The sequence below is a fragment of the Nesoenas mayeri genome, assembly GCF_963082525.1.
Source record: "Nesoenas mayeri genome assembly, chromosome: 21".
NCBI classification, from domain to species: domain Eukaryota; kingdom Metazoa; phylum Chordata; class Aves; order Columbiformes; family Columbidae; genus Nesoenas; species Nesoenas mayeri.
Genome location: NC_137571.1, coordinates 2,777,230 through 2,916,103, shown reverse-complemented (window position 1 = coordinate 2,916,103; position 138,874 = coordinate 2,777,230). Strand labels below are relative to the sequence as shown.

The window sequence follows — 138,874 nt, the reverse complement described above, 5'->3', positions numbered from 1 at the left end:
CGTTGTGGAGTCTCCTTCTGTGCAGACATTCCAACTCGCCTGGACACCTTCCTGTGTAACCTCATCTGGGTGTTCCTGCTCCATGGGGGGATTGCACTGGATGAGCTTTGAGGTCCCTTCCAGCCCCCAACATTCTGGGGTTCTGTGATCTGTCAGGCGATCCTGGCCGCATCCCCCAAACCAGATTGCTGATCCAGTGTTGTGTTCAACAGCAGCCTTTGGCAAAGACAGGTACAAGGATGGCTTTTTGCTTTCCTCTCCTCTTTGGTGGTGATGTTAGACCCCGTTTCAATGTGATGTTGGCTTTAGGATGGCAGCGGCACGGTTGGTGCGAGGTTCCAGTGCAATGTCTGTGGGATGCTGAGCACAAGAGCTGCTCTTCCAGGTTCATAGTGATGGTGGAAGAGCAGGACTGCCCTTCTGATATCCTCCACATTTCAGGGCTTGCTTTCTTCTTGTTCTGTTTCCTTTGACACAGCCTGGGCTGACACCAAAGGGGACATCTCCTGTGACAGGCCTGAGTTAAGCGCAGCTGCGTCTCTGTGCCAGTCGGGAGCTGCTCTCAAACGCTGCTCTGCCCCGGGGGCTAATGATCGGCGCTGTGTGTTGGTCTCTAGGTGCTGAACCTCGTTCTCTCCTATGTTCTTTAGATTTTAATTGTCAGGTACATTGGAGATCGGTCCTTGTTCAGCTGCGGAACAGCAGCAAAGGGCTTGAATTCAGTGGAAAAATGGAACCTCCCGTAATTGGGGTTTTCCAGCCTGTTCCGCAGCCAGCTCGGCTGAGGGGTGAGCTGGTGCTCCCTGAAGGTGCCAAGTGTGAGGAATTATGCACGAAAGTACAACACCCAATTAGTGAAATCGCTTCATAATGAAGAGCAGAGGAGTGGATTTGCGGAGCTGAGCGTGCCCACTCCCTCTGGAGGTAACGCGGGGAGTGCTGATCGCCTGTTCTTGGGTGATAATCACAGTGCGCAATGAAAACTGGGGAGGTGAATAAATAACCTCTCCCAGCTCTGCTTTGCACCATAAAAGAGACCTTTGAGACGGCAGCGAGGGCTTGCTCTGTGCACCAGGCTCGAGGGGCCCCACCTGCTTAGGCCGAGCTTTGCTGTTAGGCAGCAAAGCGTAGCAGGAATGCGCTAAAGAGGAAAACACGGCTCTGCATGACTCCTGCTGCTCCATCCCGCTGTCCTGGGCAGGTAAAGCTGCAGCAAGATCCTCCCTCACTGCACCTTCAGCAGGAGAAGCTATAGACAGGAATCGCAGACCCTTCTGGCCATAGAAATACCTGCGTCACATCAGCGTGCGTTGTTCTGGGTGAAACACGCTGCTGTAGCGCCCAGGATAACCAGGTGGGAGCAGAACACGTGGAACGCGGCACGGTGCTGCCTGGAAATGCGCCTCCTGCTCCACACCGCAGGGACTGGCTGCGGCTCTCAATGCTCGGTGTTCTCAGCCCGTCAGTGCTAAAGCTCGTGGTTTAAACTGGCTGCTCCGTCTTGTCAGTCGAAGTAATCAAGTGGGTTTGTTTTTAATGTAATGCCTGACAGCTGCTCGGCGTGTTCCTGCCAGAGCGTTTGCTCTTCGTCCTTGGCAAGGCTGGGCTATGGTTAACAGCGAGCTTCTGAGCTCTTAAAAAAAAACCAAATACAAATAAATGCCTGTTTGAGGAGCAGAGTCTCTGATGAGCTGCAGACTCTAATGAATAATTGAAGAGGGGTCAGTTTACAGGACTTGCACACGAGGAATGCAGCCGAGTCTGCAGCGCTCGAGCAGCACGACCCATCACAACTGCTCCATTTTCTTCTCTTCCATTTCCATCCCCCCAGTTAACAGAAACCGCCTCAAGCTCTGCCTCCAGAAAGCCTCTTTTACTGGAAAAAAACTGAAATGATGTTTTAGTGTGTGCTGTACCTGGGGGAAACCTGTGTCATCCATCTCCCCATCAGAGCCCCTGAGCGAAGCAAGGGATCCTCGGCCGCCTCTCCCGGGGGCTCGGGGTTGCTGACATGGGGTTCTGTCTGGACCCAGGAGGACGTGTGAGCGAGTCCAGAGCTCTGGTGGTGCTTCCTGAGCGATGAGGAGCTGCGGGCTCCTGGCTCTGATGGAGGGTGGTGGCACCTCCCTCTGTGCCAGGGACACTGACACCCCGGGGGACCCTGAGAAGCGCAGAGAACTTATTCACATTTCATTTTTGAAGGGGTCGGAGTGGGGTGTGATCTCTGAAGGATGCCACCCAAGCAATTGGGAGCTTTGAGCCCCCTTGGCTGGTTTGTTGGGGGGTTCAGTGGCTCAGACACTGATCCAGAGCTGTCCCTTCCATCTCAGAAGCTCCTGCAGCTTTACAAGTCTCAGCTTTATTTGGAAGCAGCAGCCTAGTTTTGACACGAGCAGTGAATTCCTTCCATAGCTCCAGGTGAAGCTGCAATATATTCCCTCCCTGGTTGTTCTGTGCTGCCTGCCAGGGGCTGGGGACCGGTGGGGAGGATAGTCCCAGCTCTAAGGATTCCTGCTGGGCCCGGAGCCTTTTTCCTCCATCCTTAGGAAAAGCCACTCGCCTGGGGCTGCGGGCAGCGAGGGGAGCAGCGGCATCGCCTCCCAGACACAGCTGATCTCACTGCACTGATGCTCTGAGGCAAAAAGGGTTTCCCAGTGTGAAATCTCTGCCCTTCCCTCGCTAATCCTGCCGTGCGCAGCCGGGAAATGTCACCCTACAGAATCAGGGCGTTTATCCCTCGCTTGTACTTGCAACCTTGGTCTCCACAAAGCTTCTGGCGTGGCTCTGGCGGTACGGAGCAGTATCGTTTTGCGCTCCCGTAAGCGCTGTGAGACGTGGCGGTATTGATTTCCTCGGTGTATTTAACCGGGTGACAGCGCAGGGGGTGACACAGAGGGGAGGCCATGGCGCTGCCACCAGAGCCGGGGGAAAACCTCCTTAACAGAGCGGATTTTGTGTTTTAGGGGAGCAGGACAAAACATGTTATTCCCAGTGTTCGGGGTGATGGTAATTCCCGTCCGGTGATGTTTGGGAAGGGGATGGATGGTGATTACGGTCGTGGCTGCAGGGCACCGTGTCCCTGTGTCCCGGCTGTGCTGAGGGGGTGGCCACACGTTGCATCGGTGGTTTTTACAAGCATTAAATGACAAATTGCGCTTGGCTACGGCGGAGATCGTCCCGGGGTGCTGGGAAGGCACAGCCCAGGGTGCCTTCCAGACATGGGTTGTTTGCTCTTTTTTCTTTTTAAACTTTAAAATTCATGGAAACGCATCACTTCACTCTCAATGTATCTCGCGTGTGTATCCGTCCTGGAGGGTGGGGAGAGCTGGGTTATTCCACATACCAAAACACGGCAGATACCAAGAAAATGCTTCACCGCGTCCTGAGACCACTTTTCATGTGTCTTGCAAGAAGAAAACCGCCAGCAGCATGTGTGCTGTGGGAGGAGTATGGAATTCCTGCGTTCCTGCGATAGGGAATACTTTCCACATCCCACAATGATCCGGAGGCAGTAAACACGGCTCCGTGCTCCTTGGGAAGCCCGCGTTATATTTTATAATTCAGTTAGAAAGGGTCTCCATGTCTGTACTGAAAGTATCAAGACTGCCTTGTGCTTCGATAGAGGATATTGATTGAACGCTGGTTCCTGAGAGAATATTCTTAATTTAGAAAAGCCTGGGATGGGGTCTCCTGGTTTTACCATTATGAAAGTTGATCTGAATTTGCTGAGAGCAAACCTTTCCTCCTGCGGGAGGCAAGGCGGTGTCCTTCATGCTTCCTAAATGCAGGCTAATTTGTTCTGGAGAAGCTGCACAATTAAGTCGTTCCTTATCTCCTGGCAGTTAAAGGTATTTTCTCTCTGGCATCTCATTTCGCTGGGTGCAGAGTCCTGCGGGTGCTTCTCTCGCCGGCTGCAGCGACACTGAGCAGTCCCAATGTCTTGGTGGGACTTGGGAAGATGTTCTACCCCAGCTTGTATTTTGAGCCCAAACTGCTTGTTTTCAGCTGATCCTGGTCATTCGTGGCTTGTATCTGGAAAGGGTGCAGAGCGTCCAGGAAACTTCCCCTGGTTTGTTGTAGGGGTGCTGAGCCTTCCCACAAAGGTGTTGGTGAGGTGGGTGTTTGTGAAATGGGTTCTTGCTGCTCTTCCCCTCCTGTTTCACAACAGAAACACATTTGGACGTTGAGGATGCTCTGAGTGCCACCTGCTGGAATGTGCTTGGGGCAGGGGGACCGGGCAGGGTCCCCTGGGGCTCTCAGCCCCTTGGGGGTGACACAGCCTGTGCCACTGCTGCAACCCCAAGGATTTACACCGTCCTGGTTCTCCCTCCTCCAGCAAAAGCTGTTACTGATTCTTTGCTGTCTCATAGGGGTGTGGGCACACCTCTTATCCATCTGCCGCCTGCTTTTATAAAACCCCCCAGAACTGAAATTCTTCTGCAGCTTTTCCTGCTCCGAACGTGGTTGGAAGTGGCTGAGGAGCTCCAGTGAGAGGTTTCGTGTCTTTTCTCCCTGAACTTTTGCAGACGTGGGCATGCGTGTGCTAAGCAAAAGTAACCCTGTGTTATAAAACGCGGCGAGGCAGCGGCCAGCCCTTCGCTTCGAGCAGACAGCCCTGCAGTGGTGCTGGATCCGTGATGGTGCTGGGGTGGGAAAACCAGAGCCCGCAAGGTTTCGTACCTGGAAGGGAGGGCAACTATGGGCTGGGATTGAACCCGCTGGAACATGTGCAAGGGAACAGGACAGAGTCTCCTCTTGGAGAGGTTTTAAAATCTGCTTGAGGTTTCAAATGATTGCTCTTTGTGTTTGTGGTATGCAAGAGAAATGGCTCTGGTGTTTAATCTTTGAATACAACCTTGATACTGCAATAACCACTGAATTAGATGGAGCGAAACTGTTCAATTCTCCCAGGTGTTTGGTTTGGGTTTTTTCTGGTGGTGTTTATTTTTGGTTTTAACTTAGCTGAATGAAATCAGTACCATCTCACAGAATGTTCCGCTTGGCCGGACTTCTGTTTTCAACTTCTCTTCTGAACTGCAGCGAGCGGCAGGGGCTGGGAAACAAAACCTCTCCTGAACAAACAGGGAGCAGCAGCACCTGCTCACTCCAACCTTCCTCTTCCTCTCCCGTCTCAGCACAGTGACTGTAGCACAGGTACACGGTGACATTCCTCAGCTCCACAGAGGTTCCCCAAACAGTTGCAAACTTCTTGAGAGACATCGCTCGGAGGGCAGGTTTCCTGTGGGGGTAGTTACAGCATCGCCTGCCTTTGCTTTCCTGGAAGTCGGTGGATGGCAGCAAAGCGAGTTAAAATCTGCGGTGCCGATATGACCTTCTGGTTGCTGTGGGCAGCGCTTCCTCTCACGTCAAAACAGCTCTTATTTTGAGGCGCAGCTCCCTCCTCTCCGTCCCCGCTCTCCGGACGGGTCCAGCTCCTCCGCGCTGGCTGGTGGGTCTGTTCAGATGCAGGTACCGCAAGCCAGAGCCCTTGGCTTTGCAAGGGTGTCTGTGTTTGGGGAAGAGCGGTTGTGCTCTGGACAGGTGTCCCAAGGCTGGGGTCAAGTCTGGGGGCTCCCAGGAGCATGGAGGTGATCCACCAAAGAAGCGCAGGCAAAAGTACCTGGTTCTGGCCAATTCTTTGGTTGCAAATGAGACCAGCCGTCAGCCTTGCCCAAATAAGGCCTTTGCAGGAGGGGAGGCAGCAGCCAGGGAGGTTTCTTTGTTTGTTCCCCTTTTTGAGAACCACCACTTTAAAAAAAATGGTCCAGACAGAGCAGCCTTTGCCTCTCTGCTCCTTACAACAGCAAAACCAGCCTCGCTTCCTCTGCAGAGCTGCAGCGTCTCTTGCTTCCCATTTATTTCAAGCTCCCTCCAGGGACATTATTGCTCTGGAGTAGGTTTTATGAAATAACTTCATGCAAAAGTTCAGGAGTGTGAAGCTTCCAGGTTGGTGAGGGGGCTGCACGACCTACATGTGGCCAGAGGTTTTCTGCATCCAGAGCTTCCTGGGCAGCAGCTGGAACATCTGCAGGGACACTCCTCTGGTCCAGCACGGGGACACTGGTCCCATTTCTGAAGCGTGTTGGTGTGATGGCAGCTGGTCTCGTCAGTTCTTCACACCGACACCTTCCTGCTTGTGAAACCTGGTCCCTCCCTCCCCAATGCCGTTCCCAGCGCTTGCTGGGATGTAAATGGATCCCGGCAGGAGGCAAATGCAGACCCTGGTTATTCAAGTGTCCAGTTTTATTGATGCTGGGACTTAAAATCACGGAACCACAGAATCATTTTGGTTGGAAAAGCCCTTCAAGCTCATTGAGTCCACCCATTCCCCACCCCATGTCCTGAGAACTTCATGTCCGTCTGTCCAACGCTCCAGGGATGGTGACTCCAGCACTGCCCTGGGCAGCCTGTTCCAATACCCCACAGCCCTTTGGGGAAGAAATTGTTCCTAAATCCAACCTCACCCTCCCCTGGCGCAACTTGAAGCTCCAGCTTCTGTATTTCTCTGCTGTAGACTTGTTGGGAGATCCCTTGTTCCTCCGGCCACCGAGGAGGGAGCGATTTCCCCTGGGAAAGAGGCTCCAGGAGTGGGAAGGAGCCGTCGGGATGCTCTGCATGGACACAGCTGCGGCCCGGCAGCCGTTTAATGCAGCAGCACTAAGCAACAGCTGCACAGGTTGCGTGGAGCTGGAAAGAAGTTCAGCGTGAAGCGTGACTTTTCTTGAAGATACAGAGAGGGGACAGTTAAAGGGGTTCTGTAAAACAGCAAAGGACTTTGCAGTGACACCGCTCACACAGCTGGGTAACTTTTGAAACCTTCCAGGGCATCTGTTTTGCATAGATGAAACACAGATGGCCTCTTGACGGGAACCGGGAGTGAGCACGTGGCTCACTCTTTTCCTTGCAAACACAGAAATTGGGAGAGAACTGATTCAGAGCCACAGGGCTCAAAACTTTGTTCCCCCTCCACTCTGCCGTGGGGAAGAAAACTGCACAGACTCGCGGTTGCTTGTTGCTGCTTCGCGTAGGGACTGAAATTGCTCTTTGTGTGGCTGTTTTCCTCTCTGTGCCACGGGGGACGATACTGATCCTCTTGAAAAGCCTGCTGAGATCTGCTGATGGACAGAGCCGTGCCTAAGCGCCCCTAAAGCCACCCAGTGTTTTCATTCGGCTGCCGGTATTGTGCAGCCATCGCCACACAATGCGATTTCCCCGTACGAAACCACAGCTTCCTTTCAGCAAAAAACTCCCAAAATACATCCCAGTGACGTAACTACTACACTGGGGGTTCTCGTGCGGCTCTGGGTGCTGCAGAGCGCTCCGGCTCCGAAGCCAGTTGGCAAAGAATGGGAGAATAGGAGGCTAAAGCTTTGGAGATGCTGAGGCTCCTCTTTCGCAGCAAGCCCAGGATCCGGGAGGCAAGTGTCTGATCATATCTGCTCTGCATACAGCGCTGTGCTCTGTTCTGCAGGACACAAGCTGGGGAAAAGCCTGACTTTAGAGAGCCAGACTTTATCTAGTCGAAATTAAGGACTTGTCTTTCGGAAAAAGGCTTTTTCTGGTGGTAAAACTGCTTTCTAAGAAGTGTCTTTCCTAGGTGCTGCCAGAATTGGGGAGTGTTTTGCGACCAGAGCATGTGTTGAAGCAACAGAAATTAAAACAGCTTCTGGTTAGTTGTTGATGAATAGGAAGCGAAATGCCAAAAGCGTAATCTGTTTCTAGCTCTTGCAGGTTTTTTTTTCTCCTTGCGTTTAGATGTGACTGTCTCAACCCAAGTGACAAAACGCGAGCAAAAACAAACCTGTCTCTTGGCTTCTGGCTTGTAAAATCCTTCCTCAAAATAGGGGAAAGTAGGAGAGAGGGCTTGTATTTTGAACTCAGTGTTGGAAAAACCCCGTGTGTACGTCCCCAGCCCCTGATCTAGGATGACTAAGCCATCCGTGCGGTTCGAAGGCGGCGTTGGGAAGTTCAGAAGAACTTGTCTCCTCCTCTGACTCGAGCGACCTCCTCAGCTCTGACACGGCTGGGAGCGTCCCTTTTGTTTTCCAGGACCAGCAAATAATTCACAACGGTGCAATAATCTGTTTAAAAGGGCTGTGGGTGTCAGGAGGTGGCTGGTAGGATGGACCCGCACAGACATCCGTGCTTGTGGGACAGAAATCAATCACTCCCCATCCACAGCAGCATTTGGGGCCGCGGTGCTCGCCGGTCGCAGCCCCGAAGGAGCTGGTTTTCCTTGTGGGTTTTTTTTTGACGGCTTTTGGGCACTCAGGGTTTAGTTGTGGCTCTGGTAGATGTGTCACCCACAGCAGTGGGACAAGAGACCATAGAGACATTGGCTGTTCGGGCAGCGCGATGGAGGGAGGAAGGGGAAGAGGTGACTGCACGGGCCCCCTGCGATCTGATTCAGTCCTTCCGGAGCTGAAAATCGGTTAATTCTGAGCTCTAATCTCACTGCTTTCATGCAGCTCCACCCTCCCCTCCAGGCTTGCTTTTTCTTCTCTCCATAGCCTCTCCATAGCTCCTGTCCTGCTTTCAGGTTGTTTCACCTCAAGTTGTGCCCGTGTTGATGTTCGTGGCACCGAGCAGCCCTACCAGCGCTGTGGGCTCCATGGGTGACGGGCTGCGCGAAGAGAAAGGAGAAGCCACAGCTCGAGTGTCTCTTAGATCCCTTCTGCCTGCAGAAACAGGAGTTTTATCTCATCCACAGCCAAAGGCTTGAACCTCTCAGAGGAAATGCTTCAAATCTGATTTGATTTCTTTAGGGGGTGATTTTTCTATTTAAACTTAGCTTGTTAGCTAAAAAACAGGTGAAAGAGCACCTAGATGTGGCAGCAAATCTGTGTGTGTTCATCAAAATACAGCAGGCTTGGGGAATGACCTTGCAAAACCTTCCTGACCTTGCAAAAAATTACTTCTTCCCTTAAAGTCTGAGTTTTTGGGGGAGAAGGAGCTGTATTGTAGCTGAGCAGCAGTTCTTTTCTGAGCTGCCTTTAAGTGCTTCTGCATCTCTCTATAAGAGTTCACAGAATTGCATCTGGGCCCAGAGGCAGCACAAACTGACGCTTGTGCGGCTTGGGGACCTGCAGAGTGGCCCTGACGTGCCCTCCAGGGCTGTGTGAGCCATGGGATTGGAATCTGTTCATCCTGGTTGCTTTAGAAACGCTGAGCGTGCCCCCGGAGAGAAGCCCGTGGGGATGCCAAGGCTCCCTGCAGACCCAGGACACCACCACCACCGCTCCTGGAGTTTGTCCAGGTGTAGCCGAGAGTGAAAATCTGACCTAGACATTCATCAACCTGCCAGAAATGTATTGTGTCTCGTTAGCGGTGGTGCTGTGATTCCTGGGAACGTGTGTAACCGAGTGCTGGCACCGTGGCCTCGAGCAGCCGCGGACTCCAGCCGCTCTCCTGGAGCCACCAGCACAACTGGGAACCGCGTCCCGAGGAGCGGTGGCCGGTGGGACGTCACCACCAACTGCCAACAGCTCGCCTGGTCTTGCTGGGCAAGTTTGTTGGGAAAACTTCAGTGGAGTGTCACAGCCCCTCTGTGCTGACGCTCTTTTATTGTCCCGCAGGCAAAATCAGAGATCACTTGGATAGAGAAAGACCTCGTGGACTCAGCAGACAAGGTAAGAGAGCCTGCTGCACGTAGAGTTGTAGGATCATTTTGGTTGGAAAAGACCCTGAAGGTCACTGAGTCCAACCATTCCCCACCCCTGGTGCTGCCCCATGTCATGAGAACCTCGTGTCCGTCTGTCCAGCCCTCCAGGATGGTGACTCCAGCACTGCCCTGGGCAGCCTGTTCCAGTCCCTGATGTGCATCTCAGACTCGTGCATTTAATTTGCGCTTTGTTCCATGACGTGTTGTCCCACATACATGAAGGTGTAAGCGGTGCTCGCGAGAACCTCTCGCAAACCAAGCCCTCTCGCAGCCCGGCCCTACCAGCCCATCTCGGCTAATACAGAAAACAGCAATTACTCACTTGCTCACATGACATCCTGGACTTGACTTCATCCTCCTCCTCCTTCCTCCCCACACCAAACCCCTTTCCGTGCTGTCATTTCTGTCTCCTGTGGCTTTGTGATCTTGTCAGCCTGCCGGGGCGGGCGCTCCCGCGTTTTAATTGCGTGGACGTACAGTGGGGATTTTTGATTGCTTTTCTGAGGCTCTTCTCCCCTTGCTGATAACAAAACATGCAAAATGCTCTTGGCTGGCACAAGGTTTATCAGATATTACCAGGCCCACGCAGATTGCTGGCTGCAGCTCCTGCACGGCTTCACCGAGCAACCTGAAAGCTTCCTTGGGAGCGGTGATGCTCATCTTTGGGCTGCACATTGTGGACACGGTTTCCACTTCACTGGGGCTGTGGCAGAATGAAGGAGACGTCAGTGAGACCCGGTTTGTGCTCAGCAGCTGCACTGGGCTATTCGTGCTGGTGTCTGCTCCCAGCTCCTTTGCTTTGGACCTCCCCGGCTCTTGAGGTTCCTCTGCGGAGCTGGGACCAGCTGCCTTGCTGGTGTTAAGTCATTTGTTTCTTTCATTATCGGTTCTCAAAGAGCACAGAATGAGGGTGGAGGAGGCCAGACAGTCATAAGTCATCTCTCTGGGTCCAAACCAAGATCTTCTTTTCATACTCTGTGCTCTGGAGAAATTCAGAAATCAGTGCTGACAAGGGGTTATTTCTAATTGCGAAGGTGCGTGGGTGTCTTTTTACTCATTTCAAGGGGTTTCTTTCTTACCCGCAGTCTCTGGGGTCGCTGCAGAAAACATCTGTCTGTCCTGACCCCATGGGGAGGTGAAAGGGGAACAGGTTTGCAGGGGGAAGGGGGCAAAACAAGTGATCTGAGTATCTCTGTCTTGGCAATAAATCCGAGCAGTGGGTTCAGAAGCTGCTTCAGAAACGCCCTTTTCCCTCCCTTCCAAAGAACAGCTTTCCTAAGGGGCTAAAACTCATCCCTTTCAGACTTAACTAAAGGATACCTGCAAGTTACAGAATCCCAGAATGTGAGGGGTTGAAGGGCCCTGGAAAGCTCATCCAGTGCAATCCCCCCATGGAGCAGGAACACCCAGATGAGGTTACACAGGAAGGTGTCCAGGCGGGTTGGAATGTCTGCACAGAAGGAGACTCCACAACCCCCTGGGCAGCCTGGGCCAGGCTCTGACACCCTCACCCCCAACAAGTTGCTTCTCATATTCAAATGGAACCTCCTGTGTTCCAGTTTGCACCCATTGCCCCTTGTCCTGTCCCTGGTTGTCACCAGCAGAGCCTGGCTCCATCCTCCTGACACTCCCCGTTTCCATATTGATCCCCAGGAATGAGTCCCCCCTCAGTGTCCTCTTGTCCAGCTCCAGAGCCCCAGCTCCCTCAGCCTTTCCTCACACGGGAGATGCTCCACTCCCTGCAGCATCTTGGTGGCTGCGCTGGACTCTCTGCAGCAGTTCCCTGTCCTGCTGGAATTGTTTTCTGTCACCATCTTGCCTGAACCAGGGAACCCAAAACCCCAAATGTGAACAAGGAGCTGTGAGACTTGTTTTTTTTTTTTAAAAACCAAAACCGAAAAAAACAAGCCCCAACCACAAGCGCTGTTGCTGGGGAGTGGGAGTGTGAACCTGCCTCCGTGCGACCGAGTGGCTCGTCCGCACTGCGCATCTGCCAGCAGGGCTGCAGCCACCTGTGTCTCCTGCACCCGCCAACCTCGCGGCACCGCGGGCGCCTCCCCGCTCGCTCACGGGGGGTCGGTGCCGGTTACCGGGGCTGTGCCATGTTGATCGGGATGGGAGAATGGACAAGGACCCGAAACTTCCTCGCATCTGCGCGTTCCTGGCGCTCTGGCTGCAGAGGAAGCAGCGAGCCAAGCCCTGTAGCCTGCCCGCACCCAGCGCGCTCGCCAGCCCGGTCAGTACCGCTCACTTTGCTTCACTTCGTGCCGCCCGCTGCCCATCCAGGCTGCACATGGATGCTTGGAAAAGCCTGGTTTGCTTTTGCTTTTCTGCCTTCTGGCATAGTTCGCTTCATGGCACCATTGGAAGGGACTGATCTCAGTGCAAGCGAAGGCTGTTTGTGCCCCAGCTCAGCAGCACGCGGGTGTTTTAGTACAACTTGTTCTGGTTGTGCCGCTGAACAGGCTGGAGGAGCTGGTCAGCTGAATCCTCAGGGTTGAATTTACACATTACTGGCTCAGCCCACGGGAGGAAACATCCCTCGTGTCAGCAAGATGCCAAATGGAATCTCAGAGCTTTTCTCAGCTATTGATAATGTGTCGGCTGATGGCGTTTTGGTCTGGGTGGTGTGTGTGTTCGCTGGTGTGGTCAGGCCGCTTATGCAAATCTCTGCCTGCCCTGACCGCTCGCCATTAAACACCCTGGGTCTTGCTCTTGGCCAAGGTGGAGAATTCCCACAGCTGTGAAAATGCGTCGCCCCGCAGCTCCTGGAGAGCGGTGGTAGGAGGACGGGTCCCACCTTGGAGGTGGTGGATACAGGAGTTAATGTTAAATATTCCTCTCGGCTTAGGTGTGGGATGCTACAGAGCGAAATATGCAGGTTGTACACATGCTGATGCTCTGTAGACCTGGTTTCTAGTGTTTTCATGAAGATGAGGGGTAGGGAAACAAGCCCACAACCTCCAGGGTCTCCCCCTGAGAGCTGAACGACGTGGCAGGACGAGCAGGAGGAGAATTCCTGGCTGGAAGTGGGAAGCTGTTCCCAACCAACATCTCTGTGCCAGGGACTAAAGCCTCCAAATGAAACCAGAAGCATAAGGTGGCTGCTTTAAGCTGGGAGATCACACAGAAGGTGAAAACTTGTTGTTGCAGAGATGATAAGATCTTAGTTGTCTGTGATCACCGAGGACGCGGGGGAGCTCGTGCTCGGGCTGTCCGTGCTGAACCGCTGCGAGCGGGGCTTCTCTGCCGGGTTGTAGCATCTGAACAATGCAGGATCTTGAGAAAACAAAACTATGGCCTTGGAAACAAAGTCCCATCCTAATCTAGAGAGCAGCCGAGCAGGAGAGCGGGCAGGGAAGGGTGCTGGGTGCAGGTACAACCACATCCGTGGGTGCTCGGCAGGGCCGCCAGCCCCGATAAGGTGCTGGGAGGGTGGGGAGCGAGGAGCCTGAAACCTGGTTCCTGTTGTTTTTGAAAAGCTGCTTTAATGAGGTGGGTCCCAGACCCACTGAGGAGTTTTAGAAAACAAAGCATAACTTTGTTTCCCCTCATCTCTGCAAAGAGTAAAACTAAACTCTTGTCTTGATGGCAAAATCTGCCTTGGGGTCAGAGCAGCTGAGTTTAGTCCCCTTTGGGACATAACCACTGGCCTTCATGTCCAAGCAGCAACCAGACACATCTGACGCTTGATAACGTGGGACTGAAGTGCTAAGAAGCCCAGACTTGCCCTCGCACGATGTGCAGCTCCCAGGATTTCTGGCCACAGTGTGATTTGTGGCTGTAGAATTGAGACACTGAGTGGAACCTCCGCCCTGGTCAGCCGGGAGAAGGGCTGGACCGGGTCAAGTTCAGAGGAAACCCAAGTACAGTTACATTGGCTCAGTGTGGTCAAGAGACACAGAGGGAAAGGCACAGCTGGACGGCTATTAGGATAACAAAAATCTGTTTATATTGGGGATGCAAATAGCAGCAGAATGTGTTTCTGTTGAGCTGAACCCTGAGCTTTCTGCCCCAGAGGTCTGGACAGTTTGCTGGGGTAGGTTTCAGCATCACCTCGGGGTCTGTGGCTGTTCTGCGCTGGCTTAGCTTCGTTGGTGAGTTTATTCTCAGTACTGCTGACTACATCTCTTTTTCCTCTTTATTTTTTTAAATAAAATAATGTGTTTTAAACAAAACATGTGCCAGAGACCTTGGCTTCCCCTCAATCTTCTTGAAGGCTCGAGTCTGTTGAAGCATCATCTGTATGTGCTGAAGATGCACTAAGGCTTATGCCGCGGAGTTGCTCAGATTGCTGAGCAGATGGGCTCCAACATGTCTGATTTTTACCAGCCCTGGCCATGTTTTGACAACAGTGCCGTATTTTTGTGTTGTGGGATTTTTAGTGGCATAAACACTCCTGGGTTTGCCACCGGTGCCTCGAAAAGGATGGTGCTTTTCAAGCCCTCTTCTGAAACGCAGTTCAAAGCAGCGCAGCACCTGCGGTGCGAGGAGCTGAGCGCTCGGGGAGGGTGCAGGATGTTTAACAGGGCTGCTGGTGCAAACCTCCCGGCGACTTATTTATTCCAGATGTTGCAGCCAGGAGACACCTGTGACAAGCACCAGCTTTTATAGTTCTGTCAGACGTGGTTCCTGTGAGTCTGTAGCTCCAATCCTTGTTCCTTAATCCACTAAGGCTTCCCCTTCCTCAGGAGGGTGCTCCCAGTCAACTCTGTCCCCTCTTTTTCAGGGCGAAGGTGTTGTGAAAGAAATCAACATCACGCACCATGTGAAGGAAGGCTCCGAGAAAGCTGATCCTTCGCAGTTTGAGCTCCTGAAGGTGCTGGGACAGGGCTCTTTCGGCAAGGTGAGCTCACTTCTTCCTCTGTGTCATACCAGATAAGAGATTTTGTTGACAAAAGGGACTGTCCCCAATGAAACCACTTCCCTGATTCCCACCAGATCGTGAGAATCTGACTGATGAGCCCATTTAGCAAACGGTTGCTTCAAACTTGGAAGGGAAGGTGCCTTCTCCTAAGGGCCAGCCTGTGCATCCGAAGCTCCCCTGTAATTCTTTCTTCAGATGATGTTTTTTGTTGTGAAATCAGCCATCACGCAGGGCAGAGCGACCTCCTGCAGCTCCCGCTGTCAGTGGAATTGAGGACTTGGAGGACTCGGCCATGTTCCTCTCTTCTCAGAGAGCTCTGCTTTTGTCCCCTGTTTACGGTCCAGTTTCCCTTCTGTGAAAGGGGAAGGAAATAGCCTTGACTCTTATCTGTTTCAATGTGTAAATAATCCAGGTCTCTTACAGACCATCTGCTCACACATTAAGTTTGTGTCAATCAGTTACCAGCGCTAACAGTGGGGGCTTGTACAGGACTGTGTGCTCTGACCTGGGCAGGTGCAGCAGTGCTTTTATGCAAAAGAAAGGTTGTGTGTTTTTGAAGCTGCCTGGGACATCAGGGAAGGGTAAAAACCCAGAGAGGATGCAGGACATGGACAATACGGGGTTGATCTGGCTGTCAAACCAGCAAGTCTCCAGGAGGTTTTGTGGTGTCCTGAAGTGTCAGTGCTTCAAATCCCAGCTCTGGGCATCAACCACAGCCCCACGGGAACTGCGGGAGTGAGCAAGAGCTGTGGGAGGTGGGAGGCGAGGAACGTGCAGCGTAAAAGCCCGAGTGCTGAAATGGCTGGAGATGGGAGGTGAGAGGAGTCTACATGCAGCACCTTCCTGAAAACCCCGCGGGTTTCACATGCAGAGCTTGAGGGACATCTCAGCGGCCCTGCAGCCAGCTGCTCCGGGGCTACCTGAGCTTTGCTGCTCCGGGAGCCATCCAGCTCCTGCTGATGTCTGGCGCTTGGCTAATGCAGTGTTCTTCTGCCTCAGGTCTTCCTGGTGAGAAAAATAACACCGCCAGACAGCAACCACCTCTACGCCATGAAGGTGCTCAAGAAGGCGACGCTGAAGGGTAGGAGACTCTTACTGTGACGCTTTTGTCCTTCGTGTCTTAAAGAGCGTTGGGGAGATGTCACAGCAGCCACTTCTGGGTGAAAGAGAAGTACCTTATCTCAACCAACAGCCTCCTTTTCTGTCCATCTGTAAAACACCCTGTTGCCGTGCTGGAGGTGGGAAAGATCTGCCTTGAGCTGCCTGGTACTAAAGGGCTTTAGGCTGGTACTGGGGTGCCCTGTGTCTTCTTCAGCATCTGAGCTGTTCCTCTCTCTTCCCACAGTGCGTGATCGAGTAAGGACAAAGATAGAAAGGGACATCCTGGCTGATGTAAACCATCCCTTTGTGGTGAAACTCCACTACGGTGAGTGTGGAGCCAGTTGGGACGCTGGGAGAGGGGCTGCAGGCTCAGACAGGCACTGGCTGCTTTTAAACACAATAAAGATGCTACTACAGGCACAGCTGCTGTGAGCAGGTTGATGAGCACGAGGCATCCGGCTGCTTGGAGGATGCTGAGAGACTCTCATGGTCCTTAACAGGCTTCTGGAGAGTCCTGAGGTGGAGAAGAGGCCTGATCAGTCCGTATCCCTCAGTGGCTGCGCTGCTCCGGAGCTTTCACAATCCCCTTAGCACAAATCCTTCCCTGGAAAGGTCTTTGGTCCCATGCCCACTCCAGCTACTGCATGGGGAACAGAGCATAGACCGGGAGAGAAGGTTTAAACATCAAATCCTTGGGATTAAAACATTAAATCAGGAGAAACTGAGAAAGCGGAGTTAACTAGTGAAGGCAGAGTTTAGCAGGATCGATGCTCTGACTCTGAGGAAGGTGAGGACAGCTTCTGTCCCTCTGAAGTGCCCAGTGCCTCTCTGGGGAACAGCCCCTTCCATACAGCATCGCTGGCTGAAAGGGAACCAGCCTCCATGACATGAGGGTTTTCTGCAGCACCAGAGTGCTCGGGTGAGCTCTCGTTTCAACATCATGGGCAGGAAATCTCATTCACCCCAAAGAATTAGTCCTGTGTTTAACCTAGTAACCACGCAGGGCATCTGCACAACCAGAGCCGTTGGGATTTAAGTGATTAATTTAACACCGTGGAGCTTTCCCTCAGCAGAGGGGTCTGATGGCTGCGCCGGCTTGTGTTTCAGCATTCCAGACGGAGGGGAAGCTGTATCTCATCCTGGATTTCCTCAGAGGAGGTGACCTTTTCACTCGCCTTTCCAAAGAGGTGGGTGTGCTCTGGCACCTCGGTGGGTTGTGTCACCTCACTGGGACAGAGCGAGGATGGGTAACAAGACGTTGTGCCAGGTCAAGACAACTGAGAACGTAACCTGGTGAATGTAAATGAAGAGTTTTCAAAAAAAACCTCCTGCTGCTTAGCAGCCTGGTTTGGTTTTTGGTGTTGATGTTCAGGATGGTGGGTGAAGCCTGTGAAACTCGGGTGGAGCAACGTGGATGTGAAAGGTCCTGCGTGGGTGCAGTGGAGGTGGTCGGTGCTGGCGCTGTGACCCTGCCTGTCCCCTTCCTCTAGGTCATGTTCACCGAGGAGGACGTGAAGTTCTACCTGGCAGAGCTGGCTCTGGGGCTCGACCATTTGCACAGCCTGGGAATCATCTACCGGGATCTCAAACCAGAGAAGTACGTGCGGCACGGCTGCAGTGGGGAGCGGAGTCCTCCATCAGTCCCGAGCCTGTGGCCAGCAAATGCCGTCATCTTCTGGCACAAAACCGAAGCCGAACGATGTCCCTGGGCCAGCCAGCTGGACAGTGGCAGTGCCAATGTCACGGCTCTCGCTCCTCAGATCAGCAGTTAGGGCCAGGAGCGCTGTGGAGGCAGCATTAATCCCTGGCAGTCTCCACGCTCCAGCTTTAAGCCATCAAGAGCCTTGGGAGGGAAAAGACACCAGGCTGGGTCTCCGCAGACATGTACCCGCTGCAGGAGTTGGTTATTGTTACCTGGAGATCAAAGGTGGTGTAACCTGGGTGGGTTGCTCATTCAGTGTGAAGCTGAGGGTGTGAAGAGAAGGGAGCTGCTCCGTGTCCTGCTCATGTCTCGGTGATGGAGCTTAAAGCGCTGGGGGAAGGGACAGGAAACTTTCTCCTCTGGGAGATCTCGGACCAGCCTCTGCTGCGTGTGCTTGTTCTCACCAGCTCTGACTGCAGACAGTAACTTCTTGTCTTTTTCATTCATGCTGTAGCATCCTCTTGGACGAAGAAGGGCACATCAAACTCACAGGTAAGACCCTCCACAAGAGCCTTGTGCTCCAGCAAGCTCAGTTCTTGAAATACAGAGCTTCTCTTAGGCCTGCGCGATGGCTCAGAGCACGTGGGCGCCTGATGACAGCTTTTCTCTTCTGTAGATTTTGGCTTGAGCAAGGAGGCTATAGACCACGAGAAGAAAGCCTATTCCTTCTGCGGGACAGTGGAGTACATGGCGCCGGAGGTGGTGAATCGCCAGGGCCACTCGCACAGCGCAGACTGGTGGTCCTACGGGGTGTTAATGGTGCGTACCCGGTGCCCAGCTGGGACCTGGCTCAGCAGCTGCTGCCGCGGCAGCTCCGAAACCCCCTGGAGTGATTCTGCGTGTCCAGCAGATGTGCTGAGCTGGGGGTGTTCTCTGAGCTCCCCGGAAGGGCTGTGTCCAGAAGCGCAGCCTGCGTGGCGTGTTCCAGGGCTGGCAGAGCCCCTGCGGCCTGGGGGTGTCCGGGGTGTCCGTGCAGAGCTGGTGCCACCATCTGGTGGTTGCTGGATCCAAGGGATCTGCAGGTGCTGCCTCAAACATGTTCCCATTGCAGACCTTGTGAACCAAGCTCACTCTGAGAAAACACGATGTCTGCAATCTGTTTTTAGAGCTGGGCTTTTGATCCCTTGCGAGCTTTTCGCCAGCTTTGGCGAGCTCCCGGATGAAGGTGCAGTGGGATCTGTGCAACCTTCAGACTTGCTGAGATGTGACCTCCCCTTCTTCTCTTTCTCTCCCAGTTTGAAATGCTGACCGGCTCGCTGCCCTTCCAGGGGAAGGATCGTAAGGAGACGATGACCCTCATCCTCAAGTGAGAGCACAAGTGTGATGGGAGCGGCTGAGGGACCTGGGGGGTTCAGCTGGAGAACAGGAGCTGAGGGGAGACCTTCTGATCTCTGAACTGCCTGAAAGGAGCTTGGAGCCAGGGGGGTCGGGCTCTGCTCCCCAGGAACAAGCGCCAGGAGCAGAGGAAACGGCCTCAAGTTGCTCCAGGGGAGGTTGAGGTTGGATTTAGGAACAATTTCTTCCCCAAAGGGCTGTGGGGCATTGGAACAGGCTGCCCAGGGCAGTGCTGGAGTCACCAGCCCTGGAGGGTTGATCAGACGGACATGAGGTTCTCAGGACATGGGGCAGGGACAGGGCTGGGGAATGGTTGGACTCGGTGATCTTGAGGGTCTTTCCCAAGCAAAATGATTGAGGAGTTTCTCTTTCATGTATGTATAGGAGATGAGCTTCTGCTCTTTCTCTGAGCGTGTTGCAATTTGGGGGTTCTCGCAATTTAATGGCATTATTTGGCAAGCAGTTTTGTCCCAACAGTTAGTTTGAAGGGTGCAGTGTAAATGCCAAACAGATGACTGTACTTTCGGGCGTGGAGGTGCTGCAGTCAGCTTGTGGGTTGACTTCTTTAAACCTGCAACCGATTGCCTAACTTCCTCTGCAGAGCGAAGCTGGGCATGCCGCAGTTCCTGAGCTCTGAAGCACAGAGCCTCCTGCGAGCCCTTTTCAAAAGGAATCCAGCCAACCGATTAGGTAAGACATTCTTTTTGGTTTCTGAGTACACCTGATGCTGTATCGGAGCCTCTCACATCCTCGTGGGTCAGCAGCATGTTCACACTTGTGCTCGGTTAATGGGTTCCCTGTAATACCCTGTGTTGCATATGCTGGAGCAACCTTTGCTTTGTTGACAGTCCTGATTTAATGCAACACGCTCCACGGGTGCATCTTTCAGGTTCTGGGCCAGATGGGGCAGAAGAGATCAAGCGCCATCCTTTCTACTCGACCATTGACTGGAATGTGAGTATCAGAACTATCAGATCAAACTTTGACACCGCTCACACCAGTCAGTTCTGCCGGCTGCAGTAACACCGCGGCCGGGACGCCTGCAGGCCAGCTGCCCGTCCTTGTTTCCAGGAATCCTTCCCAAATCTAAAATGCTGTCATGGGAATAACCGTTTCCCACCTGAGTTGCCTGTGTCCTCACCTCGGTTTGAATTGACTCATCTCTCAGCAGTGAGGTGCAGGTTTTAACTGGGGTTCGGCACCACAAGGATTGTCTTGCAAAAAGGGGAAAGGAATCGGGGAAGCGTTTCTGGCAAGGAAATACTTCGTTTTGTACAGAGAAGCAGGATGGCAGCTGCACTGGCATTTCCCAGTTGCTTCTGGTGAACTCCCTGTTTTACCACATAAATCTGTTTCTTCCCTGTTTTCCCTTACTGGGTAATGGACTGTGGAGATCAGAGTTCTAATGCTTTCGAGGCACCCAGCAAACTGCCAGACTGATCCTGCAGCAGTGCTGGGAGAGCTTATTTCACAGAATCACAGCATCCCAGAACATGAGGGGTTGAAGGGCCCTGGAAAGCTCACCCAGTGCAATCCCCCCATGGAGCAGGAACACCCAGATGAGGTTACACAGGAAGGTGTCCAGGCGGGTTGGAATGTCTGCACAGAAGGAGACTCCACAACCCCCTGGGCAGCCTGGGCCAGGCTCTGACACCCTCACCCCGACAAGTTCCTTCTCATATTTAAGCGGAACCTCCTGTGTTGCAGTTTGCACCCATTGCCCCTTGTCCTGTCCCTGGTTGTCACCAGCAGAGCCTGGCTCCATCCTCCTGACACTGCCCCTTTCCATATTGATCCCCAGGAATGAGTCCCCCCTCAGTGTCCTCTTGTCCAGCTCCAGAGCCCCAGCTCCCTCAGCCTTTCCTCACACGGGAGATGCTCCACTCCCTGCAGCATCTTGGTGGCTGCGCTGGACTCTCTGCAGCAGTTCCCTGTCCTGCTGGAACTGAGGGGCCACAACTGGACACAATATTCCAGGTGTGGTCTCCCCAGGGCAGAGCAGAGGGGCAGGAGAACCTCTCTGACCTACTGACCACCAATTGTTGCTTCAAGAAGCAATTTTAAAAGGGTGCTTGTGGGAGTGCTGGGATACAAATGTCATCCTGGGGCATCTCCTCAGGCTGTCCCTGGGGAGATACATGTCAGCAAAGCCCCAATGGGGATCAGGAGGAGATGGAAGAGCCTGGCAAGGTAAATTCTTCAGGGATGCTGCTGCTGGATGGGGCCAACCTACACAGAGAACTCTTTTTTGTTCTTGATTTAATATATGGGAGAACTTGTATTTCTCCACAAACTGCCTCAAAAGCGCCCCATTAGCCATGAAGTCTTCCCTCAGACTGCTGAGCTGTAGGTAAATGCTGTCACAGAGCTGTTTGTAATGTCACCAGATCTCTCGTTGGCCTCTCGTTCCTTGCAAAGCCTTTGTGCCTTCCGAGCGTGCACGAGAGCGTTGATCTGCCCGAGCACTATGGAGCTGCCTTTGTTTTGCAGAAGCTGTACCGCAGGGAAATCAAACCGCCCTTCAAGCCAGCCGTAGGCCAGCCGGATGACACCTTTTATTTTGACACAGAATTTACGTCGCGTACACCGAAAGGTTGGTACGGATTCCCGCAAAGCCCGAGTTCCCTGTGTGGAATGATAGCTGGACAGCTTCCCGCTGGTGCCAGCAGGGCAGGGTTTGCCTCCGGATGGCTGCAGCACCGAGGAGGTGGCCCAGCAACCAAAATGTGGGGTGGTTCTTGTCTTGAACAACCTAAAGAGGAACCACAGCTCCTGGGGAGCGAGGGGAAGGTTGCTGCCTCCCCAGGGTAACCCGCTCCAAGCTGTCTCTGTCCTGCTGTTGCAGATTCCCCCGGCATCCCCCCGAGCGCCGGGGCCCATCAGCTCTTCCGAGGCTTCAGCTTTGTGGCGACCGGGTTGATGGAGGATGGGAAGGTGAAGCCTGCCCAGTCACCTCTGCATTCGGTGGTGCAGGTAAAGCACAGGGACGGAGGAGCAGCGGTTTGAAGCTGCAGTGACGCTCCAGCGTGGGGCTGCGGGACCTCGGTGCCGTCTGGAGCAGAGTTAACAGGCTGCCTAAGGCAGCGTCATCCTGTTTCTAATTCCTGCACCCTGTTCTTTCATTTCTATTAACTGTCGCATGCAGGGGTCAGCAGGGCAACGCAAGTCTGGTTGCTTTCAGCTCCCCAGGTGCACCCATGCGAATGCGCACGGCTTGATAAGTGTCACCAAAATGCACCACGCTAGGTGCGGATAATGTCAGCACACTGACCTCCACCTGCCTTGTTCCCCTCTGCTCCCTGTCCCCAGTGGGAGGAGCAGCTGTGGGAAGCACAGACGGTGTCTGTCAGTCGCTCTGCGTTGCAGTTACTGCTCAAGTTGCACAAACCCTTCCCTGAACCTTCCTGGCTCAGCAACTTTCCGCTCTCCTCTTGCAGCAGCTGCACGGCAAGAACGTCCAGTTCAACGACGGCTACGTGGTGAAGGAGGCGATCGGCGTCGGCTCCTACTCAGTGTGTAAACGCTGCATTCATAAAGCCACCAACATGGAATACGCAGTCAAGGTCTGAGATTTACCATCGGAACTGAACTCCCCTCTTAGATTTCTCTTCATCCCCACAATGACCAAAATAACATCCAGGAATGAAATTGCTTCCCCTGCTTGTGTAGGGACTAAAGGAGTAATTTCTGTGCTGCTGGGCATGTAACTGCACAAGCTTTCTTGTCTAGGAGTAGCAGGGAAGCAGCGTTCCCTGCCAGGGAGGGGACCGTATCTCACCTCCCTTTGCAGAGCTGTGTCAGCTCTTAACGACTAAGCCAGACATAAAACTTTGGGATTTGGGGATGCAGAACTGATGAAGCAATCAGGGGATTTCTAGAGCTTATTGCTGAAGAGGGCAGGGGACAGGGAGGGCGATGGCACAGGGTCTTTGCAGAGCTCAGCTCGTTTGCTTTGTCCTGTTCCCTTTCCCTCTCCATTGTGGCTGACGCTCGTCCCTGATCTTGCAGGTTATCGACAAGAGCAAGCGAGACCCGTCTGAGGAAATAGAAATCCTCCTGCGATACGGGCAGCATCCAAACATCATCACCTTGAAAGATGTGAGTGTAACTTGAATCACGTCCCTGGATTTTGGTTTAGGAAGCACAAACTGGTCTACAGGGCGGGCGAATGCAGCTGCAGCGCCCAGCGGCACCGCTCAGTGTGTCACTCTGGGCTGGGACAGCGTCCCCACAGCCCCTGATTCCTGTCTGCTGCTCGGTGCTACAAATACCACAGGGAAGCTCTGGAAGCACGTTTGGGTTAACCCCTCTGCGTTTGCTTTGGTAGGTGTATGATGACGGGAAGTACGTGTATCTGGTGACTGAGCTGATGCGGGGAGGGGAGCTGCTCGATAAAATCCTCAGACAGAAATTCTTCTCAGAGAGGGAGGCCAGTTCGGTCCTGCACACGATCTGTAAAACGGTGGAATATCTGCATTCCCAAGGGGTGAGTGTGGTCACATCGTTTTCCTGGGAAGCTGTCTGGCATTGCACCACTCTCCCTCTCCTCCTGGGAGTAACTCTACCTGCCAAGACTACTATTTCTTGCTGGAGTTGCTGTCTTGGCAAACCAGATGTGGGGCTGGAGTAGGAGCTGAGAGTCCTGATGCAGCTTCAGACCTTTGTTTTCCTGGGGTACGAGAACGGCCCTTTCTCTGCTCCACAGGTGGTGCACAGGGACTTGAAACCCAGCAATATTCTCTATGTGGATGAGTCAGGAAACCCCGAAAGCATTCGCATTTGTGACTTTGGCTTTGCCAAGCAGCTGAGGGCTGAGAACGGCCTTCTCATGACTCCTTGTTACACGGCAAACTTTGTGGCACCCGAGGTAAGCGCCTGCTTGACCTGAGACCCTTCGGTAGCTCTCGTGTCCCTCCCCAGCCTGTGCTCTCATTTCCAACTTCCATTCTACCCTAGAAGAGGTAATTACAGAAATACCACTTGTCATAATGAACAAATAGGGGATCTCGAGTGCGGTTACTGTGCAGTCCAACTTGTACTGTCCTGATAAGGGGCTCTGCCTTAAGGTGGTGAGACTTTAAAACCCCAGGGATTTTCTAGGCTGCTTCTCGTCCTGATGAACTGACCTGTTAAAGCAGGTGGGATGATTTTCTTGGTGTGGAAGGAGGAAGAGCCAGCGTGCCATGGGGCATGCGCGCGGTGTCACTGCACGGGAACGTGGCTTCTGTCTCACTTCTCATTTTGATGTGCCTGGGCAGTTCCTCTGTTCCATGATTCCAAAATCTGCTGTGAATCCCCATCTTTAGTCCAAGACTTTGCTGTTCAGCAGGGCTCTTGGAGCTTTGCCTGCAGACCGCACACAGGGCTCAAGCTGCTTCTCACGAGCTGAAATGAGCTCAACGACAAGAGCTGAACATGCTCTTTTTCTTTTCTTTGCCTGTCATGTTCAGGTACTAAAACGCCAAGGCTACGATGAGGGCTGCGACATCTGGAGCCTGGGGGTTCTCCTGTATACGATGCTGGCGGGGTAAGTGCCACTGGAAGGCGACGTCTGGAGCTGCGACCACCGCAGCCGGACCTGACGGCCTCGGTCCCTGGCTGCGTTACAGGATGGGAAATGAAACGCTCTCTCTTCTCTTCTCTCCTCAGCTGCACCCCGTTTGCAAACGGTCCCAGTGACACTCCAGAAGAGATCCTGTCCCGGATAGGCGGCGGGAAGTTCTCCGTCAGCGGGGGCAATTGGGACACTATTTCTGACATGGCCAAGGTGCGGTTTGATACCCGTCTGCGTTACGTTAAAGGGTTAAGGTCAAGCATGGGCAGTTCTGTGAGACAAGTTCAAGGCAGGTTGGGGAGGGAGGAGAGAGGAGAAAACCAGCAGTGTAGCTGCTCCTAGGTGTACTGAACTAGTATTCTATACAAAAAGGAATTGATGTCTGGGGACTCTAAACTTGGCCATTGAATTTAAATCCTGATTTGGGGATGTACAGGTGGTATTTCTGCATTTGAAGTGTGAAATCTTCTAAAGTCTAACTTTCTAAATGATGTCCTTAGGATCTGGTATCAAAGATGCTTCACGTAGATCCTCACCAGCGTCTAACGGCCAAGCAGGTCCTGCAGCACCCCTGGATAACCCACAAGGACAGCTTACCCCAGAGCCAGCTCAATCACCAGGACGTGCAGCTTGTCAAGGTACAAAGTCTGGGCTGGGATTTCAGCTGGTGTCCCTGGGCACAGGTGTCACAGGGCTGTGCTCCGGGCGGGTGACGGGGCTGTGGACCGAGCAGGATGGCAGGTTGGAGCGGGGGGACTGGGGAGGCGATACAGACAAGCTAGCAGGAAAACCTGGGGAGGTTCTTTAACGGCATGTCAGCGCGGGAGGGAGATGTGAAGAAAAAGGTAATATGTTTGTGGGCCTGGCTACTCTGGTCTCCCTCTCTGCTCCGCTCTGGTGAGACGCCCTTGCGGTGCTGCGTCCAGCCCTGGGCCCCAACATCAGAAGGACATGGAGCTGTTGGAGAGGGGCCAGAGGAGGCCGTGGAGATGCTCGGAGAGCTGGAACAGTTCTGTGGGACAGGCTGAGAGAGTTGGGGTTCAGCCTGGAGAAGACTCCAAGGAGACCTTAGAGCAGTCCCCAGTACCTAAAGCGGATCTACAGGACAGATGGAGAGAGACTTTGTACAAGGGCGTGTAGTGACAGGACAAGGGGTGATGGTTTAAACTAAAGGAGGGAGATTCAGGCTGGACATGAGGAGGAATTGTTGCCCTGAGGGTGGTGAGAGCCTGGCCCAGGTTGGCCAGAGAGGTGGTGGCTGAACCATCCCTGAGACATCCCAGGCCAGGCTGGACGGGGTCTGAGCACCCTGAGCTGGTGCAGATGTCCCTGCTCATGGCAGGGGGGCACTGGGTGACCTTTGAAGGTCCCTTTAACCCAAACTATCCTATGACTCAACAATCTCGTAAAGCCACGTTTCTGAAATAACTCTTCCACACCTAAACAAGTTCTCTCGCGCCTTCTCTCCAAGGGGGCGATGGCCGCCACGTACTCCGCCCTGAACAGCTCCAAGCCGAGCCCGCAGCTGAAGCCCATCGAATCCTCCATCCTGGCACAGCGGCGGGTGAAGAAGCTCCCGTCCACCACGCTGTGAGGCCGGGGGGGCGGCAGCCGCGCGGTGCAGCCGCACAGACTTGGCACATCTGCCCGACACGGGGACGGGAGGCCGGGCGGTCGATGCCAGCGCAGGAGCTCCCTTGAGGACGACATCTCGAAAGGCCACGTGCCTTTGTGTTGCTGACAGACTGGCTCCTCCTCGCGGGGACTGATCTTTGCTGAGAGAACTCCACTGTAAAACCTTTTTTGAAGTGTAAATTGTCGATTTTTAAAGACATCCATCTGTGTAGATGAGAACTAGAGTGTATAACATGTCAAGAGGCACTAAAAAGCAGCTCTGATTCACCCTTTCCTGCGTAGGGCCAGAGATTTGTCGTAGCTACATCATTTCTTAGGAGCGATCCTCTCCCACACCATCGCAGCTGGAGGACTGTGGAACATTCGGGGTTTAGGCTCTGGGGTTTTTCCTCCCTTGAGCCTTTGGGATCCCATCCCACAGTCAGCCCTGCAGCCTCTGGGCCGGCAGCACCCATATTTGTGAAGAACTTCCCTCCCCCTCGCTCCCTGTGCGTGTTCAGAGTGTAAGTTGGTTTTTCAGGCTCCGTTTCCTCCCCAGCGCAGCCGGCAGGTCTCCGAACACAATAAACCAGGCGTTTTCGGAACGCCCCGCAGGGGCCGGGCTGGCCGGACACCTGCTGCCTTGGCCTCATTCCTCCCATCGCCGCGTTCTCCCCGTCACTCCGTGGGGACTTTGTCACCTGCGCATCGGGGATGACAAGGGAACTTTCTTGGCCACGCTGGCTTCACGCCGGCCCTGGCTGCTGCTTTTAGCATTTTGGGGTTTCCTTTCCTTCAGCAGGAACCTATTAAACAAACCATCCTTTTTTTTTTTTAATTTAACTTTATTCTACAGCTGGTAACTCAGGGTTTCTTTCTGAATTGTACAATAAATGTGTCATTCGGTTGATGGGTTTTTTTAATCAACTTTTAGCTGCAGAACAAGCGGCCCCGTCGTTTCCCCAGGTCTCGGGGTGATGACTCTCACCCGCCTTCTGGGAGATCTGCAAAGCGTTTCCGCCTGGCCCTGGATGGAACACCAGCCGTGCTGTAGAAGGGCTGCGTATTATACCACCTTCTCTCAGGTGCAATACCTCATTAATAATTAATTAGAACCAATTACGGAATAAGGCAGTGATCAGCAGGAAGGGGGCCAGGCTGCCGAGGGGAACTTTTTATTCTCAGGACATTTTAGTGCTAAAAGAAACAAGCACTTGGAGGCAAACTGTGCAAGAAATCAATTCCTGACCCGTTCCAGCTTGGGAATGGCTGGAGCTCCCTGGGTGCTGTGTCGGCAGGAGCAGGGGAGCACCGGGGACTCAAACGCAGCGACGGTTCTGCTGTGAATTCCTGCTGCTTTGGGCTGAGTCTTAAACCAAACACCCACCCTGCTCGGATGGCAGCTGGTGTTCGTGGGAAATGGTAAATGTTTTCAGGTATCAGTCAGGAGAAACATGACAACCTTTGCTTCATCCTCCCTGTCGCGGTGCTGGTGTGAGGACTCCAAGGTGTGTAGGATGACTCAGTGCAAGCTCTGTGGGTACAGGCGAGCTGCAAACTCTGCCCAGCCAGAAACGATACCCAGGGCTTCAAACCTCGATAATCGGGGCATCAAACCCCGATATTGGAGCATCAAACCCCAATATCGGAGCACCGAGCCCTCCGCCTCGCTGGGGTGTTTGTGTTCGGTGCAGCTGCAGCTCCTGCAGAATAGAGTGAACAAGAAGGGCTACACCTTGTGTCCCGGGGTGTTTTTAACCAGGTTGTTTCGAGCGATCGTTCTGTAAGTAAGAATAAATCTTGATTTTTAGTTCCAAATCAACCAAGTGGTGTTACTTTTTTAATTCCAGTGCTCGGTAAAAATGGACTTGTTGTTCTTTCTGTAGGTGTTTGTAACAGGTCAGGTTTGCCCCCTCGTTCCCTTTCTGGTTTTGTCCTGACAATATTAAACCTTTGCCAAAATACAGTTGAGACCAACTGCTGTCATCTTAACCAAAATTGCATGATTTGAGGTGAAAGCTGGACCTGCGTTGGGCTGGGTCTCCAGTGCCTGTTGGGGGGAGCAAGACGGTGTCCTAGAGGAGACCAAATAATCCGCGCTCACAAGACTTCATTCAGCTTTAACTCAGGACAAAGAGGATGTACAGCTTAACCTTGTCTTGATGTGAAAAGGGACAAACAATGTATTTTAACTTTCATACATAAGAAAATCCATACAAGGAAAGCTGCTTGTGTTATTTCAGGTGTTGAATAGTTGACTTGATCTTTAAGATTTAGTCCTGTACGTCCATATGAAAGCTCAAGGGAGCAGAAATCCCGGAATCCAGCCTCTGATAGCTGAGTCTACCTGGAATTAACCTGTGCGGAAATAGCGTGTTAATCCACAAACGAGGAGCCTGAAAATAATGCTGAGTAGCTCTATATAATACAGCTGCTGTATAGGAAAAGTGAAACTTCCCTGTTTTGGGAGGTAAATCAGCAACGTTTTCTGTTGTAAAAGAGGTTGACCCAGCCGAGAGGCTCTTTTCCTTCTTCCCACTGTGTAACGTAGTTGTGCCTTCCTCTTAATGATGTGGTGCTGACCTCTGTCAAATTAATCGGAGCATAAATAAATGTATTTTGGCCTGATAATTGTTCCCACCATGATTTTTTAGGCTCTTTAAAACCAAAAGCCAATGACTTTCTCAGCAATTATATTCTTCTTTAGTGAAACTTCACGGAGCAACTGACCTGGTCTTTAACTTCCCATCCAACTGATGCAAACACCCTCGAGTTCCCACCTTCGAGTTAGTTCATGTAAGTGTTTTTTCCTGCCTCTTTTGCCACCGGTGGCCAGTGAACCACGCAGCCGGTGGCCTCCCCGGTGCCACCAGCTCCTCGTGGCCGCCGCCGCCTTCCCGGGAACGTGGGAGGCTTCGGAAATACCCGGCGACTTCAAAGGCGTTTGACGGTATGTGGGGCGGATGCTGCGCTTTCATGTAATATTCAACAATTTAATCCCTCTTTGAACGCACGGAAAACATTGAAAACATTTCAAGGTCGTCTTTTGCAAGTACAGAAGGGGCTGTGAATGAAACCTTCATTCACGCCGTGGAAGCCGGGGGTCCGCTGCCACTCCATTTCCTTGGTTATTAAAACATCAATTTGTCTTACGACTTAAGCTGAGCTAAGGCGCTGCTTTCCTCCCTTTGTGTGGCGCTGGAACACCTGCCATTAGAAGTCATTCTACTCCGGAGAGAAACTCCCTTTCAGATATGCTTGTCTGAAAATAAATTGACATGTAAAGGTCCCTTTTGTGGAGAAGCGCGTGTAAAAGTGCCGGGGGAAGGAGCCGCTGGCTCACAAAAGGAGGCGCTGACTCTAAATGGTGCGTGTGGAGGGGTTAGAAGTGGGAGATCTGGAGGGTGATGGTGTAAACGTGTGGCGTGAGGATCGCGCAGCTGCGCCCTGGGTTTGGTGTTAGACTGGAAGGTTTGGGGTGATTTTTGGCTCAACCCGTGGCAATAAAACCACTGCGTTGTCTCGGGGTGAAAGGCTGCGATCTGTTGTTATTAAGAATACCCCCCCTGCATTTCAACACATGCAACGACAACCGGGAGCGTTGGTGCTGAGTCTGGTGTCCAAGTGTAACAAACCCCAGGGCTCTGGTGTTTTCCTGCGGCAAAAATGTGTATCGCTTTCAATTGGGAAGCAGTAAAAGAACCCTTGGTTATTTATTCTGTCATACAGGCAGCAGCGTGAGACAGCAAAAGTTAAATATATTTAATGGAAAGAACTATTTGCTTTGAGTTCCTCGTACCCTGTGGAGCCGATGGCTCCCTCTTAAGAAACAGTTTGTAAGTAGTTCTCTGGGTCAGGATTTGGAGTGACGCTGCTTCCAAATCTGCTTTGGCACTGAAAGACGGATGGGTCCTGGGACTGGAGGAAAAGTTCAGTTTTGTGGGGCTCATTGGGCTGCTGCATCTTCTAGCGAAGAAATAACTCGCCTCATAATTAAGATCAAGTCAAAATATGTTCAGGGTTTGAAAGAACACAAGTGAAATGTGCCAATTAATCCTAGATGAGCCGGTGCCACTCCTGGCTTATCAAACAAGTACAAACTCGCGTGCTGCGCGGCTCAGATGCTGTCTTATTTTTAAACAGCAGATGGTGTTAGAAACCTGTACCAGGTGGAACCTCTTCGGTTTTATGTCAGAGATCAGAAGTAGCAGCAGTTTCTCCTTTCCCAAGGGGTAGTTCCTTCACGAAACAAACCGCAAGCTGGGCCTCTGCTTGGGCATTTATTGCAGAGGGAAAAACATGTATCACATATGTTCATATTCTGGTTTGACTTATTCTGGTTCTAATAAAAGGTACCTGGTGATGGTCTCCGTGATCCTCTAGCAGAGATGGAGCAGGAGAAACGAGCTGTGTTTGCTGGTGTGCCCCAAACTCCAGCTCCGACTGCCGCGGTCTATTGGTGTCTTGTCTATGATAGCAGCACTTCGCATGTTTAAAGTGTTTTATAAACATTTAATTACTGCAGCATTTGACTCCAAGCCAGGAATCTCTCATCCATCCGCATCTTGCAAGGCTTGTGAAAACGATATTCAAACGATATTCAAATCACAGAATTGCAAGAAGGGCTGAGTTCAAACTTCACTTCAAGAAACCTCCAGTAGTTGGGATCTATGAGCATCACCTCATTATTTGATCAAAGTCGCTTTTTCTCCCACGCACCAACCACTTGTAATTTTAACACGTTCTCCACCCCAGCTCCCAGCTCTAGTTTTTAAAAATGGTAGAGAAATGCAGACTTACAGCATTTTTTGCTGCGCCCGCCTTCCTCGGGCAGCTCAGGGGCTCAGCCCCTGGTCTTCGTGGGGTTCGTGACACCAAGTGGAAGCAGCGACTACAATTTAAAAGGCATGCATTGGATTAATAATTCCTATCTGAGCATCTGCCTCTTTCACCAGCTCCCTTTCCTGGGTGGTTGTTGAATGCAGACAGGGTGTGCAGTATAGAAATCTTTTATTTTCCATGAAAAACAAAATAAGAGAGAGCTGTTGGTGGGCTGTGTGCGTGTTTTTGGGGATGCACACAAACAACGCTTCAGGTTGGGGCAGAAAACCCAGATGAGAAGCTTTTCCTCTCCAAGACACATATGAGCTTGATCTCATTGCCTTGGTGAGGGGTTATTCTAAGCTATCAAGGAGAAAACCAAGTTCTGCAACTGTAATTCTGAAGGCTTATTGTGAACTCCTTTTAATAAATGCCACTGCTGGTAATTAGACCCGTTTAATGAGACAGATCCCCAGTTTCAAGGCCCCGGATCACTCGCTCTCAGCGCAGTGATTTGTGAGCACACGACGAGCAGCGACTCATGAAGCGGAGCAGGATTCCCGTTCCCGCGCTGGTGAAAGCCGGGGCAGGGAGCTCCTCTGATGTTCCATTAAAGCTTTTCTCCTTGTGGCAGAGCAGATTTAATCAGACCCGCCTCCCAGTTCCAGCTGCTGGGTTTGAAGGCTCTGATCTGTGCGCTGGGTGCACGCCTAATTATGGAGGCAATTCCCATGGATACCAAGAAGAATTGTCTGTACTGGCAAAAATGATCCCAGCTGGGAAAACAGGGAAGGAAAATGTGTTGAAATATTCCGGAGGAGACTTCAAAAGTTTCTGGAAATGTAAGCGAAAAACATTTCCAATGTTCTTGCACCTGAATGTGTATATTTTAGTTGTTTTAAAACTTAAGATACAGGTTGTTTTCATTCTGGTTTGCAGCAGTTGCTGCTTTTTGTGCTGCCGAAGGATTTGCCAGCACAGCAAAACTGAATTTAGCCGCTTGCTTGTTACCTGCAGCCACTTGTGGCTGCTTTTTCGCCCTTGTTTTTGTCCCCTGCAAGGTTCCCTCTGCTCACCTGTACAGCACGAGAGGTGTATGTTGAGAAAAGGGCCAACAGCTTGTGTTTCCATAAGGGCAACACCCGCGGGACGCCTGGCTGGTAATTCTGGTTCCGTCTGCAGTGCTGGCGCATGGGACTTTGGTAACTTGCTCCCTTTATGCCTCATTCTTCTGAAATGTAAGAATTTAAATAGCTTATTTCTGTGTGAGTTAATATTCGAAGGGTCTGCCCAAGGAAAAAGAGCGCTGCTTAGTTAAAAGAAGAGGGGGAAATAGCCGGTCATGCACTGCTCAGATGTGGAAAATTAAACAAATGCGATTTAAAATTATTTTGCAATTGTTCAGCTGATGTTCAAACTGCACAGAAACAGCTGATTCTTTTGTTTAACTACACAAATCCAAAAATCTTTTTGAGGAGTTTTTTTTCTTTCACTTTGGGTTTGTTTGGAGGCTTCTGGGAAGAACCCAATCAACTACACAATGATTCTAACTTGTATTTATTTCTCTAACTTATCTGCAGCAGGAGCTCAGACACTTTTTGAGATGTTACACGCTAACGCAAACACAGAAGCAGGGAAGCTGTAGGACTGTCTGGTTGGATTTCCATCCCTTTCTCATCCAGGGCACCTGCTCTCCTTTCCCTCCCCCCCACCCAGTCTTCCCAGCTGTCTGTCTGTCTCATTTATGTCAATTAGAGACTCAATGCTGCCTGATTTAATTGGCCTGACTTTCCCCTCTAATAGAAAGCTAAATGCAGGCAGAGCAGGCAGCTCTCCTGCCTGACCGGGGGAGGATTCTCTTTCTCTAGTGGTTGGGAGGGCTGGGGCTCGTTTGTGGAGCACAATAACCTGTTTGTTACAACCACCACGGAGAGGCTGGTGACCTCCTAATGGGGATGGGACCCGGGCAATGATGTCATTTGAAAGCTTGGGGGTATTTCTGAGCGGTTAAGGAATTTGTGTGACTGGTTGCTCACCTCAGGTTGGCTTTTTGTGTGTTGCAGAGGTTGAGGTTTGCTGCCCGAGATGGTGTTTCCTCACCAAGGTCAGTAAAGCAACGCAACTTCCACCACCTGCAGCTGCAGAGGGCTCGACCCTCCTCTTCAGCCACTGCCAGAAGCACTTAATCGTGAGTGAGGTTGACCAAGACCTGTGTTTCATGGGATTCACGTGAGGGTCTGGCTCTAGAGTAGAATAGAATGGTATGGGCTGAAGGGACCTCCCCAGCCCCCCAGTGCCCCCCCTGCCATGACAGGGACATCTTCACCAGCTCAGGGTGCTCAGACCCCGTCCAGCCTGGCCTGGGATGTCTCAGGGATGGTTCAGCCACCACCTCTCTGGCCAACCTGGGCCAGGCTCTCACCACCCTCAGGGCAACAATTCCTTCTCATGTCCAGCCTGAATCTCCCTCCTTTAGTTTAAACCATCACCACTTGTCCTATCGCAACAGCCCCTGCTCAAAAGTCTGTCCCATCTTTCTTATCGTCCCCTTTTAAGTCCAGAAAGGCCACACTAAGGTCTCCCCGGAGCTTCTCTTCTCCAGCTGAACACCCCAACTCAGCCTGTCCCCAGCAGAGCTGTTCCAGCCTCGGGTCATTCCTGGGGCTCCTCTGGCCCCTCTCCAGCAGCTCCATGTGTGTCCTGTGCTGAGGACCCAGGGCTGGACCAGCTCCGCAAGGGGGTCTCCCCAGAGCAGAGGGGCAGGATCCCCCCTTGACCTGCCAGCCCCTCTTGGGGCAGCAAACCTGGAAGCAAAGCAGCTCAGATGAAATCTTTTCCCTCCCTCCGCTCCCCCTTCAACAACTGAATCCCAGGAACCAGAGCTGACCTACTTCTCACTGGCATCTCCCTGACAAACCACACGGCCCCTCTTCAGCCCCCAGCAGAAATATGAGTTTCCCAAATAAGCTGTCCCGCGGAGGTGACGATATTAAACAGCAACAGTACCATCTAGTGACTTAAACTTACAGGGAGCACCATTTAGAGGGGGAAGAGGAAACCTGGGAATTTAGGGAGGCCAAGCAAGGGCCCAGATTTGCAAATGAGATCTTATCTCTGGGTTAATTTGGATTTAGAAACCAAATTGTGCTGATGCTGCAGGAGTGCTGGAGAGCTGTGCTGTGATGCTTCCTTGAGAGAAAGTCCCATTTTTAGGCTCCTGACTCCGCGCTGAACCCAGCCCTGCCCCACGCTCCCTCTGCTGGTAACGAGCTAATTGATTTAATGTGTTCACAACTTCTCGCACACCCACTCGCGTACACGCCAGCAAATCCTTGCAAACGCATGAGGCAAAATTTAGAGCTGTGGTGATTTCTCAGTCCAAACAAATGCACACCTTTTTGCTCTGATGAGCCACTGGTGAAATCTTGAATTGGACACACAAAATAAATAGATATAATTCCATTTATCGCAGCAAAACCAGCCCCAAAACGGAGCATAAAGGTCTCACTCCATGCAGATCTGAAATTACATACTCTCCGTCACAGCTGAAGGGAGAAAATCAAATTAGAGTATTTGTTTTTCCATCAAAGGACATTAGTCCTGATACAGGATTGTTACGCCTCACCATCGTTTCTTGTGTGTGGGAGTTGTCCCTGTAAGAATTCCAGCTGACCGAGACATGGTTTGGAGGTACCTGGTTCATTATAGGCTACGGGGTGTTCTGTGCTTTGGGTGCAACTTTTTCCAGCTGTTTTTCAACACACATGCGTGTGTTACGTCTTTCCCAGAGAAACAGGCCCTTATCACATACACAAAATCCACCAATTGAGGAGAGGTGACACAAAACCCAGCGCTGCGGGACTTCAGTGCTAAAACACTCTGTCAAGCCTATTAAACGCCATTGGTACCGGCAGGAGAAATTGCTTTGCTGTCTAATCAAACGTGTCCCCTCTTTGCTGTCAAGAGTGCAGCGCTGCCCTGAGCCCGCTCAGCCTTGCTCGTGGGCTGATGAGCGCCTGACAATTTTCTGCTTTCAAATTAAACAGAAAACTAAATTAACAAATTAATTGTTTGCCGTGTTTTCCCTCGGTCGCCAGCAGCCGCCTCAGGACCTGCAGCCAATCCAGGGCCCCTCTCCGCAGTCCCCAGCAGAAGGTGGAGCCCTGCGTGAGTTCCTGCTATCTACCAAGTGTCAGTCATGTTAATTTTAAATTACTTTTGTACAGCTTGGTGTCAAAACGATTAAAGCATGAAAAGAAAAACCGAACTAGAGAGAGGGAAGTGGGGGGAGAGAGAGAGAATGAATAATTTACCTTGCATTTACAGCAAGGGCACTTGGATTTCTTTAACTCCTCGGCTCTGAGAAGCCTGAAACTTTGGTTTCCTCGACTGTAACCTGCCTGGGAGTATTGCCAACAACTGCTCGCAGCACAAAGCCGTGATTTTATCTCAGTTTCTACCCAGGTAAGACTTTTCTCCCCACTGCGCTCACTGTTTGTTGCAATCACCAACGCAGACAAACCCACTCACACGCAGCCCTTTTCTCCCCTTCTCCGCGCTCCGCTCCCAACTGAGATTACTCCATAACCTGCACGTACTCTGCTAGATAATTACATACTCAGAAAATACTGAAATAATCAGATACAGCCTTGAACGTGCAAGAATTAGAGTTGTAGGATCACAGTGTAATATCCCTGTATCTAGTTCATACACCCAACCCAAGCACATTGTGACAATTCTGGGTTTGGGGCACAGGCTGCTTTTATTTCTCTTCTGAACTCCATCCACAGCTTCTTTCTCTTTCCAGCTACTGGATGGTATAATCTGAGGTCTCTGAGATATCATTTTAAATCTCTTGAGGCCAGAAGAACAGCAAAAAGCTTTTTAAGAGGGGAATTCGACATCAGAAAACGTAAAGCAAGTTTAGCCGCTTCTGTTGATGTTCACTGTGTTTTCAGCTTATACACAGGAGCATCTTCCATTCATTTAAAAATGGGGTATATTTTGGATTATTTGGAAACTTCTTCCTCCTTGGGCTCAGTAATCCCCTCCCTTCCCCCTCGTGGCTGCGGTTCCTGTGGCCGTACTCTCCGGCTTTCACTCACGCATGCAGACATGGAAACGTTTCTTTCATTAATAGCGGGATTCCCTTCACATGACAATGTTTCTTCAGCTGCTGATTCACAAATACATCATTTAAATGACTTCTTTTTTTTTCCCATTTGGGAAACTCCTGTAAACTTCCCTCATCCTCCACCAGAGGCCTGGCAGGAGGCTCCAAAGATGAAGAGCAGCATCTCTCGCAGAATCTCTCAGTAATATCACTTCAGACGTGCCGTGTGGGAGTACCGAGTATCACATACTCCGCTCCGATAACCACAGCTTTCCCTATTTAATATGTGCTTAGCGCCAGAACAGCAGCTATATAAAACTAACACCTTTTTTACTAGATTCTGCTAGTCCAGATTGAGTGATCTCTGCTCACTCGAGTAACTTTAAAAATAAAAAGCGTCATCAGCTGGAACATTAAAAATAGAGGTGTAAATACTACAGCGGATCTGGTAATTACTTCAAATAAAGCACAATTCTCAACCAGATTATCTTTTTCTTCTCCCTGGCACTGGGGAGCTGGTGTAGCAGCAGGAGAGGGATTTGTGTTGGATCCATCACCAATTGTACTGCTGTATCACTTCCAACTGCAAAATCCTTATGTATCAGCTATGAAACAGTTTCAAATTCTAAATTGCCTGCTGGTTTGACAATTAACATCATTAATTGAACAAAATTCAGCCAGAATAATTGATTCATACTTCATCACAGAGCCGGAAACTTTTCAAGGTGTATTTTTCTATCATCTCAGACGGTCGTGCTGAGCATCCCTGTGCTGGGCTGGGGGTGCAGATGTGTTATCGCTCACGCCGTTCTCAGGAATCACTAAAAACACTCAAGTGGGTGATATTAAAGTGACCAATACTGGGGTGGCTGCTGTAAAAACAAGAGGACAAACCATAACTTGCTCAGACTAGAGCACACTAAAAGGACATCTAGGAATAAAACACTTTTCCTCAATTAAGAGTTCATGAAATCAGGGAGCCGGGGGCTTTTTTTGTTCCTATCCAACACTTCCCATGATAATTTAAACTATCTACCAGGAAACATAAAGCTTTTCAGTCCAGATTATTGAATCAGCGCTTTGTTGGGAGACACTTTATCCCCTTGAAGTATCCAGGATGATTTATCCTTATGGGACGTGTAGACAAAGTGACATTTTCCTAATCTCCCGCTATCTAAACACAAGATTGCAATTACTCCAAAACAACTCGCATCAGGATGTGGTGCGCTGTCGGCTTTTCAATAGCGGCTGTTTATTAGTTTTCCCCAGGACCTGTCCTTTTTATTGAGGGGATAAAAAAGAAGAACCTGGAAACAATCGATTCTGAGCCCAAGTTTTTTGAAGGAGTTGGTTTTAATTTGCTGACTTGCTCCAAAGAAAGCTGTCTGTGTGTAAATTCACAGATCCGCTGATGAGTAATCAGCGCGGTTTTGTGCTTTAATATTTTGATGGTAGAAGGGAAGTAGCACAAGCCTGACAGAGTAAATATATGTATTTACAAGACGTTCTGTACTGATTGGAGTACAAAGCCCAGAATAATAAAAGTACAACGAAGAGAGGAACTAACTCAAAGTCAGATATTAAAAGGGAGATGAGGCCTCAGTCAGAGCACAGATCATCTTTAACTGACCGCTGGAGGAGTGGAAAGCTGATAGATATTTCCCTCTTTGTCCTCAATAGCTGGAGCTGTTCTTCCCACTAGACCCTGAGCTACAAAATTTGGAACTAAAACCAATGAACAAGACAGTAAAGACATTGGGAGGTCATGGACAAACCTTCACCCTCCATTTACATTTGGATTTCAGGTATGTAAATGAAGCCATATACAAATTTAGGGAATGGGGATAAGGAAATGAAGTGTATGAAAGGTACCGGGCATCTGGAATGGGGAAGTTTCTATGGAAATGCTTGGTCGCTAACAGGATTTACGGGTATCTACTTGCTATAATGGATCTTTTTCTTCCACATAATTTCATTACATGTTGCCTGCTTTCCCTGAGTAGTCCCAGCATCCCCGAAACTCACAGATTCAGCAGAGGAAGGCAGGGAGGCTTGTGTCAAGAGTTGCATTTCGACACCAGAGGGGATCAAAAATTCCACATTTAAAGGGCAGTAAACTCTGGGAACTGGCAGAGCTGAAGAAAAGAGCTTGAAAAGGAAACAAGGTAGAGAAGGCAGAGGTAAGTATTTAACTGTTTGGTAGAATCACTAAAGCCCATATCTAATGAACCACACAGTATTTATTTATTGTGCTGGTCTGTGTATTACAGGCATTTATCAGCACGCTTGCTTTCCCTTCCAGTACTTTTGTCCTTTTTTTCTTTTTTGATGGTTTGCATAGACTGTGTATTTTTACTCTTGTGTCATTAAATAATGCAAGTACTAAGGTGCAGACCCCAAAGGCCTCTCAAAGGCCTCCTGGGGACAGCAGGGTGACCGTGAGCCAGCACTGGGCCCTTGTGGCCAGGAAGCCAATGGGACCTGGGGTGGGTTAGAAGGGGGTGGTCAGTAGGTCAGAGAGGTTCTCCTGCCCCTCTGCTCTGCCCTGGGGAGACCACACCTGGAATCTTGTGTCCAGCTGTGGCCCCTCAGTTCCAGCAGGACAGGGAACTGCTGCAGAGAGTCCAGCGCAGCCACCAAGATGCTGCAGGGAGTGGAGCATCTCCCGTGTGAGGAAAGGCTGAGGGAGCTGGGGCTCTGGAGCTGGACAAGAGGACACTGAGGGGGGACTCATTGCTGGGGATCAATATGGAAAGGGGCAGTGTCAGGAGGATGGAGCCAGGCTCTGCTGGTGACAACCAGGGACAGGACAAGGGGCAATGGGTGCAAACTGGAACACAGGAGGTTCCACTTGAATATGAGAAGCAACTTGTTGGGGGTGAGGGTGTCAGAGCCTGGCCCAGGCTGCCCAGGGGGTTGTGGAGTCTCCTTCTGTGCAGACATTCCAACCCGCCTGGACACCTTCCTGTGTAACCTCATCTGGGTGTTCCTGCTCCATGGGGGGATTGCACTGGGTGAGCTTTCCAGGGCCCTTCAACCCCTGACATTCTGGGATTCTGTAACTTGCAGGTATCCTTTAGTTAAGTCTGAAAGGGATGAATTTTAGCCCCTTAGGAAAGCTGTTGTTTGGAAGGGAGGGGAAAGGGAAAGGAACAACTTGTATCCAGAGCAAGCAAAACAACCCAGGTGTGAGGGCTGCCCCATTTCCTCAATTTCTTCACCTAAAAAAAACGACACGTGAGTTTGGTTTCTTTTCCTCCTACTACCCCAGCAAGAAGCGCAGTGCAGGAGGACGGGGCCGGCCGGGCGGTGTCTGGCGCTGTCCCCGCACCGGGGGGGTTCGGCTGGTCCCTCCACAGCCCCCTACGAGCAGCAACAAGCAGAGCTGGGAGCTGAGCGGCCGCGCCGCCGCCAGGGGGCAGCAAACAGAGCCTTTTCACTTTTTTTTCTTTCCTCTCTCTTTTTTTTTTTTATTCTCAGCCCTTTGCAGTCGGAGCTTTCCAACCCGATTGTGCTAAATGCTTATGTACCAGTGTTTCCATTTACAAACTCGGGCTCCCCTCCCCCGCAGGAACTCGCTGCCCTCCCGGCCCGCGGGGGGAACCGAGAGCCCCGGGAACGCGGGGGGAGCCGGAGCGGTTCGGGAGGGCCGCTACCCCCCCCACAGCCGGGGGGCTGCTGCATAATCGCCCCCGCCAAGGCCGGGATTTGGGGCTCTTCGCCCCCCCGCCCGCTCCCCGTCGGTCTTTCGGGGGTACTGAGGGGCGCTCCCTGGGTTGCGAAGGGGAAAAGGGGTGCTCCCCCCCTCCCGGAGCCTGCACGGCGGTTATGAGGGAGTTTATCCCTCACTTCTCCATGCTCCATCTGCACAGGAAGAAGGGGGTGGGGGGACCGGTTTGTCAGCGGGCTCGGGGGCTGACCGGGCTGCGTGTGCGCGACCCCGGTGCGGCGGCGGGGAGGGGGTTGTGCCGTGTGTCCCCCCCGCTCTCCGCGCTCCCGACCCGGGACTCTTTCTCTCCCGCCCCCCCCCTCTCTCTCTCCTAAGCGGGAGTTTCCAGGAAGCGCTGAGAAGAGCCGCAGCACCGCGCAGCCTCTCGTACAGCGAGCTCCTTCCGCCGAGACCGTGGCAGGAACGCCAAGTAGTCCCAACCGCCACTTCTCCCTCACGCTGCAAAAGGCTCTGCCCGGCTCTCCCTTAGCGGGACGCGGTTATAGAAATAGGCAGAAAAGTGTTTCCTTCTCCCCTCCTCAGCCCGCGGCCTTGGTCGGGATAAGTCAGGAGGAAGCGGAGGGGGGGAGGGGAGGTGAAAAAAAACCAAGCGCCGGCTCCGGCGGAGGGATCCGGCGGCGCGGAGGAGTGAGGAGGCGCGGGGAGCTCTGCGCGAGGGAGGGGGGTGAGCGGGAAAACGCGGCGCGGAGCCGGGAACAGCGCCCCCTCCCCCTCCCGCGGGGGGGCCGCCGCCTCACGGCTCCCTCGGCCGGGGCTGAGCGGCAAAGTTGAGGGAAAACTTTCCCCCCCCTGGTTTAGGGACGAGGGTCTGGGGTCGTGGCTCAGCCTCCCTCCGCCTCGCACGACGCGGTGTCCTCCTAGCAGGTGAGCGCCCTCAGAGCAGTTTCCAGGCGGACCCAGCGCTGCCCGTTCTCCCGCAGCACCGGGGTCGGTGTTTCCACCCCCTCAGTGAGGGCCCGGGGTTCTGTCAGCGCACCTGGGCCCTCCCTGCGCCGGGCAGGCCGGGGCTCTGCGCCCTGCAGATAAGGCGCCGGCTCACCCCACCCCTCCGGTGGCCACGGGCAACTTATTGGCTTATTTTTCTGGAGAAACGGCCCTTGTGAGTTGCCGAACCGCACCGCCACGTTGAGGGAAGTTTGCCCGCCATTCCCCCCCCTTCCAGCCCCGGATGTTTGTCTTCGCACAAGCCCCCACAAATCCCAAAAGCTGCCCCTCGACGAGAGCTTCACATCCTCCCGTTAACCCTGCGGGGAGAGCAGGGCAAGAAACTCTGATCTGAGGCCTTAACACCCCCCATCCCCTCCCCCTGTCCCAGTCACACAGGCTTCGTGTCCCCCTATTAACCCTGTGGAGAGAGGACAAAAGCTAAACTATGATCCTGCTCGGCTTCCCCCATCCCATCCCCGGCTACATGAGCTTCACATCCTCCTGTTAGGGCTGAAAAGGGAGAGGGAGAGAACAAGAGCTGCTGCTGATTGTAAGGCCTCGCTCGGCTTCTCCCCACCCCCTTCCCAGCCCCATCCCCCACTGCAGCTCCCATAGACTCGCATCCCTCCCATTAACGCTGAAAGGGGAGGACAGGAGCTCTGATGGGTTTTTCTCAGGCTCACTCTTGTTTTTTCCCCCCCTCCACCCAGCAATACCAGCTCCCCAGCCCTGCAGAAGTGCAAAGCAGGCAGCTGGCTCTGCCAGCACCGCCGCTCAGTGTGCCCTTTCCTCTGAGCTCCACAGCCCTGCGACAAAAAACACCCTCATTCCCCCTTCGTTTTGCTTATTCATTATAAGGGGGTTGGTAGTGTGCTTTTTAAAACGTGCGATCTCTTGTTTTGGAGGCATCTGTGCTTTAAGAATAAGGTTTTGTTTCCTATCATCTTGAATGTGGCTCTTCGTAATAATCTCTTGAAGTGCTCCATTTTTGTCCTTAAAGTTGTATTTTATTACCTCTTGTGGATCAGTGAAGGTCGGTTTAACCCTTTGTATGTGAAAATCAGCAGTCACTTTAGAAAAAGGTTGCCTTTTTCTTTACTAATTCATAGTTACAATAATATTTTATGAGTGAGGTTTTTTCCAGCGCAGTCCTGATGCCTGCTGAAAGAAGCGTGTGCTTCAGCACTGATTAAAGTCATGTATGAGTTAATGAGAAGCTTGCAGAGTATGTGAAGCAAGAGAAAATCTTTAACCAGCTCTGCTGTTCCTCTACATACCACAAACTTGTAAGCTGTAACCAGAAGGTGGATTGAATCCGTGTGAAATGCTGCAGTAGGAGACTCTTGTAATTGCATCACAGGTGGATGCTCACTCAATTAATGTATTAGCATTTTCAAAACACCTTAAACTTGTGTGGGTTTGGGGTTTTTTAAGTGTTTTGAGACTTCATATTTCAAAGTACATTGCAATCCTTGATGAAAGATGCTACAAGCCTACAAAGTAGTATTTTCTAGATTGTTTTCTTATTTTTAAACAATTATTTTTTCCCTTATGCTAACTGCTTCCTGGATTAACAGATTAATAACGCATAAGAGACTCGCAGGTGCTGGAGGAATACTAGCGGTGGTGTCAATGTTCTAGTTGTGGGACTTCTGATTTAAGAAATGTATTGTCATAAGGAATAAGATCAAGGCTGAATCCTGCTTGCATTTCGGTCCAAATATAAAACACGCTTTGGAAGGAGCCCCCAGTGAACACTCAGAGTAATTAAGTAAAAATAAAACCTTTCACTTCATCCCCCCTCCTTTCCCCTTTTCACATAGACAAGTGAGTGCAACAGTGTTTCCATTCCACCACTGTCATTATGTGTCCTGATATTTCTTAATTTTGTATCGCATCTTAAATCCTCAGGTGACTTATAATTTCTGTGATTTGGGGCTTTTTCTAGACTGTGCTTTTAAAGAAGTCATCTCACTGTGGCCCAAAAGGAGCTATTGAGCAGCCGTTCTCGTAAAAAGGACTGAACTTCTTACAGCTCTGCCTTTCCAAACACCTTTTCTTCTGTAATTTTCATACTTAATTGTTGAATTCCTTTTTTCTTACATTAAGTAAATATTTATCAGTACCGGTTGGATCTTTTTAAAAGAACGGAGCCTTGTCACTGAGACGAGCACTCCGTACCGTATTGAGGAGATGACATAAAAAAAGAGTGAAAGAGAGTTGTCTTGTGCTAGGAACATCAAGGCCATTTCTGGAAAACAATACTATAGAAAATGGAAATGAAAAATGCATTTTATGCTGGTGGGAACTTGTAATGAGGCTAAGAGAGGATTTGATATCTCAGAAAAGCAATCATTACAAGCAAAAAAGCGGGACTTTATCATCCATTTGTAAAAGTTCTCTGGCTGAATATCCTTTTGGGGAACTGAAATTTGGCTCAAGTCTGTTTATGAACATCTGTTGAATGGAATTTTAAAAAGGCACAGATTATAATCTTATTTTCTGTTGGCTGTTCAAGATGATAAAATAAACCAAAACACAAGTATCTGCAAGTACTTTTTTTATAAATAATGAGCTGTGTGAATGTTCTGTAGTCTATACTATGGATTACCTGGTTGTGTATGTGTTTTCAATACATTTCCCTTTCTGTAGCTGTTTAATTCAATTTGAATACTGCCCTAGTAAGATTTCAAGTTCTATTTTTTTGTAACAAGAGACTTTTGGATTTGGTATCTCCGACATTTTTTTTGCATAAAGAACACAGCAATATATTGGGGGAGAAATATTGAGAGCTGTTGGGTATTCCCAGAACTGTGGCCGTTTGCTGAGATTCACATCCTGCCCACCTGCCTTCTGCAAGGCTTCTGTAAACGCGGTCGCTTGGTGTCCACTGTCTCTGGATAGCACTAGTTCAGCATCTATTTCTGCAGCGTTTGTGACCTCCTGTTATCCAGGCAGGCCTTCACTGTAATTTTCCTTCCTATTATTTTGCCTCTTTTGCAGCCTGATGTTTTTGCCGTTGTTTTATATTCCAAGCAAGGATCCTGTGAATGCTTCAGCTCAAAATTTAGGTCACCTCCGATGGAAGAAGGAAGACCTAAAAAGTAAAAATAAGGTTTCAATGTGCCTTTAAAAGTACAACTCTTTTGGAAAAAACCTCATCTGTATTTGGTGGCTGTATGGACTGGGAGATGGAGGGTGCCTTTCTTTATTCCGGAATGAAAGCCAAGTATCTTCATGTGAGTGTGGTTTCTTTCCCATGTGCTTTCCTGGTCCTTTTCATTTTCACACCTGCTTTGAGCTTTAATCACTCAAATTATTCATAGACTTGCCCTGGAAAAAGAAGAGAGTGACCTCTTCCCATCTGGAGTAGATGGATTTACCATCCGTAATTGTAAATGGACTTGGATGACTTAATAATGGTTTTTACGCTTAAAATCTTTAATTCAGTGATTTCATTGCGTTTTAAGAATTCTGCGCCTGGTCTTTTCCGAACCGATAAGTTGAAGTTACACCATAGAGATTTATTTCTTGCAAATTATCTCTTAGCATTGGGCTCCCATCTAGAAAGTGCTGATGATCCCTCATCGACTGCTGAGCCATCAAAGAACACGCGTCTTTTGCAGGACGGGCCCGTAAGCTGCGCTCTTCTTTTTCCTGTAATTACATACAACATCTTTCATGACAAAGAATCTCAAGACAATTTATGAAATCAAAAGCCACAAAAGTAACATGGTGCCTGTTGCGGGTTGTGTATTCATGTTGATTCTGATGTAGCAGCCCCTCGGCCCGAGGGTATCTAAGGGTACTTAAGCCAACTGCTTTGCAATTCGTTTGCATTGCTATAAGCTGCAAGCTGGAGTTGATAGAAATCGGTTGCTATTGCCAGCAACTCTTGTTTTTCTGTTACTGTAGTGGCTTAATTTAAATTATTAAGAAACTTGTGAATCTGTTTTGTTTCCTGCCCTTCCTAGCAGCTATCTGTGGTTTTATGTGTATTAAACGTGCTAAGCTTCATCTGGCTTAGATGCTCAATAAATACCTTAGTAGATGCAGTTAAGTCCAGTTTCCTCTATTAACTCGGAAAAGATTTGTTTCTTATCTGAGTCGTTCCTCCATTCAGAAGGCGAGAAGCCTTGCAGAGCCTGAGTTCGCGTCATAAATCACCCAGACAAATTGAACTCGAGGCAGAAGGAGATACAAAATGAGAATAGTTGCGATTTAGACTCAGTGAACGCTGTGATGTTCTACAGAAACGTGCTTGGCGTGAGGGCGACCTGTCACCAAATGATCTTCACGATGGAGGGAGCGCCACGAGGGTGACTTTGTGGGCTCGCGAATCACGCGGCGTATTTAGAGAGTTGTCTCGTACTTCTTTGACTCTGTCGTTTGCCTACGGTGCTGCCATTTGCTCTCCATTATGCTTTTTCTGATGTTCAGAGTGCCGTTATATTTTTTTGCCAGCTGCAGACAGGTTGTTGGGCAATTTGGTGTCTTCTCGGCGCTCTCTCAGTTCACAGAACAAGGTCCGTTACTTCCTGAGCCCGAATGATATTCTCTGCAGCTGCATGGAAGGGCCACCTCAGACACCAGCAGCTCTTCAGCTTCCCAGGTTTTATTCACTGAGTTTAACCTTTGGTGATTAGTAAACCAACATGCTAAGAAAATTTGTGGCCCAGCCGTTGCTCTTTGCAACTCCTGAGGCTTGCCAACCAAAGTCTGCACCCTCGTCCGTCGCTGTTTCAGTATCCACCTCATATCATTGCAGTTTTTGGCTTTTCTGTTGGAGATGGAGACATGTAGAGACATATTTAAGATGACAATATTTTTGATGCAAACATGAATGTAGGTGCTTTTGTAACACCAGGTCACTAGTTCCTCCTTCCCCATCTCCCATATTTGGTAGAATATTCATTGGGATTAATTCTAACAAATTCATAAGTAAGTGATGTGTTTTATAGACCTGTCACTGGCTAAAACAAATCTTGCAGGAAAAGAGGATTTCTAATTCTAATAACTAATTTCTGATTTCTAATAACTACTTGAAATACAAATGTTTAGAATAGTTAACCATTTTCCAACTATTCCTTCAACTGAATTGCAATTGTCAACTAAGCCCCAGTTCTCAAGTGTGCCTCGCTTTGCCCTTAAGTACATTAAAGTAATATTTGGTGACTTCCCTTCAACAGTATGGGTCTGTTATTGGTAATATTTTATCAAAAGATGATAAAGACCTTCTTGGTCTTCACCCAGAATCTGCTATGATATGCAGATATGTCATTATGTCATCATGTACTCACTATATGATAGAAGACAGGGCTACCAGACAGAAATCTGTGCAGATACAAGAACTCGTGTGACTTGGAGTGCAGGTTCCGTACCAGATGATGCTCACGTACAGGTACAGCTCATCCCAACCCCATAGTAACGCTGCGGCTGCTGCTGATGATTCCAACTCTCCTGATTAGTTACCAAGTTGCTTTTTGTTTGGTCTTCTGCCTAATTTAAACAATTCATCCTGTCTTTATTCAATACAAGGTTATTTTCTACTATTAGCTCTTTTATAATGTCTTCATTACTTATTGATTACAGTTCTGAAATAGCTGGGGATTGAGGGGATCCTTTTTGATTCAAAGAGTGTTTGATGAATATATTTGCCAGCACCTGCAAACTCTGTCCTTGTTTCCTCCACTCCTTCCATATTTACTGTAAGGACCCTTCAAAACAGTCTCGACTCCCCTAGTTATGATCAGTCTTTCCTTCTGACAGATCAGAGCTTCCTGTTGGTATTTTGTAATTTCTGAGTAAGGCGAGTCTGATATCTTTCAGCTCAGTTGTTACTTCATCTCCTCTGCTCTCCCAGGGGTCCTGCACGTGCTTTCAGTTCTGCCTCAACGTTTTTGATTTTGTGAGGTTCCCTACTATTTACATTTCTTCACGTATATCCTCTTGATACCATCTGCTACCTTATGTTTTGCTCATCTCTGAAATTTAGTAACCATATTGCATGCAACGTTGTTCCAGTTTATTTTCTTAACATTTAATTAAAATGTTCCGAAAGAACAAAGCAAATTAGAATTCACCCTTTCTGTGTAGACACCTTAACTGATGAGAGAACTCAATAAACACCTTCAAATGCCCCGACATAAATGAATTTGTAACTAAAAATTTTGTACATTTTTTATCCAAAAGGTATATTATCAAATCAACTAGGGAGGTTTTATTACTGACAAAAGCTAAGGTTAATAATAACCTTCTTTAATAAGGATTGCTGTTTTCTCTAGAAACTCTTTTTCTTTGGAATTCAGAAATTCTCCTAAGTATTTACTCTGGAGTCTGTGTGGCTGTGCCTCGTTAGATAAAAGCTGCAGTATTCCAACTGTTGTACTGAACTTGGCTCTGACCTACCTTGCGAGGCCATGCCTACAAAGGGATGATACATCCAGCTCGTTTGTTTGATCTAATTACAGCTATTTAACTATATTGAGCACAAGTACACTCACCCCACTTTGTTATGCTGATTTAAGGTATTTTCACTGTTAATCGGGTGCACGGTTCTTCCTCGTATTAATTTAGCTCTCCAAACGTTCTGGGCGGTTATCCCATGGAGTGCTGTTCTGAATGGTTTTCTTTCACAGCGTGCTGACAGGGAATTCTCGGGAATGTGGGAATTCTGTGGGTCACCTAACAAATTATTATTCCTTTTCTACTGGCATCCATTGATCTTTTTGCCCACACCACTTCCTTCTCAAAATGCTCGAAGGCTGCATGAAGAAGAAACTGGTAAATCCATTCCAATGTGTGTTCCTGTGAGGGGGCACAGGTGGAAGGATTTGGTTCTGTGCTTCTAGAGCTTTTGCCACTTTGATAACAGAAGAAATGCACAAAGAAGGACAGTGAGATGTAACCAACCTGCTGCCTGTGTCCAGGATCCCTCTGGATTCCACTGTTGTGGGTGCAGCCCAGCAGTGACGGATAGCACAGGGTACTGGTGCAGAACTGGGGTGCTCAGGAGCGGCATCAAACATGGGGGTGACAAAATCGCCTCCCTAGAAACCTGTGCAGATCACTGCAGAGTCAGAATACAAAACAAAGACGTTCCGTAACATGCTACCTGTGGAAAAGTATCATTTCTGATTATTTCCAACTGAAAACCAGCCAGTTTTGTGTCGGGGGTATTGTCACGGATTTTTTTTCTGTATCTATGTGGAGAAGGTGCTGATCTTCTGTGTCATAAAGCTTGGCAATGCATAAGAAATTACCAAGAGCTTTTCACAGGTACAGTCCGTGGATCAAATAAGAGTTATGGGCTTCAAGGAACAAACACAGTCTGTCAAGCCAGGAGAATAAATTTATGAACACAGAGAACAACTTCTTAATAGTTGTACATGGCCTTGCTCATCAACGTAGGTGATTTACCATGGAAGGGATGTAGAATGAATGTACAATCATCTTACAAAACTTCTCAGAACAAACTCATTGGAAACTTGAGCTTGCCCTGATTTGTACAACATCTGTAAGAAGCGGGGAAAGCACATGAGTCTTACATTATCATTTTCTTGCTAGACTTTTTCACTCTCCTGCTATGAGCAGAATAACTTTGTTGATGTCCCTTTTTAAAATATAATAGACATAGTTGCTAGAGATGGGATGAACCCAAGTTAAATCTGAAAGGCCTGTGAAGAAAGAAGCAAACTGGAAAACTGAAGATGCTTTTTGGCTCCGTGTCCCTGGCTGTTATTGCTCATGGGAACATGAAGCGGTGGCTGATACAAGGAAGGGCTCTGTGACAGCATGGAACACCAGGTGCTTGGAATAACGGGAAACATCTCCGGGGTCAAACAGGTGAGAACAGAAGATCCCAAGAAGGGCAGCCATGGATTGTTTGGTAATGAAAAGTATTGCTAAAGCAGGTACGTTTTGTCTGGAGAGATTAAGAAATCCTAGATGGAAAGAAATAGGCAATAGCTTGTGCACACTCCAGGCCCAGGTCAGCCCATGTATGATTCACTCTGTATTTCGTGCTTCTTCACGCTCTTGTGACCCGGATGAATTTAACACGGAACTGAGCAGAGTGTTCGGTTTTCCTATGGATGGTTCTTACACTTTTGCCCATCTTAATCCAATTCCTCGCACCGTGATGCAGACTCTAATTAGAAATCAAATCATATAACCTGCCTTCTCAAACCCTGTCTCATTCCATGATTTTTTTTTCAGATTTTCCTTTTATCTTTGTTATTTGATGTTTGCTTACATATTTTATTTATTGCATATAATTCAAGCGCTGCAGTAAATACAGAATTACTAACTGTAATGGATGTTCCTGACGATCTTCACTATAGTATCTGAATACGTTTTAACCATCACAGATGTATCTTCTCAATCTTGCAAAGAGGTTTTTCCTCTGATTTCACTGATGCAAAGCAGGGAAATCAATGGCAAAGCCATCAAAGTTCTATACTGTGTCTGTATGTTCCGCAGTGACAATAAACAATTGTTTCTTTACCCTTCCCTATTAACCATGATGAATTCCCAGTTTACGATCTTTTTGGCGGTTGGTCCCTGTGTGAACAGCCTTGTGCTTTGCATTAATCTCATTACCGCATTCCACCAGCCCATTCCTGGGGATTCCTGTGCCGTTCCAGAACCTCATCCGGTTCTCCGGTTCTGATATTCCCGTTTTCTGTATTGCATTGTTGTCAATAACCACCTATATTAACACTCCTCTTTCAATTCCTTGTGCTAATATAACTTAAAAGCAATAAATAGCACCAGTTTTGAGATGGGTGCTGGAGGAGCTCTAAAGCTCTCCAGCCCAAAGATGTTCCCATTTCAACACAATTCAGATGGGGTTTTCAGCCGTTTTTTACCCACGGAACTTTTCTTGCGCTAATCTTCATATTTTCCAGTTTAACTCGTCTTTTCGCATGTGGCACCACATCAAATGCCTCGTTGAATTTTAGGTGGGTGAGATCAACTGTGTTTTCCTTTACCAAGAAAAATCTGCTTTCTTATCAAAGCAAGACATCAGATTTGTTTGGCGTGATTGCCTTTGTTAAACCTAGGTTGCATTTTATTTGGTTATTTTCCTCTACATCTTTCCCCCCTCCAGGGGAAAAATAACTTAAATTTTACATCTCATTGAGGTCGGGCTAATTAGTTTCTAGTTGGCCATTACTTTCCAAGACTTTGTAGGATATCAATTTTAGATTATTTCTGTACTCCTACAAGCGTTAGTAAGAAAAACCCACTTATTTGTATCACGACTCAACTATAGCTTCATGTTTTATTTGTTGAAGGGGGTTTTTTTGTGTATTTTCAAAGGTGCTGCATTGTGGCTGTTGATGCAGGAAAAGTCGTGAGTTTTGAAGTATTGCAAAGTCCTTAAAAACACCCTAAGAAGCTTCTTAACGGACGACAGCTGAACCCAGGACTCCGTGATCCTGTTGCTCACACCAGCAGATCATTACACCACCAGTCACTGACATCCCGAAGTTTCGTTCTTCATGTCGCTTCACTATAATTTCCTGCCGTCTTTCCTGTGTTTAAACAGCAAGTGAAGTGTTGTGACGACTCCACACGTATGTGTAAGGTAGACCTTAAGAAATACAGTCTAAGAATAGACAAAATAAGTGAAACAATACAATAAGAAGGTGAATCTGGAGGGTCAGATGATTACATGGACCCATGCCACTGAAAACCGAGGTGTTTCGTTATGTTTCCTGGAGGTAGGAAAAATGGTTACTTTTAAACACTTTGGTTCCTAAAATATGTCATTACACTCCTTACCAGCACATATAATGATTATGAATCTTTCTGAGCACGTTTCACTCAGGTACCTTGTTATAGGAATAGAAGCAACAAACCTTGAAGGTTTGAGGGTTTTGTTGGTTGGTTTTTAATAAATATTTGAAAATTACATCTTTTTAATGATTCTTCAGTATGTCTGGAGCTCAGGATCCTGGTTTACAGGGCAAGTCAAGAGTTCTGACCAAAGCTTTTGTTTTACTGGAGGTGTATGTGGTAGTATGAGCCTTTACAAAGTAACATCGCCGAGGTTTGATTGTGGGTCTCTGTGAATTCACCGATAACCGTTAGATCCAAATGACCGTGTTTCACAGTCCCAGTGCTGGATTCCAAAAGTTCCACTGGAGCTGGTCTGAATGTGCTTCACTTTTTGCTTCTAATGCAAGTAAATTTCACTGAGGTATATAACTCGTGAAGCCGGGAATCTTATAGCATGTATGTTTTAAACAAAATGACAGGCTGGAGGCCTTAAAAGCAGAAAATCAGTCACATCCCTGCACGCAGAGTCCTGTGTGTGTGAAGTCCTAAAGCTCCCCATGTGGGTTAGATTACAGAATTGACATTTGGAAAATGCACATTTCTGGATGACTGTTGAAAGGTGCACGAGTAGAATTGCAGTCTGACCCATTCACGATTGAATGTTTCAATGCTGGTCAACACCTTGTTTATGTGGAATATCACAATTTTATGACATTTTCTATCAGTTATTTGTGCCTGCCTTTGTACATCTGAAATGAAGGGATGTTACTAAGTGCGTTCTCCCCCATAGCATGAATATTTAATAGTTGGTGTGTTCTTTCTCTGGATTATGTGTGTGCCTGCAGAATATCAACAAAATCTCTTAAAATTAAGTTTTGCAAGAGATTTTCAAAGCACATCATATGATTGAGTTGCAGTGCTGCAGAAACTACACCATTGTAGAACTTCACTGCAAATACTAGAATGAATTTGGCCGGTGATGGTCTTGTACAAATAAGCCCGGATTCAGCTGACTTCCCCTAGAGATTCGATTGCAGTGTGATCTGAGTTCCCAGTGCTGATGAACTGGTGTCTTTTAGAAATCAAAAAGGTCTTTGGCCCTTTTCACAAGATTTTCTTTGTTTTCTCAGAGGTACAGATACTCGTTTTCTTGACTTAGGAGCTGATATGAGTATTCTGGGCGGCTCCTGCAAAGTGCTGAGTACATGGTTAACTTTAAGGGAGTATATGCTCAAAATCCCCGGGACTGCTGATGTTTAAAATTACGCATAGACTTAAGTACTCAGATGGCCTGAGGCCAGTGGCTTCGCATCTTCTAGGACTGAGCCCTGAGGAGACTACAGCGCACTGAATCTCCTTTCCCCGTTTTAAATATAAGGTTTAACGCACAAATTCTGACAGCCGTTTAATTAGAAATACTTCTTTTAATTGTGAGGAATGCGACGTGCAGAGCCGATACGCCTGGTTTCTCTCTGTCTCTCCCGGCATCCGTGCTCTCTCCTGTACCGCGTTAGTGCAGGGCTGGCAGTTTTCTGTGCTGCTCCGTTCCTGCTTTATCCTCTTCCGTCTTTTCCATCTGCTTCATTCTGTTTGGAAAATGGCAATGTAGAATGTGTTTGGTGTAACCTTAATCCTGACCAGCATCTGGGCTCCCTTTAAAAAAAAAAAGCATCTACTGCAGGCAAGGTTTCAGTATATGTTTCCCTGCTTTAGTAAAACAAAGTTGGGGAGGGGGGAGAACACCCCAAAATAACCATAGAAAAAGAATATGTATTTTAATGGACGTGTTAATTAACACGGAGGGTTTAATGTTTTCCTGCATACACGGACAACCCATGGTTTTGTACTTTTTACCTCGCCTCTCTCGTGGTTGGTGTCATGTCAGAGGTAAACCAGATTTGGACCCATTTAGACAAGCAGGGAAAGAAGAGGGGAGATTGTTTTTAAATCTTCTATTAGCTGCCAGGCTGTTAATTACTCACAAATAGGTAAAAGTTAATGCCACCATAAAAAATGCGATGAACTGAAATTCCTGTGTGATGCCTTATGACATCACCCTATTAAACTTTTACAGGCCGTCCAGAGCTCCCCAATGGCGAGGCGATTTTATTAAATGCTCCAGAAGAAAGTCACCGAGATCCAGTCGCGGTGACCTGGCCGTGAGTCCTGATGCTCCCACCGTCCCGCATCGACCCAGCCAAACCGAACCCGGGACCAGGTCGGTGAAACCCGCTGGGCCGGGAGCCGCTCCCCGGGGGTTCCTCCGCCTGTCCTGGGATTTTTTGGGAGAGCTCAGTGGTGTTTGGGCACCGGGAGCCTTTGAAAATCTGGCGCTAGATGTCTCCAGCACCTGGAGATCGCGCACAAGACTCGGTAATTGTGCACCCTGCAGAGTATCATTGTGTTTAGCCACACGTTAAAACAGCCGCTTCAGAGCCAGTGCGGATCGCTGGGGTGGGACTCCTCATTACCAAGCGCAGAATAACGCTTTTCAGCCAATTGCGCTTCCCTGGTGGGTGTCTCTCCCCTTGCCATTTTTTATGCTTTTTGATTTTCCCCGACCCCGAAGCCGCGGTGGCGGTGCCGCATCTGCCCTGCGCCCGCAGCTCGGGGCTGCTCAACTTCGCTCCTCCGACCGCCGCAGAGGTCGCTTCTGAGCAGCACGGAACTGCTCTTTATTTATTTGATTTTTTCCCCCCACTAAGGCTCTCGGTCCCTCATGGCCAGAGTGGAAAAGCACATTTAAATCCCGAACTCGGATTTCCCACGTGGTGTCTCGCTGAGCTGCTGTCACAGCCGCTTCCCTCCTGCCCGCGCCGACATGGTCATTAACACTTTTAACCAATTTCAGGACGCCGCACCAGAAAACCCAAACTTGTGCAAAATGCGAGTTCTCGTCCTCAGGCTCTTGCTCTTTGAATCCACCACCAAGTGTACAAATAAGGAGGGGATTAAAGTTTCGCTCCACATTCTGTGGGGACTGTTTAAGTGATTGACATCTGCCAGTGATTTGAGGGTTAATTCAGCCAAGTTCATAGCGTTTGGCATTCGGAGCCTGTGCACATGTAAAGAGCGCGTGTGGTTTTGGAGTGAGGAATTAGCAGTGTTTACTGGGAGACAAAACCAATTGTTTATGTGAATATAGGATATATTGTATATGTGTATGAGCATTAAATTGGGGGGGGGGGAGGGCTTTTTTTTGGTTGCCTTTTCACCTCATTCCAAGATCATGGTGTTTGAACGCTCCTTGGGGAGAAGAGGAAACTGAGGGCAAGGAGGGGAATACCCAGAGTTGCATCTGTTTTCCAGACCTCCCCGTAATTTCTAGGGCAAGGTGTCCCCTACCTTTAATCATTCTGTTTAAACAGACCTAGAGCACGCCCCATCTTCAAGGCCTTTTCCCCGATGTCTCTAGGAGGCAGCAAGGAGAGAAAATCTTGGCAAAAAGCGCAGCGAAGGATGTGAACCCCTCGGAAAATTCCACTTCCTGCCCAGCAAGGCCTGGCCTTGGGTCTCTCCCTCATTCCCATGCACGTAACGAGGGATTTCTGCCTGAGGCCACCACACCAGCTCTCTAAATAAATGCAGAGAACAGAGTTAATCTGAGCTCAGCACGATCTCCTCTCTTCTACTTCCCTCCATTTTATTTCTCAGCTGTATTTTTTTATCCCTTTTTCAGCAAGCTCCCAACTCTCTCCTGCTGAACTTGCCGGGAACAAAAGGCTCCGTTCCAGATCCAGCCCGCAGTTGCCGTGAGAAACTTCCTCGCAAGGCTGTTCTGTGGCTGCGCTCCCTCCTCCTGCCTCGGGAAAATGAAAATGGCAGAGCCAGAGCTGGATGAAAAGGGGAAAAAAACCTCCTTTCTCAGCACCTGCCTTTCCCGCAGCAGCCCCCTCCCTGCCCCAGCCGTGACGCCTCCACCCCAACTTCCCCAAAAATACACTTTAAGAGGGCAGAATTTCACGGGAGCGAATATATAGCTATATTTTCTTTTACTTTCCACTGAAAAGAGCAGAGAAGCAGAGGGACGGCTGCTGGGAGATTCTCTGTGCAGGCGAACCCGCTGCTGCTTTCCCCTCCCTGCACATCATCACCACTTCCCAAGTACTTGAAACAGGGTAATACTTTTGCTTCAGTGGGAAAATCCAGGCCCAGAGTTGAGCTCTTTCTCTTTTGGCACCTTTAAGCCTTTTTTTTTAACTCTTCCGAGCGGGGTTTGCAGCGTAAAGCACTTTGCTCTGTGAGCCCACCCGACAGCTCCCAAACCTGGTGGGATTCAGTCGGAAATCAGACGGTTGGCTCCTGATCCAGCGCAGGGGGTTTTAGAAACTCTGCTCCGTGGTTTGTTTGATATATATATGGGGGTTTTTTTAAGTAGATTTACTCTTCCTGCCCAGAGCTGCTGTTTGAGGGCGGCTGTGGAGCCCGGTGTGCAAGCCCGCCCCTATGCAATAAACGCAGTTTGCTCTTTCCCTGCGCTTTATCCTTGTTTTCCTCCTCGCATTGTCCCTTTTCCAAACATCTCTCATTTCTCTCAGAACTATTAAATTCCATCTCCAGTCTTATTTTTTTTCACCGAGAGCTGCTTTTTCTCCATTAGCCCTGAATCTGCAGATATATGCCCCAAAACTTGCTCTGCTTTTTCCACGCCGGGGATGCTTTAGGTGGGAGATGCGCAGGGGCCGTGTGGCAGCGCCGTGGGACACCAGGCGTGTCCCCAGCCCGTGGGATGTTGTTCTCCACGTCCCTTCCTCTCCGCAAAGTCCGCTCCGCCTTTTCCCCTCCTCCCAGCGAGGGCTGCTAAAATAAAAGCATTTCCTTGAGTCAGGCCGAGTCCACTTTCCTCTTAATATGCACCCAAAGTTTTGCAGCTCCCTGTCAAATGTTCGCACAGAGCGGAGCAGCGCGGCTGGGCCAGGGGCTCGCTCCCTTCCCTCTGTAACCTTTGGTGTTGGCTCTTGGGAAAGCAGCAAAAATCCCTTGGAGGATCCATTCCTGCCTTTGAGCTCTGCTGCTGCCTTCAGCAAACAGTTCCCTCTGCTCCAACTCCAGCTCTCCCCTGCGCCTCTGCCATTGTGTCAGCCTGGACAGGGACATGAGACAAGATCTTGACATTTATACTTTTTAAGGGGATAAATAAGCATTGTCTTGCACAATGCCCGGCACATGAGCCGCTCGCAGCAAACAAATAATTCAAATAATCTTAGTGGTTGTAAAGCTGCAAGGAGAGCGCTTAACCTAGACATGACAGCGGTTAAAATACTGGAAGGCATGGGGTGGGCAAATATAAACGTATTTACAGGAAATGTAATTTTCTTTAGCAAAACTACTCCCAGAGAAGCTGAGGTGCAGCAGATAAGCTTTCCCTACTCCATTCCATATTTTGCAGCGTGCTCCATGAATTATAATAGACGAGTCTCTTGTTCTTGGGTCCAGTCTGCTTATCTCAGCACACTGTGCCTTTTGCTAAAATGGAAGAGCATCCTTCACCCAACTATACTCATTGCATCTCAGCCCCTTTCATCCTGGCTTAGTTGCGCTGGTTAATACTTTATTATAGCAACTCTACCCAGTTCCTGCAGTACTAATCCAGTCCATGTTTGTAGCCGGTTGGAAGGCTGGGATAATGATAACTTGTGTGTGCGAGCGTGAGGGAGCGCTGCTGACTTTAGTCCGGTTTCCATGTCAACGATTCAGTCCATATTTGCCATCACACAGTTGGCAGAGCCTTATTTTATTTTTTTTTTTCCAGGGGGGGAGACACTACTCCTGTTTCTAGTACTCTAATCTAGACCAGGTTTCCTAAACTGCCTTAGCGCTGGATTAAATGGCATGGCCACCTTCATGAAGGAGACTTCCAGTCAGGAGCAGCTCCGGGCCGGCGCTGGCTGCGGTGCCATGTGAGAGCAGAGCTGGTTCCCCAGCCTATCTGAGCACGCAGGGGCTGAGCCTGTGGGAGAAAAGCCTGCTCAGCACTTGGGGAGCTGGGGAGGAGAGGAGAGGACGGCTGCACGCTGCTCAGCACGGACCGCTCGGGCTCAGAAAAGAGCCTCGCCATCAAAAGTCTCGTCCGCTTCTGCGTAGCCGGACAGGTGGTAGTTGCAACACGGGATGACACGACTGGTGGGAGGATTTTCAGCTATTAGGTGGAAATATTAAGAAGCGTGCTGTCATCTGCTTCCCAAACCCCATCGGTGGAATTTCATCCAACGCCTTAGTGTTTAGGAAAGTGCCAGGGCCTCATTGATGAGGCAGATTCCAAAATCTGCTTCAGCTTTCACAAACATTTGCTAAAGTGAGTGTCTCCTTATTGTGTGGGTGGCTGGGGAATCCAGTCTGCTTTTCACATTACAATCAACACCGGGTTTCATAGTCTGCCATAGCGCTCTTTGAAGAAGATTCCAAAAGTCTGACACGCGTAGAGAGGTTGTGATCGTGGAGCCTTTATCTGGAGGCACCGGAGCTGACACCTCAGCTCCGAACCCTGGATGGTCAACTTTTGGTGGTGCTCAGGTAGATGGCGGGGCTTTGCTTCCTGAAACAGCCACTGCTTTGGCGCTGGGGAGATGGTTCCTTGAAACGGTTCTGGGATTTAATGGCAGAATTATCTCTAGGGCTTTTTTTATAGCATAAATGAAATATGTGAAGGAGAGTATTGTGGTGCACTATAGCTCACTATAGACATAAATAAAGCCACTGGGCCTCACTTGTGAGAGTCGAGCCTGATATGTTGAAGGAGTTTGTCTTTCTAGCAGCCAGGGTTTGATCAAATAGCAGAGGCTCCTCTGAAGAGAGCGCACAGATCAGCTCTTCTAGCACGTTCCGCAGTTTTCAGACTCTTCTGAAGAAGCGTGTCTTGGCAGCACAGACACCGGTCAAGCCGCAGGTCCTCCCTGCTGAGGTTCTAGAGCCAGACTGGGGCTCCCACCTTCACAAAGGCCCTTGAGTACAACAATACCAACGTATTTATGTTTATGACCCTTTTTCTAGTACTTTATTTACAGCTGTGGAGAAGGACCAACTGACCAGTTTGCTGGGATGGAATCTGCTGTTCAGGAACCTGCCAGGCAGCTTATTGCTCTAGAATACATTTAAAAATTTGCTATTTATTGCCCTGTCCAGCCTCTCCCTTCCCACTTTCCAGCTTCAAATATTCCCCGTTGTTCTGCCACCTGCATTCTAGATGATCAATATTTTATATGATAAGTTTTACAATGAGTGTGAGGGTGGAGCTGATAGCAGCGGACACCGCTAGCGTCACTTCCTCCATAACAGGCACACAGCACGGGCACAGATTCACTCCCGTGCTTTGCCTCTTGCTCTGGGCCCCAGTGTCCCCCTGTCACCGCAGTGTTCAAAGGGATTTCTCGTGGTGTGTTCTGCAGATCGTCAGGCTGGGCCCTGTGCTTTTGTCACCAGTGACAGGGGTTATGCCTGCCCCATGTTTTGTCTTGAGGTGATGTTCCAAAATGGCAGTCGCAGACCTCAGAAGCTTCTTTTGAGTCTCCACCCACTGTTTGCTGATGTTTTCTCTTTCCTTAAAGTTGTATTTACTTAAACTTCACTTTTCCAAATACTTCTGTGTTCCAGAGGAGACACCTGCCTAGATTCAGCATATGGGACCCAGCTCTAAACCCCCATTTTTACCAGGCCACTGTGTCCTAATTTCTGAGGGCTTGGTTTTTATAATCCAAGTAACTCATCTTTGTGTGTTTTCCATGCAGACCCCTACCATTTGAAGTCAAATAAGCAGCTACACACCCTGCCGGCATAGGACGGGCTGCGTCCAGGACAGAGTTCCAGGTACGTTTCTCTCCTCCCGGCTCAGGGAAAGGCCACGGGGATGTGGGACGTGGGAAACTGGGTCTGAAACGGTTGCAGAAGCGGATGGCCTAATTCTCAGTGTACCTCTTGATAGCTGGGGAGCTCCAGCACCGCGTTACCCTTTACGATTGCCGGAGCATCCTGTCCCGTTGCTCAACGTGTTGTGTCTAGACATGTTCAGGTGGTTTTGGTTGTCCCCATCCAGGCTCTCCGAAGGAGTTCCTGGTCCGGTGCCCGCTGCCGTCGCTTTGGCAGGAGCGGGAACCGGACTTTCTTGGACGTCCGTGTGTGCAGTTATAGTTCTGGCGCGCCGCCAACGCCTCGTCCAGAGGGACACAACCAGCGGAGAGGAAATGACAACCGCTAAGAGTTTGCAAAGGCTAATTCTAAATGGAATTTCTAGGGACAAAGAAGAGGCGCTTGGTTAACCCACGGGCCATCTTCTCCACCGAACCCCCGGAGCCGCCGGCCCTGCGCCCTGGCCGCTGCCCCGCGGGCCTCCCGCCGCAGGACGTCGCCCGGCCGCCCCGCCACGGTAAGAGAAGCCGCTGCCCCCGCGCCGCCCGCTCCCCCGCGCTCCCGGCCCGGGGCCGCTGCGCCCCTGCCAGCCCCACCGGCCCCGCGCTCGGCTCCGCGGATCCGCTGCGGGTTTTGCGAGCGGCAGCCTCCGCCGCGCCGGAGCCGCCAGCGGCCGGGGCCGGCCCGCTCCTCCTTTGTCACGGGGGGGAGGCTCCCGTCCGGGCCGCGCTCCGTTCCGCTCCGGGTTTGGCAGGCGGCCGCGGCGCTGGGTAAAATGGCAGTGCTGAGCCTCGTGTCGGACTGAGCCCCACTCGCGGACCAGAGTCGGAGCTGCCGCGCGGCTCGCCCAGCCCGGCCCCGCCGCCGCTCGGCCCGGCTCCGGGGACGGCGCCCGCCCGCCCGCCCGCCGTGTCCCCCTCCCTCCCTCCCGCCTCTCCCGCACCGGGAGCCCCGTCCCGGGTCCCCCCCTCCTCCTCCTTCCCCCCCACTCCCTCCTCCTCCCCTTTCTCCGCCGGCTGCAACCGAGGAGGTACAGCGGGGCCAGGCCCCGGGAAGCCCAGCCCAGCGGAGCCCTCCCCGCCTCGCCAAGCAGGCCGGGGGGGAATGAGCCCCCGCTGCCCTGAAGAGCCCGCCGCCGCCTGAGCGGGGAGCAGCAGAGCAGCGAGGCCTCACGCCGGCCGGCCAGGCAGGGAGCAGCTCGGGGGGACCGGTCCGGGGGGGGTGGCTGGGTGGGGAGGGGGGGGGATCATGGCTGCTCAGGTCGCCCCCGCCGCCGCCAGCAGCCTGGGCGCCCCGGCTCCATCCGAGCTGAAGAAAGCGGAGGCGCAGCAGCGGGATTGTCCCCCGGAGGAGGCGGGGGGTGAGGCGGCGGCGGAGCGCGGCGGCGAGAAGCAGGCGGAGAGCGAGGGCCCCACGGGGAAGGAGCTGCAGGACGGGGCCGAGAGCAACGGAGGGGGCGCAGGGGCCGAGTCCGACCTGAAGAGCTCGAACGGGAACCCGGGCCCCAGGCCCGCCGCTGCCGCCGCCACCCTGAACAATAACCTCCCGGAGCCGCCCGGTGGCGGCGGCAGCAGCAGCGACGGGGTGGGGGCGCCGCAGCAGCAGCAGCCGCCGCAACAGCCTCCCCCTTCCCACCCGGCCGCCTTGCCCCCGCCAGCCTACGGCTTCGGGCAGCCCTACGGCCGGGGCGCCCAGGCTGCTGCCGCCGCCGCTGCCGCTGCGGCCGCCGCCGCTGCCTTCCACCAACATGGCGGACAACAAAGCCCTGGCATGGCAGCGCTGCAGAGCGGGGGCCTGGAGCAGTCCTACCCGGGGCCGGCGGGAGCCCCCGCGGGGCCGCCCCCTCCCCAGAACTCGCACGGCGGCGCCGAGCACGGCTTCCCCAACCACCAGTACAACTCCTACTATGCGGCCGGGGCCGGGCGCAGCGCCGGCTCCTACCCGCCTCCCCCTCAGGCCTACGCCCTGAGCTCCCCCCGGGGCAGCGCGCAGAGCTCCGCTCCCGCGGCCGCCGGCGCCAAGTCCCCCGCCGCCGCCTTCCAGCAGCAGCGCTTCGGGGTCATGGGGCCCTCGGCCGCCGGCGGCGCAGGAGGAGGGGGCGCCACCCCGCAGCCCACGGCCACCCCCACCCTCAACCAGCTCCTCACCTCCCCCAGCTCCGCCCGCGGCTACCAGGGGTACCCCGGGGGCGACTATAGCGGCGGGCCGCAGGACGGGGGAGCCGCCGCCAAGGGCCCGGCCGCAGCGGAGATGGTCTCGCAGTACGGCGGGGGCAGCAGCCAGGGCTGGGCCGCGGCCGGCGGGGCCCCGCCGAGGAGCCACCACGCGCCCATGAGCCCCGGGAGCAGCGGCGGCGGGGGACAGTCCCTCGGCAGGAGCCAGCAGGTAACGCCGGGGCCGCGTGGGGCGGGCGGGCGGCCGGCGCGCCGGGGGGGGCCGGGCCGGGCCGGGGGCGGCGGCGGGGGGCGAGGGGCCGGGGGTGGGGGGCCGGCGCCTCTCCCGCGGGCTCTCCCCGCCGGGCCGGCGCTGCCAGGGAGCTGCCATTGTCTGCCTGCTCGCTCGCTCTAAAATGGCTGCCTCGCCGCCTTCCCTTCCCTTCCCTTCCCTTCCTCCCTCCCCAGCCTTTGTGCGGGGCTCCCGGCGAGCGGCCGCCGTTCCTCCCCGCGGCCCCGGCGCGCTCCGGGGGCTCCGGCCGGGGAGCAGCTGGGCCGGCCCCGGCGGAGGGCGGCGAGGGGCAGCCGGGGCCGGGCGCGGGGGACCAGGGCTGCGGGCGGGCCCGCCCGGGCCAACGCGTGGCCCCGGCAGCGCCGCCGCCATCCGCGCCCCCGCCCCGGCCCCGCCGCCCGGTTCCCCCCGCCGGCCCCCGCCCCGGGGGGTCCGCACCGCCCGGCGGGGAGCGGCGAGGTCCGGCGGGGCGGCCGCGGCTCGGCCCGGCCGGTCGGGGCCGCGTTCCCCGCGCGGGGCCGTGGGTCGGGGCCTGCGGCCGGGAGCGCTGGTAAACAGCTCGGCGATGGGAGCAGCGAGTGCAGATCGCTTTGGTTTGGGATTTGAATTATGGAGGTAAAATCCTTCTGTCAAAGCCAGGAGACAGTTGGTCTTAGGTTGACATCCTATCTGTGATCTGATTGGCTCCCCATCTCCTGCTCTTGGCCATTTATAATTGCCTCTGATGTAATGGTACAACAATCCTGATGAGCTCATAAACTTTTACACTCGGCTTTTTCTGCCAGCCCCGGACCCACGGCCGCCTCGCCGCTTCCTCAGCCCCCTTCTCCTCGTCCGGAACCGGCCGTGACCTTGAGGCGGTTGGGTGGCAGCCCCGCATCGGTGGGAGCGCGGCCCCAGACAGCCGGCCCTTGTTGCATTGTGCCCGGAACAAAAGAGGAGGCGATGGCATTTTGTTTGTACCTTGGGTTTATTTTGCTTGCGATGTTTTATGCGGCCTGGAAATAAGAGTCTGTGTTGTCGGAACAGTGGCAGGGCTCGCTCTGCACAATGGCCTTGCTGTTTATTTTGGTTATGTGACTTTCCCTTCGGTATAAATGATTTCTTTGATGGAGCTGAGGATGCGTTTGTTCCTGGCTAATTTTGGCCCTTTTCAAAACCGGGGCTCTTTGGATTCTTTATTAGATGGAGAATGTGGGGTTTCTGGGGTGCATTACAGCCGTAAGAAGGAAGAAACCAACCAAACAACAAAACAATCAAACCCAAAGTTGCGGCTAAAGCACCGAAAATGGTGAATTATCGATTTACGGTCAGTATTGCTTTAGTATAGGCCGGGCCTGGCCTCTAGCTGTGTGTCTGAGGGCACATTTTGACTTACTTTGAGTGAGCACTGATGTGTCTCCTTCCCCCATCCATAAAGGGACTTATTGCGAACATTGAGGTGCTGATTGTGATCAGGCTCGAGTGTCACAACTCTTTGCTTTTCGAAGGACTGAAAATAGGCAAAATGAGCCCGAGAACTAAATGTGGTGTTGTACGTGTAGAGTTACCTGTTTGCTGGAAATACGGGTGGGTAGAAAACGTGCAGAGGGGAGCGCATCAGACATTTTAGATACAGGAGAAGAGCTGCTGGCATCTAATATCTGGAAACCTTGATTAAAGCAGGTTACTCTCTGTGCTCAGACGTGCATCTCCAAGGACTGACAGACATCCCTGGCCATTCTGGGCCCTTTGCTCCAACTTCAGGCCCCGGGTCGGGGACATTTGATGCCGTGGAGCGTGACGTGCGGCCTCGCTCAGAACTTCTCTTGTGTTGATCTGAAAAACTGCTTAATTTTCGTTCCTTGATTACCGAAGGCGATGTCTCCTTCAGCGTCTTGAATCACTTAATTGTCTTTTCTGTCAGATTGCAATAGCGCTCTCGAAGAGAGTGGATCTTATCTCCGCTGCGGTCATCAAACCGTCCCGCGGTAGCGAGTGTTTGATGATCCTTGGTGAAAATGTTCACAGAGCTGTGGTGCGTTGGGGTGAATGTCACGGATGTGACGGTGTTTACTTGAAGGTACTTTTTGCATCCTGAAAAGTGTCGGTTTATCTCAAGTGTGGGCTAAAATTACGGCCTCAGGTTGAACTCTTCGAGCAGGTGTTTTACTACAGCACGTGCGTGGCAAATGTGTCCTTCCCTCCGTATTCTGGTACGAAGTTGTGAAACAAGCTTATTTCGTCTTGGAAAATGAATTTAACTCGATTCCATGAGCTGTTGATATGTGTGTTAATAATATCTTGAATAACTAATCCCATAAACTGGAATTATTAATGAATGGTTGTTCTGAGAATTAGTTGAACTTTAGGTAGTACAAATAGTGTTTATAACAAGTAAACCAACAACTGCTCCATCCTGAAAACCAAATAACCACCTCGCATTCCTTTTTGTGCCAAAGATTATTGGACTCAAAGTGACAATTCTGCTGTAGAAAGAACAGACTCATCCGGCACGATGAAAAAAGCTTTCACATGTCATCTGCGCTGCCCACAAGAGTTGGTTGATTAATAATAATACTCCAGCCCTAAATTACAGCCTCGTTTTGCTGTGTGCTCTGTTAAATTCCCTAGGCTGGAAGGATTTAAAGCTCTGTGTCTTGTCTTTGTGTTGCACAGTGATGAACAGAGCGGGTACTTCCCACCTAACTCCTGAGAAGCCGAGGATGTAATTCATTGCCCAGGCATTAGAAAGAGCATCTCTTGGTGCAGGTTGGAGAAGATGATGTGGGAAGAGCGTGGAGCTCCTCGGGATAGTGAACGTGAGGTTTGGGGACAGGCAGAAAAGAGAAACCCCTTTAGTCCTTGACACGTTTGAGGATTTACCAACGATGCCGTCGTTGCGTCACGTTGCTCGCCAAGCAGGGCAAAGTGATTTCTGGTGCGAGAGTTGTTGTGGTGGGATGTTCCTGTAATAAAATGGGAATATGAGCACTCGTGGAGGGGCAGATTCCAATCTGGAGCAGGTCCTGGGATGTGATGCCGAGTGGCAGCCCCACAAAGTCCAACGTGCTCCCTGCGTGTGTGGGGACGGCCACCAAAACATCTAACGGAGCAGGATCCAGACACCAGAACGGCTGTTTCACAGCGTGCGGGCTGAGAAATGTGCGGTTGATCCATGGGAATCACTGGTGCGAAATCAGGCCGGGGATGTGAGTTTTCAGCGTTCCCACCCCGTTCCCCCCGGTGCGGGCAGCCATTCTTATTAATCCGCTGCCTTTCCCGCTGTCTTGGGACTTAAGGGAAACTTGTGAGGAGAAAGGACTTCCCTGTTTAATAACAGGGCACACGCTTTGGCTCCTGTAACGGGAGCCGTCTTTGGATCGCATTAAACATTGACGCCTTGGGTAACCTCCCCATGGACGTCCCCGGGCCTCTATTTTAAGCGGTTTAAAAATCGTATGTTAATAATAATAATAATATAAGAAAAAAAAGCGCTTTTGGGCCTGTTGCCACGCAATAGCTATTTTTTGTTGACTTAGATCTCAACTTCAGTAGCGAGCGAGGCATGAAAAATGTTGTCGAAAATATGGTTTTTGCACTGAATTGGCACCGAGCGGCTCCGCGCTGCCAATGATGTCTTGGAATCGGAAATCGAGACCTGGCTCCTGGCGGCTTCTGTTGCTGGGTTTTCCCTGCTCAGCATCGTCACGTTTGGAGCCCTTGAATCGCTCGTCAGGTGCAGGATGCGCTGGATCTTCAATACAAGGAGAGCAGCACATCTTTTTTAATTGGGGTTTGCTGCCCAACGAGCCGTCTCCGTTTTAGAAAAACGAGGAAAATAACGCTGGTTTAATTTAGTTGTGAAGTTTTAGGTAGTTTGACGTGGGTGCTGGAGGCTTTTTGAATGGTTTGCGCTCATCTGAAGTGAACTCCAAATTGCCTGATTCTCTTAAAATTTCTTCTCGGTGCTGGGTTTTGAGGTGCCCGATGTTTCCGGGCAGGATGTGTGTAAGTTAGGGGACAATACGTGTAAATTAGGGGACAGCAAATCAGTTCAGACTCTCACCTGGAGCTGATTTTTCTTGCCCTTATCACCACCAGTTCACTGGGAACCTGGACCAAACCGCAGGATTGGTCTGTAGGATTTTTTCTGGTGGTAAAACAGGGTTAGCAAGGTTTACCCGCCGTTTACAAACTACAAATGAAATGCTCTGTCAATCCTTATTTATTATCCGTGCTAGGAGAGGGTTTCTACATACAGCGCCACTCATAATGGTGTTGATTGCAAGACAGAAATGTGATTTCCGAGAGGTTTTATGTTTGACTTTTGGGCTGTTTTCTGGTTTTTGGCTGGAATAGCTGCTGATTCCTTCCAACTCGGTCCAGTTTAATTCCCTTTACCTGCTGCAACTCAACAAACAGTTGAACTGTTCTTAAATAATATTAGAAACTGGGATTGGGGAAAAAGATGAAATATCCTGTTGTGTTGCTGCGTTTTGCTGTTCTGGTTAGCTCGGTGTGTTCATAATATTGTGTTTTTTTTCTGTAGCCTTGAAAAACAGGTTAATTAATACTATGAAGCGTTATATGAGACCCTTTGAAGGGTCTTACATGAAGCTCACATTAACAAAACCCAGCAGAGAGAAACTCAGGCCTAAAATGAGGCCGAATAGTGCAGCTGTTCATTTTACCTCCCAATTCACACGCCGTTTTTTCCCACCCTTTTTCTTCCTGCATCGCCAACTTGGAAATCCAGTTTTCACCCCATGAATCCCAATCTGTGGTCTGGGCAATTAAAATATGAGAGGGGAAAGATGCCCTTTCTAGTTTTCACCCGGTGCGTTTGAAATCCTGCATCCGATCGGGTTGATTCCTCGTTTGAGTTGCGCTCAAGCAGCTCCGGTGGCAAAGCAGGAACCCAAGTGTAATGACGGGGGGAATGGAAAAGGGAAACTTGTCGGGATTTAGCACTGCCCTTTCTTGCCTTTTTTCTTCTGCAAGAATGCAAAGTAATATTTCCCTTTGGTGGAAAAAATAGAAAGGAAATGTTGTTTTTTTTCCTGGGAAAAAGGGCTTTTGACAAGTCCTGCAAGAAGTTTTTCCGTCGCGGTGATTTCGAGAAGTTCAGGCTTCGGTTTCTCTGTGCGCGGTGGTAAAACTGTACTAGGTGTCATAAATCTTTGGGCAGAAGTGAGTGATGGGAGGAGAAAGCCGTTTGCTTTGGCACGCCGGGCCGGAGCCGCCGTGGTTCTGTCTGGGTCCCTCTGTCCGCCTGTTCCCGCTCACACCAGGAAACGCTGCCTTGTTCCCTTTCATTTTAGCGGCAGGAGAAGTGGAGAACTTGGTCGCCCGAAGAGAGGCCGTGTGGACTGCGCGGCACGGGAGGACCGCGCTGCGTTGGAAACAGTTCCAGCAACGTTCCGATAATAAACGTCATGTTGTCTCTGCTCTATCCAGTGTATGCTCGTCGTTCTTAAGGCTGAAATGCTGTAGAAACGAGGTTTCAGGCCTCAGAGGAGGAACGTGAGGTCTGAACCTCTTACGGTGACTTTTCCACGGGAGCGGTTGAGATGCTGATGTGGGAACTTGTCACTAAGGCTGGGATGGAAGGTGGAAAATGGGTGTTCTGTGTCTCATCCTGTGCTGTGAGACCGTCTCTCCTCCCCGCTATACGGTTTTAGCTGAATATATTGTTAAGACCCTTTTAAAGCACAAACCTGGCCAAGGCTGGAACAGGAGGAGCCGCTTCTCTCAGCCCTGAGCTCATGTGCATATTGTACCAGTTCCTGGAGCGTCTTAATCAGATGATAATATGGCTTAACATATGGATGAGGGAGGGGTTCCCATTTCGTTGTCTGTGCACCTGCACTCCCGGTGTTAGAACTTTGCAGTTTGGTCGGATTTTGAGTGGTTTTGGGCTACATTGAGAAGAGCGTTTCCAGGTTTGTCCTTTCTGGAGTATTTCAGCTCAGTAAGTACTTACACAACATAGACGTGAGTTTTCTGTAGTGAAATGTAAGGGATGCTCCATAATGATAGGTGAACTTAATACATGCTATGTCAGAATTTCTCAGCAAATTATTATTTTGCTTTATATATTAGGAGGAAAATGGTAACCGTAGCTAGATTTCTCATCATGTTCTGTTTTATTTTGGGGGGAGAAGAAAGGTGACAGGAGCAAATAAAGAGGGGGATTGGTTTATTCTGTAAACACGCTAAAGGAATTTCTCTATGGGAGGGTGAGAGGGTGAAGATGGGACGTGTATATGTGTATGTTAATTCCTATGAAATTCCCATGAAGAATCAGTTTGTGTAAATAACTCTGAAAAAGCTCCTGCTCCATTACAGCTATTGGCATTTCATGTGACAACCAGCATGTCATTAATTCCCTAATTATAGTAATTGAAAGTCTTTCAAGGACAAATTCAGTTGCTAACAACTTGTTCTATCTTTTTTCTCCCCTTTTCTTCAACTCTGGTAACTCCTCTTCCTCCTGGACAATGAATATTGTGCCCAGGCTGTGCTGAGAAGCTGCAGGTTGTAGGCGGGGAGTTGTTTCTAGAGCAGCCGTGGGTGTTTTGGGTGCGTTTGACCGCGTGGTGAACCAAAAGGGACCAAAGAGCAGCGTTAGGTCTGTGCCGGGACGTGGTGGTGTCCGGGATGCGGTGGGAGCAGAGGTGACTTCCCACCCCAGAGATCCCGCGGCTCTTCTCACTGAGAAATCCTTGAAATTCATCGGAATCTGGAATTTCCTCCAGGGAGAATCACCACGTTAAACACGGTGGTTTCAGCAGCGTCAATACGGCCCGAGAAGCAGAAGGCAGAGAAAACGGCACCTGCTCTGAAAATGGCCATTCTGGTTCGGGTTTGCAGCGCTGGCTTTGATGGTTTTGGTGAGGAGGAGCCTGTGCTGCCCGCAGCATCTCGCTGTTGGTTTATTGCCTATGTGACTGTACTTCTGGTGTTGAACAGAGGTCTGGATCGGGATTGGAAAGGGCGTGAAGCCCGGTGTCCTGCTCGAGGGCAGGGAAAAATTTAATGAAATATAACAAGGGCAAGTATGGAGTCTTGTATCTGGGCAGGAACAACCCTAGGTTCGGTGTAAGTTGGGGAATGAGCTGTTAGAGAGCAGCGTAGGGGAAAGGGACCTGGGGGTCGTGAGGACAGCAGGGTGACCATGAGCCAGCACTGGGCCCTTGTGGCCAGGAAGCCAATGGGACCTGGGGTGGGTTAGAAGGGGGTGGTCAGTAGGTCAGAGAGGTTCTCCTGCCCCTCTGCTCTGCCCTGGGGAGACCACACCTGGAATCTTGTGTCCAGCTGTGGCCCCTCAGTTCCAGCAGGACAGGGAACTGCTGCAGAGAGTCCAGCGCAGCCACCAAGATGCTGCAGGGAGTGGAGCATCTCCCGTGTGAGGAAAGGCTGAGGGAGCTGGGGCTCTGGAGCTGGACAAGAGGACACTGAGGGGGGACTCATTGCTGGGGATCAATATGGAAAGGGGCAGTGTCAGGAGGATGGAGCCAGGCTCTGCTGGTGACAACCAGTGACAGGACAAGGGGCAATGGGTGCAAACTGGAACACAGGAGGTTCTGCTTAAAGATGAGAAGCAACTTGTTGGGGTGAGGGTGTCAGAGCCTGGCCCAGGCTGCCCAGGGGGTTGTGGAGTCTCCTTCTGTGCAGACATTCCAACCCGCCTGGACACCTTCCTGTGTAACCTCATCTGGGTGTTCCTGCTCCATGGGGGGATTGCACTGGGTGAGCTTTCCAGGGCCCTTCAACCCCTCACATCCTGGGATTCTGTGAGGGCAGGATGGGAGAACAGAACGCGATGGGGCTGCCTGGTTCTCCAGCGCTTGGCCACCCTTAGCGTTGGTCTTTAGGAAAAATATTCCAGCTCAAATCATCTTAACTGAGCATCTCTTGTTGTCCTGGGCTCTTTAGGTGTGCAGAACACACATGGTAACCTGCTTTTAAATGCGTGGCTGTCAGTCCATCCCCTGGTTCATTGAGATAAATGTGCTAGTTAAATTGGAAATGTCTCCTTTTCCTTCCAGATGACTCTGGGATTGTCCTCCTTGTCCTCATTGCCACCTGGTCCCTCTGTGTGGGATCCTTCTTGCAGGCCTGTGGAGTTTCGTCCTTCGTAACAGTCTGACGATGGATTTAAAGTCCAAATGACTATAGGACTATGCACCCTGTGCGAGTTTAGGAGGAGAACCTGGTGTTCATTAACTGTATGTAAATAATTAAACTGGTACCAGACCAGTACCTTCTCTCAGATTCCTTGTGAAATGCTTTGAAGGAAAGTTCCTACAGAAGAGACACAGGAAGGGAGGAAGTGCTGGAATTAGTTAAAACTTGTTTTTTGGTGTTATCTCTGACTTAGCGGCTGGTATTGCTGATCAGGGAGAAGGTTTCCCATCCAAGGCCAGTTTACTGTTCCCAGAAACCCCCTTTTTGTTGCGCTGAGTCGCGGGCTGTTGAGTTCAGACCCTTGGGGACGGGGCAGCCGTGTGGGTACGGGGCTATTTTTATTAAGGAAAATAAACCTAAACTCATTTGCTTCCTGTTGCACGGAGGGCTTGTGGTAATTACGCTTTGGATCCCCTGGAAACAATTCGGGGCAGCCGCATATAAAAGATTTGGACTTCTTTATTAAAGTTGCGTGGGGATGCTCGGCCGTACTGCAGCAGGGAGTGTGTTTAGGTACCACAGTATCTCCTGGTTGCTCGGTTTATTACGATACACTAGTGAGGCTCCATGTGTCGTTCACCCCGTCTCAGAAGCCTCGTGTTGCCGTATCTCTCAAAACCAAGGTTAACACCGTAACTCGATCGTACTTCCTGGGCGTGGGGTTACCCTGGAAGAGTTTTCTTTGGTTTTATGAAAAATCACCTTTCTGGGAATGTCATTTAGAGCTGCTGTGGCAGAACAGGCCATGTTGGTGGGGAATTAATGAGTGTGGATGAGGGTTCGTAATGGAAATGGTGTAAAATGCACCCGCATTCTCTGGAGGAGAAGCCAAGGGCCTGGTGATCTGCGCTGGACGGACAGGACAGACCAACAGACCTGTATTTAAAGATATTTCTAACCCGTCTTCACTGGCCTTCCTCTGTGGTTCATGACGGCGCTGCAAAAGCTTGTTTCCTCGTTAATTGTGATTGATTACCTTGCAATCTAGGACAAGGTTTCCTTTGAAAAGCTATATGCTGATTCGGTGTGGGGAATTAAAATCAGATGAAGTGATTAGTGTTCTATGAAATATCCCAGGGCAACTGAGCGCTCGTCGGTTTTCAGCGGCGTTTTGGCCCTTAACCCTCGTCTCCCTTCTCCGGAGCAAGGTGTAAATCCGTTGTCCGAGGTGAATAACTCATTAGGCGTATTGTATTAGGAGATTGTGGTGTAATTTGCTGCTGAGGTTCAGAGCACAGGTTCAGCGGCTTTAACACTGAACACGGTGCTGAAGTGCACGTGTCAAGGCGACCGCGATACTCGTACCGAACGGCGAACGCATATGGAGGTGAGCGTTAAATCTGATCGCTCTGTAAACGGCAATAAACCATTGGGATCTGTCACCGCTGTCGAGGTACAGTCACGTCTCATCTTCCTTTTCTCATCTGAATTGAGTTTCTCGTTATACCTGTTCCCGAAACCAGTGAAGACTTTGCAGCGTTGGCTGTTCCTCCTCCCCCCATGGCGTTGGCACGGTTGTGAATTTTCGGATCCTCTCGCCAGCTGCCAGCACACGCTCCTTTCAACTCGCCGAGCAACTCCCGCGTTGCTCATTCTGCCTTAAAAGAAAGCTGGAATTCTTTCTGGGCGTAGATGGAGTAAAAGCCCAAGGACAGAAGCGAGAGCGGGGTTGCAGACCCAGGCTTCAAAAATCACTACAACCAATGGCTGGTGGGCGCTTTTAAATTTACTTTTAATTATTATTTTTAAATAACGATGACATTGTGCTTCTGTGGGGCTGCGATTCGTGTCGGGCTTGCAAAGTGTAATAAACCCCCTGGTTTGGCTGAAGCTCTTTATTTCTTGCCTATGTTGTCTTTTCATCTCCCCCAATCTCTTACCAACAACAGCAGCTCTGCCTTCGCAAATGAGTATAAATACTGGAGATGGGTTGTTGCTATAAACTTACCGAGAGCATCCTTGGTAAATGCAGATGGTAACTTGTCATTACTGCAGCTTTAAATATTTTTGGTTCCATGGAACCCAAGTGGAGTCTTGAAGGCTGAATTTTAAGGCTAAAATAAGAGAAGGCTCAATAAAATCCACAAAAATAGCATCTGAATTTGTCAGCTGCTGCAATGAGAAAGGAAATAACTTTTCTTCTTCCCATTAGCAAAACAAAGCTTTGTTATCTTGTATCGTGTTGGATCCCTCCTATGAAATACTGGAGGGATGGGCAGGGTACTAAGTTGCTTCCTAATGAGGTGACACCAGGGCTAACACTGAATGTGCTGTGAAAGTCAAGGGCTGCCCTGGAACTGAGGAATATTTGAGGTAATTAGATAATGACTCAGGTGTGTGTCCCTTGGCAGGTACAGCGCCTGGTCCCCATTACAGAGGGGGCGCCCACAACCGTGAGCTTGAACTGGCGGTCTGGGAGACAAGGGTGATGGAGTTAATTAACCCGGGATCGCCGCTCTCTTCCGCAGATTCATTCCAAACCTCAGACTTCCTGCGTTATTTTGATCTTCCTTTCTGTTGCGTTATACATGCTTTTCAATAAATTGGTTTATTCTGCAGAACCTGCGTAATGCTGGAACGTGGCTTGGAGAAGCGACAGGCCCTGACACGCAGCTCTTGTTAAAGCTCTGGACCAGATGAGCTGTGTGTGCTGGGCCGGGGTGGCTTCTGATGGCTGGACTGTTCTTTGGTGACAACCGTGGCCTTGTCACCTCCATCCTGGTGCTGTGTGTGCTGGGACAGGTGGGACCTGTCGTGTTTTAGGGCCCTGACCCGGTCCTGCGATGCCTCTGGGAGATGCTCCTGCCCCCCGACGTGGTACAGGTCGTGAGGATTTGCCCGTCCAGTTGAGGCTGTTCAGCCGCCGCTTATTTGAGTGTAAAACGAGACAAATTTGCAAAGTGGTGAGATATTCAAATACAGCTTGAGCTTTCAGACAGAGACAAGTGGGTAGAAACCTGCGATGCTGCATTTACAGACAAAGAATGAGCAAGAAATGGTTTTTAGAAAGCTAAGATGCCTTTTCAACTCCTGACTGTGTACCAGGACCCGTCGGATTTCTGTGCGGAAAGGGCTTTTAATGAATGGATAAAACTAACTTTGTTGTGGCAGATAAACTCTAGTGAGCCTCTTGCATTGGGTCGTCTTCAACTCTAGAATTTGGAAAACATATTCAGTAGCGAAAGACACCTGTCCATGAGGTAATACTGCGTGTTTGGAAGGAAATGGGTTTATGGGGAGTTAGCCAGCTGACTTAATTTTGCCACAGGTCGCTGTTGTCTGGATGTATTTGTGGGGCTTTCAGGTTTTCAGTGATGCTCAGCGTGAATATTTTGCGTCTTGCGAGCGATCTGGAACAGCTGCTCTGTCGCCGGTCGAAATTAGATCACTTGGGTAGCGGTGGCACTCGATGTGATTTGCTCTTCCACCCCAGCCCTTCCTCCTCCTGCTTTTTTTACTGCTTCTCTTGGCCCGGTCCCATGTGTATGGTACAACACGAGCTCGCTCGCTCCTTCCAGCGTGGAAGTCGGGCTGGAACGACAACGCTGTAATGAGACGCTCGCCTGGCTTTTTGGTGCCTTGCCTCCAGTTCATTAGAGCAGACGTAGGAGGTTGGCTCAACTTAAAGCCCGGCTTAATATCCAGGAAGGAAGTTTCTATCCATTTTAAAGGGAACGCCACCTCGTTGCAACCATTCCTGGGATTGTCACCGTGGAGCTGAGTCTCGGTCTCGCGTGGATTTGGGGAGGATTTGGAAATCTCAGGGCGAGCTGGTTGAGAAGTGTGTTTGTGAAGTGAGTTGGAGTCTGAGAGCGAGGGGTTAACAAGTTACCTAATTATTTGGATTGAAGGAAATGATGTTTTTGTGTTTAGCTGTGAGTCAAAAAGGTTTCCCCCACTCCCGATTCAGCGTACCTCAGTCTTTACCGCACAGGTCCTTTCATACTACAGCTTTTCACAGCTTCAGAAAAATGTCCTGTTAATGTGAGCATGCACCTGCCTTCGAGAGACCCCCAAGACTGCAGGAAACCTGCTGTGTGTCATCTTCAGATATGATAGCGCTTGAAATATTACATTGAGGGTCGTGAGAGGCACCTAAATAATGCGGCGCGATAAGCAGCGTGACTGCGTGTTGGAGAGAACGGCTGAAATGCAGAGCCCTGATAAGCTGGATTTGTTGAATTTGTTAAGGAGGGCTTAAAGTCAGGCTGGGGGGGGAAAGATGAGATCAACAAATGCACTTTAAGACGTGGGCATGCTTGGCGCTTTCTCATCCTCCACCTTAAAAAAAAGAACAAAATACCGAATCCTGCTCGATTTTGGCCACAAACCCTGTCAGGTTATTTCCAGGAGGGTTTGAATTGGGGCTCCCATTTCATTTCCCCAAATCACCTTCTGCTTGACTTCTTTCAGGAATAAAACGTTCCATAATGATGCATCCTGTAAGCAAAACTCGGGTCAATTTTAATCAATTTGAAGAGTATTAGTAAGAGTGGTGCTTGGGAAAGTCCTCCGAGATGCGCGGACTGGCCTCTTGCTGAGAAATGTTAATGGGGTAATTACTGAATGGTGTTTAGGCAGAGACAGTTCACAGTGTAGCTGCTTGGAGAAAACTCACTCATCTTTCTTCCACTGGTAAAATTTAGTATCCTGGATTTACAGAAAATGTCCCCAAAGGAACTGATGTAATAAATGTATAATCGCGGAACGGAGCCATTTTCAGCAGGGCTGATCTTAACTTTCCAGGAGCTCCCGATAACTCTCAGTGAGAAGCAGTTGACCGAGGTAATTTAGAAATGTCCCATTTTGTGTGCAGCGTTCGCTTGTCCTGAGGTCTGTGTGTGAGCAGAGAGCCAGGCTCTGCTGGTGACAACCAGGGACAGGACAAGGGGCAATGGGTGCAAACTGGAACACAGGAGGTTCTGCTTAAAGATGAGAAGCAACTTGTTGGGGTGAGGGTGTCAGAGCCTGGCCCAGGCTGCCCAGGGGGTTGTGGAGTCTCCTTCTGTGCAGACATTCCAACCCGCCTGGACACCTTCCTGTGTAACCTCATCTGGGTGTTCCTGCTCCATGGGGGGATTGCACTGGGTGAGCTTTCCAGGGCCCTTCAACCCCTCACATTCGGTGACTCTGTGATTAGAGGAATAGAAAGTGTCTTCAATCAAACTTGACCTACTGAAACAGTCAGGAGAACAACCAGGCTCCCTCTGGTCGCAGAACTGAAACTACTGAGCATAGGTCAGTTATTTGAACGGTTTGGCAACTGATAATTTAATCTGCATTGATAAAGTGATGATGATGTATTGCTTCTTAGTTATATATTGAAATCTAAGTTAGATTCTAGATTAGTGCGAACAAGAAGGGGAGTTTTCCGTAGTTTAAAATGGATTTATCCTGCAAGTTTCCAAAGAGCGAGTGTTTGTAAGGCCCAAACCAGCCCTGTACTGTATTCCAAAGGTCAGGTTTAGGGTGGTTTCCCAAAGCGGTGGGTGCCGCCGCACGGGCTCTGCGTGTTGTCCGGGTTGTGGAGGAACTCGGTGGATTTCTCAAGTTTAAAAAAGGGAGGGGAAAAGGAAAATAAAAAAAGGAAGCGCACATTTCTGTGACGACGTCCTCAGAAAGACACGCTCGTCGTTGGAACTGCCCTGGTGAGACACCCTATAACGCATCAATGTTGTGCTTACTGCCAGGTATTGTGGGTGGTTTGTCTTTTGGGGGCATCTTTTCTACTACAGGATGAGTTTTCTTTGTATCATAACTTTAAGATGCCCTCGGCCTCTTTTGTTTCTCTTTAAAAGCAAAGCAAATAGGGCGGGAGGCCGTGAAGCGTGACCCGGTGCGCTGGCCCTTCCGAATGCTGTGGAAGGGGGGAGTCCAGGCTGGGGCGCTGACCTCAGCACAGCCACCTGCACCTGAAATAGGTCAGATGAAAGTGCTCCTGGCTGGAAGGTGAGCCCCGTTTGCTCCCGAATGAGGACGGTTGTCAGTTTGTGCCCGTTTCTCAGTTTGAACTCTCCAGGCTGGTTATGGAGCAGTTGGAGTTTCTTGCGCGTGGAGTTTGTGGAGACAGGGACAGGCAGGACAGTGTCTGAGCTGCAAACCTGAGCTCTGAAAGCTGGGAACACTTTGCTGGGGCATTTTGTGTTGCCTTCCGGGTGTCCCCAGGTCCCCCCCGCCACGTTAGTTCTGTCCTGTCAGTGACATCACGGCGTTGCCATGTTGCGGCGAGGCGACAACTGACCGCTCACTTCAGCCTTTGGTCGCGTGCATCAGCACAGCGTGGCTGGTTTTGGTGGATCTCCCAGACTTGGTATCGATTTGGGACAATCCCGCGAGCATCATGTTCGTCCGCAACTACCTGTGCTTCGCGTGCAGGTGCTATCACACCGCGTATACCTTCATGCCGGTGGTGAGTACGCGCAAAGTAGAGTTTATCTTGATGGAGGCGCTGCTGCCTTGATGCCGCAGGTCATGGTACCCCTTGAACTTGAAATATGGCAGAGGTTTAGTTTAGGGGAGGGTTTAGGAAGCAGCGTGGATGTGGTGTGTTCGTGGTGTTGGATGTTGGCACCTCCAAGACCTGACCCAGTGTTGGTGTCTCACAGCAGCCTGAGCTGTTGGTCACTCCAGGGGACGTGGAACATACTAGAAATGGCAAAGCAGCATCTCTGCTTTCATTAGGGTTACTTTTTAGAAACATTAAGCTCAGTTGATAAAGCCTCTTGCCGGCTTTGCGATCAAGACACAATGTTTTCCCTGTGATTCTCCATTTGCTGTGACTTTCCCCTGGAGGTTCCCCCGCCTCCCTGATGTTGGTGTTTCCCAATGGAGTGGAAAACCTGCAGAGTTTGAACCCAGGTCTCTCCCACAAGCAGCTGTAGATGGTACCTGGTGCTGCTGTGGCTGAGTTTCTGCTTCGTGCAGCTCGTTGATTTTGATAGAAATGGCTCAGAAGGGTTGGGGAAGCATGGGGAGGTTTATTCTCTTGCCTAGTCCAACTTATTCAATACAACAATGATCCCACGCAACTAATTCCTCCTGTCAGGAGGATGGTGCCAGGCTCTGCTGGTGACAACCAGGGACAGGACAAGGGGCAATGGGTGCAAACTGGAACACAGGAGGTTCCACTTGAATATGAGAAGCAACTTGTTGGGGTGAGGGTGTCAGAGCCTGGCCCAGGCTGCCCAGGGGGGTTGTGGAGTCTCCTTCTGTGCAGACATTCCAACCCGCCTGGACACCTTCCTGTGTAACCTCATCTGGGTGTTCCTGCTCCATGGGGGGATTGCACTGGATGAGCTTTCCAGGGCCCTTCAACCCCTGACATTCTGGGATTCTGTGATCATCTCAATAACCTCCAGGCCCCTGCAGTTCGCTGCTCCCCATCCTCAGACCAGCCTGATGCCTCTCACTGAATTCCCTGGGCCCGCTCGGGGTTTATGTTTGTACCGGCCTTTCGTTTCGCAGCCAAACAATAGTTATTGCCGGGGCCATGTGGCGCGTCACGTGCGGGTGTTTCTGCGGGGTCCTCGCCCATCTGTTCTCGGCTGTTTCTGGGTTATCAGGCGCGGGTCCAAGTCCTCGCAGGCAGCAGCTCCGTGCGGCCAGAGATTACGAGCACGAACCTTCCTGGCAGGAGCGGGTGGCTTTGCTTTTTATGCAGATTAGCCATGTGCTTCTCACTTGAAGGCGCCGTTTCCACAGGAAAAGCCGTTTCCTGTGTTTGGTTCTCGGTGGGCGGCTCCGACCGCGGTTGTGCCGGCCGTGCCGAGCCGGGCGGCGGGTTCGGGAGCGGGATTACGGCGCGGTGCCCCCCCCTTCCCTTCCACCTCCGCCGCTACGTCACCACAACACAACCACACGCGCTCGTACTGTTGGTGTCATTCATTCAGTGCCAAGATTGCTTTAAAAAATTCCCTTGGCCCCAGTTCAAACAGGAGTACAGCTGGGATGTGTTAGATTTTAGGCAGTCTGCCCTCAATTTGAGATGAGTTATAAATAGCAGTGCCGACTTCCTTAACTACCACTCTCCGAGGTAAAATGCAGGTTAATTACTGTGGGAATCAATTAGGGCTTCTCTCGGTTAAACAGCCAGCAATGCTTCTTATTATTTTTTATCACAAAAAGCGGACAACAGATCTGGTCAGGAAAAGATTGGGGATCCAAGGTGGGAGCTTGGGGCTTTTTGATGATTCTTTTTGGCCTTTCTGATTTTGGGGGCAGCTGAGGAAACCGCTTGTGGCCAATACCCACGTCTGCAAACCTGCGCGATGCTGATGTGAACTGGAGAGTTCAGTAAATGACTCTCCTCCTTTTCTTCCTCTGTAATAAAACACAAATACGTAATAAGGTAACGGAGGAAAGTCAGAATGACATTTTTTGGTACAGCTGCGGAGGGTTTGGCTCTGGATTCCAAAGTGGGATTTGCCTCTTCCCTCATTTTCCTGCTGAGACCATTGAGCAAGTCTCTTCCAATTTCACCAAACTGCTCTTTTGAGAGGCCGAATTTCTCTTCTGCTGGGCAAACGGAATAGTTTGTGGAATCCTCTTGAAGGAATTGTTTGTGGAATCCTCTTGTCTGCTTCTTTTAGGAAAACTCCGGCGTTATTTTTGAGGAATTGGCTGTTTTGGCGCTGCTGTTTCATTTGAGGGTCTGACATGCTTCACGTTACACACACCGATTTGAGAGCTTTTGACTTGGCAATTTCAGCTCGCTTTGGGTTTGCTGTTCCAGGCTCCGGCTCTAGAAATACCTGGAATTTCTGGAAATTGTGGAATTTCTGGAAATGGTGAAATTTCTGGAAAGCTCAGCGGTTTCTCCGGGGCACTGTCTCGCCGTCCCCTTCATTACACACCACACCAAACAACTTTGCTTTCAGAAGCTTCCTCTGGTGACAGGACCGTGTTTCGCTGAGGTTTGGTACTTAACGGTGTTATAAAACAGCAGAGATAGCGAGATTGAAGGGAGAATAGAAGCAATTTCTATGAATGCAAGGAGGTGTAAGCAGGGGGTCTGGACTCCAGTGATCAAGGAGCGACACTTTCTCTCAATTATGTCTCTCTGTGGCAGGGCCTTTGCTTTTGAAGTGTAATCACAGTAATCTACTCCTGCGGTTTCCTACTGAAAGGATTTCCCATGTGTCAGTCCAGAGAGGAATCCGCAGCCTTTTGCAGTCGGGGTTTGGTATTTCCTTATTTATCCCCAAGTGTTGTGCAAGCGGCTGGTGGAACACGGGTGTGCAGCATCTCTGCCCCCCAAAAACTGCACAGGAGCGCCTGGATCCATCTGCATTTCACCGGTTGACTCTTCTTGAGTAGTGAAATTCCCTCAAAGGACTGAGATTCAAGTAAATCTGACGGTAGGATCTTTAAGCCAGAGCAACGCTGCTAAGACAAGAGCAGTTAAACCCCGTTGCTGAAAGAAACGCATGTCTTTAACGGGAGATTTTGCAGCGTTTGAGATACACGCGGCAGCCCCAGGGAGCGCAAATGAGCCTGCACGGAGTCAGGAGTATGTGTATGAAATAGCTCCTTCATTAGAGATTAATTGGCGTTTACGTTTCTTCTGTTTATAGAACTTTATCTGCCAGGCTGTAGTTCAGAGCGATGCTCTTGGTGGTTGTTTTCAGCATCCCCTGTGTATTAGGGCCTTGTGCCGGTTCAAAGCGCCGTGAACTCCTACGCTGAGCAGTCAAGGTGACAACTTGGTCACATCCTGGAAATACGTTTGGGTTTTACGTTTTGGGTTTGTTGTTTTGTTTTTATGACTGCATACAAACTTCCGACTGTTCCTTCAAGTTTTTTTGTCGTGTTTCCTGTGGGAGTTGTGGAAAAGTGGATCTTCCCCTTGTTTCTCTCCATCCTGAAGGTACAGTCAGTTTTGTGGGTGACCACAAAGAAAATCTGTGCAGAGGCAGCGTGTGGTTCGTATTTAAAATAAAACTACAAAAGAGGAGCCTATTTGAGAAGCTGCCCTCGCCGCTGAGGTGAGGCAACAACCAGGAGGAAGCAAGTAACCAACGGAAGAGGTGTGGAAACGTTCCGTCCGTAGCCCCAAAGCTGCGCTTGATGGGGTAGAAGAAGAAAAGAGGTGTGAGGTGAAAGAGGTTTGAGCTGTGAAAGCTGGGGGCTGGGAAACTCCTTTTACATACCAAAGAAGATAATGCGGGGAAGGGAGGGATGTCAGGGTGGACGGTGATGCCCACAAAGCTCAGGAAGCATTAGGGACAATCCTTGAAAGATGTAAACACGATTTGCATCCTTAGGATGTATGGGAGCTCCGCATGGGTGCTGCTATTCAGGAGAGGAGTCACTGCAGCTCTCAGCGTTCAGGCCGCAGCCATCAAAGGTGTTGGGGTTTTTTCCTCACGCCCTCAATGGAAACTGCTCTTAAACACGGTACAAAACCCTGTGTGGGTGCGGGATCCAGAGCTTCTCCTGTCCGCTGAGCTCCTGCTGCCTCTGTGTTGCTCCTCAGTGGTATCACCTGCGACAACTTGAGCGTAAAAAGTGGAACGTTGCTTTCTCAGAACTGTTTTAGTATCAGTATGGACTCAAAGGGAAACGTCCAGCACATCTGAGCACGCAGGGCATCAAAAATCTGCCTCAATAAGAGCATCGCACTGGTGGCTGGTGGTGAGCGGCTTCCGCAGGATGGCAAATGCGGCGCTGGGGCTGAGCCAAGTGAAGGCAAGGACTCCGACCTGGTTCCTAATCAATTTGTGCGAATTTATCCAAGGGGGCCTGATCTCAGTTGAGTTAAGTCCCCCACTTCCCAAAACCGGGGTGATTTTCCTGCCGTGTCCATTAAACCCCCAAAAGCACCATTAACTCCCTGTGGTGCCACGTCCCCCTCCTTGGCAGCCGCTCCGCTTGCGTCTGCTCAAACCAGCCTCTGCAGGCCCTGCGTGCTGGGACTCCAAGCTCTTGGGGGAGGATTTTCTGACGTGTAGCACGCCGCACCAACTTTTTATTGATCTTTCTTTCCCCTAGGACGGGTAGATCCTGCAAACGTAATTGAAACGCTGCGCCGGTCCCCAGGATCCTTTTCCAGCAGGAGCTGGGTTGGTTGGGGCGATGTTTGCTTGTGCGGACCTGTAGTGCAAGAGGGGTGGATCTGCACAAATACCAGCCTAGGGCTAGGTGCGGTTATAGAGCCCATTGTCATGGTGATGGGTGGAAAACTCTCATTGCTATTAGTTAGGTCATCGGGAGATCAGCGGATGATTCTTATTCAGTCCCAGATTAAAGACGGCGCCTGGGATTCATTTAGAGGTCACTGATTGCAGCAGGTCGGTGTGGGGATAGTGCTTCCTAAGGCTGGATTTTGAGGTTTATAGTGTTTTCAGGAAATCTGATTGACTGTTGTTATGTCTTGGCTCCGGACAGGGGTAGCAGAGATTAAGAAGTTCTAGGAAAGTTGCATTTATTCCCTCATCACGTCTGCTCTAAAACTCGGCAACCCGGCTTTTAAGGCTGATGCTTTTTTTTCATGTATCCAGAGAAATGTGATTTAGAAATCTTTATTCTACAAACGGCAGCAGGCACAAAGCACGTGTTAGAAAATACGGCAAATACTGCAGCCTCGAACGCTGTGTCAGTAGCACTGCCCGGTAATATTACTGCATCAAGATGGATTAATTGAAATGCATAAGTGTAAATTAACAGCCCGTAGTGTTTTGGGAGACCTTGTTATATGTGAAGGAAGCAGTGTTTCTTGTGAATATTTAAATTTTCAGCCTAAATTTACCTTGTTGTGGAATACCTGGACATTAAACTACTACCTACTATGGGGAAAAGCTACTTACACTGATAATTCATCTTTCTTAATGATCTTTGCCCCCTTCTTTCCTGTCCTCCCGCCACGGGAGATATGTCAGCATAAAACATCTTCTCATTGGGTTTGTTCTTTGTGAAACGTCTGCGGGTTCGAAAGGGCAGCGGGAATCCCGCTGTGGTTCCCAATGTAACGGTGGGGTTTAGCACCTGAGAAGGCACAGATGAGCTTCTGCTTCTCTGCGCCAACCCATCCGAGTTTTTCTTTGGGGTTGTTTTGGGAAGTCGTGAGTGATTCCTGGAATGTACATCGTGTGTCGCAACTTGCTTTGCAGCCTTCGAGCCCGATGGATCAGATGGGGAAGATGAGGCCTCAGCCGTACGGAGGAAACAACCCGTACACGCAACAGCAGGGAGCTCAGGCGGGGCCGCAGCCAGGACACGGCTACCCGGGACAGCCCTACGGACCACAGGCTCCCCAGAGATACCCCATGGGCATGCAGAGCCGGACACAAAGCGCCATGGGCGGCCTCTCGTATGCACAGCAGGTAGAGCACCAAGCTTCTGTTCTCTCTGTATAGCAGGGGCGGGCAGAGGAGCAGCCGAGAACCTGAAGGGACCAGCCTCAGAGGGTTGGGATCCGTTCTTGGGTAAAGAGGCGTGTTGCTCTGCACCTGGATGTGGGTGTGACGGGTGCACAGGGGCCTCTTGCTTCCAGGAGAGGCAGCGGCAGAGCGGTGAATCGAACAAGGGAAAACTCAATAGCGAGGGCAGTGAGATATTCTTGCCACGGGTTCTGTTAAAGACGCAGCAGCTCTTTACAGGGCAGTTTTGGTTCTCTACCTGATCCACGTGGATCATGCTGCACTGTTTGCAGGATTTGAAAGGCTGCCTTTTGTTTCATGGAGCAAACAGTCTTTGCTTTCGATGTTACTGTCACTGGAGGGTGGTCAGATAGGGATTCCTAAAAACTTAGTTATGGTGCCTATTAACATTTTTTGTTGCTGCCAAGGATAATGAATGTCATACACAAGTGACTTTTGCTGTTGTCTGGGAAGTAGCTGGACAGTGCGATTTCCAGTACATTCCCAGTTAACTGCTTTGCACGTCTCTGAATTTTTTCCTCTTGAAAATAATCTTTGTGTGTGTGTAAAATATCTTTGTAACTGATCTAAGTTCACCCTCCTCTTCGGCAGATTCCTCCTTACGGACAGCAGGGTCCCAGTGCGTATGGGCAGCAAAGCCAGACTCCGTACTACAACCAGCAGAGCCCGCACCCCCAGCAGCCGCAGGCTCCGTACTCGCAGCAGCCGCCCTCGCAGACCCCGCACGCTCAGCCTTCCTATCAGCAGCAACAACAGCCTCAGTCGCAGCCGCCCCAGCTCCAACCGGCGCAGCCGTACCCCCAGCAGCCGGCTCAGCCGCCCCATCAGTCCCCGACCCCGTATCCTCAAGCGCAGCCTGCGGCCCCGCAGCACCAACAGAGCCAGCCGCCCTACGCGCAGCAGCAGGCGCAGTCACCCTACCAGCAGCAGCAGCAGACGCCGCAGGCGGCTTCCTCGGCTCTTTCGCAGCAGTCGTCATCGTACCCCCCGTCGCAGGCGTCGCAGCAGCAGTCTGCGTACTCCCAGCAGCGCTTCCCCCCGCCTCAGGTAGGCCGTCTCCTGCTTGCTTGCCTTCTGTAAATGTTCTTTCTTTTAAAGAAACTTGGGCGAATCCTTTTCTTCATGCGTTAAAAGCAGTTGAAGTCAGTGAGCTGGCTGGAACGATTACGGTAATAGATGTGCTGCCTTGTCATACCTAGTTCTGTATCTACACAGAGATGTTATGGTGCTAATACTGCAGATTTCAAGACTAGTGTCGCGTAAATGCTGCTGGTTGGCAATACCAGTCTAGGGGAGTTCATACTGGGATGGTTGTCACGCCGCCCACGTTCTCCAGGTGGTCCCAGAGCCACTTGGTTTAGCACAATAGCAGAGCTCAGTTTGTCGAGTGGCACGTGGAGGGCGATGGAGGATTTTGCTTTTAAATGTAAAACTTGGCTGTAGGAGGAGAATAAAGCAGCAAGCGCATGGAATTGAAGATAAAATCATGAAGCTTTATTTTTTAACTATAAATTTTATTTATTTTTAGCAAGGCTTAATAATATTTTAATAGTTGCGTGAAAAGGGAGTTGGGACCTTTCAGCCAATGCATCGAAGGCAGCTTTTGGAAGGCTGAGGATTTTAATGGAGTTGCCTTATTTGTGCGATGAAGTACTTAGAGCTATCGTGAGCTGTCAGATCCGGAAGCCGAGTGGGCATCGTCCCCGGGCAGTCGCTGTTCTTCAGGCTCTGTGATAGGAGAAAACGGGAGAGTTACTGTTTTGTCATGTTTTAGACATCACTCCCAGCCCGGCAGCGTTGGTAGGCGTGATGCCTTCAACTCTTTGCTCTCTTATTTCCTGTTCTGGGCAAACGTCACTGAGGACAAATCATTCTTCCACAGTGTGAGAATATACCAGAATGATTCCGGCAGAGCCTTTATTTTATTACCGTATTTATTTTTGTTGTTTCTTGATGTTTCAGGAGTTATCTCAAGACTCATTTGGGTCCCAGGCATCATCTGCTCCCTCCATGGCTTCCAGTAAAGGGCAAGACGACATGAACTTGAACCTTCAGTCCAGACCTTCCAGCCTGCCGGTGAGTGCTGAACGGGGCGAGGGGAGAGACGAGTGGAAACAGGGCTCGATGAGCCTGTGCCTTTTACTAAGTCATTAGCTTTCGGCTTCCCACTGGAGCTTAAATGTAATTTACCAATGTAATGGATTTGAGGGTAAAGTTTAACCCTAAATACTCCGCATGTTCTAGCTAAAAGATTTTTTGAGCTGTCTGTTTGCAGAGTGTGAAGCAGCCGACTGCCTTTAGAGCAGAGCCTGATCTGCGGGGAAAGGATCTCATTTTGATCGTATTTTCTCGTTCTTCAGCCCACAGTTGGTGCTTTGCAGCCTGGTTCCCTTTCTGTGTCATTGGATCCTTGTACTGCTCATTTAAGCTGCTTTGGTCCAATCTGACTGAACAGTTGGTGAAAAAGACAAGTTTATTAGTACCTGGAGTGAGGAAGATCAGTCACAGCTCCTTCCTTGGCAGATGGAGAATTATATTCTCTTTTGCATTCTGCATTTACTTGCTGTATGTCCAGCGAACAGTGGGATGTGTGATAGTGCCCAGTGTTCCAGCAGCTTTTGGGCCAGAATAGTTTAACTTCGGGTTAAAACTTCACCAAGAAAATGGAGAAGGGTTACAAGTTAAGATTAGTTTGCACAAGTCGGTCTTTGCCTCCGACTTGGAACGTCCTGAGCTGCCGAGTTCTGATTTTGCCGATTATTTCATTGTAACCGGTAGGAAGTGAGGGAGCTTTTCTTTCTTTACTCGGCCGCTGGCTGGGTCGGTTTTGGAAGCTGCGCTTGGGTTGGTCAGAGGAGGGTGAGCAGAGCAGTTATTTCTGCTCTCCGCAGCGAGAACAGCTCTGTTGTGAGCCCCTTGAAATAATTCCTTTGGATTGCGGCTACAAATTGTCACCCAAAACACAAAGTGACTCTAGTTCTGACCACCTAGTTGTGGGTTGTTGCTTTTTCGCTTTCTTTTCTCCTGCCGTTTGGACCCCGATTACAAAGATTTAATTTGTTCTGAGGCCTGGGGAAAAAATCCTGTTAAATAGCATGTTTCTTTCCACTCTGCCTCTCCACAAGTTCTTCCATGTGACCCATCTTTTGGCCAAGAACGTAGGAAAAGTGAAGCCACTGAAGTAATTGAAGAAATTGCCCTGGCTCGGAACGGTGGGAAGTCGCGTTGTTGATAGAGCTCCGTGAATCCTCCCAATCAGCACCCTCTGACTCAGATTATAGGAATTAGCTGCTCTGCTTAGCACAAGTGGCTCCTTCTCAGCACCAAGCGGGATTCTGTTTTATACCTTGTGGTTATATGTATATTGGGCCCTTTGCGAGTTTTCCTTTTGCCCAAGATGAGAAGAAAAGATCGCCGGATCCCTAGAAACGAGGGAATATGATCCTTCCTATGTAACCTCATCTGGGTGTTCCTGCTCCATGGGGGGATTGCACTGGATGAGCTTTGAGGTCCCTTCCAACCCCTCACATTCTGGGATTCTGTGTCATTCTGGGATTCTGTGATCATCTTTGGAAGTTTTAAATCTCCACCAATTTTGATCAGATACTTTAGAGACACAAATCCAGGGTGCAGCTGTTAAAGTAGGTCCGCTATAAGCTCCCTTCTGTTTGAAACACCTTGTTTACCTGACTTGATCACCAAATAATTAGCATTTAAGACATCCAGCAGTCTTTAGCTTGTTGTACTTTTGGACCTTCTATTCCTCAGTAAGCAAAACTTCAAAACAAGGAGACCCCCATGCAGCAACTCAGCTTTATTCTTGTAGGTGTCGGATGGTTCTTTGTCCTCTAGTTGGGATCGTGTCTGTGAATTGAGGAAGCAGCGGAGCGCGATGCTGGGGATGATGGGGAGAACCTATGGGGTGTTGGAAGCCGACTCTTCATTTCCGTGATCAATCTCTTGCACAAAGTTTGGCCTGGGAGTGCTTGGAAACAAAAGAGCTGTGTGGAAGGGCGCTATCAATTTCTTTTTATCTTCCTTCTATTGCTCGAATCTGTCTGCTTTAGGAAGTTTTATCCTGCTCAGGAGGATTCCTGGCTCCCTGTTTTGCCATTATGGATGACTTACAGAAGCTTAGTTAGTTTTGTGGGCTTTTAATTTTTTCTGTGGAGTTCTGAGCCCCTTTCCGAGCCTCAGGGGGTTTTAGGAGTGGCTCGCTGGGTATCTTGGAATGGGGCAAATCGTGCCGTGTATCATCTTTAATTAAACGTAGATCAGCTCCAGCAGGAAAAGGAGGTTGCTGCTTTTTTAGGTGCTTACAAAGTGTGAAATTTATGTACCCGGAGCCTTTACGAATCTTTGGCCTTTACACATTAATATTGTCCATCAACACTAATGCTGGAATTCAAAGCAATGAAGAGGGGATCCCCGTTGGGTCCTGTCACCGTTTCAGGAGGTGCTGATCTCCCGATGGTGACGTTGTTGGGTTGTTCACTCCACAAGCTCTTGTTGGCTCTGTCAGGGTCTGTCTGAGAACGTCACGTTGATTGTTCTGCAGGGGGGAAACTTCACGATCCCTTCCTGATACATATTCTTACGTCACTAAGTTTTTCCTGACGATGTTCCCATACTCACACTTTGAACAGCAGAAGAGTCAAATCACTGATTTCTCTGACTGTAAGTAGCAAAATGCCTGGTCTTCCATATCTACTGGTGCTGTTCCAGCTTAATTATGTGTTTCCTGGTTTCTTGTTCTCTTTCTGAAGATTGTATTTGCTGCATTTTGGGGGAGGACGCTGCGCTAACGTGAGCTCCGCGATGTGTTTTGCAGCGGCCCCGCGAGCGGCCCGGCTGCTCCTCTTTCCCTAGGTGAGAACTTCTCTGCGGAATCTGCGGTTTCCCCAGGGAGGCTCTGTCAGGATCGCAGCGAAACTCAACCGCGATCGCTATTGTGTACGGGAGCAGCAAAGTGCCGTCTTTTGTCTCTGGGTGTAATAGAGGAATAGTCATCCTCAGTATAAATGTGTTTCTCCCAGGAGATTCCTGACTCTCTTCTCCTTAGCAAAAGAATTCTTCCCAGTGAGTCTTACCCAGTTTATTTGGTGTTTTGCCTTTTGAGGTTTGGGTTCTGGGTCTCTAGGAGTCACATATTTCCAGCTATTCATTACCTTCTGCTTAGATGTGGAAGGTGCTGATGTGAGGTAGCAAAGAGGGCGTTAGGACACCCATTTGGGGTTGGATTGCTGATCAGTTCTGCTGCAAAGTTCTGCGGGCTTCTAGGCTGCTTGGGACGAGTTTTATATTTCGTTAGGAAACATGCAACAGATTGTTCTGTTGCCTCAATCTGTTTTATGGGCTGTGTGAAGGAGCTGGATGCGAGTTCCTGGTGGTTTGAGATAGATGAGGACTTCTAGGTCGGCCCCAGAAGCCATTTATAAGCAAGACCGATTTGATAGCAGTATAGACTGGCTTGTGTTTGCTTTTCACCGGACCTTCTGGGCTTTCTCTGACGTTTTCCTCTCTGGAAAGCAAAGCTGATGTTTTCAGTGGTGCTTCCATGGGAAAGATCCTGCGTGGGGTGGCACTGGAGGAATGATTGGGAGGTCCTGAAATAGCCATATTGCCTTTGGGTTTTTTTTGCAGCAAATATGTGATGAAGTGAAACTGGGGCAGCTTGGACAGAGGTTCCAGGATTCCCACCCAAAACAGCCTTAGTTTGGTTTGGTCAATGTGCTTGTTTTGGTCAATGTGCTGCGTGGCCTGAGGGAGAAACCCCATCCCGTTTGTGGGCAACTTGGTTTTGTCTTGTGGGGAGAGTGGGAATTGTTTCAATCTCAGTATTTTACACTATTGGAAAACCGTTCTACTCATTCAGCATCATTTCACGTTGATTCATCTCTGACATCAGGTCTGAAGAGTGTCTTGTCAGTGACAGGAGGAATAGAACCAACCCAAACCAAATTCCTGATCCGTATTTAGCGTCCCAATGTGCGTTCTGGTCTCAGATCTCTGCAGGATGGATGTAGCAAAATGAAGTTCTGTGTTGAGGGGTGAGAATTGAGGCTGCAGAGTTTGGCTTGTGCGCAGGAACCCGGCCGTGAGTACACGGAGCGTTCCTTTGGTCACCTCTCCCCCTCTGGGGTGTAGTGGTTTCTGAATTTGGACGCTGTGGAGGGTGTCAGGGAAACACCGTTTGGATTTTCCATTCTTCCCAAGTGGTCATTGCAACTTGTGCTCGGCAGGCACTTGAATAAAGTTGAGCTCTGTCAGCTGTGTCCCCTGACCTGGAAATTATCAACGCAACAGGCTGAACCATGGCAAAAATCTCTCTCAAAGCTGCCGTGGATGGGGAGGGAGATGCAGCCCAGGAAATGAATGTTTTCTTAAAAATTCTTTGAGCTCAAAATGAATCATATTGACCATTTATTTCTGAGGAGGGGAAAAGAACCTTTAAGAGTTGAATTTGCTGGTTACTTCAGGCCTTTTTAAGTTATTTTCCGTGTGGGACTTCCTGCTTCTCTTCGGTTTGTATTTGGCCTTTTGAGCTTATCTTAAGAGAGGGATTAGTGCAGATGCATTTCAAAGCAGGGAGGTTGTGTTGGGTGCACGGGCAGCACGGTGGATGTGCAGATGAACACCCCAGGAGCACAACACCCGAAACACGCTATAGAGAGATGGGTGCGCTCCAGTGATGCCCATACGAAGGCTTCTATCCCAAGTTATGGCAGTACAGGGAGTTGAAAGTGTTGTTTTCCTGACCAAGGCTCCTCCACCCGAGCTTTTCCCCGAGCGTAGGGGAAAGGGACCTGGGGGTCCTGGGGACAGCAGGGTGACCACGAGCCAGCACTGGGCCCTTGTGGCCAGGAAGCCAATGGGACCTGGGGTGGGTTAGAAGGGGGTGGTCAGTAGGTCAGAGAGGTTCTCCTGCCCCTCTGCTCTGCCCTGGGGAGACCACACCTGGAATCTTGTGTCCAGCTGTGGCCCCTCAGTTCCAGCAGGACAGGGAACTGCTGGAGAGAGTCCAGCGCAGCCACCAAGATGCTGCAGGGAGTGGAGCATCTCCCGTGTGAGGAAAGGCTGAGGGAGCTGGGGCTCTGGAGCTGGACAAGAGGACACTGAGGGGGGACTCATTGCTGGGGATCAATATGGAAAGGGGCAGTGTCAGGAGGATGGAGCCAGGCTCTGCTGGTGACAACCAGGGACAGGACAAGGGGCAATGGGTGCAAACTGGAACACAGGAGGTTCCACTCGAATATGAGAAGCAACTTGTTGGGGTGAGGGTGTCAGAGCCTGGCCCAGGCTGCCCAGGGGGGTTGTGGAGTCTCCTTCTGTGCAGACATTCCAACCCGCCTGGACACCTTCCTGTGTAACCTCATCTGGGTGTTCCTGCTCCATGGGGGGATTGCACTGGATCAGCTTTCCAGGTCCCTTCTTGTCCCTGTGATTCGGTGATTCTGTCCCCACACCGCACTGTGTGGAGGCTCCACCACCAGTAAACATCATCTCTGAGCCGCTGCTGTTGGGAGCCGCTGGTGCAGCTCTGCTCGGTGCTGGGCTTGTTTCCTGTTTCTATTCTGGTCGCAAGCAGCTCAGCTCTGCTTCCTGCCCGCACGCCTCGCACAGATTCCCCGAACCCCCCGCCTTGCGTTTTATTAGGAACAATTTCGCTCATGGACCCAAGCGAAAGAGGAGAGAGTGACCCCGCAGGGAGGCAGCGAGAGGGCCGGGATCTCATTCTCTTAGGCCAGGCTGGAGCGAGCAGGCGGGTCAGTGTTTAATCAGGAAATTGCTGTAGGATGACCAGTTTCTGCTCTTGGATCCCGAACAATAGTGTGTGCTCTGTCGCACGCACCCCCGGCGCTGCCGCGGATGGAGCGCAGAGCTGCTCCTCGGGTGTCGCCGAACTGCGCTGCGTGACGTGACCTCGCTGCGAAACGCGCTTTCTGTAAAACAGAAATGGGTTTTTTGCTTCCTCTTTGCTGCTGACTCGGTGTCATTGGAGACTCTTTAAATTGCACGGAAGCCTCTTGTCAGCCTGACGTGGGACGGAGCAGCCTCGTCCTCCTCCCTTTCCATCAAACCGCCCCACCTGAGGTCACGCAGTCTGACCTTCTACGCCGTGCAGAGCGGTCGCGGGGATAAACGAAGGTGTTTAACGTTGGCCCGCAGCCCCGCGTGCGTTTTAAACGCTGCCACACCTGAGCTCTCGCTTTACAGGCATCGTTTTCCTGCTGGCGTCCTTTGGGCGTGCTGGATCGACTCGTCTCGGAGACGCGCACGGTCAGAAACGCCGCCGAGTAAACTGTTTCCACATGGCACTGAAATGTGGGGCATGGCGGGGGCCCAGGGCTGCGCTCCGCCAGCACCTTGGGGATATGAGGCCGTTTCAAACCAGTCCTGATAATTGGAGGAGGAGCTGTAGAATTGCTTTTAATTACAATTTCGAATCGGGTCTTACCCAGGAGAGTAGTGACCTCTATTTACCAAACCAAACAAACAGGAAGTTGGATTTCCTCAAGTGCCATCTCTAGGAAAGGGCTGTTGTGGCACCCTGGCCCTGCAGGTAGCGCCGGGCGCACGTCAGCGTGTGCCTGGGCCAGGTTTCCATGGTTCTGCCACCTCTTCCCATGCGCGCTCGGCGCTCTGAGCCAGGGCCAGAGCAGAGTTTCTGTGGTTCTTTGTGGTCTGTCCGGTTTCTCTGTCCCGTGGTACCCGGGTGCAGCACCGCAGACGGTTCCTGGTGGCCGTGGTGTCTCTAGAGATGCCCCAGCTGGTGTTGGGCACTCAGCGCGGCCCCTCGTGTCCCCGCAGCTCCCAGGGCCTTTGGGAAGGAGCTGCTGGATTTCAGCTGTCTCTGCAGCAGCTTCTTCCAGCCACAGCAGATTCATCAGCCTTGCGAATACCTGATGCCTTAGAAATCTTCTCTCCTAAATCTTCTTGCCTTCTCCTTTTTTAGGAATCGATTCTGTCACTCTTAATTGTTTCAAAGAGGCTGATAATACTAAAAGCTGTCAATTGTCTTAAAATCCAAAGCATTGGCCTGAACTTTTAAAATGTTTTAATTGTTTCCAAGTCCTGCCTTTGCTGCATTTCTTCACCCACCCGAACTCGTGCGGCGGCACCATCGCACACCGAGTGACTAAATGCTTCGGAGTCTAAATGGAACACAGGCTGGAAAACACCATCCCAAGGGAGCTGGAAGATCCTCCCGGCTGGCGACAGGAGGGACAACTAACGCTAATGGAGCGATTGATATGATCTGGGGTTGGTCTTCAGACTGAAGCAGAGCGCTGGAAAACCTCTAGAAGATGAAGAAAGCTCTTTATTTAAAGGGTTTGTGGTCAGTCGTGTGAGACCTGGGCCGGGTTCTCACCTTCCCAAGGTGGGATCGGCCCTGCTGATGGATGCGATCGACATGTAGGTCTCTTTCCCCACGCATCCCCAACACTCTCCAAAAAATCAGCGTCGCCGAGAGCATCCTCAGGCGCTGCTGCGATGCTGCTCGTTGCGCGCAGTGTCCTCCACGTGTTCTTCCCGCAAGTTGTTTTAGGGCCAGCGTGCGGCTGGAGATGTTGTCCCTCAGTGTGACAGCGCTGCTGGGTGGCGCTTCGGTGTCAACCCAGGTGACACGACTTGGAACTCTTCGTGTCGTATCAACATTTAGATAAACCTGGCGGTGCTTTTTAGAAGCCGAGCGGCTTTCAAAGGGTTAAATGGAAACTGGAGAGTTTTGCTGCTGCGTCTCCCAGGGTCCTCAGAAGAGCTCCGGTGGGAACGCTGCCCTTCCAGGCCAGGGCTTTTCCCTTTGGCGACATCTTGTTCTGTGGATGAATCACATCGCTCCTTCTACTCTTGGTGCTGCAACTACAGCCTTCGCATCTCTCCAAAGACCGAGAATATGAAATCTGTGTTTGCTCAGTGGTCGGAGAGGGGAGAAAAACCCCTTTGCCTCCCGGTCTCCCTTTGTGTTAATTTTATTTGGAGGGGGAACAACCAAGGGGGTGGCAGAGGGGTAGGAGCGGTAGATGTGATTAAAGCTCCTGCCGAGTGGATCTGTGGGAGTGGAGTATCGACCTCTGAAAAATCAATGGCTGCTGCGGTAGCAACGCTGGCTGTTCCGCACGCTCTCCCGTTGCAGGAATGTAGTAAAGCCAGCGGCGCTTCCGTCTGCCGTCCTCTTTTTATTTTGTACCTGCTTTCAGCCGAAGAACCGGACCCTCCTGGATTTACCGAGGTGGATTAGAACCGCAGCTTATTTTTGCAACTGGAGTGCAATTCCTGGTGAGGCAGCGAGCCCCTCCTCCCGCGGCTCCTTCCAACGCTCCTTTCCTGCAGTGCAGCTACAGCTCCTACCAGCTCCTCTACAGCCAGACGGCAAGAACGAGCTTTTCAGCTGCTTTTTGAGCGAGGAAACTGCACGAATCTCTCTGGCACATTCTAGTCCCCATCTTAGGTTTGCTGTTGTCAGCGCTGATGCCCGAGAGGAGCTTCAGGAAGGGAATATGGATTCCACGTAGCAGAGGCTGACGCCGAGATGGTGTTGCCTTCCTGATACTTGTTTCAGTGGGCAGGTGGTTTTCCCTTGAAGTAGGAAAGGTCTAGTGCCCATTTCCTTTACTGAAGGGCTGCTTGGGTGAGTAAGTGGCACTTCAGAGGACCCGAATGTCCTTATGCTCGGTCTTGTAACCAGGATCCTTGGTTTTCCTCCACGAGGTTTTGCTGCAGATCCCTGTCCTGTTTCTGGTTGCTCACGTGTGGTCCTTGCTCAGATCAGAGGTTGAGCCTCCAGGGATGTATCCGAGGGGCCAAACACTCTGATTTCATTGCATCATTAAACCTCTTTGTTCCTTCTGCTGGCTGATCTTGTCCCATTTTGAAGGGAGATAGAAGAGGCGAGGCCATGAACTTAAAAAGCTTTAATGAAACATAGAAGTGTATTGTGCAGCTCGCGCCAGCGTGACACTGATCTCCTTTCTGGGCATCCCCCAGTTTTGGTGCCAGGAGAAAGGGATCTTGCCCTGTTAAACCAGACTTTGCAGTGTCTCAGAGGTAAGAGCACTGAGGGAGAGCTCTATATGGTCAAGAAGAAACCAGCTTGCGTTGCTAGGCTTTGGTTTTATTTGTCTTTAATCATCTTGGGTAGCTTGGGAATGTGGATGAACATGTTTCTCACACATACGTGAATCAATAACAGGTAAAATGGCAGCTTAAAAATATTTATTTTTGGGGTTTTTTTTCACCCCACTCCTCCCAAAGTGCGAGAGGGCGCAGAGCACACGGGAACAGAGCGTGAACAGGATCTTCCGCTCGCTTTGCATTCCAGCAATGTTCGAGGTGTGCAGGGAGGTTTTATTGGAGGGACATCCCGCACGCATCCTGTATCCGTTGTCTCATCCAGCCCCTCTGTGCACCAGGAATGATGCTCATCTGGAAGGTGCTTTTGGTGCTGTAAAGGTTGACTTGGTGTCACCCGCACAATAACTGACGGTGGAAGAGCACAGGGAGGCGGACGATGGTTCTTCCTGGGACAAGCTGTGTGTTCTGGGGACGGGACAGGACCTGCAATGCTACTTTGCCTTTGGAGCAGCACATTTTCAACGGGATTTCTGCTGTAGCTTGTGTTGCTCAGCTCCAGCTTCTGGTTTCTGCAGGGAAAGCGGTTCTGTAGCCTGATGTAAACGGAGCGTGGTCAGGTCTCCAGGCCGTGTTGTGAAGCACCAGACGCAAGATTCCGTGGTCTGTAGCATAGCAGGAGGAACGAGCCTCTGAGTTTCCCCAGAACAGCAGGGAGATCCTGGTTTGCCCATCAGCCATGTAAATTTTGCGATAGAGCGACCAAGGTATCTTGGGTGTGGAAATTAGGGGGAAGGAAAGGACAAGCTTGTCATCTTTAAGCCTTGAACAACCAAAGAAGAAACTGCAGAGAAAATGAAATTCTAGTAGAACGCAGCTATTTCAGTTAGAAGCAGTAGAGAGGCTTTTTCCCTTTCAGAAAGAACTGGGGAATAAATGCAGCCGTTGTTCTCTTGCTCGTAGCATCTTTACGCAAACAGCTGCCCTTATGGCATTTATAAGCTCCACCACACGCCCGTCTCCAGGTCGTAATTTCCTCGAGCGCTGTCTGGTGATGTGGCAGAGCCCGCGGTCCCCGTGCTCTCCACGCACACGGACACCCAGGACGGGCAGGGGACGGGCCGGTCCCCACGGGGACACCCATTTGCGTTCTGGCTGGTCCTCCCACTCTCTCAGCTTTGAATCTTCCCTCCTCTGGGATTTCATTACCTTGATCTTAAAGTATTTCTCGTTGTTTCATCTCGGTGTTTGTTTAACAAATGAGCGCCGTATCAGATACAGCAAAATGGTGGCTCCTCTTTTCATCTCAAAGAAACCTTTGCTGTTTGCAGCGTGAACTAACCGGCTCCCGGTCCTGCCGGGACTTGCAACCTTTTCCCTGCAAGGGTTGAACTCCCCTGACCCTCCGTCGGGTACCAGATCGTGCGATTTCAGGTTTGTTGTGTTGTGACGAGAAGGTGCGAGCGGCCGAGTCCCAGTTTGCCGGCAGCACCGACACACCACGCTGGCACCGGGCAGCCGATCGCAGCTGGAACGGTTATGGTGGCGGGGTCCCCGTGGGCTTCCCGCTATCGGGTCACATCCCAAAATAACACCGGGCAGTATTTCAAGTGAAGAAAAGCCCGGCTTTGGGGCTGCAGCCAGCCGGGAGTGTGAGATTCTGTGTGAAATAGTTGGAATCCCTCCAGCGTGGTTTTTTTTTTTGATCTGCATGGCAGATGAGCAATAAAATGCATTAAAAAAAACACATTGGAAACACGTGAGGAGATTCTCCAGCCCCTGACGTTTCCGTGGAGCTGGCAGAGTTAGCGCTGCCGCAGGAGGGGACGGGGGAGCCGTGTGTTCCAGGTCGTGTCCCGATGCTCGTGGGAGGCAAAACCACCTCCCCCAGCCGCTCCTCTTGGGCTTCATCCAGAATGCACCAGAGCTCCATTAGTCAATGAGCTTCTTTTATTAAAGGCATCTCTGCTCCCTCCATCCTTCACACCAGAGAGAGACTGAGATTTTCTCTTCCCCCTTAGTTTTCGGGATGCAAAATCCGAGCTGGATGGCGTCCTGTAGGTTTAGTTAACAGACCAACGCTGTGTCTGGATGGTTGGCATCCTGAGGAAATAACTCGGTAGGTGGAAAACAGCTCCTTACCCAAGAGCTGCTGGCGCTTTGGTGTTCGGTCCTTGCTTCTCTCTTCCCCTTGCAGGAGTTTTGCTCCTGAGAAACCTCATCCTGCTGAGGAACAGGCTCAGAAAACGCTGCTGGGAAACCGCTTATTGTCACATTTCATACAACTTACAGGTGAAAGTCACTTTATGAGTGACTTGATTTTTACGGTCCTGTTGCAGTTCACGTCCAACACCCGAGAAAGGTTGACGTGTAGTTCGCTTTTCACTCATTTCAGCTGATGATCTGAGATGATGCGTAGGGCTCGGAGGCGGTTTTTCCACCGTGAGCTCCGCGATGGTATGTTAGCAATGCAGAGGGGCCCTCGCTCGCATGTCGAAAGCAACCCTGTATTAACCCGCTTAATTAAAACAGAATGTTTTTAAATGACTTGCAGCGCTTCGGTTCAGCTTTGATGCATCGGCAAGGTCGAAGACATCGGCTTTAAAGATCGTTATCTAGTTACTTAAGGAGTTAATTTCCAAACAGTTTTTAACGTTGCTTCGCTTTCTGTCTTGCAGATATTTCGTGCCTGATGTTACCAACCCATAACCTCTTAGTTTGCCCCGTTCGTGTATGAATGGCGCTCATACCGTGTAGCAAACAGCGACCTCCTCAAATCCTGGAGGCAAAACCTCCTGTTTTACCTCTGGGAGAAGCCTGTCACTTGTACTGATAACAGAAGGAAGTTTTCCCATCTTGCTCCATATATGCCCTTCCATGCTGCTATTTTGTCTCCATTGTACATTTATAACGCGTTTTATTTTTCCTTAGAGCCTAAAAATCTCTCATTTAAGCAGCTGTAGGTTCTGCCCCACTGGTGTGAAGGTTTAACCGCTCTGAGCTCGTGGTGCTGGGGATTTGAAAGCCGCGCAGGGTTTTGGCCTCCAGCTCCGTTTCAGTGATACGAAAACACCGTTTGGATGCATTTGGTGATTCAGGCTAAAGGAACTGTAATATACTTAAGGGAAATAGCAGTATTTCCAGCCAATTTTAGACCGGACTGTATTGACTTCTGGACATTCTGATCCCTTCGCTGACTTAGGGGCTAGAGACGTGTGTCAGTCCTGGGGAGGAGCGCTCTGCTTTTGTTTGTTTGTGTTGGTCGATGCTTTTTAATGCACCATTTTGGAAATACCGTCTCTTTCCTCCCACTTAGATGGTTTCCACAGGAGGAATGTGGGTTTGTCAAAGTCATCCGGGGGCAAAAAACCCACGTAGCGGCATAAAGGAGCAAGATGTTACAACAGGAAGGTAGCGAAAATGGCGAGAGCTCTTAGACGCTATTTTTAGGCTTTTTGTGCCGTTTTTTGAAATAAAACAAAGCTGTGTTGGTTTTTTTTCTCAGGAAGGCTATACTCCAGCAGTAATCAATGCACCGATGGGGCTGCTGTGCGGGAGATGCTCTCAGACAGGAGCGGTAATGGACAGGGAGGATGGACACACCATGCACTAAGTCGTCCCACCAAGCGACTGGTGTTTGCAGCTCAAATTGGGCATTTGCCAGCATTTGTTAGAAGCGTTTTAATCAAATTCTGCTGTTAAATAGATCACATTGCCCCGATGCAGCCAACAACCGAGTGTCAGGACCAGCTCGCCCCTTTAGTCCTTCTGAGCGTCACTGTCCATCCAACAAGCGTGAGGAGGTGGTTGGGGATCTCCTGGCTTTTATTCCTCCGTAACCCCAGTTTTCCATGTCCTGGGGTGCGGTGACGTGCTGTTCTCCAGCTTAGATGCTGGGACGTGCCATCAGCGCCTTTTCTCACATTACCTACCAGACAGGAGTTGTTGAAGTGTTGTCAAAGCTCTTAAGTTGCTAAGTTTGCGCTACCCTGTGTCCGAGGGCCTCCCGCACCGCGCAGAGCTGGGAATACGTTACCAAACTGCTGCTAAACGAGCCATTTTCCACTCAGCGTGAACGACACCAGGGCGTCCAAGTTATTCATCAGTTGGCTCGGCCTTTCCGCGCGGTGTTCTAAACGGGGCTGGCTCCGTTCACACTGCCCAGCTGAATTCTGCGCACAGGGAATTGGTCCGAAACGCCTTCAGGGCTCAGTTTGGACACTCTGAGACAGGTTTGGTCGCTCGGAAAGATCCGCAAAGGAGGGATGAAGCCCTGGTGAGCTTTGCCCCTTCGATCCTTCGCATCTCTGGCAGAGATTTTACAAGTTACAACTTCCCAGCTTTCTGTTCAAAGTGACACCGCTCGCCCCGTCTTGGACTGTTACTCATTCACTCGGGGCCAAGCCTGAATAATTGATGCACCTGATTATCAAGCAGCTCGTGCAGTTGTGAACGTTGGATCTGCTCATCGTCTTCTTGGAAGCATCCCCAGTTTTCGGGCTTGCCAGCTGATTTTTGGTGCCGTTGCTTTGCAATCGCTACTGTGGCAATTGGAGGTTTCAGCTTTTCGTGCTTTTCGTGTTTTCCAGGGTGTTTTCCGGCCTTGCCTTCAAGAAAAACTGAACTTCACAGGCCGATATTATAACTGCTAATTTTTGCTATCTTTGAAGCAAGGGAAGAGGGAACCCTGAAGAGTATTTTATGGTTTTCTTTTAAATCTCTGTTTAGTTTGTTTTTATCCATCTCCAGTGAGTCGTTTCCCAGCTCTTATGAGGTTTATGAATTAATTATGGCGAGGCAGGAGTTTTGTCTTTCAGAGGCTGAGCCACATTTCTCTTCCAAGCCACGATCGCATGGACCGTCTCCTCTGTTTGCAGTTTTACGGGTGTTATCGATGTTGTTCTTTATGTCCTCACCTCTAAACTGAATTAAAAGCAGCAAGTAGAATTAGCCCGTTGTTTGGACCATCAGCAAGCACTGAGCAAACCAGCTGGGGAACTCTTGGGTTCAGAGACAGGCAGTGGGATAAGACACATTTGGCAGTTCCCTCAGTCTGCAACATCCTTCGTTCCTGACAATAACTTGAACCGAGGTCATTGATTCCTATTTGTAGCACGCCTGAGGGGGAAATGCACTCTTCCTTAGCGGTGTGTGAGAGAACGGCCCCGTGTCTTTTAATCCTTGCCTGACGTGTTTCTCTGTGTATTGCAGGACCTGTCTGGTTCAATAGATGATCTCCCCATGGGTACAGAAGGAGCCCTGAGTCCCGGAGTGAGCACGTCAGGGATTTCCAGCAGTCAAGGAGAGCAGAGTAACCCAGCTCAGTCTCCTTTCTCTCCACATACCTCTCCTCACCTGCCAGGCATCAGAGGACCCTCCCCATCCCCAGTTGGATCTCCCGCGAGCGTTGCTCAGTCCCGCTCTGGTCCGCTCTCCCCGGCCGCGGTTCCAGGTAATGCCGCTCGCGTCCGCCCCTCGCTGGGGCTGCAGCTGGAGGGGGAGTTAGAACAGCCAGTGGGGAGGAATTGGCCAGTGCCAGCGCTGTGTGGTTATTGAGGTCTCGTGAGCTCATTTGTTTCCTTTAAAACGTCTGTAACTTTTCAACGATGGGTGAGACGGCTGGTAAACCAGCGAGTGTCATTTTGTTAATGTGACCGATCTTGCTTTTGTTTTTCTTCGCTGTGGTTAAACGTGGTCTTCTCCTCAAGTTGTTTGTAGTTGTGGTGTTTAATACTCTTGTATCCTGGGGTTTGTGGTCTGCAATTTTGGTGATTAACCGCTTTCCTTTTTGTGGTTTTAGGCAATCAGATGCCGCCTCGACCGCCCAGTGGCCAGTCGGACAGTATCATGCATCCTTCCATGAACCAGTCGAGCATAGCGCAAGATCGAGGTGCGTGACATGAGTTAAAACAGTCAATTGCAAAGCTAGATGCGTCGGTAAAAATTACCTGGCTTGATTACACGGTTTCTGTGGCGAAATAGCATTTAAAAACTGCCCCAGGTTTATAAGCTACAAGTGTTCAGGCACCTTCCAGTCAATTCAGCTGTTGCTGGTTGTTTGGCCTCTTAATGTTTCATCCAAGTGAGTAGTTTGGCTCGTAAGATGTTTCCTCTGGCTTTTGACACGCTTCCCTGTGAACGTTGCTTGCCCAAGGCCCATGACCTCAAGCTTCAAAACGAGGGGTGCTCGCAACGGTACCGCGTTCCCTTTCCACCTAAGAGAGTAAGGTTGGCATGGGTGGAAATGCATGTGGAGTTTCAGCTCTCATGGCTGGAGGAATATAGTTTTCACCCTGAGAAAACAAAACCAAGCAAACAAAAGCCAACAAGAAGCTCTTAGGATTGGTACTGTCTGCTACTGTGACACCAAGTTTTGGTGTGTTTTTCTGGTTAAAACAGGAAATTGCATCTGTTATCTTAGCAGATAACACAGGCTCCTCAATAGCAACCGCTGTAAAATCTGTCTGGGCTGTTGCTGGAAGGATTTTGTTGGTGGATCTGGGGGGTTGCTCTTACCCAAGAACACGTGTGTCCAGTGGCACCCCTGGATACTTTGCACTAATAATTGTCTTCTCCGCTCACTGGGCGACCAGGTTACATGCAGAGGAACCCCCAGATGCCCCAGTACAGCTCCCCCCAGCCCGGCTCAGCCTTATCTCCCCGCCAGTCATCCGGAGGACAGATGCACGCCGGGATGGGGCCGTACCAGCAGAACTCCATGGGCAGCTACGGACCCCAGGGTGGGCAGTATGGACCTCAAGGTGAGTTCACCAGCGTGGGAACTGAGCTCAGCAAATACACAAGGGCTCTCTCTGTTGTAACATCTCGGCGTTGAGAACTGGTTTTATTTTTCCACTCTGAATGTCCTGATAATACAAACCAGTGTGCTGGTTACGAGCTGGAAGGAGCTGTGCTCTGTTCATGTTGAGATCCATGTTGCTTTCAGGGCTAGTTATAAACCTAGGATCCTTCCTCATTTAAAAATACATAGGTTATGCATCCACTGTAATAGAGAAAGGTCAGTTCTCCTTGGAGAGGAAGAAAACGTTTTGGAAAGGGTTAAATGAGATTTCTGCCTCCTGTCCTGGACCATTTAGCTCACTCTGCTCGGTTGAGGTTTGGGAGAGTTTCAGGCAGCTTTTGAATCGATGTTGTTACTTGGCTACGTCAAAACACATTTTATGTGGCTTATATCCAAGTTCTTTGACTTTTTGTTGAGGTGTTAACACTCCCCCTCATCTCTGTTAGTGATCTTTAAATATTTGCTGATAGAAGATTTTTATGGTGATTCATAAACTAGTTGAACGATGTTGTATTCCCCTCTCGTTTTTTATCTCCTCAGGAGGTTATCCAAGGCAGCCAAACTACAACGCGATGTCCAACGCCAACTACCCCAGCCCAGGAATGGGGGGCAGCATGAACCCCATGGGTGCCGGGAGCCAGATGCACGGGCAGAGCGGCGTGCCACCCTACAGCGGCCTTCCTCCCGGGAGGATGAGCCACGGCGCCATGGGGAACAGACCCTACGGACCCAACATGGCCAACATGCCCCCTCAGGTGGGGTCGGGGATGTGTCCCCCCCCGGGCGGCATGAACCGCAAAGCACAAGAAGCGGCTGCTGCCGCCATGCACGCGGCTGCCAACTCCATCCAGAACAGGTGAGGAGGGAGATTTGCCTTTGGTAAAGGTCCCCGTATCGGAGCTGGGTGTCAAAGCTGTTTATCCTGCCCCTCTGCTCTGCCCTGGGGAGACCACACCTGGAATCTTGTGTCCAGTTGTGGCCCCTCAGTTCCAGCAGGACAGGGAACTGCTGGAGAGAGTCCAGCGCAGCCACCAAGATGCTGCAGGGAGTGGAGCATCTCCCGTGTGAGGAAAGACTGAGGGAGCTGGGGCTCTGGAGCTGGACAAGAGGATACTGAGGGGGGACTCATTCCTGGGGATCAATATGGAAAGGGGGAGTGTCAGGAGGATGGAGCCAGGCTCTGCTGGTGACAACCAGGGACAGGACAAGGGGCAATGGGTGCAAACAGGAACACAGGAGGTTCCACTTGAATATGAGAAGCAACTTGTTGGGGTGAGGGTGTCAGAGCCTGGCCCAGGCTGCCCAGGGGGTTGTGGAGTCTCCTTCTGTGCAGACATTCCAACCCGCCTGGACACCTTCCTGTGTAACCTCATCTGGGTGTTCCTGCTCCCTGGGGGAATTGCACTGGATGAGCTTCCCAGGGCCCTTCAACCCCTCACATTCTGTCGTTCTGTAACCCAGTGCTGGGTTAATACTGAACATGCACATCACTGAAAATGTGCCATTTTTGGAGGCTTTTTCATCCATCTTCAGTGTTAAAAAAGAAAGCGTAAAGCTTGGACAAGCAGTGTGTTGGAATACATCATCAGTGACGTGCTTAGGGAATTTTTAATATTCATAGGTGGAATCTGTTGAACTCTGAGATCCCTTCAGTTGTTTTCGCTCTGTGGTCTTTGTTACGTGGGTGATTTAAAAGACGCGGCGTGTGTGGTAAAGCCCATAAATCTGCCAGACAGCCGTCCAGCTGCGTTTGTCTGAACCGCGGCATTGCTTGTCCGGCGTAATGAACTTCTTCCTTTTACGGCCTCGATGAGCAGCTGTGGGAACGGGAGCTGGAATTCAGCGCTGAACTTTGCAACTGTTTGCTGTGGTTGAGTTTTTGGTTTTTTAATTGCACATTTCAGAGTAGGTGCATGTGGCTCCCCACAATGCCACAGGAGCCTCCAACTTGCTTATAAATCGGGTTCCCCCAGTAAAGCTGTTAGATACAGTTGTCGTCTGGCTGGGCATTGTGCTCTTTATCCTGATTTAAGGGCCATTTCTGCAATGCGCTGTCTGATGGTACCTGTGACTGCCAAGAGGTCAAGTTCCCAACGCAAATAAATCATAGAATCGTTCTATGAATAAAGACACCAAAGCTCTTGTCCCTTTGAGGAACGAATTTGAGCGGCGGTTGTGTATGAGGTTTTCTGATACATGTAAAATAATGTCGCTTGTGCAGGTAACAACAAGGAAAGAAAGACAGATCATTAAAGGCGGCTGCAGCACTGCCCTGTTCATCTATACAAATAATGTATTCTCCCTTAAATACACAGGGCTGCAGCATTTGCAGATCGTTCTTGTAAAGGTGACTTAACTGAAAGCAAGTTTAGTTTGGGGATGTAGTGGAACGAGATGAAGGTGGAAACGCTCAGAACTGAAGTCTCTCTTTCAAAATGGTTTGCGTCCCCTTTGCTTTGGAGAATGAGACTTTGGCGCGAGCGTAGCTGAGCTTTGAAAGAGCATCTGATCTTTGGTCTTTTGCTGGAAAAGTGAGCTGGAGAAAGTCACCTTATTCCTTTTGTAGGAGGTTTCTTGTAGCAAACCTGCTTTGTTAGAGGACAAGATCTCAATCTTTAGTATCTGGAGTAAGCGTCTGTTTCTTCCTTGCCTTCTCTAGGCCTCCTGGTTATCCCAACATGAACCAAGGGGGAATGATGGGCACCGGACCTCCGTACGGACAGGGAATTAACAGTATGGCTGGGATGATAAACCCCCAGGGCCCACCCTATCCCATGGGTGGGAATATGGCGAACAACTCCGCAGGTAAGGCAGGGCTGGCTGTTGGGCGTTTCATCGGTTTTTCAATCCATAATGATGATATCGGCCTTAAAAACCTCTTCTTAACTTCCTAGGGATGGCAGCAAGCCCTGAAATGATGGGACTTGCGGATGTCAAACTAACACCTGCGACTAAAATGAACAATAAGGCAGATGGGACGCCAAAAGCAGAATCCAAGTCAAAGGTAAAATGTAGCAGCAGCTGGTTTTGTGATACCTGTGTCAACACTTGCCCGGCATTGATTTGAGCCAAGTGGAGGTCTAATATAAAGCTGTTCTCAACATTGAACAGCAGAACTTTGAACTCTTACCTGGCTGCTTTTTTGAAAGCACCATGGATGTGACCGAGCTGGTTTTGTGCTGCTCAGTCCTGATATCTCTTTCCTTCTCCCAGAAGTCCAGCTCCTCTACTACGACCAACGAGAAGATCACCAAACTCTACGAGCTGGGCGGCGAGCCCGAGAGGAAGATCTGGGTAGATCGCTACCTGGCCTTCACCGAAGAGAAGGCCATGGGCATGACCAACCTGCCGGCCGTGGGCAGGAAACCCTTGGACCTTTACCGACTCTACGTCTCCGTGAAGGAGATCGGAGGATTGACTCAGGTGGGTGTCGGGGTGTTTGCGTTCAGCACTGCCCACAGTCGCGAGTCCATAGGCGACACAATTCAGAGTTAGATTTGTAGCTAGAGGTAAGCTGCGCCTTTCCATTTAGCTGTGTTTCTTTTTTAAATAACGCTCATAAACCCCAGCAGCCTTTAAGCGAGCCAGACATCTGCTCTGCCGTTGTCTGGTTGAAAAAAGTCTACAGTGAGGTTCGAGTCCTTTTTCTCCCTGTTTTGTCCAGCGCAAAGATGAGTGACACTGTCTTTGTCCTCACATCTGGCTGTCAACTGACCTCGTGGTTCATTTGCTTTGCAATCTGTCCCAATTTGAAAAGTTTTCTCTAGTTTTGCAGTTTGAACGCAATTATATCTGATGTGCTTAGCCCTTCTCGCATCCTTGTTTCAGCTGAGAAGTGTTGATTTCTCCCCAGAAAACTTCTTGGAGGGAGAAATAGATTTGGAGTTCAGAGCCTCTTGTTTGGTTGTGCAGGTCAACAAAAACAAGAAATGGCGCGAGCTGGCCACAAATCTCAACGTGGGCACGTCCAGCAGCGCCGCCAGCTCTCTGAAGAAGCAGTACATCCAGTGTCTGTACGCCTTCGAGTGCAAGATTGAGCGAGGTGAAGACCCCCCTCCGGATATCTTTGCAGCTGCCGATTCAAAGAAGTCTCAGACTAAGATACAGCCTCCGTCTCCAGGTGAGTTTAGACTCTGGTTTAAGGTGTGCAATTAGTGTTTTAACCAGAGAATCTCTGTGGAGAATAACTTCACAGTTTGGGAAGCGAGTGGGACGTGTTGAAGCCCCATGATTTGGATGAAGGGCTCTGTCATCCCACAGACACACATGCTTTGCTCTCCTCGCAGACTTTATAACCCGTTGGCACAGGCTTGCACTTCATTTCAGCCTGTTCTGCCAAATGAACTTCTGCGAAACTTTGTGAGTGCTGAGGACTGTGCTCCCTCATTCTGCGTTAACACTTTTTGAGGCTGCAGAGCATCCAAAGCGCATTCTGGGCAGTTGTCTGGGTCGAGCTCTTGGTGCTGGAGCTGTTTTCCTTGCAGCGTGCGCTCATAACCCGCAAAAATTCCAAAGGGTGTACAGAAAGGCCGCGACTGGAGCCGACTGGGTATTGCCTCGTGGGCACTTGGCACAGGATTCCTGCAAACCTCCTTGGGTTCCTGCTCGCAAACTGCAGCGTGTCCCCAGGGAGGCGTAATCAGTCTGTTGTTGGGTTTTAATTCCCAGAGCGTGGAACTGGCCCGGCTCCAACTGTGTGTAAATTTGTGAGTGGGAGGGACGGCAGGGAGTGGGGACAAACACCAAATGGCAGCGACGCGGGGAATGTCTCGAGGCCTCTTCCTGCCGATTCCAGCCTCGCGAACCCAGGCGAGGGGCGGATTCCTGGGGGAAGCGAGCTGAGCTGAACCGCCGCTGATGAGCGAAGGAGAGCGGCGGGGAGGGCCCGTGAATGAAACTCCCCGCTGAGCTCGTCTCGGCCGTTCCTCCTCCGGAGCCCTCCCCGGCCAGGAGGGCGTCGCGCAGCACAGGACAGGGTGCCAGGAAGGTGGGGTGTAAACAAACATGCCCTGGATGTGACCTCAGAGGATTTTAATGAATAGCTGAAATGAGTCATCAACCAGCAGGGCTGAAGCTGAGGGATATCGGGTGCTGGGGATGGTAACTAATGGAAACATTAATTAAGAGTTCAGCTCTTGCCAGCTGCGGGGAGCAGATGAACCTGCGAGCTGTGGCAGCGATGCCGGGGCAGGGGAGCGCTCCTGGAGCTGCCGGCACAGCTGCAGCGCACATGACGGCCGAGCTTTCTGATGAAAGCTCACTGTAGCGTAAAGCAGCCTGCGCAGAGCCGGGGAACTTGCTGGACGGGTTTTGTTGTTCAGTGAAAGATCCGGCATCTCCGGCATTCCCTGTTCCAGGAATTCTTGGGAGTGGTGCTTGAATTAACCTGTGTGAATTAGCTCCTGTTGAAGGGCAGAGCAGGCAGAGGAGCCTCGTGCAGAGTGACTTCAGCTCATGTCCTGGAGTTTCCATCCCTAAAAGGATTGCGGCGGGACTTGAAGGAGAGGGCTCAAACCTGCCTTCTTTCTGGGTAGAAAGGGAATGTGAAGGTGATGGGCCCATGGTTGTCACTTGGCAAGAAGGACCGTGTTCTGTGTTGCGTGATGCACTGTAGAGCATCAACCTGGGCAACCCAGACAGTGGTTGGCTCCATATGTAACAGGGAAAGTGGTTAAGAGTGAAGGTGTGATGAAAACGAACGTATCCTCCCAGCTTTATGTTACTGCACTTGTTTCTCCTGGGAAGTCTGACCCAGTAGGTCCTTGCAGTGTTGAGTTCTTTGCACCTTCTTGGCCGTTCCATCTGTGTCTTTCTTGAAGGACTGTTTGCTCTCCTTGGGGCTGATGTTCTGGGAGGTTCTGGGTTGCATCTCTAGTGTACAAAGCTTCTCACACTCACTGTTCTTGCAGCGGGTTCAGGCTCAATGCAGGGACCTCAGACACCTCAGTCCACCAGCAGCTCCATGGCAGAAGGAGGGGACCTGAAGCCACCAACTCCAGCGTCTACGCCACACAGCCAGATGCCCCCTTTGCCAGGCATCAGGTATGAAACCATCACACCCTCCTCCGCTCTGCTGGGGACAGCGGGACCGTGAGGTTGCGTCTGGGTCGCTGCCACCACCCGTGGCTGTTTTGGTGGAGCTCTGTGCCTTTGCTCCTGTATTAACAGCTCACGGTAACATCGTTGACTCTGCATCTGTGTGCGAATAATCGTTACTTTTGGGATTGGGGTTGAGGACAGTATTGCGGAAGGGCAGTTCGTGGCTATGTTGGAGGATCGTAACTGTGGTCCTTCTGGGGAACAGCAACACCTGAGAGGGAACGTGTCGGGAAAAGTATCCCAAGGAGCATCGTGGGCCTCTCTCATCCTGTGTTTGTGGTTTTTGGGTTTTATTATCCAGGAGTAACTCGGTGGGCCTTCAGGATGCCTTTGCAGATGGCAGTGATCCTACGTTCCAGAAGCGGAACTCCATGACTCCAAATCCAGGGTACCAGCCCAGCATGAATACCTCTGACATGATGGGTCGCATGTCTTACGAGCCAAATAAAGATCCTTACAGCAGTATGAGGAAAGGTGAGGAGATCCCCGTGTGTTCCGGCCCCTTTTTCCCTTGAGCACTGATCCCTGTGTCTGGCCATGTGCTGTGGGAGACCTTCTGCTCACTTTTCTTCCCCACGAGATGGGATGTATCTTTGTAATGCAGAGGTAAACGTGCTTATTGGTCTTTGTTTCAATATTTCAGCTCCGGGAAGCGATCCCTTCATGTCCTCAGGGCAGGGCCCCAACAGTGGTATGGGTGACCCTTACAACCGTGCTGCGGGTCCAGGGATGGGTAACATGGCCATGGGACAGCGGCAACACTATTCCTACGGAGCTCCTTACGACAGAGTCAGGTGCGTATTGAACCAGGGGAGACCCTGATTTGCTTGAATTATTTTCATTATTATGATTTTTCTGACCACATTATTTCCGTTCGATGAGCAAGCGTGAAACGTGGGGGTTTTGTGTTTGCTCCCATGTAGGACGGAGCCCGGGATGGGACCCGAGGGCAACTTAGCAACTGGAACCCCGCAGCCCAACATCATGCCTTCCACCCCCGAGTCGGGGATGTACTCCCCCAGCCGCTACCCCCAGCAGCAGCAGCAGCAGCAAAGGTCTGTCCGGGTGTTGCCACAACCAGCTCTTCCCAATTTCAAGAGCTCTGGGACTGGGAAAGTGAAACGTGTGTCGTATCAGATGAGTAACGCATCTGTTTTTCCTCCAGACATGATTCCTATGGCAATCAATTCTCCACTCAAGGCACATCCTCGGGCACCCCCTTCCCCAGCCAGCAAACTACCATGTACCAACAGCAACAGCAGGTAAGTCATCGGGACGTTTCTGATTTGACTGGGACAGAACAGCTTTATGTGTGAAATTTGTAAAAGGAGCAGGATGGAAACTCTTCTCACTGTGCATTTGCTTAATGAATGTGTAGAATTAAGTACCTTGTACAGGAAATTTCTTTTTTCCCAGTTTCCAAGTAGTTTCAACAAGTTTTAATTAGCATTTCCAGTGTTGCGTTAGCAGAACAATGTTTGAGAACGGCCGTTGTGCAGTTTGCAGACGCGCATGCTCTGGTCGGGCAGCAGGAGATCAGGAAGCTTTAGTGGGCTTCTCTGGAACTTTCTGCATCCCATCGTGTTTCTGTAACACTTCTGGTGCAAGTGATTGCGTGGCTTTGTTTGGAGTGAGTCCTTGAGCGTGCCGGGAGCTGTTTCAGGTGGATCGTTGTGCACAACCCAGGGGTTTTATTGTCTTTGCCTCCCTGAGCCCGCAGACAGAGGCTCCAGACCTGCCTCCTACTCCTCGTTCTCAAAACCAGCAGGTTTGTTTCAGGACAGAGTTTGAACGAACATATATCTCCTTCCATAATCCTTATATATGACTTGCTCTTTGTATCAGTGCCAAGACCCATAACGTTTTCCTGATAATTTTGAGTCCTGGTTTAGGGGAGTATAGAGAGGGCACTCGCTCAGCTGTGCTAAGAATAATTCCAACTGCTCTGCACTTTGGCTCTGCAACCAGAGCCACGGGGCCCTGAGCCAAGAGTTCGAGTTACTCTGGTACTTGTCATCTTGGAAGCCCTAGAGCTCCATCTGAAGCCAGTCGTGGCCGCGGAGCTTCTGAGCAGATAGAGTAAGCTTGGGTTTTAATTTTGTCTTCCCAATTGAGCGTTTTCTACGTTTGCACTCAAGTAGAGGGGCAAATAGTTTTTGCTCCTTTCAGCGAAGTGTTTTGAAATCTACAGGAAAGGAAGCACATTAGTTTTTAGTGCGTCTTGTTTAATGCTTCAGCAAAAACCTCTGTTTTCTGGGAAATGTATATAAGAGAAATAGGGTCTGATAAAATACTTGGATGTGAAAGGAAACGAGCACCTGTGCCCGGTTTGGTTTGTGGTGGATGTACAGCGGAGCTGAGTGTTTCTGCAGGAAAGTCCTTTCTGTGGGCAGACTCCTGCCCCTGCGCGTCCTCAGAACCCGCAAGGAGACTGCCCAGCCAGCCACAAGGAATTGGTGTTGGCTTCTGAAACGGAGACCGATCCAGCTTTGTGAAGAAACAAGAAAAGTCTCGCCCTCTTACGGGCCACACTGTGAGCCTTATCCTCTGGCTCTCAGTGGCTCTACCCGCTGAGGTTTGGGTTTCTAAGTAATCTCATATCGTTGTTGCTTTTGTTTTCCCCATAGAATTACAAGCGAGCGATTGACAGCACCTACGGCCCGCCCGCGAAGCGGCACGAAGGGGAGATGTACAACGTGCCGTACAGCGCCGGGCAGGGCCAGACGCAGCAGCAGCTGCCGCCAGCGCAGTCGCAGCAGCCCAGCCAGCAGCAGACGGCTCAGCCGTCCCCCCAGCAGGACCTGTACAACCAGTACGGGAGCACGTACCCCGCCGCTGACCGCCGAGCCGCCGGGGGGCCGCAGAACCAGTTCCCCTTCCAGTTCGGCAGAGACAGGGTCTCTGCTCCCCCGGGCTCCAACGCTCAGCAGAACATGCCCCCTCAGATGATGGGGGGTCCTATCCAGTCGGCTCCGGAGGGTCCGCAGCAAGGCGCCATGTGGCAGGGGCGCAACGAGATCGGGTACAGCTATCCGAACCGGCAGAGCGCCGGCTCCGCGCCACAGGGACCCGCGTATCACGGAGTGACTCGAACAGACGAAATTCTGCATTCAGACCAGAGGGTCAACCACGAGGGACCGTGGCCATCCCACGGGAACCGGCAACCTCCTTACGGTCCCTCTGCCACCGTGCCCCCCATGACAAGGCCCCCCCAGTCTAACTACCAGGCCCCCCCTAGCATGCAGAATCACATTCCTCAGGTATCCAGCTCAGCACCTCTGCCCAGACCTCTGGAGAACCGCACTTCTCCCAGTAAATCTGCGTTCATGCACTCGGGGATGAAAATGCAGAAGGCGGGACCGCCCGTCCCCGCCTCGCACATCACACCAGCAGCTGTACAGCCGCCCATGATCCGACGAGACATCACCTTCCCTCCGGGATCCGTAGAAGCTACGCAGCCTGTGTTGAAGCAGAGGAGACGGCTGACGGCAAAAGATATCGGTAAGAGGAAACTCCTGCTCTTCTCCTTGTGCCTGGCGAGGGGATGGTGTTGCCATTACCCTTCGGTTCGCTGCTGCCAAGCGAAACGGCTCTGCTGGCTTTGCAAGAATTGTATTTTTGCAGGTTAGTTGTGTTTTCAGGCGTAATTTTGGTGTTGTTTGCGGAGAGATTGCTGGTGCAGGCAGCCTGTGCATCACCTTAAACAGGCTCTGCTCTTTGTGGGTCCAGAAGAGCGGTCTCAAGTATCTCCTTTTTGTTTTGAAACTCCAGGAGCTGGAAGTATCGTGTGTTTATGTTACAGGAACTCCTGAAGCCTGGAGAGTGATGATGTCTCTGAAGTCTGGGCTGCTCGCTGAAAGTACGTGGGCCTTAGATACCATAAACATCCTGCTCTATGATGACAACAGCATCATGACCTTCAACCTCAGCCAGGTGGGTGCAGATGCTCTCTTTGAAGTGCTAATTTTGGAGGGGTTTCTGTCAGCGAGAGAGCAACAAGCAGCTCGTGCCCTTGTAGCGCTGGAGTCCAGACACCCCTGGACCTGCGGAGCACAGTCTCTGGGCAGCTGTGCGCTGATTATTCTTTGGTCTGTGTAATTTAGATGTTTGTTGGTGTGCAAGCGTGCGTGTGTGCTCCTCTGGTGAGGTGTGAGTGCCCCCTCAGAGACTGGTTTTAGAAACACTCAGCATCCAGGTGCCGATCGGAGGGACCGGCCTTCCCCACCTGCGGCTCCTGTGAGAACTGCTTGGTAATACCGCTCATGGCTGTTCTGGTTAGTGCTGCCCCTCCCCTCCCCGTGTGTTCACCAGAAGGGAGAGAAAACCAAGAGCACGTGTGTGTTTGCACGGGTACGTGTGTGTTTGCGCTGGTACATGTGTGTGTTCGCACGGGTACATGTATGTGGAGGGGTGTCAGCTTGGATACTGACAGTCAGTATCTGGTTTTGCCTTTATTCCCTTTCTCAGAGGACTGAAGGCGATCTTTTGCAATCAGTTTATTACAGAACCCATTCATTATCATCGCTGCTTCAATCCGTAGCCCTTTATGCCCCGCTTTCCCAGTTGCTCACGTTGGCCTGAGTTGTTTTCTGATCACTGTTCCTTTCCTTCCTTTCCCTCCTGTGTTTCTTCTCCCCTGTAGCTGCCAGGCTTGCTGGAACTCTTGGTGGAATATTTCCGGCGCTGCCTGATCGAGATCTTTGGAATCCTGAAGGAATACGAGGTGGGAGACCCAGGGCAAAGAACACTATTAGATCCCGAAAGGTTCCGTAAATCTTCAGCTTCCTCTCATGAAGAAGGGGAGGAGGATGATGAACCACGGAGCATGAACTGTGAGATGGAAGAAGAGGACGAGGAAGAGGAGGAGGCTGCGTTTTCGAGCAAGGACAAAGCACCTCTAGAGATCAACGCGGAAAAACTAGTTAGTAAATTTGACAAGCTTCCAGTCAAGGTTGTGCAGAAGAACGACCCGTTTGTGGTAGATTACTCAGACAAGCTGGGCCGAGTGCAGGAGTTCGACAGCGGGCTGCTGCACTGGCGGATCGGCGGCGGAGACACCACCGAGCACATCCAGACCCACTTTGAGAGCAAGATGGAGCTGTCTTTGACTCATAAACGAGCTCCCTGCGCCGCCAGCGCCAGGAAACGCTCGGCGGCCGAGATCAGCCCCAGCACGAGGGACGGGGAGACGGCTCCGTCCGACAGCTCCTCGGAGAAGAGGATAACGGCCACCATGGACGACATGCTCTCGGCTCGTCCCGGGTCCCTGCCCGGGGAGGAGGAAGAGCTCAAAGCTTCGGAAACGACAAAGGAAAGCGGCAAGTTTCCCTTTGGCATTAGTCCGGCTCAGAGCCACAGAAATATAAAAATTCTGGAGGACGAACCTCACAGTAAAGATGAGACGCCCCTCTGCACGATCCTGGACTGGCAGGACTCTCTGGCCAAGCGCTGCATCTGCGTCTCGAACATCATCAGGAGTTTATCGTTCGTACCGGGCAATGACTTTGAAATGTCCAAACACCCCGGGCTGCTGCTGATTCTAGGGAAACTCATTCTCTTGCACCACAAGCATCCGGAACGCAAACAGGCACCCCTGACCTACGAGAAGGAGGAGGAACAGGACCAAGGGGTGAGCTGCAACAAGGTGGAGTGGTGGTGGGACTGCTTGGAGATGCTGCGTGAAAACACGCTGGTCACGTTGGCCAACATTTCTGGCCAGCTGGACCTGTCCCCCTACCCGGAAAGCATCTGCTTGCCCATCCTGGACGGACTCCTCCACTGGGCCGTGTGTCCATCCGCGGAGGCCCAGGATCCCTTCCCGACGCTGGGCCCCAACGCGGTCCTTTCCCCTCAGAGACTGGTTTTAGAAACACTCAGCAAACTCAGCATCCAGGACAACAATGTGGATTTGATCCTCGCGACTCCCCCTTTCAGTCGCTTGGAGAAGCTGTACGCCACCCTGGTGCGCTTCCTCAGCGACAGAAAGAACCCGGTGTGCCGGGAGATGGCCGTGGTTCTGCTGGCCAACCTGGCGCAGGGGGACAGCCTGGCCGCCAGAGCCATCGCTGTGCAGAAGGGCAGCATTGGCAACTTGCTGGGCTTTCTGGAGGACAGCCTGGCCGCCACGCAGTTCCAGCAGAGCCAGGCCGGCCTGATGCACATGCAGAACCCGCCCTTCGAGTCGACGAGCGTGGACATGATGCGCCGAGCCGCCCGGGCGCTGCTCGCCCTGGCCAAGGTGGACGAGAACCACTCGGAGTTCACGCTATACGAGTCGCGGCTGTTGGACATCTCCGTGTCGCCTTTGATGAACTCTTTGGTATCACAAGTGATTTGTGACGTACTGTTTTTAATTGGCCAGTCATGACAGCTGTGGGATCCGAGCCCCCGTGTGCGTGTGCGTGAGTGGAGAACTTAGAAAAACTGACTGTTGCCCTTTATTTATGCAAAACCACCTCAGAATCCACTGTCTGCCCCGCGCTGTCCTGCTTCTCCCTTGGGGAAACTTCCCCGTTCCCTCTCCCCTTCCCCTGCCCTTCAAATTTGTCCTGAATCCCTTATTAAAGGAGACAAAGTTCTGCCTACATAGAAGACTTTTTTTTTTATTTTAACCAAAGTTACTGTCGTTTACAGTGAGTTTGGGGAAAAAAAAAAAACGACTTTGCCGCGTTATCACATTGACAGGCACCACTTTCCTAACTGTTTTTAATGGTAAAACTCTGAAGGACACCGAGCGACTGCTGAACTCTGTGTGGTTTATCGCTGTGCGTTCACAATCTGTCTTGCAGGAACCAAGAAGTTAGCGGTTGTGAACAGAGCCTGGCGGAGGGAGGCCCGTGCAGTAGCGTGTAGAGCTCCATGTACTGTACACCTTAAGCTGTAAAACATACTGTAATAACGTCTCACACGGAAAAGAGGAAAACCAACAAAAAAACAAAACAAAAAAAAAAGACGCTGACTCAGCAGCAAGCTGTAGTTTTTAAAAATGTTTTTAGTTAATGTTGAGAAGAAAAAATTTAAAAAAAAAAAAAGGCTTTTCCCCCAAAGTATCATGTGTGAACCTACAACACCCTGACCTCTTTCTCTCTTCCTCCTTGATTGTATGAATAACCCTGAGATCACCTCTTAGAACTGGTTTTAACCTTTAGGCGCAGCCCGAACGCTGCCACGTGTGTATATATATATGACGTTGTACATTGCACATACCCTGAGACCCCTCGCGGTTTTGTCCCCCTCTCCCTCCCCCTTTCTAGTATGAGGAGTTAACGAGTTGATGACCTGCAAAAGCGAGACACAATTATTTAATCTCTTGCCAGACATCCCTCCCCGGAGGATGCTGTACAGGTCTCTGTGTATAAAGTCATTGCTGTCTCAGCAGCCAATCAACTTATAGTTTATTTTTCCTGGTTTTGTTTTCTTTCTAATCGAGGTGTGAAAAAGTTCTAGGTTCAGTTGAAGTTCCTGATGAAGAAACACAATTGAGATTTTTCAGTGATGAATTCTGCATATTTGTATTTCAGACGATGTAGCTAAAAAACTTGATGTAAATTCCTCCCTTTTTTCCTTTTTTGGCTTAATGAATATCATTTATTCAGTATGAAATCTTTATACTATATGTTCCACGTGTTAAGAATAAATGTACATTAAATCTTGGTAAGATGTTTGTAAGGGTTTTCTTTCCTGGCAGCACGAGGAGCTCATGTCGGCACTCGGCTCCGGTAGGTGCGATGGTGCAGGTCAGCGCAGACACCTCAGGGACGTCCAGCAGCCTTTTCGGGGACGGCAAAACCCCGTCTTGCTCCGGAGCCCTTAATCCCACGCTTTGCTTCCGCCGTTAGGCTTGTCTCAGCGATGGAGGTCTGGCTTAGCGTTGCTTAGGCTGGACTCAGCGCGGATTTACAGGGCGGGGAGTCCGTTCCCTTTCGCTTCTGTGAAATGGAAGATTTTCGTTCCGCTCGCAATTGTTTTATCTCCACGTTGTTGGGGGCGTTTGGACTCGGCCGGCGCTCGCAGGACGGGCTTTTCCAGCGGACAGAGCCCGAGTTCAGGCTCTTCAGGTGAAAATCGGCACGTTCGTAGGTGTCAGTAAGTAGATATTTTATGTAGCCTGAAGCTTTATCCTCAAATATAACAAAAGCAGGAGCTGCAACTGCAACGAGCTCATCGATTTAAAACCAGCTTCTCTGACGATTCAGTTCTGTGTTCCAGGAGCTTCGTTTAGTCCGATTCAATTATTATAAAAATGTTACATATTTTCTTTTAACAGACTCAGCAGCAAGGTTGACGAAGGTAACGTGAGCAGCTTTTGTGCAGCTTCTGGTGAATTTAATCATGAGCGAAACGTTCGGGAGGGAAAAAATAGTCACAAGTGGTGCTAAGGACCCGTTTGACCGGTATTTGTACAAGCAGTTGGTCAGTTGCACCTCTCGCACTTTAAAAATGGTTAAAAGGGAAACGGGAGAGACAAGGAATCAGTAAAACAAGAACAAGCGGCGTTCACAGTTTGTAATCGGGCTGTTTTGAGAGCTGTACCTGATCTCTGCCCGCAATGCAGACCCTCGGTGCTCTGGTCTGGTTTGACCCAGAGTTTTCCATTTCCGCAGATGTTCCTCCAAACGCCTCTTTGGTCTCAACCAGCGAGGGGAGAAAACGCGAGTTCTTCCCAAACCGGAGCCCGATTCGAAGCGCTCGGCGCTGAGGATTTATTTCTCTTTCCTGCAGTAGATACTCAGGTTGGATTTAGGAACAATTTCTTCCCCAAAGGGCTGTGGGGCATTGGAACAGGCTGCCCAGGGCAGTGCTGGAGTCACCATCCCTGGAGGGCTGGACAGACGGACATGAGGTTCTCAGGACATGGGGTAATTTAGGTTAAGGTTGGACTCGATGAGCTTGAGGGGCTTTACAAACAAAGCTAAATAACCCTATATGGTCAGGCTGATACCCTGGAATGGTGGTTTTAAGCCCAGAGCTGCCGCGGTGGCAGCGTGAACCGGACCTGGCACTGTGGTTAAGCCAAGCTTGGTTAAGCCGAGCTTAGTGACAGTGAAGCAAAAAGTCATGTGTGCAGCATCACCTGGACGAGATCTTGAGTGCAACCTGCCCCTCCTCTGGTAACAGTAAGTAATCAACAGGACCCTGATAAGCCGGTGTTGGGCTGTTGCGCGGTGTGTTGGCAGGTTTGGTGAAGCCGCAGCTGCCGTGCGGTTCCGCTGGAGGTTTGGCAGCTCCAGGAGCGATAGCCGGGTGCCTTATTTTACTGCTGCCTTTGCCTTTAGTTACCAAGCCCTTTACTGGGTGCTGTGTGACCCGCGGTGCCGCCGCCCGGCCACGGCCGCCTCGCCCGCCCTTAACAAACATGGCGCCGCCCGCCCCTTCCCCCGGCCCCCACGTGACGCGGCGCGCGCAGCGCCGGAAAAGGCGTGGCCGGAAGCGGCGGTGACGGCGGGATGGAGCCGGCGCGGGAGCCGCGCGGCGGGCGCGCAGGTGGGGGGAGCGGGTGGGCGGGGCGGGGTCTTGGCTCCTCCCCCTGCGCGGGAGGCCCCGCCCCCCCAGGGACCCTTCCCCGGTACCGGCGACACGGGCCCGGCCGGACCGAGCGGTGTCCGGGGGTCCCACCTGTGCCGAGTTTGGGCTTTCGGGCCGTCGCGAAGGGTCCCGGTAGCAACACGGGTCCCTGCGGCCGGTACCGGCGCTGCCCGGGCCAGCCCGTCCTGCTCCGGCACCGGCTGGTCCCGCACAGCCCCGGGACCGGTCCGTTAACGGGCACACGAGCGTTCATTGTCCCCGAGCCTCGAAACGGACACGTTAAGCGCTTCGTTCTCTGCGAATCCCCGGCCCGTGGGAACGAGGGGAACGGCCCCGCGCTCCGGCCCGGCCGCTCGGACACGGTCCCGGCATCTCGGACACGGTCCCGGCCGCTCGGACACGGTCCCGGCATCTCGGACACGGTCCCGGCATCTCGGACACGGTCCCGGCCGCTCGGACACGGTCCCGGTCGCTCGGACACGGTCCCGGCTCAGCCCGCCCGGAGGGGCCGGAGCGCGAGTCCCCGCTGTCCCAGCGGCCGCTGCTCCGGATGCGCTTTATGGAGCGGGGCCCGTTGAGTCCGCCCGCGGCGGTGACAGCCGAAGCGCCCGGTGTGTCGTCCCGCTCCACCCCGACCCCGGTGCCCGCAGCCCCGGCGGCGGCTCCGTCCCGTCCAGCCGAGCGATCGGGTCGCGTTTGACCCAGCGCAGGTTTTGTTCGCAAATTATCACAAAAGACGCACAAACGTTCCCGTTGCCACCGGGGCCGCCGCCTCTGGGCAGGACGGGAAGCGGCTGCGAGGCCGAGAGCTCCAGGGCCACACGAACGGCGCTAAAGCAGCGCAAAACTCGGCTTTATTTCTTGTGCATCCTGGTTAGAACGGGTTCTTAACTATGTCTGGAGTTGCTCCCGAACCCCGCGGCGGTTGGAGAAGGAGCAGGAGGCGCCCGAGCCGCTTCTCCCCCGCTTTCTGGGTGGGTTTCCCGGCAGGGATCCGGTGCCCGCTCCAGGTTGCGGGGGTTGGAAGGGGCTCGGTGGTGAGTTCCTGCTGCCACCGGCTGGACATCGGCGGCTCCGCACAGCGCCGAGTTCATGTTCTCATGTACGTGATCATTTACCCGGCGCCTATTCCGTTCCTATGCTCGTCCTTTTCTCAGCCCCGTTTCCAGAGCGAGCAGAACAGAATTCGCACCTGAGAGCAAAGAGAAACGCTGAACGCGGAGCCATCAACACCTTTATTCGTGAACACTTCACTTCTTTTCCTACTGAAATATTTTTAACCCGCTTCTGCCGTTTCAAGTCGTTTTTCCACCCGTGCAGGTGCGATTTGGGGCAGAATCATCCCAGCTCTGCCAGAACGGCACATATTTGAAGCGCTGGGACGATTTTTTGCCGCTGTTTTTTAATAGGATTTGCAGCTGCGAATGAGCTTTAATAGAATTTACAGCTGGGCTGTTACTCTTACAGTAACGTTGCAGCTTCGGATTCGGGAGAACGCGCCTCCCACCAGCTGCTGCAGCTCTGGAGCAAGAGGAGAATACGAGCAAACCCCAAACTTCTGCATGTGGCTGAATTGGACGCGTATTGTAGCCGAGGTCTGGAACCATGAACCAGCGTCTTTGGGTCTTGTTTTTGCTTTGCTGATGTTTCGTGCTTTCTGCTCTCTCCTGCAGTTCTTAACCCGCCAGGTTTTTTTTCCCCATCAGTAAAACAGGAATAGGAAAAACTCAGGTGTTTTTAGATCGTGAGGTGATGGGTTTGGGGATCTTTATGTATCGTGAGGTGCTGGATCGGGAAGGTGGGAAATGGTGCAGGATGTGGTGTAGTGAGAACCCAGCGAGAGCTGCAGCTCTTGTGCTTCTCAAGTTGGCGGCTGCAGAACCGATGGAAGAACCGCGTTGTCTTCTAAGAACCGCGTGGTCTTCAAAAGCCGCGTCGCAGCTCCTGCCTCACTGGCTCCAGGCCAGTGCTTTTCATATCTATTCCCAGAACATCAATCAGAATATATAGAAATGAAAGCAGGGAGGCTCCCAGGGTGCTTCAGATCCCGCAGGTGAGGTTTGCAGGGAATGGGTGGAAGAGAAACACCTGTCACAGCATCCCAGAATGTGAGGGGTTGGAGGGCCCTGGAAAGCTCATCCAGTGCAATCCCCCCATGGAGCAGGAACACCCAGATGAGGTTACACAGGAAGGTGTCCAGGCGGGTTGGAATGTCTGCACAGAAGGAGACTCCACAACCCCCCTGGGCAGCCTGGGCCAGGCTCTGACACCCTCACCCCCAAGTTTCTTCTCATATTTAAGTGGAACCTCCTGTGTTCCAGTTTGCACCCATTGCCCCTTGTCCTGTCCCTGGTTGTCACCAGCAGAGCCTGGCTCCATCCTCCTGACACTGCCCCTTTCCATATTGATCCCCAGGAATGAGTCCCCCCTCAGTGTCCTCTTGTCCAGCTCCAGAGCCCCAGCTCCCTCAGCCTTTCCTCACACGGGAGATGCTCCACTCCCTGCAGCATCTTGGTGGCTCTCTGGGTGGTGAGGGGGGCACGGTGTGAGCATCACATCCTGGAGTTGCCGTCTCAGAGCGATGAAGGGGCTGGAGAAACCTTCAGATCTGATGGAGCTCACGAGGTCGGTGCTGTGGAGGCCGCCCTGAAACAATCCTTTTTTGGTTTGGGGGTGAAATCTGGGCAGAGAGCGGGGAGGACACCGCGTGCCCGGCCGCCCGTGAGCCCCGGGCTGTGATCTCTGTCACAAGTGACTTTCTTTCCATGTTTGCGCTCTCTTGTTATCAATACAGGTTTCCTAAAACAGAGGGAGGATTTCCCAGGCTCCAGCGACCTACGGAGGTGACCGGTGAGCGCGGGATGGAGCCGGTGAGCGGCGACCCCCTCCTGCGGGAGCTGCTGCGCTTCGCGGTGCGCTGCAGGGCCCTGGCGCTCCTGCTGCAGGCGAGTCTCCGTCCCCACAAACGCTGCCACATGGCTTGTTTGCTGCTCCCATTCTGCCCGGGTCGGTCCTGCCCTGGGCTCTGAGTTCGCTGCTTCTCCTTGGGTGGGCGATCGGTTTCCATTGGAGAACCAGCGGCGCAGCCGCAGCCGCGGGGCAGGTTGCTCTTAGGTAAAATCACAGCCATTTCTTTATAACTTAGTGTGTTTTCACACCGCTGTTGCAAGACGTTTGACAGCACGAGGAGGTGATGTCTCCGTTTATCTGCAGGAGAGGAACAATAATCTCCTGTGCATTCCTCCCAAGTCTCATTTCCAGAGATTTTGGGAGAACTTGGTTCTCGCTCCACCTTCCCTGTGCACACAGCGAAGTGTCCGACTGTGGCCCTGGCCCTCCCGGAGCAAAACCAGCCCAAAAAAGCTCCTCAGCGGCGGCCAGAGCCAAGCGGCAGATTGTGGCCCCGCTGCCACCGCTGTGACCATCGGCGGAACCAGCAGCCGGGATGGAAGACGCCGCGTACGAGCGCCAGAGCCCTGGTCGGGCCAGATGTGCGCTCGGCGGCCAAACGGCGGCTTTGTGCGGCTTTTAGTCCCAATTTGTTCAGCGTGGCCTTTTTTCCCTCTGCCAGCGCTGGGGACTCATCCAGCCTACATGTGGTTAATCTGCACAATTTACCATCCGAGGCTTTGGGGGATTTTTGTAGACATATTTTCATTTGGAATTACATTACAATGCATTAGGTTGTTTACCCCCTATCTTGTGAGCTCTCTGGGTTTTTCTCTCGCCTGTTAAAATGTGCTCAGCACCACGAGCTCTGCGGGCAGATTGTGTATGTTCTTCTGCTCCTCTCTGCGATACAAACCCCGCGGTGTGTGCTGAGCTGGAGATGGGGCCGGGGAAGCAGCTGCTGCTTTCTGCCTCAGTCTGCCCCAGGAAAACCTCCTCTGGTTCTGTTTGCTCTCCCTCGTACGTGAGCTGGGCCGGTAACGCCCCATTCAGCAGAGCGGGTCCCAGCGCTGCATGTGCAGTGCGATGAGCCCCAGCGCGGGGCTGGGCAGCGCTCCCCGCCCGTTCCGCGGGCATTGCTGCTGGATGTGATCGGTTCAGGTGTAAACGCCCCGCAGGGTTTTGTTGGCACCTTTTCACAGTTTTCTGGGTGTCCTCGCTGCAAATCTCTCAGCTTGGCTTTGTGCTGCCCTTGTCCCCTTTGGAACCCGGGAGTCCTCCCGCTTGATGCTGGAGTGGAGTGGAGTGGAGTGGAGTGGAGTAGGATAGGATAGGATAGGATAGGATAGGATAGGATAGGATAGGATAGGATAGGATAGGGTAGGGTAGGGTAGGGTAGGGTAGGGTAGGGTAGGGTAGGGTAGGGTAGAACAGAGTAGAACAGAACAGAACAGAATAGAATAGAATAGAATAGAATAGAATAGAATAGAATAGAATAGGGTAGAATAGAATAGAATAGGGTAGAATAGAATAGGGTAGAATAGAATAGAATAGAATAGAATAGAATAGAATAGAATAGAATAGAATAGAATAGGGTAGAATAGAATAGGGTAGAATAGAATAGAATAGAATAGAATAGAATAGGGTAGAATAGAATAGAATAGAATAGAATAGAATAGAATAGAATAGAATAGAATAGAATAGCATAGGGTAGAATAGAATAGAATAGAATAGAATAGAATAGAATAGAATAGAATAGAATAGAATAGAATAGGATAGGATAGGATAGGATAGGATAGGATAGGATAGGATAGGATAGGTTTTGGTTGGAAAAGCCCCTCAGGCCCCTCAGGCTCATCGATTCCACCCGTTCCGCCACCCCTGTCCCTGCCCCATGTCCTGAGAACCTCATGTCCATCTGTCCAACCCTCCAGGGATGGTGACTCCACCACCGCCCTGGGCACCCTGTTCCACTGCCCAGTGACACTTTGATCCCACCTTTCACCAGGATCTCCACTGGATTCCAACCCTCTCTTCTCTCTCCAGGCTCTGTTTAACCTCCTGATCCCCGACCACGCCGCAGACGCCTTCTCCCCTCCTCGCCTCCCCGAGCCCGGCCCCGCCGACCTGCTGCTGGAGCGGCTGCTGGGCGGGCTGTCGCGCTGGGACGCCGAGCATTTCCTCTTCATCGCCGAGCACGGGTACCTGTACGAGCACAACTGCGCCTTCTTCCCGCTGTACCCGCTGAGCCTGCGCGCGGGCGCCGAGGCCGCGCTGTGGCCTTTGCGGCGGCTGCTGCGCTTGCGGAGCCGCCTCCTGCTCTCGGCCGCGCTCCTCAATTCCCTGTTGGCCGTCCTGGCGGCCGCCGCGCTGTACAAACTGGGCTGCGCGGTGCTGCGCTGTCGCAGGGCGGCTTTTCTCGCCGCCGCTCTCTTCTGCGTCAGCCCTGCCAACGTGTTTCTGGCGGCTGCTTACTCGGAGAGCATGTTTTGCTGCCTGGCGTTCGGGGCCATGTGGCGGCTGGAGCGGGGGCAGCGCTGGCGGGGCGCGCTGCTCTTCTCCCTCGCCACCGGCGCCCGCGCCAACGGGGTCGTCAACGCCGGCTTCCTCCTCTACTCCTGCGCCAAACGCTTGGCCCTGCGGCTCCGGCTGCGCTCGGGATCGCTGCTGTTGTGGAAGCAGCTCCTTAGCGCCGCATCTTCAGCCGTGGCGTGCGCTGGGGTTTTTTTGCCTTTTGTTGTATTTCAGTATTACGCCTACGCGTTGTTCTGTGTGCCCAGCGTGGAGCGGGCTGTCCCGGAGCCGCTGCTGCAGCTGGCCCTGGACAAGGGGTATCGGCTGGCGGGGGCGCGCGGGGCTCGCCCCCCTTGGTGCTCCCAGCGGTTCCCCGCGGTCTATCCCTACATCCAAGACGTTTACTGGAACGTTGGCTTTCTGCGCTATTTCGAGCTCAGGCAGATCCCCAATTTCCTTCTCGCTTTGCCTGTCACGCTCCTGAGCTCCTGGGCTGCCTGGACCTACGTGAGCGCGAACCCGCGGCGCTGCCTGACTCTGGGTCTGGAGAGAACAAGCAGCGGAGAAGAAAACAAACCAAGCACTGGATTTTGCGGCCCCGCTGTCTTCGTGTACGTGGTCCACGCCACGGCCCTGCTGCTCTTCGGCTTCTTCTGCATGCACGTGCAGGTAGGACCGCCAGCAACGCGCGGGAGGGACTGCAGCGCGGTGGCCGGGGAGGTGACGGTCACAGCGCCGCGTGGCCCAGCTGTGCCTTTCCTCCGCTGCAGCGGCTTCCACAAAGCGTTTCCAAAGCCCTCCGTCCCGTCCCAGCGGGTGGGATGAGGGATGAGTTAACTCTGAACGCAACACGCGCCCTGACTCGACAGATGAGATCAGGTGTGAGTTAACTGCGGGTAGTTCTGCGCGGCGATGCGAAGTGAATCACAGACAGTCACTCCGGGGGTCCAACTATGAATTTACTAAAAGCACACGGTAGTATAAAAATTACAGCAATCAGTGACTTGGCAAAAGTATGTTATAGTACCACAAAACTTATCAATACATTGACAACAAAACCCCTTCTAAAAACGGTGGATTGGCAACAATTAGTAAACTGTAATACAGAATTTAACAGGACTTTAGCAGCAGAACTTAAAATGATATTATTTTATATGTTTAAGAAAAAGGAAGAGAAGAGGAAAACTAAGATATCAGAGAAAGGGAGAGAGAGAGTAAGATGTCACCACTCCACAGGTCCATCGGACCCTGGAGGGGGACGCGCTGAAGATTTACACACCACCCACCTTTATCATAGTGAGGTTGTTTTATAACCCGGTTCATTTACATGTGGGATAGGACAGGGCGGTTCATCTCCTCCCTCTGCTCACTCTTCATGCTCATTAGGAAGACTCTTCTGGAAATGGGTCTGGGGTCTTCAAACTAGGGGAGAGTTCATGGTGAGTTGTCTTGCCCATCAGGGGTAGCTGTTGGTTGGTGGTTTCTTCTGGTAGTTGGTTGTCCGAAAGATGGTTCATCTCTATCATCCCAATTAGGCCATGAGGCCCTTCACAGCAACACTGTTAATTGTCCTTATCTTCCAAGGTGCCTTCATGGCCATAAAACTTTGGGAAAGATAAGATGAGGTGTCCTCTGTCTCTTCCTCCCAAAGTAACAAAGACCAGACGTTTAAGGCATAACAAGGTCCTTTGTTCTGCTAAGGATGGGGGGGAAGCGCTTCAAGGTTTTCACCCCCTCTGACAAAATATTGCCTTAAAATCATGGTTATGTGCACTATTCATTCCCTCACCGTTTTTAACCTTTTTAACATGGGACGCAAAATTTTTCCAAGCTACCCAATTAATTTATATGGCAGGAATACAAGTTATAATAAAAATGACATAATCATTTTTGGTTCAGGTATTTTATAGCCTACTACATCCTCCAAGAAGGATGTTTAATGTGGTTTGTTTGTGTGGTTTTTCTCCCATACACATTTTAGAATCCCAATCTTCAAACAAACAAACCCAAAAAGTCCTCCCAGGACTACTTTAGTATCTTAGCAAATATTAAAGGAGAAGAATGGCTCCAGCTGACAGCAAATTGAATTGTTAATTGCTCAAACTGACAGGAAATTGGACTGTTTTGGGAAACTCTCCATCTTGGCGGTGTTCGCTTTATGGTTGGACTCAATGATTTTAAAGGTCTTTTCCAAGCTAAATGATTCTCTGCGTTCTATAAATGAAGCTGCTCTGGATGCGGATTTCAGCGTGATGGTGACAATTCGGTGCCGTGCTTGTCCCAAACCTGCCGTCACTTGGCTTTGACATAAATATCTTAATAAATAAGGCGGGTTTTGCAGAGGGGGGGGTTCATTTCCACGTAATAGATGCCGACGCCGCGGTATTTCAGTCCCTGTTTGTGATTTTTGGCTCTGTGCAGGTGCTGACGCGCTTCCTCGGCTCCTCCTCTCCCATCCTGTACTGGTTCTCCGCTCACCTGCTGCAGGAACACGAACCTTTGCTCTGGAGCGAAGGGACCGATGGGCAACCGGCGTCTCCTGGGGGTGAACGTCCCGGTCCCCGCGGGGACGGAGCTGCTGCGAACCCCGTCCTGAGGCTGCTGAGCCGCTGGAGCCTCCTCACCCCGCTCAGCAAGTGCGTCCTGGGTTTCTTCCTGTCCTACTGGCTGCTGGGGCTGCTTCTGCACTGCAACTTCTTGCCGTGGACATAGGGGGGTGTCGGTACAGATGGGTCCAGAACCACCGGTCAGAATCAAAACTCACTCTTGTAAAATCCTCGGTGTATTTGCAAAGGTGCTGTTGTCTCTGTTACTCCTCGGTGACTTTACATATGGAGGTGTCGCTGCATGGCCGTGGCCAAAACGGGCACGTTGTCTTTGCTGCGATGCTCCAGCATCCAACTGCCATCGTTGCTGCTGGGACAGGGAACGTGTGTTGGTTCCTGCGTCTTCTGGGAGAAACGCGGCCTTTGATAAATGATTTTGGCGAGGATGCTCAGACTTTGCAGATCCCCAGGAGCGACTGGCAGCAAACCCACCAGACTAGGAGAAAGATCAGGATTTTCACCTTCTGCTGTTGGCGATTAGGGCTGGATGTGGGGAATCCTGTGCTCCTGACCCACTGGGACCTTCTGATCTCTGAACTGCCTGAAAGGAGCTTGGAGCCAGGGGGGTCGGGCTCTGCTCCCCAGGAACAAGCGCCAGGAGCAGAGGAAACGGCCTCAAGTTGCGCCAGGGGAGGTTGAGGTTGGATTTAGGAACAATTTCTTGCCCAAAGGGCTGTGGGGCATTGGAACAGGCTGCCCAGGGCAGTGCTGGAGTCACCAGCCCTGGAGGGCTGGACAGACGGACATGAGGTTCTCAGGACACGGGGCAGGGACAGGGGTGGGTTATGGTTGGACTCGGTGATCCTGAGGGGCTTTTCCAAGCAAAGTGATTCCATGATCCATGTCTGTCAGATCTGTCGGGAACCCACTGGAAAGTCGGCGTGGGGGGGCGGCTCTCGCAGGATGATCCGCTGCCCCACGCCAGCTCCCGGAGCTCCTCGGTTCCTTCTCCCCCTCGGTCATTGCGCCGGCCCGGGGTGAGGCTGGGGACACCGAGCGGACAGCGGCGGTTGGTGTCCCGGCACACGCACAGCTCCGGTTCATCCGCGGGACCGGGACGCGGGGATCCCGTTGGGCGGGGGGCGGTGCCCGGCGCGGCCGCCAGGGGGCGCTACCGGGAGGGGCGTGGTCTAATAGGGGCGTGGCCTAATAGGGGGCGTGGCCAATAGAGCGGGGTGGGAAGGGGGGCGTGTTCTATAGGGGCGGGGTGCACGAGAGGGCGTGGCCGATAGGGGCGGGGCGGGCACCGGGGGGCGGGGCCCGGGGCGGGGCGGGGCCGACACGTCCGCTGGGCGAGCGGCGGGGCCGGGCCGGGCGCTGCGGCGCCATGAAGGAGTGCGAGTACCGGCAGATCCCGCCCGGGGTAGCGGCACCGGGCACACCGGGCACACCGGGCACACTCACCTCCCCGCCTCCCGCAGCCGCCGGCCCGGATCGACCCGGAGCGGCCCGGCGGCCCCGGCGGAAGTGGGAGGTGTTCCCGGGCCGTAACCGCTTCTACTGCGGCGGGCGGCTGATGCTGGCGCGGCACAGCGGGGTGTTCGCGCTCACCCTCGGCCTCATCCTGCTCACCAGCGGCCTCTTCTTCGCCTTCGAGTGAGTCCGCGCTGCCGGGCCGGGGGCTGCGGGGCTCTGGGGTGTCCCCTCCATCTGCTGGGGGTCCCTTTGGTGTCTCCCCCCGGGATCAGGGACTAATGGGGTCTGTCCCTCGGGTCGTTCCCCACGGGGCTCTCTGAGCAGCTCGGGTCTCCCCCTTGAAGCTCCCCCCTTTTGGGAGAGTTCCATCCCACCTACACCCTCGTGGTGGGCTGGGGGACACTACTCTCACCCCATGGGAGCCCCAGTGTTCCTTCCTTCTTCCCCCTAAGGCATTCCAGCCCCCAGTCCCACACTGCGGATGGTCACTGATTCCCCTTGGCCTGTCTAGGGGGGTTGGAGGGGTGGGCAGGGGCAAACCTGCACCTCGTTTGCTCAGCCTGCCCCAGGAGGGGTTTAACATCCTCCCAGGTTCTCCTCCTGGTCTCTAGATACCTCCCAGCCTCCCCTCTTGCTACCAAGAACTGGTCCAGAATTGCAGACAGGACCCCCCCGAGACTGATGGATTTGGTCCATAGCAGCAGCAGGAGCAGCAATTCTGTTAAAGATGCCCGATAAATGGCGAAACCCTTTGGGGTCCCACCTTGAGGGTCTGCGCTGGAGCGAGAAGTGGGACCTGCGTCCATCCCAGCCCCCTTTCCCTTTGGAAAGCCGGTCCTGGGAAGCTCCCACACCCCAAGGGAGCGCAGAGCTCCCCGTTACATCCTGCGCTGCCCGGAGGAGCTGGGGAAGGCGCTCCCTTGGTGCTGACACCGCGGGGGCTCTGCTCTCCTGCCTCCGTGTTTCTCAGGAGGCACCGAGCTTGTTTTCCCCGCGACGCGGGGGGGTCACGGCTGCCTTCGCATCCCGGCGTTATCTCTGCCGGCCTCCCAGTAGAGCTGCCCGCGCCTGCAGGGAAATGAAAGTATTTGATGGGATTAGAGGTTCTGAGAAGGAGCTGAAAGGGGCCGGCAGCTGCGGGAGGCAGGGAGGGCATCCCGGCACAACAGCTCCGCTCTTAGCGTCATCTGTGCCTCTGTGCCAGCTTTCCTGCCGGATTGGGGCTCATGGGCAGCACCAGCACAGTAAGGGCTTTGTACGGGGCCAAGCAGAGGACATCTGCTCTCCCCTCCCTCCTTGCATCATCACTCTTTCTTCATTGAACATGCCCTGGGGCTTTCCAAATTGTTATTTTAGCCATGTGCTTCTGTTGCACGGGTTTACAGTTTGCTGGATGGACAGCAAATACATCTCGCCTGCGTCTACCGCTCACGGTTTTTTAATGTGATTTCTCGTTGCCTGACAGGGACAAGTGGCATCTAGAGATTCCCCCAGGAAAGGGGCAGCGATAAACTCGCATTTTGGAGGCTTTTCTGTCCCTCTGTCAAGGAGGCGACGGAGGGGCCGGGCAGCAGCGTGGGGCTGAAGGGGTTTTGTTGCTTTGTCCCGGACAGCTGAGCTTGGCGGTTGAAACAAAAGTTGCTTAATCCTCTCAAACTGCAGCGCAGACATCAGGGCTCAGGCCGCTCGTCCGTCTGCGCTCGACTCCGGGGGCTTATCGGGGCTTATAATAGCAAATCCCTCTGCGGAGCAAGGGCTGGGAGGGGATCCGGCAAAGTCCGCTGTCACCTGTCACGGAGCGGCCCTGGCGTGGTGTGCGATTGTGCTGGTCCCCGTCTGTGGAAGAACAGCCCCAGGTTGTAGCAGAGCGAGTGCGGGAGCAGCAGCGTCTGCCGGGGTAGCTGGTGACAGCACTGGGAGGTGTCCCCATCCACACCGCGAAGGGCACGCGGGTCACCCAGGGACAGCAGAGCTGAACCAAAGCCAAGTTCCCCCTTGGCTTCACGTGTTGGAGCGAACAGGATCGCGGTCTCGCCGGTTGCGTGTGATCCGTGTGTTCCGGCGCTGTTGTTGTACAAGGCGATGGGGCTTGGGGCAGCTGGCGGGTTTTTGAAACGCGATTCTGGGTCTCGGGAAGGGTGGATTGTGTGCGGGAGCCGGTGCTGCCGACTTAGTGCTGAGCACCCTGCCCTCCCCATGCTGCTCTGATGTCCTTTGGGCTGGATCTGGCTGCTCCAGAGCTTCAGCCCGCCCTCCCGTGATCATCCACAGCTCGTGGTGTCCCGGCTGGCGGCCAGTTCTGCAGCCGTGGCCGGTGACAGTGTGGATTTCTTTTCTTTTAACAGCTGCCCCTTCCTTGCCAGTCACCTCACCTTGGCCATCCCCATCATCGCCGCCATCCTCTTCTTCTTCGTCATCAGCTGCCTGCTGCAGACCAGCTTCAGAGACCCGGGAATCCTGCCCAGGGCCACCCCCAGCGAGGCCGCGGACCTGGAAAAGCGGATCGGTGAGATTTCCGTTCCCTCTGCTGGGTTTGGCTGGGGCGCGTGTGTCTGTAACACATATTTTGGGCTCAGTCTCTGGAGAGAAGGCCGGAGTATCAGATCACGAGGGAGACCTGATTGTGGCCTTTCCGGACTTAAAAGGGGCTGATAAGAAAGTTGGGGACAGACTTTTGAGCAGGGGCTGTTGTAACAGGACAAGGGGTGATGGTTTAAACTAAAGGAGGGAGATTCAGGCTGGACACGAGGAAGGAATTGTTGCCCTGAGGGTGGTGAGAGCCTGGCCCAGGTTGCCCAGAGAGGTGGTGGATGAACCATCCCTGAGACATCCCAGGCCAGGCTGGACGGGCTCTGAGCACCCTGAGCTGGTGCAGATGTCCCTGCTCATGGCAGGGGTGGATAAGGTGACATTTGAAGGTCCCTTCAACCCACGCCATTCCACGATTCTTTACTGTACTGGTTTCTGACAGCACACTAATGTCTGTCCCCATCACAAAGTGCCACGTCACGCTGTTGCAGCGGTGGCCAGGACGGTGTGGCAGCGGGACGTGTGGACCTTTTAGATGTGATCTGTAGTAGCAAACGGTTTGGCAGAGCTAACGTGAGACGGCTTGGATCCGTCCCACTGAAGGCAGTTGCATGGCAGTAATTCTGCATCTGACTAAAAAATGGTTTAAAATCTCCTCAGAGCAGTTATCCGCGTTTCTATTTATAAATGCCTAGAGCAGTAATCTGGCTGCAGATGCTGCCTGATGTGCCAGCTGTTACTGTTAATATAATCCGCTTATTATCCTCTTAACACGCTCACTGTTACATCTCTATTTCCCAAGACTTCCTCAGAGCTAGAAAGGTGCTTTTCTACGAGTGACTAAAAGGAATAACCACCAAAATTGCCAACGTGCTGCAGAGTTTTTGCAGCTCATGCTTTTACTGAGCAGAGAAACACCCTCCAGCTGCCATCCCCAGTGAGTAATCGAGTGCTAGAACACAGGGGTGCAGCTCCACTGTCCCTAGAAATCCTCAATTTTGACCTTGGAGAGGAGGAATCCTCTTGTGCTACTAACGCACATGTTGAATTTCAATGAAATCTGCCCGGAGCAGTTGAGACCCGCTTGCTGTGCTCCTGGTTGATGGAAATCCACCCCTTGAGCCTGGTGATGCTGGTTGTGGGTGGCTGAGTCGTGTGCTGGCAGCGGCACTTCCACCCGAGCTATTCTGTGATGCTGTGATACGAGGGTTTGTGTCTGACAGTCCCTCCCTGGCCTTGCAGACAGCATGGGCACCTCCACCTACCGCCCGCCGGCGCGCACCATGGAGGTGGTCATCAACAAGTACGTGGTGAAGCTCAAGTACTGCTACACCTGCAAAATGTTCCGCCCCCCGCGCACCTCTCACTGCAGCGTCTGCGACAACTGCGTCGGTGAGTCCGGAGAGGGGAGCGCTGCTGCCGCCCCGCGTGTGTGTGTCCCATCCCACGGCAGGCTGAGCAACCTGAGCTGGTGACGATGTCCCCGCTCGTGGCACTGGGGGAGCTGGGGACGCCGCTCCAACCCCAACTGTGATTCTAAGCATGGGAGCTGTGCGTTTGGGGATAGCCTGGGGTGGTCATGACTCCTCCTTATGCTGGCACAACTCTTGGAAGGCGTTCGGGGCCGTGTTTGGGTGGGAGCCGTCTGGGGTGCAGGCATGTGACGGGTTTCGTTTGCTCTGGTGTCCTGTGGGACAGTCACCGCAGTCCTGTTAGTCTGAAACGCAGCCCTTTCATTAGAAGGCGGTCGGGAGCGCTTCTAGATCTGTTGTACCTGCCCCAGGTTCCCAGGCAGTTTCTGTGGTTTTAGGGGCGTATCTGTGTAACTTTGCAAACTATTTTCTGCCCCGAAGAAGGTGGCGGGAGCTGATGGGCACAAAGGGAGCGGCGATGCTGCGCGCACACCCCGCGCTGCTGCCTACCGGAAAAACCGCTGCACTTGCCCCTTTCTCTCTCAGTTTTAATAATGGTCGATGTCACCAGTCACAAGGCTGGTATTTATGCCGGGTTTAGCCTTTGAGGATAAAAAAAGGCATGTGAGCAGGCGGCAGGGCGAGTCCTTGCGAACGTGCCGCTGCAGAGAGGTTCTGGTCTGGGGGCGGTGGGTGGAGGCTCCATGTGTAGCCCCTGGTTTTGGGAGGCTCATTTCGCTCTGTGATGGGGCACGAGGTGTCGGGAACCCTCACCATGTCCCTTTTGTTCCAGAGAGGTTCGACCACCACTGCCCCTGGGTGGGCAACTGCGTGGGGAAGCGCAACTATCGCTACTTCTACGCCTTCATCCTCTCCCTCTCCTTCCTCACCGCCTTCATCTTCGCCTGCGTCGTCACCCACCTCACTCTGCGTAAGTCAGCGCTGGGTCAGAGCCTGGGGATGGTCTGGGTGGTTTACACTGGGCTTTTTGGGGCAGGTTGCCTGAAAAAAAGGAGGTTTTGGGCTGCAGGGAACCACAAATCCACCTGCACCTCACTGCAGAGAGACCTGGTGGCCGAGTTGTCCCCCAGAGCAAACGAGCTGGTGGGAGCATCCGCTCTTAACCTGGCGGGGAAGGTGACTTTTGCTCATCAGCCCCAAATCTCCTGTATCTTTGTGTCTTCATGGGCATTCCTGCAAAGCTACAGGCTGCAGAGGTTTCTCGGGCAGACCCACACGGCCCATGGGCGGCCGGAGGTGCACGGCTGCCTGACGGGACGTCGTGCCGTGTCCTGTTTCGCTTTGCAGGCTCTCAGAGGGATGGATTCCTCACCACGCTGAAGACGACCCCTGCGAGATATCCTTCTGGTGCCATTGAGCACCGAGAGGCGCAAGAGCCCTTCGCAGGCTCACCCTGCGTGCTTTCCACAGCTCAGTGTAGTCCCTGAGCTACCTGGTTGGGGCGGGCAGGCGTCTCTTGAGCCGCCGGCTGCTGACATGGCCAAACGGGGAGGACTTTTAGTGCAGCACCAGGGACTAAGGGTGGGTGACAAACCTGTTTCCCAGTTTACAGACCGTGCCTGTGGAACGGCACAGGGAACGGGGAGTTTGCTAGGTTGGACTATATGGGTTCTGAAGGTCCATTCAACCCAACAGCACAGACTCAGAAGCCCTCTGCCTCTCCTCGCAGGGTGACTCTGTTCTTTATGGCTTCCTTGACTCTTTATTTCACTGTGTTGGAACTGGTGATCTGTTTTTTCTCAGTCTGGTCTATTTTGGGCCTCTCAGGTTTTCACACTTATTTAGTCGCCTCCAACCTGACAACAAATGAAGATGTAAGTACCTGGATGTTTGTCCTTCTGCAGGAGTGGTTCTGGTCCTTCTAAGGTAGAAGTTGGGGGGTCGGGGCATCCTTGACTGTGGTATCTCAGTAACGCTGCCTGCATTGCCTGCGATATTCCACTGCAAAGCCTTTCCAAGGCGGTAGTTTTGAGTGGCTGAGGGGGGGCAGCAGGACCACGCAACATGTCCTGCTTAGCCGTGTCAGGCTGTGGGCGTCACACGCTGCGATGTTAGAAACGTCACGTGCGTGTTTTTTCCAGTCTGTATGTGGCCTTGCTTTTAAAATTAGGAGCTCCGAGATGAAAAGAAAAAGAGGGTTGGCCCTAGAGATTTATTTGGGTGTTAACCTGGGACATGGGTGATCTTAATTCAGCACCCCACCTAACCACAGGTTTCCTCTGAGACCCCGGGCAAGTCCCTTTGTCTCTATCAGTTCCTCATGTCTAATAGGCAAATAATGTACAGACGTGTCCTGATGAGCTTTGCCTTAAAGTCTGGGGCGTGTGCAGACTGCGAGGGCCAAACGGGTGCCCTGAGCGGGGCAGATGTACGGAAAAGCAGGATCTGTCTGATCCTCAGAATCAACATTCACCCTTTGGCTAGAAGTGCCTGTAATCCTGGCTGGAAGCTTCCAGCACTGCACAAGGCAGGTTTGCATCCCTTTTTTGCCTTTTTTCCCCTCCCTTTCCCTCTCCATCTCTCTGTTACGCTCAGAGGTGTTGGCAGAGACACACAGCCCGTGCCAGCGAAGCGGACGGTGGTTCCGCGAGCACCAAGCGTGTGGCCCGTGGCCTCAATGGCTGCGTTGCCCGCGTTGCCAACCTTGTGCTGCAACTGCGGAGGGGAAGTTAAAATCAAAACAAAAGGAGGAAACGGGGCGGTGAAGGGTTCGCTGCAGCCAGCGGCCTGAGACCGGTGACAGCATCTGCCCACCCATGTGCCCACGCTTGGTGCGAGCGAGTTTCGAATCACAGTCCCGGCGGCAGCTGCTCGGGGTGGGGACGGATGAGGCCGTTTCCTCCGGTCGCAGCGCGGTTTGGGAATCCCCTCGCTGGTTGGAGCCCGGGAGGGACCCTGGGCCAGAGCTCTGAGCTTTCAGCCTCATAGACAATGAGGAGGAGGTGGCGATGAAGATGGGAACACGGACAAGCATGGGAGGGACGCAGCTTTGGGGTCTGCAGCTGCAAGGTTGGACCTTGGCAGAGGCAGGAGCAGCAGGGGAATGGTTTTAAACTAAAGGAGGGAGATTCAGGCTGGACATGAGGAAGGAATTGTTGCCCTGAGGGTGGTGAGAGCCTGGCCCAGGTTGGCCAGAGAGGTGGTGGATGAACCATCCCTGAGACATCCCAGGCCAGGCTGGACGGGGTCTGAGCACCCTGAGCTGGTGCAGATGTCCCTGTCATGGCAGGGGGGGCACTGGGGGGCTGGGGAGGTCCAACCCAAACCATCCTGTGATTCTATATCACTGTCTCCTCTGGCTGCCGTTCCGTGTCCTGCTTGTCAAAGCGAAGAGAGGGAGGACATTTGCAGTAAGACAAAACCTTCCACCTCCTGAGCAAGGGTTTGAACCGAGTGCTTTATCGTGCAATTAGCTGCTGTCACGTCTTTCCTGTCTTAATCTGCGTGTATCCTTTCCCTTCCAGATCAAAGGGTCCTGGTCAAATAAGAGGGGCTCAGAGTTTGCCAATCCCTACAGCCATAAAAGCGTCCTCACAAACTGCTGCGCGGTGCTGTGCGGACCCTTCCACCCCAGGTGAGAGCCTCTGAGCCCCACGGCATTGGGAATCACATCCTGCTCTGTGAGAGGGGCCTTGCAAAGGGCAGATTTACCACGATTTGGGGGAGACTGTGTCAGCACAAACACATCAGCTCCCATGATGATGGGGAAACAGTTTCGCAGTCTCTGCAGAGAGCAGCTGGAGAAATGTCTTAAGGGATAGAACTGTTGCTTCCCCTGTGTTTGAGCTCGACCAGTTCGGGTCACTTTTGGTTGTTTCAAGGATATAAGATAAGACACATCGTGCGGTTGAATGAGGGGAGAGTGATGGCACCAAAGGGCTCAGCAACAGAAGAAATTGTTCCTAAATCCAACCTCAACCTCCCCTGGCGCAACTTGAGGCCATTTCCTCTGCTCCTGGCGCTTGTTCCTGGGGAGCAGAGCCCGACCCCCCTGGCTCCAAGCTCCTTTCAGGCAGTTCAGAGATCAGAAGGTCTCCCCTCATGATTAAATGCTCAGTAACACCCCTCCTGAATGCTCCTGCCTGCAGCACAGGATTATTTCTCGCTGCTGTGTCACCAGAGGGTGCAATTGGGCAGAGTCGGGCCGGTGTCCCCTTACCCTGTGCTGCAGGAATTCGGGACCTTCCCGCCGGCTTGGAGCCCTCAGCCTGTCCCAGGGCGCGCGGGGATCCTGCAGGCGAGTTTATTCACTGGATCCCATTTGGATTTAGTGGAGCGTCGGCAGGGAGGGTGTCCGAGGCTGCACAGCTGGAGTCGGGTGTGTTCCACATCTGGCCCTGAAGCACCCCAAGCTTTTTGTTGGATTCGGAGGCGCTGAAATACCAGCACCTGGTACATTTGTCAGCTCAGGGAGCCAAACTGTGCTGGGAGGTTGTGGCAAGAGAAGAGCGTTTTACTCCCATTCTCTCCTCATTCGTGCTGTTTTCCTGTTGTAAAGCCCCTTTGCCGGTTCCCACTGTGGGTTTGTGGTGACCCAACGCCTGAACTGCCCGCAGGCTCTTTGGTGGCTGCACTTTGTCTGCTGGGCTGGGAGCTGTTGTGTGTTACCAGCACCCCCGCGATGCTTCGCTCACGGGACAACCCTTCATTCCCTGACCCCCTCCCCGTGCGCCCTTCCCTCTCTCTTTTCCAGCTTGATAGACAGGAGAGGGTTTATCCAGCCAGACGTCGGGACCCCGTCCAGTCCGAAGAGCGAAATCCCATCCTTCGGAGCCAAACCCGACACCAGCATGGTAGGCAGCATTCCCTAGCCCCGTGCTGCCGCGCCTGCGCCTCGCTCAGCGGTACCGGTACCGTCCCTCCGACCGCCTCCCAGCCTTGGGACAGCCCTGTCATGCAGAGCTGCCAAAGACCCGGTCGAGCCATGCGTTGCCTTTGGTTTTGTTCCTATTTTTTTTATAATTAATTTATTTATTATTTTTTGGTTATTTGTTCCACTGTGATGTGGCCGGTCTGGGATTTGAACTGATAGAGCGTGGCAGCATGCAAGACCCTCACATGTGCAGAAAATGGGGGGTTCCTGCTGCGCCGGGGAAGAAAATAGGTCTGGGGAGCCCCCAGAGTATCTGCTCCAGGGGTCACTGTGATTCCGGCCCAGAATAGACCGGCAAATGGTTCCTTCTCTGAGCTGGGCTGTCGCCCCTTGTCCTCGGGGCTGGTGGAGGTGTAAGTTGTTCCCTGGTGTCCCCGGTATCTGTGAACACCTCCCGCTCCTCTGTGCCAACGCGGGGGCTCCGTGTTGTCTCTCCTGGCCGGGCTCTCACCTCGGAGCAGCTTTTCTTCTCCAGAAGCTGCTGTGCCTCTGCAAGTCGGGGCTGTTCGGCTGTTCGGCTGGGGGGACTCTGCCTCCCAGCATAGATGTCCCAGCTCCTGGTTTTTTGGTTGGTCACTGGGGGGTTGCTAAAGAACTCGTGGTGTTTTGGCCCTGCCGGCCAGCAAGAGAACATTTTGCAGCAAGGACATGAGTTAGGGTGACCCTCCTGTTAACGGGGAAGAAGAAACACACAGTGTTCTGCGGCACTCGTCACAAGATGCTGCTTGGCACGGGTACAGCTGTAAGGTTTGGGCAGCTCAGCTTGCCAGCAAAACCCAGTTCTGTCCCGGCTGTAGGACACCGAAGGGCACCAGAACAGCGGGTGAAATCCTGCGGCTCGCGCCCTTCTCGGGTGGAGCTTTGCAGAGGAGGCGGAGAGCGGGTGCTGGTTGCCGATAACCTCCCGTGGCGCTCTGGTTGGGGTTTTGGCCGGCAGCCGAGCGCAGGGTGTCCCTGAGCATCGCTCGGGGCTTACGGGGCCGGGACAGCCCTGCGCACCGACACCGCAGCGCGGAGACCAGTCACAGCCCTATCAGCAATACTTGAATCGCGTTATTAAAAGCTGCTGGATATTTTTGCACAATTTGTAGAATGTTTTTCCCCTACGTAGGACATTTTATACTCGGTGCAGGTAGCGTTGTGCATGTTGGCACCAGGCTTGCGGCGGTTTGTGTTGAGCTGCCTGGTTAGGTTTCTGTGGGTCAGACACATGTCTTAACCTCAGGCAGAGGCAGCACACGTACGGGGGGGCTGCCTGTCCCCACCAAAGTCCCCAGCGCTGTGCTTCGGTCACTGCGGGTGACTGTACCAGCCCACACACAGCTCCAGAGACCTCGCTGCTTGTTTGCTTGGTTTGCCCCCCCGGGAAGAGCCCAGATGAGAACACAGCAGCGGAGGCTGCTGAATTTCCGCTGGACCCTGCCAGCCCTGCAGCTTCGTGCCATCTCACGGGCTTTAGCATCTGGAGCGGCCACTCTGCCCTTCCGTCCCCCTTCTCCCGCAGGGATGTCCCCAGGGGGCTTGTCCGGCCCTCCAGGAGCCCCGAGGGGAGAGGGTCTGGTGCTGGGGAGTGAGGAGCAGCGTGGGGGGTGTTATCAGGGGCCAAACTCCTTCCTGTTTTTATTTAAACCAGTTTCCTTTTGTTACTCAACATAATAAAATTATATTTTTAAAGAGTTAACCGCTTGGATTATTATTTGATGTCTTTCAGACAGAAGAGGGCAGGTGTCTGGGTGTTTAACATCTCTCAGGTGCCAGCTGGACTCTATAGGCTACAAGGGACGCTCAGCAGCAATTGCTGTTGCTGTGACTTGCTGGAGCGAAGGGGTTTTTCTGTCCTGTGTGTCCAGGCTGGACAGGGTCTCGTCTCTTTCCTCAGAACCCGTCCCCCCAGCATCCTTTCCCCAGCCACTCGGTGCAGCCACCGCCATCTGCGGTCCCGTCCCTGCCCCAGCCGCCCCGGCAGATGTCGAGGTGCATAATCTCTGGTGTCTTCCCCAGGAGGACGCCTGCCAGGACTTTGCCATTTCCTGCACAGCCTGACGGGATCCGTCCCCTCCGCGGACGTTAGCCCTGCTTTCTGAGGGTTAGCTGGTAAGAAAGCGCTTTCTTCTCCCCCATCATCCACTACATCTCATCTCCACTGCATGAGCCCGCCGAGCCCATCGCCCTCCAGCTGTGCGGACACCGTGTGCCACATCCATCCATCCCACCCGCATCCCGCCGGCGCGAGGGGTTTTGGCGTCTCGGTGCGTGGCTGAGGGGTTGCCCGCAGCCGTGGCCAGAAGAAAGGGGTGGTGACCCCATCCCCTGGGGCTCGGTGCAGGATGGAGCCGCCCGGTCTGTGTGTGCGTGTGTGCATGGTCCTGCTTGGAAATGTTGTCACTGGGGGTTGTGGAGCCCAGGGCCTGTGGATGGCACAGTGTTGGTGTTTGTGCATGGTGGTGCTGCTGTGATGGGCTCAGAGGAAACCGCCTTTAGACTTTGGAGCGAGCCCCAACAGCGGCAGCCTGCAAGTGATTTCTGAACCCAGCTCTGACCCGCTCTGTGGTTCAGGGTTCCCTCCGTCCGCCTCTGCCTGTTTCCTCTCTGTAACACCAGCTTCCTCTGACGTGCCCGTGACCACGGGAAGTTCCTTCCAAAGCACGTTGTGGCCGAGTCCTGCTTCACTTGTGGGCACAGAGCTGCCCCTTTCCCTCCCGGCATCACCCCACCAGCTCTGCCTGCTCCCGCCTCGGCGGCAGCCATGAAGACACCAGCACCCTCCTCCATCCTACGCTGTCCCCGGGCGCTCCGTGCTGCTCCTCACTCCTATTTCTGGCACTAACCCTCTCTTTCTCTTCCTCCCCTCTCCTCTCCCTCGCCGTATCTCCCTCCCTGGCAGGATGCAGCCCTCTGCCCCTCGCGGACGCCCTGCGGGGAGCCGGGACACCGCGGGGACCAGCCGGGGCCACAGCCATGACCACAGCCATGACCACAGCCATGACCACAGCCATGACCACCACGAGTGCCTCCGCTTGCCAGGGCTGCGCGGCGGCGGCGCCTCCTTCCCTCCCTCCCGCCGCCAGAGAGGGGCCAAGGCGGCCGCGCACAAGGAAAAGCTTTTCTGACCCCGCCGCGGGAGCCGGGACGGCCGTCCTGTGGGTTCCGAGCTCCAAGCCATACCAGCCGTCCCACCCGCCTGCAATAACCGCAGCTCCTGCTGGCTCCGCCGCTGGACGGACTCCCCGTATCGCCAGCCTGACCCCAGCCAGGGTGTCCCCGCTCCCCGAGGTGCTGAGGGCAGCGGTCAGCGCTCCAGTGGGATTTCCATTTACAGCCAAGCCGGTGGCGTTAACACCCCTGACCCCAGCAGCCTCTCTCCAAGCGCGTCCATGTGTCGGACTCTCCTCTGCGGGTGGGAGTTAGTGCATGGTCAGAGTTTACCTTGGAAATTCCCCCGGCCAGCTGCTCCTTTCCTCCTTCATCTTAGCTCTAGTTTTAGGGGAAGGGGTTTCAGCCCCACGGGACCTTGACCAGGCGGGTGCTCTGGTCCCGGTGCTCCCAGTGCCCGGGCTGGGAGCTGCGCAGCCAGACCTGCCCAGTATAGAGCCCAGTAGGATTCACCATCTATTTATGCCTTTTACTTTTGTAACAGAATAAAAATTTCTCCTATTTACTGTACACCGGTGTCTGGCTGCGGCTCTGCCGGCAGAGGGGAGCGGTTCCCAAACTAAAGGAGGGAGATTCAGGCTGGACATGAGGAAGGAATTGTTGCCCTGAGGGTGGTGAGAGCCTGGCCCAGGTTGGCCAGAGAGGTGGTGGATGAACCATCCCTGGAGACATCCCAGGCCAGGCTGGATGGGGTCTGAGCACCCTGAGCTGGTGAAGATGTCCCTGTCATGGCAGGGGTGCGCTGGGGGAGCTTTAAGGTCCCTCCAACCCAAACTGTTCTAAGATTCAATGGCAGGAGATGTGTGCTCGCTTGGGCAGTGTCCCCTGGGGCTGGGGCTTCACTGGGTGTCCCTCTTTATGGGACAATTCCCCTTCTGGTTCTGCTCCTTGGGGCACCCACGGGTGCTCCACGGGGCGATGCTGCAGCTGAGCTCCCCCTGAGGCTCTGCCCTTCACCCACCCCGCCGATTTTTCACGAAACCGGTAGAGCAGAATGTTTTTGCAGCCGCCTCTCAGCCAGCGCAACCAACATTTGGCAGCAGCTCAGCCCCTTTGGCAGCTGAGACGCCTGAGCCGAGGCTGAGCCATCGCACACCCCGGCCAAGCCCCAGTCCTGCCGGGGGGTCCCGTGGGGCAGGGGGGTCTCCCCATGGGGCTGTTTTGGAGCAGAGGCAACATGAGGGGATTAAACAGCCCAAATGCAGCTGGGCGGGTGCAGGAGCAGCCCCAGGGGCTGAAGTTCTTCACCGGGGCTGGGGCTGCAGACCCCAACCCCACCACGTCCAGCTTTGCTCCTCACCTTTTTGCAAGAGAAGGAGGTGGTTTTTGGAGGGCTGGGTACATCGGGTTGCCCGTTTATCCCCAAGCCCCCCTGTGGGGGCTTTTGTGCTTGGCTGAAGCTCTTAGAGGGTCTCAATGGGTCTGGCTCCCCCCAGCGCCTCACCTGGGGGGCAGAGGGTGGGAGACGGGCAGCGGTTTGTGTGGAAAACGCCTTTTCCCGGCTCCGCGGGGTGAAATCTGCTCCCACGGGAGATCCCGTTCATCTGCGGACAGAGCTCGAGTCGCCCGTGAGGCTCCGCACGTGGGGCGGCCCCGGGGGGACACGGGAGGGCTGGATGTCCCTGTGCTGCTGCTGCATGTGAACCCCTCCATGGGCAGAGGGACTCCAGACCTACCACGAGCCCAGGGGCTTGGCCAGGAGGGGGTGAGCAGCCCCAAATGCCCCTGGCCAAGCTGGGGATGGAGCGGCATGGAGGCTGGGGGGGGGTGTTTTCCAGAGCCACACGTGTGTGGGAAAACCATCCACGGGTCTTTCTCGCGTTCTCTGTCCCCAGCATCCTCCACTGTCCCACCCCCGGGGACCCAGGCGAGGCGGGGGATGGCAGGGATGGGGCGGCACCGAGCGCTGCTCGCAGGGATGAGTAAAGCAACGAGCCACAATGATTAAAATGAAATGAAAAGCACCTTTTTTGCCGTGGCTGGGCGCCCTCCCACCCTGCCCGCCCCCCACGGCCCCGCACGGCCCCGCACGGTCCCGCACGGCCGGGGTTTGGCGCGGGCGGCACTGCCGCGGCTCCGCCAGCGCAACCGGGAGCCGCCAGCGCCCGGCGTGTGGCAACAAGCCGGAGCAGGTTGGGAGTGAAACTGCAGCGCAAGGCGAAGCCCAGATCCTAATCGGGAAGACGCGTTTCCACCTACAGAAAGCTCACGTCAAAAAATTGTCATTTTATTTTTGTTTTAAATCCCAAATAACCCCAAACTCTTCAATTCCAGCTGGGACCAGGTGGGACGCTGGGATGGGGCCAGCCCTGGGCTGTGGGGACCCCGAGCTCAGCGCGGTTGGGGGGTCCCGGCCGCATCCCCGCTCGCCCCCACGCCGGGTTCCCCACCACGGGAGCTTTTGGGGGGTCAGGCTGGTCCCACCACGCAGGGGCTCAGGGGCAATGGGACCCGCTGCGGGCGGCCCCTCCCGCGGCGCTTCTGCCTCAGTTTCCCCAGCTGTGGGAATAAATACCTGCCCGTCAAGCCCTTGCGAGTTCATCACCATATAGAAAACGACAGTGATATGACTCTCTTTTTTTGGGAGGGGGAGGAAACCATCTTTACGAGCAGACACACCCCACGGCCCGTTTCTCCGGAGAAGGGGAGTGGGAAGAGCTGAACGTTGCTGCATCTTTGCTGACCCCCCCGAAAAGACAACCCGCACACTACCCCCCCCCATCCGAGCACTTTTAGGAGTAGAATGGGCGTCCCCTCAGCCCTGGTGTGGGTGTTGGCTGTGAGGGCACCCATGGGTGCTGCACCCACCATGGAACACTCCCCAGGGACCCATATGGGGGGGTAGGGCGTTGCCCACCCCCCCCTCACCCCTTCCCCATCACCCACTGCCCGCGGCGATCGGTGATTCACGGCAA

General features: G+C 52.0%; 4 protein-coding genes and 2 long non-coding RNA genes across 6 annotated transcripts; all 6 read left to right on the top strand.

Moving 5' to 3' along the window:
• The first annotated feature begins 14,399 nt into the window (after positions 1-14,399).
• Positions 14,400-27,416, top strand: RPS6KA1 (ribosomal protein S6 kinase A1). The gene is made up of 20 exons (XM_080357414.1): positions 14,400-14,507; positions 15,528-15,609; positions 15,874-15,954; positions 16,737-16,816; positions 17,120-17,226; positions 17,786-17,823; positions 17,948-18,090; positions 18,567-18,637; positions 19,268-19,356; positions 19,556-19,620; positions 21,157-21,259; positions 21,512-21,639; positions 22,104-22,229; positions 22,675-22,764; positions 22,994-23,152; positions 23,372-23,533; positions 24,117-24,193; positions 24,316-24,433; positions 24,721-24,858; positions 25,692-27,416. Exons 2-20 carry the CDS (start codon positions 15,579-15,581, stop codon positions 25,812-25,814), a joined length of 1,929 nt encoding a protein of 642 aa, XP_080213540.1. The 5' UTR covers positions 14,400-14,507; positions 15,528-15,578; the 3' UTR covers positions 25,815-27,416.
• Positions 27,417-40,152: 12,736 nt separating this feature from the next.
• LOC308048344 lies at positions 40,153-58,557 on the top strand. The gene is made up of 3 exons (XR_013923116.1): positions 40,153-40,362; positions 57,936-58,014; positions 58,439-58,557. It is a non-coding gene; the product is annotated as an uncharacterized lncRNA (long non-coding RNA).
• A 738-nt stretch (positions 58,558-59,295) lies between these two features.
• ARID1A (AT-rich interaction domain 1A) lies at positions 59,296-113,675 on the top strand. Its single transcript, XM_080357413.1, has 20 exons — positions 59,296-60,438; positions 80,778-80,990; positions 81,639-82,094; positions 83,010-83,123; positions 97,332-97,572; positions 97,921-98,010; positions 98,714-98,881; positions 99,463-99,778; positions 101,582-101,727; positions 101,817-101,926; positions 102,136-102,345; positions 102,835-103,042; positions 104,832-104,964; positions 105,323-105,495; positions 105,665-105,815; positions 105,945-106,076; positions 106,187-106,283; positions 107,649-108,522; positions 108,824-108,954; positions 109,664-113,675. Exons 1-20 carry the CDS (start codon positions 59,302-59,304, stop codon positions 111,386-111,388), a joined length of 6,825 nt encoding a protein of 2,274 aa, XP_080213539.1. The 5' UTR covers positions 59,296-59,301; the 3' UTR covers positions 111,389-113,675.
• Positions 113,676-114,443: 768 nt separating this feature from the next.
• Positions 114,444-117,131, top strand: LOC308048468. Its single transcript, XR_013923138.1, has 3 exons — positions 114,444-114,504; positions 116,014-116,141; positions 116,962-117,131. It is a non-coding gene; the product is annotated as an uncharacterized lncRNA (long non-coding RNA).
• A 67-nt stretch (positions 117,132-117,198) lies between these two features.
• On the top strand, positions 117,199-122,757 carry PIGV (phosphatidylinositol glycan anchor biosynthesis class V). Its single transcript, XM_080357632.1, has 3 exons — positions 117,199-117,491; positions 119,482-120,618; positions 122,371-122,757. The coding sequence occupies exons 1-3, from the start codon at positions 117,312-117,314 to the stop codon at positions 122,659-122,661; spliced, it is 1,608 nt and encodes a 535-aa protein (XP_080213758.1). The 5' UTR covers positions 117,199-117,311; the 3' UTR covers positions 122,662-122,757.
• A 1,116-nt stretch (positions 122,758-123,873) lies between these two features.
• On the top strand, positions 123,874-134,315 carry ZDHHC18 (zDHHC palmitoyltransferase 18). The gene is made up of 8 exons (XM_080357633.1): positions 123,874-124,151; positions 126,317-126,477; positions 127,743-127,892; positions 128,706-128,843; positions 129,221-129,269; positions 129,645-129,747; positions 131,398-131,507; positions 132,627-134,315. Exons 1-8 carry the CDS (start codon positions 123,883-123,885, stop codon positions 132,742-132,744), a joined length of 1,098 nt encoding a protein of 365 aa, XP_080213759.1. The 5' UTR covers positions 123,874-123,882; the 3' UTR covers positions 132,745-134,315.
• The last annotated feature ends 4,559 nt before the right edge of the window (positions 134,316-138,874 follow it).

Coding starts and splice junctions, on each gene's coding strand:
- PIGV (XM_080357632.1), top strand. CDS start 117,312: ATGTTTGCGCTCTCTTGTTATCAATACAGGTTTCCTAAAACAGAGGGA. Junction 117,492..119,481: donor CCCTGGCGCTCCTGCTGCAG/GCGAGTCTCCGT, acceptor TTCTCTCTCCAG/GCTCTGTTTAACCTCCTGAT. Junction 120,619..122,370: donor TCTTCTGCATGCACGTGCAG/GTAGGACCGCCA, acceptor GGCTCTGTGCAG/GTGCTGACGCGCTTCCTCGG.
- ZDHHC18 (XM_080357633.1), top strand. CDS start 123,883: ATGAAGGAGTGCGAGTACCGGCAGATCCCGCCCGGGGTAGCGGCACCG. Junction 124,152..126,316: donor GGCCTCTTCTTCGCCTTCGA/GTGAGTCCGCGC, acceptor TTCTTTTAACAG/CTGCCCCTTCCTTGCCAGTC. Junction 126,478..127,742: donor GGACCTGGAAAAGCGGATCG/GTGAGATTTCCG, acceptor CTGGCCTTGCAG/ACAGCATGGGCACCTCCACC.
- RPS6KA1 (XM_080357414.1), top strand. CDS start 15,579: ATGAAGGTGCTCAAGAAGGCGACGCTGAAGG. Junction 18,638..19,267: donor ACGATGACCCTCATCCTCAA/GTGAGAGCACAA, acceptor CTTCCTCTGCAG/AGCGAAGCTGGGCATGCCGC. Junction 19,621..21,156: donor ACTCGACCATTGACTGGAAT/GTGAGTATCAGA, acceptor TTTGTTTTGCAG/AAGCTGTACCGCAGGGAAAT.
- ARID1A (XM_080357413.1), top strand. CDS start 59,302: ATGGCTGCTCAGGTCGCCCCCGCCGCCGCCAGCAGCCTGGGCGCCCCG. Junction 104,965..105,322: donor CCCCCTTTGCCAGGCATCAG/GTATGAAACCAT, acceptor TTTATTATCCAG/GAGTAACTCGGTGGGCCTTC. Junction 106,284..107,648: donor TGTACCAACAGCAACAGCAG/GTAAGTCATCGG, acceptor TTTTCCCCATAG/AATTACAAGCGAGCGATTGA.